The sequence below is a fragment of the Eulemur rufifrons genome, chromosome 15 (assembly GCF_041146395.1).
Source record: "Eulemur rufifrons isolate Redbay chromosome 15, OSU_ERuf_1, whole genome shotgun sequence".
Lineage (NCBI taxonomy): Eukaryota > Metazoa > Chordata > Mammalia > Primates > Lemuridae > Eulemur > Eulemur rufifrons.
This window is the reverse complement of record NC_090997.1, coordinates 2410454-2540293: the sequence shown is the minus strand read 5'-3', so window position 1 is coordinate 2540293 and position 129840 is coordinate 2410454. Positions and strand designations below refer to the sequence as shown.

The 129840-nt window shown below is 52.0% G+C and overlaps 16 protein-coding genes and 2 non-coding genes across 78 annotated transcripts; 9 read left to right on the top strand and 9 right to left on the bottom strand.

Moving 5' to 3' along the window:
- The first annotated feature begins 1143 nt into the window (after positions 1-1143).
- CLIC1 (chloride intracellular channel 1) lies at positions 1144-6401 on the top strand. The gene is made up of 6 exons (XM_069489004.1): positions 1144-1409; positions 3322-3431; positions 3630-3755; positions 3916-4022; positions 4629-4810; positions 5998-6401. The coding sequence occupies exons 1-6, from the start codon at positions 1371-1373 to the stop codon at positions 6157-6159; spliced, it is 726 nt and encodes a 241-aa protein (XP_069345105.1). The 5' UTR covers positions 1144-1370; the 3' UTR covers positions 6160-6401.
- A 101-nt stretch (positions 6402-6502) lies between these two features.
- DDAH2 (DDAH family member 2, ADMA-independent) lies at positions 6503-9970 on the top strand. 3 transcript variants are annotated; one of them, XM_069489001.1, is made up of 7 exons: positions 6503-6936; positions 7759-8123; positions 8242-8341; positions 8464-8537; positions 8687-8806; positions 9336-9485; positions 9668-9970. In XM_069489001.1, exons 2-7 carry the CDS (start codon positions 7827-7829, stop codon positions 9782-9784), a joined length of 858 nt encoding a protein of 285 aa, XP_069345102.1. In that variant the 5' UTR covers positions 6503-6936; positions 7759-7826; the 3' UTR covers positions 9785-9970. The 3 variants fall into 3 exon arrangements, with proteins under 3 accessions (XP_069345102.1, XP_069345103.1, XP_069345104.1); XM_069489002.1 differs by lacking the exon at positions 6503-6936 and adding an exon at positions 7471-7623; XM_069489003.1 differs by lacking the exons at positions 6503-6936; positions 8687-8806 and having other exon boundaries at positions 7506-8123; positions 9668-9958.
- A 2270-nt stretch (positions 9971-12240) lies between these two features.
- MPIG6B (megakaryocyte and platelet inhibitory receptor G6b) lies at positions 12241-13986 on the bottom strand. 5 transcript variants are annotated; one of them, XM_069488539.1, is made up of 6 exons: positions 13926-13986; positions 13380-13727; positions 13133-13223; positions 12675-12715; positions 12458-12537; positions 12241-12345 (listed from the first exon to the last, which is right to left on the bottom strand). In XM_069488539.1, the coding sequence occupies exons 1-6, from the start codon at positions 13984-13986 to the stop codon at positions 12241-12243; spliced, it is 726 nt and encodes a 241-aa protein (XP_069344640.1). The 5 variants fall into 5 exon arrangements, with proteins under 5 accessions (XP_069344640.1, XP_069344642.1, XP_069344643.1 ...); XM_069488540.1 differs by having other exon boundaries at positions 12272-12345; positions 12458-12556; XM_069488541.1 differs by lacking the exon at positions 13133-13223 and having other exon boundaries at positions 12458-12556.
- A 1350-nt stretch (positions 13987-15336) lies between these two features.
- LY6G6C (lymphocyte antigen 6 family member G6C) lies at positions 15337-17556 on the top strand. The gene is made up of 3 exons (XM_069489108.1): positions 15337-15388; positions 16786-16896; positions 17342-17556. The coding sequence occupies exons 1-3, from the start codon at positions 15337-15339 to the stop codon at positions 17554-17556; spliced, it is 378 nt and encodes a 125-aa protein (XP_069345209.1).
- Positions 17557-19107: 1551 nt separating this feature from the next.
- Positions 19108-20511, bottom strand: LY6G6D (lymphocyte antigen 6 family member G6D). Its single transcript, XM_069488511.1, has 3 exons — positions 20457-20511; positions 20196-20342; positions 19108-19331 (listed from the first exon to the last, which is right to left on the bottom strand). The coding sequence occupies exons 1-3, from the start codon at positions 20509-20511 to the stop codon at positions 19108-19110; spliced, it is 426 nt and encodes a 141-aa protein (XP_069344612.1).
- A 4385-nt stretch (positions 20512-24896) lies between these two features.
- Positions 24897-27561, bottom strand: LY6G6F (lymphocyte antigen 6 family member G6F). The gene is made up of 6 exons (XM_069488509.1): positions 27504-27561; positions 26682-27011; positions 26334-26597; positions 25327-25470; positions 25088-25154; positions 24897-24957 (listed from the first exon to the last, which is right to left on the bottom strand). Exons 1-6 carry the CDS (start codon positions 27559-27561, stop codon positions 24933-24935), a joined length of 888 nt encoding a protein of 295 aa, XP_069344610.1. The 3' UTR covers positions 24897-24932.
- A 2259-nt stretch (positions 27562-29820) lies between these two features.
- Positions 29821-44770, top strand: ABHD16A (abhydrolase domain containing 16A, phospholipase). Of its 2 annotated transcripts, none has more exons than XM_069487305.1 (20): positions 29821-29994; positions 31016-31072; positions 31818-31884; positions 32105-32191; positions 35605-35690; positions 37331-37404; positions 37607-37729; positions 39570-39684; positions 39780-39881; positions 40838-40901; positions 41282-41331; positions 41683-41806; positions 42647-42751; positions 42985-43048; positions 43437-43493; positions 43640-43702; positions 43846-43922; positions 44009-44107; positions 44206-44252; positions 44439-44770. In XM_069487305.1, the coding sequence occupies exons 1-20, from the start codon at positions 29863-29865 to the stop codon at positions 44520-44522; spliced, it is 1677 nt and encodes a 558-aa protein (XP_069343406.1). In that variant the 5' UTR covers positions 29821-29862; the 3' UTR covers positions 44523-44770. The 2 variants fall into 2 exon arrangements, with proteins under 2 accessions (XP_069343406.1, XP_069343407.1); XM_069487306.1 differs by lacking the exon at positions 29821-29994 and adding an exon at positions 30005-30134 and having other exon boundaries at positions 44439-44716.
- Positions 44771-49360: 4590 nt separating this feature from the next.
- Positions 49361-52670, top strand: LY6G5C (lymphocyte antigen 6 family member G5C). The gene is made up of 3 exons (XM_069488617.1): positions 49361-49481; positions 50543-50710; positions 52448-52670. The coding sequence occupies exons 1-3, from the start codon at positions 49361-49363 to the stop codon at positions 52603-52605; spliced, it is 447 nt and encodes a 148-aa protein (XP_069344718.1). The 3' UTR covers positions 52606-52670.
- Positions 52671-55275: 2605 nt separating this feature from the next.
- LY6G5B (lymphocyte antigen 6 family member G5B) lies at positions 55276-57326 on the bottom strand. Its single transcript, XM_069487317.1, has 3 exons — positions 56723-57326; positions 56458-56586; positions 55276-56169 (listed from the first exon to the last, which is right to left on the bottom strand). The coding sequence occupies exons 1-3, from the start codon at positions 56844-56846 to the stop codon at positions 55769-55771; spliced, it is 654 nt and encodes a 217-aa protein (XP_069343418.1). The 5' UTR covers positions 56847-57326; the 3' UTR covers positions 55276-55768.
- A 306-nt stretch (positions 57327-57632) lies between these two features.
- Positions 57633-61943, bottom strand: CSNK2B (casein kinase 2 beta). The gene is made up of 7 exons (XM_069487315.1): positions 61816-61943; positions 61122-61204; positions 60006-60108; positions 59314-59429; positions 58794-58869; positions 58462-58651; positions 57633-57865 (listed from the first exon to the last, which is right to left on the bottom strand). The coding sequence occupies exons 2-7, from the start codon at positions 61191-61193 to the stop codon at positions 57775-57777; spliced, it is 648 nt and encodes a 215-aa protein (XP_069343416.1). The 5' UTR covers positions 61194-61204; positions 61816-61943; the 3' UTR covers positions 57633-57774.
- A 248-nt stretch (positions 61944-62191) lies between these two features.
- GPANK1 (G-patch domain and ankyrin repeats 1) lies at positions 62192-66252 on the top strand. Of its 2 annotated transcripts, none has more exons than XM_069487773.1 (3): positions 62192-63132; positions 63849-64584; positions 65687-66252. In XM_069487773.1, the coding sequence occupies exons 2-3, from the start codon at positions 63953-63955 to the stop codon at positions 66129-66131; spliced, it is 1077 nt and encodes a 358-aa protein (XP_069343874.1). In that variant the 5' UTR covers positions 62192-63132; positions 63849-63952; the 3' UTR covers positions 66132-66252. The 2 variants fall into 2 exon arrangements, with proteins under 2 accessions (XP_069343874.1, XP_069343873.1); XM_069487772.1 differs by having other exon boundaries at positions 62192-63189.
- Positions 66253-67692: 1440 nt separating this feature from the next.
- Positions 67693-86977, top strand: BAG6 (BAG cochaperone 6). Of its 49 annotated transcripts, none has more exons than XM_069487363.1 (26): positions 67693-67757; positions 75586-75706; positions 76849-76966; positions 77083-77279; positions 77521-77574; positions 78123-78197; positions 79005-79243; positions 79758-79887; positions 80372-80569; positions 80767-81019; positions 81339-81443; positions 81554-81661; positions 81784-81896; positions 81998-82085; positions 82618-82901; positions 83611-83896; positions 84052-84221; positions 84402-84455; positions 84610-84712; positions 84796-84920; positions 85095-85241; positions 85342-85401; positions 85510-85653; positions 85735-85842; positions 86371-86517; positions 86803-86977. In XM_069487363.1, the coding sequence occupies exons 2-26, from the start codon at positions 75599-75601 to the stop codon at positions 86896-86898; spliced, it is 3510 nt and encodes a 1169-aa protein (XP_069343464.1). In that variant the 5' UTR covers positions 67693-67757; positions 75586-75598; the 3' UTR covers positions 86899-86977. The 49 variants fall into 49 exon arrangements, with proteins under 49 accessions (XP_069343464.1, XP_069343478.1, XP_069343474.1 ...); XM_069487377.1 differs by lacking the exon at positions 67693-67757 and adding an exon at positions 74703-74852 and having other exon boundaries at positions 81366-81443; positions 82001-82085; XM_069487373.1 differs by lacking the exon at positions 67693-67757 and adding an exon at positions 74703-74852 and having other exon boundaries at positions 81366-81443.
- Positions 67695-69091, top strand: C15H6orf47 (chromosome 15 C6orf47 homolog). Its single transcript, XM_069487416.1, has 2 exons — positions 67695-67757; positions 67923-69091. Exon 2 carries the CDS (start codon positions 68132-68134, stop codon positions 69011-69013), a length of 882 nt encoding a protein of 293 aa, XP_069343517.1. The 5' UTR covers positions 67695-67757; positions 67923-68131; the 3' UTR covers positions 69014-69091.
- APOM (apolipoprotein M) lies at positions 69903-74958 on the bottom strand. Of its 3 annotated transcripts, none has more exons than XM_069487417.1 (6): positions 74814-74958; positions 71597-71751; positions 70890-70963; positions 70704-70802; positions 70450-70548; positions 69903-70046 (listed from the first exon to the last, which is right to left on the bottom strand). In XM_069487417.1, the coding sequence occupies exons 1-6, from the start codon at positions 74928-74930 to the stop codon at positions 70021-70023; spliced, it is 570 nt and encodes a 189-aa protein (XP_069343518.1). In that variant the 5' UTR covers positions 74931-74958; the 3' UTR covers positions 69903-70020. The 3 variants fall into 3 exon arrangements, with proteins under 3 accessions (XP_069343518.1, XP_069343520.1, XP_069343519.1); XM_069487419.1 differs by lacking the exon at positions 74814-74958 and adding an exon at positions 74294-74337; XM_069487418.1 differs by lacking the exon at positions 74814-74958 and adding an exon at positions 72143-72344.
- On the top strand, positions 78429-78569 carry LOC138396080 (U4 spliceosomal RNA). Its single transcript, XR_011235567.1, has one exon. It is a non-coding gene; the product is annotated as a U4 spliceosomal RNA (small nuclear RNA).
- A 1533-nt stretch (positions 86978-88510) lies between the features above and the next one.
- On the bottom strand, positions 88511-104541 carry PRRC2A (proline rich coiled-coil 2A). Of its 3 annotated transcripts, none has more exons than XM_069488716.1 (31): positions 104398-104541; positions 102094-102304; positions 101089-101266; positions 100639-100738; positions 100476-100548; positions 99987-100130; positions 99690-99841; positions 99417-99496; positions 99125-99267; positions 98735-98825; positions 98406-98622; positions 97362-97833; positions 96710-96900; positions 96180-96477; positions 95575-95785; positions 93524-95395; positions 92921-93192; positions 92598-92728; positions 91893-92019; positions 91697-91782; positions 91271-91504; positions 90998-91138; positions 90806-90877; positions 90532-90702; positions 90236-90318; positions 89846-90056; positions 89662-89760; positions 89321-89533; positions 89133-89227; positions 88943-89033; positions 88511-88831 (listed from the first exon to the last, which is right to left on the bottom strand). In XM_069488716.1, the coding sequence occupies exons 2-31, from the start codon at positions 102203-102205 to the stop codon at positions 88691-88693; spliced, it is 6501 nt and encodes a 2166-aa protein (XP_069344817.1). In that variant the 5' UTR covers positions 102206-102304; positions 104398-104541; the 3' UTR covers positions 88511-88690. The 3 variants fall into 3 exon arrangements, with proteins under 3 accessions (XP_069344817.1, XP_069344816.1, XP_069344815.1); XM_069488715.1 differs by having other exon boundaries at positions 102094-102268; XM_069488714.1 differs by having other exon boundaries at positions 88544-88831; positions 90499-90702; positions 102094-102268; positions 104398-104525.
- Positions 101466-101595, bottom strand: LOC138396199 (small nucleolar RNA SNORA38). The gene has a single exon (XR_011235664.1). It is a non-coding gene; the product is annotated as a small nucleolar RNA SNORA38 (small nucleolar RNA).
- A 4503-nt stretch (positions 104542-109044) lies between the features above and the next one.
- AIF1 (allograft inflammatory factor 1) lies at positions 109045-110830 on the bottom strand. The gene is made up of 6 exons (XM_069488282.1): positions 110750-110830; positions 110540-110601; positions 110395-110461; positions 109980-110021; positions 109637-109799; positions 109045-109368 (listed from the first exon to the last, which is right to left on the bottom strand). The coding sequence occupies exons 1-6, from the start codon at positions 110775-110777 to the stop codon at positions 109284-109286; spliced, it is 447 nt and encodes a 148-aa protein (XP_069344383.1). The 5' UTR covers positions 110778-110830; the 3' UTR covers positions 109045-109283.
- Between the last annotated feature and the right edge of the window lie 19010 nt (positions 110831-129840).

Genomic DNA, 129840 nt, shown 5'->3' with positions numbered 1-129840 from the left:
CAGACAGGAGAAAACCCACAGAATAAGAAGCACAAGAGGAAACCACCAACTGCTGGTTTCCAGCAGCACATCACATCACTCCACCCCGCTCCTCCCCCAAGTCTCTCTCTTTCTTTAAGTTTCAAGCCCTGTTTTGTTTCTATGTCCTTGCACTACACATGGTTTTCTGGAATCGCAGGTCTTATTTTGGACAGAGGGTGAAAAAGAGGCAAGAGAAGACTATGTCTGTCATTTGGGAGACATATTCTGCGGCTATTTTTCAGCAGGTCATAAAGTATTTGACAGAACTTCCAAAATCAGGGTTACTGGGGAGGGAGAGAGCTACTCTTCCTCTGCCCACCCTACTTATTTTTTTATGTGTCCCCAAGGACTCCACTCAAACTATTTTGCCTGATCTTTGCTTTATCCCCATGATAGGACCAGCTACCAACCCCCTCACCCTCCCTCCAACACATACCTCAGGATCAGTGCAGCTCTATCCTAAAGCCTTGATAGCCCCACCCTCTGCCCCATCTCCAAGGCAACCTGTCTGTGAGAAGAGGGCAAGGGGCACAGAAAGAGGCCCTGATGGGGATGGGGAGGAGCAAAAGTGGAAGCACAAAGTGACCAGCTACAGGGAATGGATCTTTCCTGGCAAGGAAGCCTCAGCTTCCTGTTTCCCTAGCACAAGACCTGGTCGTCTCCCTTCCCATCCCCAGCTTTACCTATCAAAACTTCCCATCCCCAATTCCAGCATTTTACGTCCAAGTTCTCCTTCCAGACCACAGACCTAGCAACCCAGAATTTGGACTGGAGTCGAGAGGGAATGCAGAAGCATTAAACGACCACCATTTCATTCTAAGACCCCATCTCTGGATCTTCATGAGCTTGTCCAAGCTGTTAGTGTCAAGTATCTTATATGAGGGTGGAGTGGGGTTGTTCTCTGATTAATGAACCGGGGAAACTGAGGTAGAAAAGACTCTTGTTTTCAGGAGAAGTGGGAGAAACAAAGAGGTTCCAAGGACTCCCTCCCCTTAACACCCCCATCTCGGTCCTCTGGGAGACCTGAGGACTTTGCCTCCAGACCCTACATCGTCCAATCCCGCCCCCCTCCAATTCCCCTCCCCAGGTTCAGGGCGGGGCTGGTTGGTGAGTCAGCGGCTCCCTGCTCCAGCCCGCCTGGGGACAGAGCTTGAGGAGCCCGGTGTGGGTTCGCTGGGCTGGTGGGGAGGCCGTGTCTGGAGCGAGTGGGTCTGATTTGGCTTGTGTTGCACTGAAGGGACAGCCCTAGGTCTGGGGGAGAGAATTCCTGACTGTGAGACCCGCCTTCCTTGGCCCCAGCCCCTCCCAGTTCCCCCAGCGACGGCCACTTCCTGGTCCTCAACGCAACCATGGCTGAAGAACAGCCGCAGGTCGAATTGTTCGTGAAGGTAAGAACACCTTCTCTCTCCTTTGCCATCCGAATTCCTGGAAACCAGCCCCAGAATTAATTCCTCAATTCCTTCCCTCCTTGACCCCCACCCCCAATCACACGTGCAACCTTGGGGGGGGGGGCGGCGGGAAGGGAAGAAAATTAACTTGTAAGCAGGGAATGAGAGTTTTAGAATTAACCCGGAAAAGTTCATAAAATTGCAAATTTCCAGCAGCCTAAAGGAAGGGAAGGTAGAGAAAAAGAGTTTCCAGGAGTGAGACTGGGGTGGGGTGGAGGGCAAGCCGATGGAAGGACGGGGAGAGAAAGAGGCAGTGGGAGCCCAGCAGGGTTTGGGAGGGACAGAGGGAAACAGCAGTTAGGCCCTGTGGCCCTAGGAGAAGATCAGAGGATGAGGGGTGTAGTGTGTGTGTGTGTGTGTGTGTGTGTGTGGCAGGGGTGGTTTCAAGGAAGAGGGTGTGTTGAAGGAGGCTTGAGAGTGAGAGAAGTACACTGGGAAGAATCGGTGGGGTGGAAGGAAAGAGAGGGGAAAGTGGGAGTGGAGTTCGGGAAGCAGGCTGGAAAGGTGATCAGGTGATAACGCACGTCCCCGGGAAGCCAGAGAAAGGGAGGCGGCAAGGAGATGGGAGTTTAGTAGTAGCTACCACGAGGATAGATGGGAGAGAAATCAGGAGAGCTGGGTTAGGGCACTCAGGATTTGGGAGTTGTAGAAGCAGGAGAAGATTCGCCCGACTCTCTCCTCTCTGTGGGTGTGGATGAGGAGAGGTGGTCCCGTGGCATTTGGGGATCAAAACCGCAGGCAGCCGCCTTCTCTGTGTCTGCCCGGCTCTTCCCCATTCTGGCGGCCGCTGCCCTCCCCACCAATGCTGCCCTCTCTCCGGGTCTTGGGACCTCATCTCTGTGCCCCTCCCTCCCGCTTCGGTGTCCTCTCCGTCGTCGAGTCTCCCCTGTTGTACGTTCTCCCTACCCTCTGCTTTTCTGCTCCTTCTTCTCCACTTCCCCCTTTTGTGCGTCTCATCTTTGTGTGTTCCTGCGTGTCTCTCCCTCTGCTTTCTGCTCAGGTCTCAGGCAGCCATTCCCTCTTCAGGCCCAGTGCGGTCCACCTCGCTTGGGTCCGCCCCCTTAGGTGTGGTCCCACCTCACTCTCACACTCGCCTCCGGGGCTATTTTTACTCCTGGGTGAGGCTTTGCCGCAGAGAATCCAGCCCCTGTCCTGTGTGGGGAGGATTATCTGCAGTCAGAGGACTTGTGCTGGGCCACCCCAGCAGTGGGGGTGGGGGGCTAGCTGCCCAGGCCTCAGCCTCACAGGTCCCTGCCCCCATTTCCTTGCCAGGAAGGAAGCTGCTAAGGCCGGAGACAGAGAGAGATGAATCACCCTCAGCTTAGGGGGAGGTGTCCCTTGGGGAAATGAGGTCACCACTTGCTAATTAGAGGGCACACCCCTTCTGCAAGGCCCTCCACAGCTCTAGGGTGATGCTTGGGACCCCTTGACTCAACTCCCCACTCAGCTGCCAAACCCCACCTCACCTCTCCTGTCCTCAGACTCTACTCCATTTGGGAACCCAGGAGTCCAGGCCTCTAGCCTACAACTCTGGCCTCACCAAAGTCCCACATCGTTTTCTCTCTAGAGTACAGAGTTCCCCAAGATCCATTCCCTCTGCCTACCTCCCACCTGCCCTCAGTCTCTGGGAAACCAGAAGCCTGCCTTTGCAGAAAATTTTCCCGCTGATCTACCCTGGTTTGATGTAGGCCCAAGAATGGGGAAGGCAGTTCTGGGGGGAGCTTTTAGTGGAGGATGGTATATGTGTCATGACTAGGCAGAAAACTGCTGGTCTGGAGTAGCAATGTAGAGGATGGGTTGGGGATGTGTAGGGTGCACTGGGCCTAACCTTGCAGTGGGGGTTGCTTTTCAGGCTGGCAGTGATGGGGCCAAGATTGGGAACTGCCCCTTCTCCCAGAGACTGTTTATGGTGCTCTGGCTCAAAGGAGTCACCTTCAACGTCACCACCGTTGACACCAAGAGGTGGGCTCACTTCTGTTCCTCTAAACACCCCTTGCGTACACATGTGTGCATACACACACTCACCCACCCTAGTCCTTCTATCTTGAACCTTTTTCCCCCTCCACCTGGAGTCCATTTCTCTTCCCTCATCCCTTCATCCCCTGGTTCTGGTTCTTTCTGACCCCCTTTTCCTGTCCTGATGCCTGGGCCCTTCTCCAGGCGGACGGAGACAGTGCAGAAACTGTGCCCAGGAGGGCAGCTCCCATTCCTGCTGTATGGCACTGAAGTACACACAGACACCAACAAGATTGAGGAATTTCTGGAGGCAGTGCTGTGCCCTCCCAGGTATAGGGACACTCAGAAAGGGGAGGGGGGATCTGGGAGACTCTGGGAAACAGAGAGGTTGAAGAAATGGAAAACAGATGGTAATGGGGCTGGGGCAGGGGAGCTTGCTGACCCTTCTCCCAGGGAAATATCTTACCTTGTTTTTCCCACTGGCTTTCAGGTACCCCAAGTTGGCAGCTTTGAACCCTGAGTCCAACACAGCTGGACTGGACATATTTGCCAAATTTTCTGCTTACATCAAGAATTCAAACCCAGCACTCAATGATAGTGAGTCTTGGGGGTCAAAGGCCTGGGTCCTGGGAGGAAGGGAGAAGACTCGGGGGTTGAAGGCATTAGGGGCACCTGGAAGTTCAGATATCAGGGAGATGGAACACATGTTGGTAAACCTCCCCCAGCCCCTCCATTTTTGCTTTACCTCTATATTTCCCTGCGGTCTCACTGGCTGAGACTTTTAAGCCTCTCTCATTTGTCTCCTGGCCTCTTCTGCCCCGTTGGGGACATTAGTTGGCTGCTGGCCTATTTTCTGGCAGAATAGGGTTATGCTTAAAAACAATGACTAGATCCAGACCATCTGAGTACGAACCCAACTATCTGTGTGCCTTTGAGCAATCATTTAACCTCTCTGTAAATCCAATTCTGGATCTGTAAAATGAGGATAACAATGCCTGTTTCATGGGTTGATATGAGAATTAAATGGAGTTTTGTTTTTAAATGTAAAGTTTGGTTTTAAATGTAAAGAATAACACATAGAAAACTAACTACATTAGTGTTAGCTATTATTATTTTGGATTGGCCATTAGCATCCACCCCATATGATGCTTTCTGGACTGTGTCAATCTCTCGAAGATCTAACCAATTTCCTCTCTTGCACAGATCTGGAGAAGGGGCTCCTGAAAGCCCTGAAGGTTTTAGACAATTACTTGACATCCCCCCTCCCAGAAGAAGTAGACGAAACCAGTGCTGAAGATGAGGGCATCTCTCAGAGGAAGTTTTTGGATGGCAACGAGCTCACCCTGGCTGACTGCAACCTGTTGCCAAAACTCCACATAGTACAGGTGTGTGTGTGGTCATTGTGGGAGGAGAGGATGGCCACTGGGATGGCTCTTTAAGGAGCTCCCCCAAGGGCTTCCCATGATAACCACTCCAAAGGTGGCTTCTTTCTTAGGGTGATTTCCATAGATTGCTACCAATGGCAGACCCCACCCCAGCCCTTATAGTCCTTGCTGGCAAGACCACTGTTTGAGAGAATTATATACCATAATAAAAGCCATGGGTACTAACAGACTGGCTGAGAGTAACACGCCCCAGTATACTTTGAAGAATGCTCCTCCTATCTTTGTATCACTGCCAAATCCCCAGATTAGACAGAGCAGGCTTTTCCTAAAGTCAAGGTTTTAATTCTCTTTATAGCTTCAGTCTTCACTTCCTCTTGTGAAAGTGAAGTGCTAGTTCTCATGTTTTTGTCATAGCCTCAGATCTGTGATTTAGCTCGTGAACATGGGCCCAATGTCAGTGTGCCACATGACTGTGTAATCCAGCCTTCTTGTCTAGGCATTCAAGAACCTCCACCATCTGGCTTCTCTTCCTACTGATTCTTATCTCCCATGGGAATCATTTCTCTCAAGTCCTCACGGTCTTGTAACATCTTCAGCCCTCCTCTACACTTAGTGAAATCCTGGCCATTAATAACCAGCCCCCTTCCAGACCACCTCATTCCATGGACAGGCAACTGTATATACTAGGCATTGAAAGACACAAAGATGTAGGGTGATTGGTACTTGCCTCAATGAGTTGTAATCTAACTGAGAAGATAAAATGTTCACGTGAACGTTTGGTAAGGACACATGACTAAAAATCAAATGAAAAATAGAGACAAAAGTCACTGTGGAAATTCAAGAGGAGAATTTTATGGTATGTGAATTAATACCAATTTTTTAAAAAAAATCAAGAGGACAAAAGTAGCGCTGTGGAACGAGGTAGTCTGGAAGGGGGCTGGTTATTAATGCCCAGGATTTCACTAAGTGAAAAGGAGGGCTGAAGATGTTACAAGACACTGAGGATTTGAGAAAGATGATTCACGTGGGAGGTAAGAATCGCAGGCAGAGAAGCCAGATGATGGGGTTCTTGAATGCCTGGACAAGAAGGCTGGGTTTATCATGTAGGCTCTGAGAGAAGGGAAAGGCAGCATGACAGTAGCTTCCCTGGGGCTAACATGTTTGTGGCTCTCCTCTCCCCACCCCAGGTGGTGTGTAAGAAGTACCGGGGATTCACCATCCCTGAGGCTTTCCGGGGAGTGCATCGGTACTTGAGGAATGCCTATTCTCGGGAAGAATTCGCCTCCACCTGTCCAGATGATGAGGAGATCGAGCTGGCCTATGAGCAAGTGGCCAAGGCCCTCAAATAAGCCCCTCCTGGAGCTCTCTCAGCCCCCTCCGTTTTCTCCACAGAGGCTCTGGGTAGTTTCCACATTGCTACCCAATGGACACACTCCAAAATGGCCAGTGGGCAGGGAGCCCTGGAGCACTTGTGCAGGGCTGGGGAGGTGGGAGGGGATGAGGGAAAGGGATAGGGGCCTGGGTGAGATTTTTATTGTGGGGTGGGGTGGGTAGGACAACCTATTTCAGTAATAAAATACAGAATAAAAATCTAGTGTTTTTTACACAAAGAGGGCTTGAAGTGAGGGTGACACCAGATGACGAGTGGATCAGTGATCTTGAGCTCGGGGCAGAAGCCAGGAATTAAGGCGGGTATTTGTGGTGGGGCTGCGATTTTTAGTGCCGGTTCACCGTAGCGCTGTCTGGTGATCCATGTCGCATTTGCAGCCCCGCCGCCAGGGCCGGCCAGATCTGGGTGGGCCTGGGCAGCGTTCGCGGGGCGGTGCTGACTTCTGGCAAGGGGGGCACAGTCTGGGTGGAATGGGCGCGGCATAGCTGGGCGGAATGGGTGTGGCCTCCAGAAGCCCCACCCCGTCCCGCTTAGACAATGCCCCGAAGCAGCCAGAACGTCGCGCCCCCGCCCCATCGTAGTACATGAGCTCGCCTACCCGAGGACCCCCTAAAATTTGGAGCTCCCAGTTCCCGACGCTTGAAGACTGGGACTCCCTTCCCTATCAACTCTGTCCTCAGGGGGTGGGACCCCAGCCGAGATCACAGCGCGACAGGAGTCGGGGTGGCAGCTGGAGGTGAGTCTGGGGTGGGTGGGTGTCCCTTGGACTGTATGGGGGCCGGAGTTTGGGGGTGTCGGGACCATACCTGCACCGGACAGAGAGTGCGGGGAACCAGCATGTTGGCGCGGAGCTGGTGGGGTGGACTTTGGGGGAATATGGACAGGGGGACCGGGTCCCGGAGCCTGGAGTGCCCCGGAACCACGCCCACTGTTTCCCCGCCCCTTGCATTTCGTTTTAGACCTCTCCCAGTCCTCCGGGACTAAGTCTGGTTGATACTGGGTCGTGCTAGGGGCAGCGTGACGGGCCGGGGAGGAGAGAGGATGCTTAACTCCTTAGGCTCTAATTCCTCCCCCCGACCCCTCTCTCCCCGCCTCATTCGGGCATCCGGGACTTCTATCCCCCAGGCCCTGACTCTCTCCCCAGCTTTCTCTCCCTGTCCTATGGCCCTTGTGGGTCCGGGCCGGACTTAAGGTCCCTACACCAGCGAGCAGCTGAGGGTTAAGGGGGCGGGGCCTCTGCATTTTTGGGGAGTGAGCGCATCCTAGCGGTTGCCAAGAGGGGCGCTGGTCAGGGATCTCACCAAGCCCCCGAGCCCGGGCAACAGGTGTTTTGGAGATTAGGGATCCAAGCCTTGTTCCTCGGACTCTTAAAGAAGCAGACCCGCGAGGGTGCGGGGTAGAGCTAGGTCGACAGGAGAGGAAGGTCGGGAGGGGGTGGGGCGGAGTGGGAGGGGCGCCCAGAGACGGCGGGAGGAAGACCGGGGCGCTCTTAACCTCCCCGCACACCCTTCTCTGCATGTCTTTCTCTGCCTCCCCACTTTTATGTTCCTTCTCCCAGACAGGTGAAGTAAAAAGAGAGAAAACTAAGAAATCAGCGCGGCCGGAGGGGGCGTCTGTGTGGATGGGATGGGGACGCCGGGGGAGGGGCTGGGCCGCTGCTCCCATGCCCTGATCCGGGGGGTCCCAGAGAGCCTGGCGTCGGGGCAAGGTGCGGGGGCTGGCCTTCCGGCTCTGGACTTGGCCAAAGCTCAAAGAGAGCACGGGGTGCTGGGGGGTAAACTGAGGCAGCGACTGGGGCTGCAGTTGCTAGAACTGCCTCCTGAGGAGTCCCTGCCACTGGGACCACTGCTTGGTGACACGGCTGTGATCCAAGGGGACACCGCCCTAATCACGCGGCCCTGGAGCCCGGCTCGCAGACCAGAGGTGAGCGCCGAGAAAGGGTGCGGTAGGGGGAAGGGTGGGAGGAGATGATGTCTGGGGCTTTGGGGAAGAATTAGGAGTGGGAGTGTCTCAGCCCCTCGCCCTCTTCTCCTGCCCTAAGGTTGATGGAGTCCGCAAGGCCCTCCAGGACCTGGGGCTCCGAATTGTGGACATAGGAGACGAGAACGCGACGCTGGATGGCACTGACGTCCTCTTCACCGGTGAGGCTCGGGTGCCGGCACCCCTGGGTCTTGGCACAGGGAAGCAGAGTTTGGGAGACTGGGTCGTCTCCGGCCTTGTTTCCAACTCCCGCCCTCAAACCTCCGCCGCCTCCTGGACTCAGGCCGGGAGTTTTTCGTAGGCCTCTCCAAGTGGACCAATCACCGAGGAGCGGAGATCGTGGCGGACACGTTCCGGGTGAGGAGAGGGACCAGCCTTGGGAGGAAACGGGTGGGAAGGGCCTGAGAGCCCGCTGGGGAGGGAGAGGCTGAGCGCAGCCTACGTTTGAGGGTATCTATCCCCTCGCCCTTCCCTCGCCCCTGAATACCTTCCCTTGCTCTCCCAAGGACTTTGCCGTCTCTACTGTGCCAGTCTCGGGCCCCTCCCATCTACGCGGCCTCTGCGGCATGGGGGGACCCCGCACTGTTGTGGCGGGCAGCAGCGAGGCTGCCCAAAAGGCAGTCAGGGTGAGGAGGGGCGGGGCTGGGGGAGAAGGGCGGGGCCAAACGAAAGCGGGCGTGGCTCTGGCCGGGGAGGCGGGGAGCTGGGAGGCTTGGGAATTGGCCCCATCCCTGCCCTCACCAGGCTTTCCGTCTAGTAGTCAGAACACACAAGTAAATAAGAAGTTACAACAGCGGAACAGGGAGCTGGGAGACTTCAGAACAGGGGTGATTAACTTGCTCTTCCGGAGTTTCAAGAAATTCCCCAGAGGTGACATCTAAGCTGTGACTCTAAGTATGGATAGGACAGACAGGTGGGGGCTGGAGAAGGGAAGAAGAGAGTTGCAGGTGAAAAGAACTGCATGTGAGTCCAAGTTGGAAATTAGCAAAGGTAACTAAAGTGCTTAGAACAGTGTCTGACACACAGTAAGCCTGTGTGCTTGCTGTCATTATGCCACAAATGTAACTCTATCCCCAGCCCTTAGTGGTGGTAGGACAGGCAGACTCAATTGCTGAGAAACTGAGACTTGAATGCTTCCTCTTTTCTCTTCCCCAGGCAATGGCAGTGCTGACAGATCACCCATATGCCTCCCTGACCCTCCCAGATGACGCAGCTGCTGACTGTCTCTTTCTTCGTCCTGGGTTGCCTGGTGTGCCCCCTTTCCTCCTGCACCGTGGAGGTGGGGACCTGCCCAACAGCCAGGAGGTGAGGGAGGGCAGAAGTTCCACCACCAACAAAAACCAGAGAAAGGAGTTTCAGCCTTTCCTAGTGGGAGGAAGGAGGGGTCTCTTTTCTAGAAGCCTGGGTGAGGCCCATCTGGGGGGGGGGGGGCTGTCTCTGGCCTCAGCGTCTTACTCCCCTCTCCCCATTCCATGTCCTCCCTGCAGGCACTGCAGAAGCTCTCTGACGTCACCCTGGTACCTGTGTCCTGCTCAGAACTGGAGAAGGCTGGTGCCGGGCTCAGCTCCCTCTGCTTGGTGCTCAGCACACGCCCCCACGGCTGAGGGCCTGTCCTTGGGGTAGGGCAGCATAGGAAGTAGAAGAGGAAGGAGGGTTAGATAGAGGATGTTGAGTAGGCAGTAGTGGGGAGAGGACCTCAAGATGGGGGGAGGGCAGAGTGTGGGTAAAAGGTTAGGGGCCACTGGGTGAGTCTTCTCTCTCAGAACCAATAAAATGGAATTGAACTTTTAGACTGGGCTGTGGCTGGTGTCTTACTGGGGCATAGGGATGGGGCAGGGCTGAAACCCAAGGTTGGGGTCAGTTCGGGGAAGGTCTCTTTCATTCAAAAACTTCCCATTAGGCATTTACTGACTCATTGCCCAACCATGTCACAGGTGCTTGGGCACAAGGTAGAAAAAACAGAATTTCTATAGTGGCAAATGTGTCAAGGGCAGAGAAGAGAGGGTGTGGGTGGATCACTCACTGAGTTTATCTAAATCTCAGATGATTCAGAGAGTGATAGATTACCAGTCCACTCCTATTGGATAGAGAAAAAGAAATGACACTTCCAGGAACATTCATTTTCATTCACTCATTTACTGAGGCTTAGCAGTGGTATCAAAAGGGTCAGTCTCCTGATGTCGGGGCACATGAAAGTTTCTTACAAATCAAAATACAAGTTGTGATGGAACAATTCACAGGAGCCTGTTTCTATGAGGGAAAGAAGGGGGCTCCCTAGGACATCAAAGTGTATGCAGGGGTGGGAAAGGAGGGTCAGGAACAACTTCCCAGAAGAGGCTACACTTGAACTGAGTCCTGAAGATAAATAAGAATTAGCCAGGCAGGTAGTGGGGTGGAGGGAAAAGGGTAATCCAGGAAGAAGGAATTGCATTAGGCAAAGTCATATTTTGGGGCTCTAGAGAAATTCTCTAAGGCTAGCATGTCTTGTGTATGTGGAGTGACAGAAATAAGCCTGGACAGTGGACAGTACTGTGGTGCCTTGTACCCAAAGCCAAGGCCCATGGGTGCAACATTGAAGGCTAAGGAGAGAAACACTGTAGTTCTGAAATAAGAGCTGTCATGTCTACGGCCATACCACCCTGAATGCGCCTGATCTCGTCTGAAATAAAGGCTGTCAGGAGCATTAAACACTTGGAGAGGATCTCTCTGGCTTCAGGGAGGAAAGCAAAGGCTGGAGATGAGGTGGGGATATGGGGAATCTAGGAAGAAAACGAAGAGAGTACATTCAGGTGGCAGCGCTGGGCATGGAGAAGGGTGTGGATTTGTTAGTGACATTAAGATAGAAAGACTGGACTTGATGGCTCATCGTGTGGTAGTGAGGGAGGAAGGTCTGCATGACTCCCGGTTTCTGGTTTGGGCAACTGGGTTAATCAAGAGAGAATGCAGAGGAGGGTTAAGTGGGTGGCTTGGGAGATGACAATGAGTTGGGTTTGACATGCTGGGTGCAAAATGCCTGGGGCCAGCCAGGTGGAATGTCTGAGGAGCAGTTTAGAAATTCCAAATTTGAGATCTAAGCTGGAGAGAGTTCTGGGTGTCATTTTGCAGAGGTGGGTGGGGGCTAAAAACTGGCTGTAGATGAGAGCTTCTTGGAAGAGGAGGAAGGGGGAGAAAGGATGTCTGTAATCCTAGCACTCTAGGAGGCCAAGGAGGGAGGATCACTCGTGTTTGAAACCAGCTTGAGCAAAATCAAGACCCCCATCTTTACAAAAAATAGAAAAATTAGCTGGCCATGGTGGTTGTCCCAGCTACTCAGGAGGCTGAGGCAGGAGGATTGCTTGAAGTTTGAGGTTGCTGTGAGCTATGATGATGCCACTGCACTCTGGCCAGGGCAACAGAGCAAGACTGTCTCAAAAAAACAAAACAAACAACAACAACAAAAAAAAAAACAGGGTTGGGAGAAAGGGACAAACCTAGAATGGTGGGGAATACTCTGAGGATAGGGAATAAGGAAGAGGAGTCCAAAAGGAAGACACAAGCAGCAAAGAAAAACAGCTTAAAGAAGGGAGTAATCAAAGGCCAAGCCAAATGCATACTAAAAAATGTCTACTGGGTGTGGCTGTTAGGGCATCACTGGCAACCTTATGGAGACAGAGCAGATGAGCAATTTCAGCAGATGAGCAGGGGGGATAGAGTGAAGAAGAATGGGGAAGAGACACATGTATGCCCCTGGTTAAAAAAGCTTGACTGTGAAGGGAAGGGAAGAGATAGGGCAACAATCTAGGAGATACTGATGTCTTAAGATGGGGAGATAGGGCGTGATCTGGTTTAGAGAGGACACCAGTGGTGAAGCAGACATGGGAGTTATAGCAGAGATGGGAGTAAGTGACGGAGCAAGATCAGTGGCAGAGATAGCCTGGAACGCAGGTCTCCTGACTCCCAGTCTAGTGCTCATTTCTATCCCATGGGGCCTTCCTCTTCCAAGTGAGGGCCCAAGAAGGGGAGAGGGATTATGGAGAGCTGGGAGCCCCCAGCTTGGGAGGCTTGCAGTAAAGGCTTCCCTTCAAACTACAACTGCGTAGATGGTGGCGGCATCAGCAGGAACCGCTGTGGACAGCCGGCGGGGCCTTCGGAGGGCCATATAGTCCAGATCCGCGTAGAGCAGGCTCTGAGGGAGGAGGGGGAGGAAGGCAGGATGGTCTCCCAGTCTGGTTCCCTTGAAGTCCAGGCCTCTTTCTCAGGGATTCTGGCCAGCCCCCTTCCCATCCCCCAGCCCTTACCGGCTCCTGGTCCAGGTCCCCTGGAATCCTGGGCTCCTCCTCCTTTACTGGCCTCGGGGGCTCGGCTTTCACGAGTGGAGCTATGTGGGGGGGACAGAGCTGAAGGATGGAGAGAAAGTGACCAACTTGTCTGCTCCCAGAAAGGGCTCAGACTCAGGAATTGAGGGGTGGGGAATGTGCAGGTAGGAGAAGGAAAATGGGGTGGAGTTAGTCTCACCAAATCTGGGGAGCCGTCGAAGCGGGGGTGGGGGCGAGCGCCTGTAAAGGACCCATAAGAGTCTTTGAGTATTACCAATCTTGTCTCCCTGGGTCTCCTTGGCCCCAGGCCGGCCGAAGACAGCCCAACCACTTGCAAATTCAGACCCCCTTCCCCCATTCCCCCCCCCCGCACCCCCCCCCCCCCCCCCCCCCCGCCACACACACAAAATAGCTTAGGCTCTACCCCCATAAACAGTCCAGCCCACGCTCTGACCCCGGGGCACTTCTAGCTTGGCTCCTCTAGCCTGGGCCCCACTCGCCAGCCGGTGGCCTCGCTCCCTAATTCTGACCTCTCCAGGTCTTCTCCAAGCCACGCCCCGGACTCCAGATCCAGCTCTTTCGTTTGGGAAGGTTCTGGTCCTGCCTCTCGGCTTCTGGTCATGCCCCACTAAGCCAGGGCCCGCCCCTCGTACTCACCTGCGCAGCCACCAGACCGCGCCGAAAGCTCCCAGTCCCAGCAGCAGCCCGGCGCCCAGCAGCGGGATCAGGAGCTGGGGATACACGGACGCTGGGGGAACAGCGCCGCGGGGAGGGATGCTGAGGTTAGGGGTGCGACGACGGAGGCTAGCTCTCTCGCTCAGGAACTCCCAGCCAAGGTCCCTCTCCCACCTCCCGGTATGAGTGTCGGAGTTAAGTCCTGCTGTGCGCACAGGCCTCGACCTACCGGGGGTAGTCCCTGGGGCCCTGCAGTCGGCCCTGTCCCCCAGCACGTGAAGCACCGTACGGCTCTCGTCCTCGTGGCGGCCCCTGCAGAAAAAGGTGCCCGAGTCCCCCGCGCTCAAGAGCAGCTCCAGCCGCCGGATACCAGGGTCCAGGGAGCGCAGGCGGCCAGCGAAGGGCTGGAGGGGAGGCACGGTGGGGATCCCGCTCGACGAGGCCCACAGGATTGGGCGGCGTCCTTTGGACAGACCCTTGCAGGCCGGGAAGCTAGGCGCCCAGGCCCAGCGGGTGGGGTGCGAGACGCCTACGCAGGAGAGATTCACCCGGTCCCCAGGGCGGCCGTCCAGAGAAGCTAGGGGAGGCCGTGAGCGGTGGTTAGGGCAGGCCCACAGGGCAAGACAACCCCCCCCCACCTCGGTCTCCTCTTTCTCTCCTCTCCTCTGCCCTACGGGGCACCCTGGATCTTCACACACCCCCCATCTCCCTAGGTGACCCCCTTTCCATGCCTCAGTCTTTCCGTGCCCATCACACTCTCCCAGAGATCGCTTACCCCCGGGGTCCCCTTGGGCCCGCGAGAGCAGCAGAGGCAGCAGCTGCAGCAACAGGGCCATGATTGGGATGTGGATGCGGAGAGGCGCGAGTGAAGGGGCGGGGGGACGGGGACCGGAGGGAAGCTGGTGTGGGGAGATGGCGGCGCTGGGGGCTGCGATAAGAGCGGGGGCGGGGCCCCCAGCTGCCTGGATACCTTTGGGAATCCTCGCAGTCAAACTCACAGTCCTCAACAAAGTTCACTTAAAATTTGTGCTCCAACCGTTTACACAAGCACTTTTGCCTATTTAACTCCTCCAGCGTAGCAGTTGCTGGGAGCATCATGAATTTTAGAGCCCAGCTGCCTGAGTTCAAATCCTGACTTGCCATCTACTAGCTGTGCCATGTGGGCAAGTCATTTAACCTCTCTGGGCCTGTTTTCTCATCTGTAGAATGGGGATAAAAGCACCTATCTCATAGGGTACTGTGAGAACTAAATGAAGTAATACATGTAAACCACCTAGAACAATGGCTGACACATGGGAACACTATTTAAGTGCTTGCCATTATTATTTCTATTCCATTTTAGCTTCTACCTCACCTGTCCTTCCCCGCCGGGGTGCTCCGCCCAAGTCAGCAGGTTTTGAGTGGAGAGGTGCTTTGGAACAAGTACATATGCCCACACCTAGGACTCCAGCAGCCCTCACTGGACTATAGCAACCGAGGCCACACCAAGCCCAAGTGGAGCCGGGGAAAGGTCCTGAGAAGCTTGGGGTGGGGGACCTGAGACAGCCCCTCCCTAGCAGGCCCCTCCTGGATGGGCAGCCCAGCCCTGCCCCTCCCATCACAGAAGCCCTCAGTGATGTTACAAACCCTTCATTGTAAGGTGGAGCAGAGATCGGAAGACTCAGTGAAGGCTGAATTGAGATAATTCCGCCGTTTCCATCCTCAATTTTTGCTTGCATGCCCCTACCGATGCCCCCTAGGGACTCAAATTTGGCAATTCATGCTGCATCCCATTGTCCATTTCCCAGGAACCAGCAGAAGCTACTACCATGGCCATTGTAAATAACAGAAGACTTTGGTGATGCTCCTTCAGAGAACTGGGCAGTCAGAACTCTGAGCTGGCAACAGGGGGGAGCATCCTGGCCTGAAACCAAGCACCAAAATGGAGTTGGCCTCTAGTGGCACCTATGCTTCCCATCCCTCTCTCCATCCCCACTCCCCACCCAGGCCTGCTCAGCCCCTACACCCCCTGGTCTTTTCCTCTGGTCAGCTGTGTGTAAATGGGGAGGGAGGGGCTACCAGAGGCAGGGAAGGGAGGAGCCTTTGGCATTATAAATTCCAAAAAGGCCACTCAACTTCCAGAGCTGCATCTCAGAAAATCTACTCTGTCAGCAGCTGCAGCTGCTACCCTTATCAGGACCCTCATGATGAAAGGCCTTCTGCTGCTCACCCTGTCTGCTCTGCTCTGCTGGGTCTCAGGTGAGTACATGGGGGCCCCAAGGACCTGGTTCATCTGGTCAGGACCTTTACACCCTGTGCTACCCACTGCCCTGCAGTACTCATTACTAGGACCCCAAGCACCCCTAACTGGCCCAGCCCTCCTGTGCCTCCAGGACCAGGCTTCCCTAGGACAGGCTCCTTGCACCATCTCTCCAGTTCTAGGTCTCCATCCACCCTCCCTACCTCCAACAAAGACCCACTTTGCATACCTTTCTCACCTGCAGGGGCTCTGGGTCCCGTTCCCCACTCCAGGGTGCCTCCTTCTTGGAAACTCTGATATCCAGTTCCTCAGCCAGCCCCACCTCGATATGCAATCCTCCAGCATCCAGCTTACCTATCTCCTCCTCTCACTCCTCGCTCAGCAGGGCATCCTCTCAGAGACCTATATCCAGCCCCAGGTCCCCTTCGTACTCCACCCTTCCCGTCTACTCCGTCAGGGACTTAGGTGCTCCATCCCTCATCCATGGCTTCCCCCAACCATGGGTTGCATGCCTCCTGTCTTACCAGGGATGCAAGCTTTCTGGATGGTTCTAGGGACCTCTTAGAGCCTCCCCTGGAAATAGGGAGGTTTTTTTCTGAGCCTTCTATGAAGGGGATGCCAGGGCCACTCACACCCAGGGTGGATTTCACTGAGGTACACTTACCAGGCTCTTCTACTTTTGGACCGACCCCTTCTTCACCAAACCTTGCATACCCACACCTTGAATTAGCTGAAGCAGGAACTTTGGGGTGCCACCTTCTGCACCCCACCCTGTTCATTTTGGTAAGCTGCTAAGACGGAATCTGACGATCTGTCTCCCAGATATTATTCCTTTCTGCCGAAGAGCTACTGGGGTGAGAGGATTCCATTCAGGGCTGGTTCCTCTTCCCATGCTCTTGCCAGCCCTGGAGGCGGAGAGTAAATTGCTAAAGCTGGCCACAGGTGGCTTTCTTGCCAGCCTCAAGTTCCAAGGCATTTCTGACAGTGCTGTAACCCCCATGATTTTTATTTTTAATATTTCTGCCTCTTTCACATCTCTATCTTCTCCTCTGCCACCCCCATTCCTTCCCCGCGGTATCCTAACATTCCATCCATCCCCCTGCTGCGTTTTTGTCAGTAGCTCTGCCCCTCTTGACTCATCCCCAAACAGGGTGGAGTGAAGGAAAATATTTAGGGCGTGGGCCTTTCACAAAGACAACAGCTCCACCCTTACCTGCCACCGGCTTCCTGCTTTCACTGCCCCACTCACCTGCTCTGTCTCTATGGACCAAACAGCCAAACAGGTCGGAGCACCTACTTGATTGTCTCTTCTCCACCCTCCCTCCCTACCCCAGCTCAACTTGTCCCCAAGTAAGTCAGAGACCCTGTCACCTCAGCCTGACTCATGTCTCCACAGCTGACATTCGCTGTCACTCCTGCTACAAGGTCCCTGTGCTGGGCTGTGTGGACCGTCAGTCCTGCCGCCTGGAGCCAGGACACCAATGCCTGACAACACATGTATACCTCGGTAAACATCCCCTTCTTAGTGGGGAGACTCTATGGCTGGGATTGAGTCCCAGCTGGGGCTAAGACTGAGACAGAGCAGAGAATTATTGCCATGATAATATTTGGCCAAAGATGGTTTTGTACTGTGTACTACCGTATGTCTTTACATGCATTGTTTCAATTGATGCTCATGACAATCCTATGACGTGGTGCCATTATTAAGCTGGAGGAAACAGCCTCAGAAAGAGACAGTAAGAGGTGTGAGGCCTCATGACCAGCAAGTGATAGAACCAAGAGGGGGGTGGGTCAGGAGGTGCAGGAGGAAGACTAGACTGAGAAGAGATAAAGACAGGGGGGCCAGGGCAGAGTTGGGATGAAGGATGCCTGGGTGAGCATGTGGGTTGGGGAGGTAGACACAGCATGCCATGTGCCCATTGTAGCTGACCCCTGCCCATTCCTGCCCCTAGGCAAGATGTGGGTTTTTTCCAACCTGCGCTGTGGCACTCCAGAGGAGCCCTGTCAGGAGGCTTACAACCAAACCAACCGCAAGCTGGGCCTGACCTATAACACCACCTGCTGCAACAAGGACAACTGCAATAGCCCGGCCCCCCGGCCCACTCCAGCCCTGGCCCTCATCTTCCTCACCTCCTTGGCTGGCCTTGGCCTCTGGCTGCTGCACTGAGACTCACTCCATGGCTGCCCCCCGACCTGCCTTAGTTGGAGCCTCTCTCCCTGTGTCTCTGCAACCCTTGGCTTCCCAGAGTTGTCTCTCCCTCTCCCTTTTGCTCTGAAAAGACTTTCCCCAGTTCCTCCCCATTTCTTTAATTAAACAGTGCCCCAGAGTGGTCTCCCTCTCCATCCTTCCCATCCCATGCCCCCACTCTGCTTTTTCTGAGTCCCTTCCCATTTCCCTCTAGACAACTCCAGAGCCTCCATTGGTCCCTAGAAGGACGCCCCACTTTGTGTCCTACACGCTACTGTGCCCTACTTGGGGAGGGAGTGGGATCCAGGCCTGAAATAGGGCCTCTGTCCTGTCCCCAGTGAAGACTCCCAGGAAGGACCTGATAAGCTCAGTGCATAGGGCTGCTTCCCCAAACTCTGGCTCCCATATGTACCCAGTCTCTATACTCACCTCTTTCTATGTCCAGTAATAAATGTCTGTGTCTGCTAAATTGTGTATTTGTTATCAGAAGACCTAAGTGTCAGGCTGTCTCCAGGAAAAAACACTTTCAGTCCCCCCCGCCCTCACCCAAGAATCCTTCAGGGAGTTTTCTGGGAGGCTGTGCTGGAGCAAATGGAGGAACAGGTTTTTCAGGCCTCCATCCTCCTTTCCGGTGTCTGAGGGCAGCACACAGGCCTCAGTGTTTTGGAGAAACAACCCTTATCCTAAATTCAAGCCGCACCTTTGACGTACTGCCAAGAAGAAGATGCAGCCCAGCTTGAGGGTTCCCCAGAAAAGGTAGGAGAGGTACAAGGGAATGGGGCCTGAGACCTTTCCTCAGTCTCTCTCAGGTTGGAGTCAGAGGCCTCACCTGGCCTAGTTACTAAGTGGGGCGCCAAGCGACTCTGCTATCACAGTGCTTACATTTCCTTTCGCAATTCAAAATAGTCCTATTGGGCCACACGTAGTGGCTCACACCTGTTATCCCAGTGACTCAGGAAGCCGAGGTGGGAGGATCACTTGAGCCATGAGGTAGAGACCAGCTTGGGCAACAAAGTGAGACCCTGTCTTATAAAAATAAATAAATAAAAACAAAAACAAGATAGTCCTATTGGGAGGCAAGTTGCAAATGGGGAGAAGGGGAGCAAACCCTTCCAGGCTCATGGAACCCTAGTGCTCCCCACTCAGCCCACAGCCTGCTCCCCTCAGTGAACCTCATTGCTAAGGAGACTCTCTGGCTGCGTCCCAGCTGGGGCTAAGACTGAGACAGATCCCCACCAACAGGATCCAGGGGCCACTGAAGGCAGATGGGCCTTTGTCCTTTGGGATTTAGTTGGTTAAAGAGTGCACTCTTGTAACTAAGTCCACTGAGGCTTGGTAACCCCCAAACTGTGACCTGGATGCACCATATTACTCCTTCAGCCCTCCTATCAACAAAAGATAGATGGAATTTTCCAGTCAGCTCTAGAGTGGTCCATAGATTTTAATGGCTCACAGAGGAGTGTTTGTCTTTTCACCTTAGATGTTCAGATGTCCCTTGCTCCCTTGTTCCCTCCCCTACCCCTGCTCCCTCTACCCACTCCACAGTCCCAGCAAGAGCCAGGCCAGGGTGGTAGCTGCTGCAGCCAAGACGCACGCAGGGGCCACGTGGCTTGCCACGGCGCTGTTGCACAGGTCTCCGAGGCAGCAGTCCCTATGGGTTGTGTAAGTCACGTCTCCCACCGACTCTGTTTCCACTTGATTGCAATGATGGGCTGCCACGCAGGCTGGATGCTGACGAATCAAGGTCACTGAGGCTGAGAGAGAGAATGAGATTGGGGTGTTGGACTCCTGGCTTCACGACTTGCCTTTTGGGGCAGAGCAGATGTGATTTCAAGGAGCCCAAAGGGAGTCTCTGTCCCCTCAAAAAACACCTCCCTGAAACCAAGTGATCACAGTTAACACATTGACATTGTGAGCTCCTGATGTGATGCCCTGAGAAGGACACAGTCTCACTTCTGCGGTATTCTTGCCTAAAACGCATGACCTCAACCTCATCATGAGAAAATAACCAACAAATCCAAATTGAGGGGCATTCTACAAAGTAATTTATCAGGGCTCTTCAGAAGCATCAAGTTCACAAAAGACAAAGAAAAACAGAGAACCGGCACTGGTTGGAGGCAACTAAGAAGACACCAGAACTAAATGCAATGTGGGATCCTGGTTTCGGTCCCAAACCAGAAAAAGGACGTAAATGGAACAACGGGCTAACTTGAATAAAGTCTGTAGATTAGTTAGTAGTATCATATCAATGTTATTTTCTGATTTTGATAATCGTATTATGGCTCTATAAAATGTTAGCATTAGGGGAAGCTGGCTGACTATTTTTGCAACTTTTCTGTCAATCCAAACCTATTTCAAGATAAATCAGTAAAACATACACACATATATACGTCCTTCTAGCTTTCCACTTGTGAGTGAGGGGCCTGTGAGAGTCTTTCTGGAGAGTAAAAGGGGGAGGGGAAGCACAACGACTGCAGCTTCTGCCAGGAGCCAGAAGGGGGACAGACCGCTCTACCGGCATCATCTGCTCAGAACCAGACTGAGCCTGGAAGGTTCTGGAAGCCAGAAGGATTAAAGTAGGGCTGGAAGCAGGGAAGAAGGAGAAACTGAGAACTCACGATTCCCAGATAGCTTGATCTGTCCCGGGCCTGGTTGGGGTCTGCGGTCCAGGAAGCCACAGCGTTCACCCTCGCCACAGGTGGTCACGGTCTCTTTGCAGGAGCTGCTGGGGCTTCCACGGCAGTCATAGCACCGCATGCGGCTTCCTGGCAGGAGAAAAGAAGAGCTGGACCTGGGCCCTGGGGGCGGGGGTGGGAGGGAGCCGGCTGGCAGAGGGGGAGGACAGGCCTGTGTGAGAGGCTAGCTGGCCACCTCCTTACCCCAGGAAGTCCCCAGCAAGGTGCCAAGCAGGATCCCAAAAAAGTGGGGGTTCATCTTGTCTGCCTGTGTCAGTAGCCTCTCCCTCCCGCCCACCCCCCTCCAGGTGCCTCTCTGCCAACCTTATATTCCCCTTGTCATGGGCTTTATAGGGCTGTAAAAAGGGAGGAAAGAGTCTCCCCCAGCGGGCACCTGGGCCCCAGCAGGGACGGTGAGAGCCCCCCCACCGCACGCTGTCAGCATCCTCTGGAGTCCTCAGACTCCTTTATCCCCAGCAGCAGTTCTGAAACTGGCCCAAGGACCCCTGAGGGTCCCTGACACCCTTTCGGAGGGTCTTCCTTTTGCATCCGCATTCGGAGGGTCTTCCTTTTGCATCCGCATCAGCGTAAGGTTGGATTTTCTTCATAGGCTGTGCTTCAACCAAAACGACACATCCCAACAGGTGGAATGCAGAGGCAGATGTGAAAACTCACCCTCTTCCATTAGGCCTGATGTGAAATAGATTCACAAAAATGTAAAGCATTGCCACTCTTCTCACTGTGCTTTTGGGAAATAATAGTTATTTTTCACAAAACTATATATTGTTAATATGTAATAGGTTTATTATTTTATTTTTAAATGACTTAATAAATACCTATTTAAAATATCCTGGTTTAATTTCTAATATAGTAAATATTGATATAACCCACATAAAGAAAAGCTCTTTGGGGTCTTTAGCAATTTTTAAGAGTGTCAAGATATCTTGAGATCAAAGCTTTTGAAAACTGCAGCTCTCATGGCTGCCTGTGTCTCCCCCACCCACCTCCCTCCCCCCTTCCTCATCTGGTCTCACTTCTCCTGGGACACTTGGCCCCAACTTCCCAGATGTGGCCCTCCCTCTGCCCCATCTCTTCAACCCCAGTCTTCCAGACGCTACCACAGTCCCCCAGCCCCAAGTCCCATCCACACCTTCCTTCCTAGTCTTTCTGATTTCTCCCCAGTGGAAGCATACCCCCTCCAGCCCCGCCCATGATTAATTCTTTCCTGCAAGGTAGTAAAGCTGGAAGGGATAATTATGGAGTAGGAATGTTGAGGCTTGAGGGGGGATCAAAGGGATCTGAAGCTGGGTGGGGTCCGCCCTTACAGCGCTGGGCTTTGTGGGTGCATTGGTGTGTGGGTGCGTGGGTGGGGTATTGTTGATTCCACCCTCAAACAGATCCAGGCCAGGGCTGGTTAGGAGGATGACCTTGAGAGACATAAATGCACTGAGGGGGAAAGGCAGAGAAAACAAAGACAGGGAGACAAGTTGAGGAGAGAGAGCAGCTTGAGACAAGGGGAGGGAGAGGACGAGTGGGAGGGGAGGCGACAGACACAACTCAGGAGTGGGAGACAAGCGAAGTTACAGAGACAAGCACACAGAGAGCAGAGGAGACCCTCAAGGCAGGGGCAGGCTCATGTCAGGGGCAGGGAAGATGGGACAGACCCAGGGCTGGGTAGGCTGCCTGCTGCATCAGGCTGGTGAATCCAGACACGGTTCCACTTCCCAGATTCACTCCCTAGGTGTGTTTGTTTACTGGTCCCTCCCTGACTCTCCAACTCTCAGAATCTCAGGGTGCAGATCACCTTCTCCCAGACTCCTGAGCCCAGTCCAGCCACGGGCACCTCAAGCATCTTGCTCTGCATCCTGTTCCTCGGTGGGGCATTAGGTAAGGGTGGGAAGGGGAACCCTTGGGGGGCAGGGGCTTGTAGCAGAACAAGAGAGCTGGAGGGGAGAGGGGGCTGGAAGAAGCCGAGAAGAGAGCTGGGGGGCCTTCGGGAGACCAGCCACCAGGAATGGCCTCAGGCCGGCCTGATAATGTGGAAGAGAAAGTTTCCTTTCAAAGGCATTTGAGAATAACTCTCTTCCTTGCTGCATCTTTGACCTGCCTCTGTCTCCACTGTCCCTTATCTCACCTCTTGTTTCTGAGCTGGGACCCTAGGTCAGTGTCAATTCCTATTTTCTTATCTGTCTCTGGTGCCACCTACTTAACTTTCTCAGCTGCCCCCTCCACCTCCCGGTGGGTCTGGCTTTTTGTGTCACTCTTTAAGTCTGATTCTCTTGGCTTCTGTGTGTGTGTGTGTGTGTGTGTGTCTCAATCCCTACGTCTGTTTCCCCTCCTTTCTCTATTTGTCTCTTTCTACTCTGTCGGCCTTTCTGCCTTTCTCCCTCATTTCTCGGCTTCTCCCTTCCCACTCCGGGTGTCACCTTCCTCTGTGTCTCCCTCTCCTAGACCTGGGCTCTACCTCTCCCCCAAGGGTTTATGTTCCCCCCCCCCCCCCCGCCCTGATCTCTGCTGACTCGACAGGTCTCACCACCCTGTCGGCTGCCCAGGGAAGGCTGCGCTGTTACACCTGCATCTTCGCCAAATCCTGCTACCCTGTCCCCACCAAGTATCAGGACGATGAAGTCTGTGGTATCAGTATTGGCACGTCAGGTAGGACCCTAGTCCAGTGGTCTTTCTCTGGGGGGCTCCCCACCGCCATTCATCCTGCCTTTCTGGTGGCCCTCGCCCAGCATTTCTCCTTTGTCCCACAGACCAGAGTTAGGTCATCCAGCAAAAGGGCTGCCTCCCAAGGGGCAGTGCCCTCTGCTGGGCCATGCCACCTACTGGTCACGAGCCTATGTTCTGCGGCACCACTGCTGCGAGCGGGACCTGTGCAACGTGGCTGCCACACCAAGGGTCCCAGCCTCCTCCTCACCACCCTACTCCTCCTTGCGGCCAGCTTTGCCTGGAGGGGCCACCTTCTCCACTAGCCTCCCGCAGATCTGCATCCCCCAAGCTCTGGACTCCTCCACCATCACTGTGGCCCTGGAAACACCTGCACAGACACTTTTGAGACATGCTCAAGAATGTGATTTTGTATGGAAACCTCAGATCCCTGGGCCCAACATCTTTGCAGACCCCTGCCAAGACCTGAATCCTACGGGCATTCTCCAACCCCCACAGGCACCTGGCCAGAGTCCAGCCTCATAAGAACACCTATTCTGGGTCTTTTGTCTTTTCTAGACATCAGTGCTGATGGCTTCTGTGAGCCCCAGGTCCCTGGCATTTTGATGGAGCTGATTGAAGGAGCACCAGGTATGGTGAGGGGGAGGGTCTTGCTAGGAAAGATTAATTCGGTAGGGTCGGAAACTCAGGGAGGAGGACTTCGGGAACTATGAAGAGTACATTTAATAAGAGGGCCATTTGGGAGTCCGGTAATGCTGCAGTGTGTGGGGGGGGGTGTGCTCTACGAGCGAACTATAGCTGTGTGGTGGGTTGGGCTGGGGCTGGGACCTGAACCATAATGTTCTCCTCATTCTCTATCTGTGTCATTCGCATCCTCCTTCTTGCCAATGGCTTAGTTTAAGCCACTGCAGCGTGAAGGCTCTAGGTGAGATTTCCAAGAGAGCTTTTCTCCAGTGAGGTCCAAGCTTGAACAGAGACACAGAAGGGCACCTGGGGGAGCTGCTTGTGAGGGAGTGGTTATGAGCTCAGCTCATTTCTGCCTGAAACTGGGGATGGCCAAGTTGGGACACCAATGTCCTCCCCTGTGCGGCTGGCCCAGACTTGTCCACGTTCACAGGCATCCTAACATGGCCCTGGCCCAATAACATGCCCCAGGGGAGAATCCCACCTGCCAGCCTGTGTAGACACTGCCTCTGCCCAGGGAGATAGGGTGTGACTGCTGGGGTGGCAGGGAGGAGGTGCCATCCTGGTGATAAGTCCCACTGCTCCAAATGCCACAGTGGAGTGCCACAGGGAAGTGTGTGCGCCCAGGATAAGGAGGCTGCCCCGAGGTGGGAGCAGAGCACAGGCTCCCCCATCCTGACTCAGTTTCCTCCCCTTCCATCTGAGGAAGTCTGGGGGCTGATTAAAGGTGCTTGTTCCTGCTGGAATTCTCTTCTTTGTGAGGATGAGACATGGGTATCAGGGGTCTGGCTTAATTTGGAGGCGAGCTGAGTCTTCTTCCCATTCTCCGCATCCCTCAATCCTCCCACTTCGAGCTTCTGTTTTTCCCTATCTCTCTGCCCATCTCTTTCCTCTGACTCTGACTTGAGTATCTTCCCTTCTGTCTTCCTCAGTTTCTCCCATTTGTCCTTAGGTTCCCCTCTGACTGTCTCCCCACCATTGCCCAAGCCTCTAGATTCTTGTCTCCCCCCTGCCTACCCTCACCCCTCCTCACTCCCACCTGTAGACTCAGGCCCCCTTAATCCCACAGTGCTGTGTGCTCATGGCCACCCCTCTGCTGGCTACTACAAGACAGGAGACCACACCGTTTTGTAGGTGACATCACAGAATAATGCTCTTCCTTTCCTTCAGTCTCCCACCCCACCCCATACAGCCTGGGGTGGTGGCTGGACCGGGAAGTTGCACTCTCAGTGCCCCCACCCTGCCAAGGTTTTCAGGGACTCCTTCAGGTGCCAGATGGCCCGGGAGATAGCAGGTCACACTTCCCAGCAGGAGATGTCACTGAGATCACCTGGTCTTGTGGGCAGGTGGGCTGTGGGGTTTGTGAAGAAGAGAGACAGATTAAGGACACCTCTATTCCCTACCTCCTCAGGAACAGGGTCCCATCCCAACCCAATCCCAGTGTCTTCTCTCCCTTCCCAGGCCCCCTAGGTGTTCCTCACCTGAGACGGGCCAAATGGATGTTCTCATAGACCTGGATTTCAGGCTTGAACTGAGGAATCGAGGCATCTGGGGAGAAGGAGCCACATGGGATACAGAAGAGAAGTCACCAGACAGCTCAGAGCCATATTCCTCACCACCCCTCCTCTAGAGAAGACAGGGTACAGAGGCAAGATGGGAGCCCAGCTCTTTGCCTCACACCCATGTGCCCTTCTCTTCCATCTGGGAGGGAGGGCCTCACCTCGGCTGGGAGCCCCCCGGGCCCTCCGACTCCAGAGCACGATGCTGAGGGCCAGGACGGCAACCCCCTGGCCCACTGTGAGCAGCAGCAGCAGGATCCAGGGCACATCCCAGCCCGTGGAAGGGGCACAGAGGGTGGGAGAAGCTGCAGTAAGGGCGACACCAGAGGGATAGGGAGGGAGACAGTGAAAGGGCCTGTCTGTCCCCAAAGAGAGGCTTCCCCCATAGCCTGGTGGGCTCTTCCAACCGGAGACTTCATGGGCTTCCCTGCTCCCAGTATCCGCCCCCACTTTGCCCTGATCCCATGAGCCAATGTCCATAGAAATGGCAATGCCCCTGCCCACACAGGCAGCTAACTCAGAGCAGCCCACCAGCCATGGCTGCGCTTCCCTCATGCCTCACTCATTCTTCCTCTTGTTCACTCTATAAGCACGTGCCAGGCGCCACAGGAGGGGGTGAGGATGTAGATGGCAACAAGGCCCAGGCACTGTCCATTCACTGGCCTTTGCCATTGACTCCTCCCTCCTGCTTTGTAAATGGGTTATTCTATACCCAACAGCATTCTTTCTCTGTCTAATGGTATCTTTATTGCTAAACAATTATATTTGTTCACTTCCTGCCTTCACTAGCAATGGGCCGTGGTAACACGCATATATCCTTTCTTCAAAAGACAACTCCCACAGCAATAATTCTTATTTTCTTCCTCTCTGCTATGGGATATTCCACAAGAATCATAGATTAGCCTATTTCTAAACAATGGTATATTCCACAAGAATATACCTCTTGGCTACTGGTCTAGTCTACCAGAGAGCTGGCTTAGCCAACCCCCTTCTCTGTTATGAACTTGATCAATGAGAAAAAAGCCTTGTTCCTACAGGAAATGGTCTGCTCCACCAGAAGTCACCCCCCGCCTGGCCAGATCTGCTTCCTACCTCACCTGCTCTCCTAGCTAGCAGGTGAGGGATGTGCTGCAGGCAACATCCCTTCCCATCTCCTCTCTCAGTTTACCTGCCAGGCTAAAGCTGACCCCTTTGTTGTGAGGCATGAGGCAGCGGATGGTTCTTGGTCTGCGGCCCCTGGGCTCAGGAAGCCCCTCTCCAGGACACACCAAGAGCAAGGCAGCCCCATCACCCCAGAACGACTGAACACGGCCTCTCACAGGACCCCTCCCCTCCTGCCAGGTCACAGAGTCCAGGCGTCTGCTGGGGACCACAGAGCACAGGAGGACAGAGCAGGGAGATCCGTCTGCAGCCCTCGCAGATAACTGGGATCCTGTGGGAAGAGAGGGACCCCTCAGTTCTTTGCCTGGACTTTCTGGTCCCCAGTGGCTGCCCTGGTCTGCATGCCCCCACTCACCTCTGAGCACAGAGATGTCATACACCCTCCAATTCTGGTAGTTGTGGTGCTGACCCAGCACTGTGCACCAGTACCTGCCGGCATCTCCCTCCTTGGACCCCTCAAGCCACAAAGAATAGTTCCCCAGCAATTTGAGCCTGGATTCCCTTCCAGGTTTCCCAGGGTCTGAGGCTGGCCTGGCCACGTGGACTTGGGCCACCAAGGTGGTGAAGGAACCTGCTACAGGGCTGTGGAACCAAGACAGGAGTTCGTCCCCATGTAGAGTGGGTGGTGAGGGACATGGCAGCTCCATTGCTTCCCCCAAGGCCACATAGATGGCCCGGATGTTGTCTGTGAGAAGAGGGTTATGTGAGGTCAGAGACTTCTATCAGATCAATGATTCCCCACTTGACCTTCAACCTCTGGCTTACTCCCCTTCTAGCAGTAGCCTGGCTGTTGAGCATATTTCTCAAGTGACAGCTACAAAAAGAGAAGTGGAGAGAAGAGCATAAAGGGCTTTCCTCCCTTTCCCCTAGCCAGTGAGAAGATCTGAGGGCAAGAGAGAAAAGGCTGGAATAGTTGGTAAATGCCTGTATCTCTTGCTCTCATTTCTCCTTTTCTGGAAGCATTTACTCATCTGGTCTTATTTTCTAAAGGAAACTGTACATGACCTGGACCCTCATTGCCTCGGGGTCTTCCCCAGTATCCAAGGCAGGGGGAGGTCAGCTGTGGTCAATCTATCTTCTTGAATCAGATGCCTTTCCCAGGCCTCTAGGAGAAAGAACAGCAGTTCCTCCCCAACCTCGCCAATAGCTGAAGAATTCCCTACCTCTTGCTCCTTACCTACAGCAGCCTGGGGGGTTCCACATAGGAACAGCAGGAGGAGGAATAAGACTGCCATGGGGAGAGCCTGAGAAGTTCTCTTGTTCCAAGACCTGGTGTTCCCCAGGGAGGAAACAGAGCCCAGATAAAGGCACACACTCCGTGGTTTAGAGTGACATGGGCCTCTGGAGGGCATGGGACTGCTGGGGAGATAAAGCCCAGCTGCATGTCTACTGGGGGAAAAGTGACCATCACCTTTCTGTCCTGGGGGAAAAAGACCCAGTTAGGACACTCTGAAGATGACCTCCTCACTCCTCTGACTCCACGTCAGCTGACGGACTCAGATCAAAGATTTTCCATGGGCCAGGCATGGTGGCTCATGCCTGAAATCCCAGCACTCTGGGAGGCTGAGGCAGGAGGATGGCTTCAGGTCAGGAGTTTGAGACCAGCCTGAGCAAGAGCGAGACCTGTCTCTACTAAAAATAGAAAAAATTAGCCAGGCATGGTGGCACATGCCTGTAGTCCCAGCTACTGGGGAGGCTGAGGCAGGAGGATTGCTTGAGCCCAAGAGTTTGAGGTTGCTGTGAGCTAGGCATCAGCCAGGGCATTCTAGCCCTGGTTAGAAAATGAGACTCTGTCTCAAAATAAATAAATAAAAACAAATAATTAAAAAGATTTTCCATGCTTCCCCTTCTCACTACTGCACTTGACTAGTCTAAAAAAAAAAAAAAAAAAAAAGATTTTCCATGATAAAATGCCTGTGTAGAAGGGGTCTCAGCTGTCTGCCTCCTGTCAGTCTGGAAGTACATACATTCTGAGGTCTTTCAGTCCTAAGAGATGTCAGTCATGAGCAAAGAAACTGAATGTTTGTGTTGCTCTCCATGGAACTCAGTGCAAGACTGTGTATCCAGTCAGTGCTCCAAAAAAGATTTGGAATGACTTTCCTTGTGGTTGCCTGGCATACCACACATCTCTCCTGAACCCCTGATGAGTGTATTAATTTATTACTCAAGGAGAAGGAATTCACTGATTCATCCCTGTGAATGGTGGAACTATTAAGGCAAATCTTCATATAGTTTTCATGGCTTTTTTTTTATTTAAAAAAAATTTTTTTCCCCTAGACTTTAGGGGACCAAGGTTTTGTTTTTTTTTTAACCTATTTGAGGGAAAGTTCTCATGGCTTTAATGTGTTGTTTATTTATAAAATTATCTTTGAGGAAATATTCCATACATACCAAAAACTATATATGATGTACAACTCTATAATGGATAAATAAAATGTGGGAAATTCACACAATGGAACACTGGACAGCAATGAGAATGAATAAACCCAGTGATCTGCAACAAGGTTGAATCTCACAAACATAATGAGAGTAAAAGCAACCAGACATGAAGGAGATGGATTGTATGATTCTACTTCTATGAGGTACAAAAACAGATAAAACCAATGTGTGGGATGAGCAGTTAGGACACTGGTTACTCTTGGGGACGGGGTAGTGACTGGGAGGAATGCAGAGCGGATTTTCTAGATGCAGCAATGATCTCTAGATCTGGTGCTGATTACATGGGTATATTCAACTGGTGCACTTTCTAGATATGTGTTTACTCAAATAAAAAGCTATAGTTTATACGTAGGTGTAAGGTGCAAAGAAAAATAAAACAAATCTGTAATATGTATTAAGAAATAGAATATTCCCATTTTAGTCAAAGATCCTCTATGCTGTAACTATTCTGATTTTGCTCTTTCTCTTTCACTTTATCATTAAATTTTATGTGTTTTTGAATTAACACAATGGTATCATGTTGTACGTATTCTTCTGTGGTTTTTTTTTCCACTCAACATTATGGTTTTGAGATTTGTCTATGCTTAAGAGCGATAATTCATTCATTTTCTTTTTACAAATATGCCGCGTATCTTAATATGCTGAGTTTTCTTATCCATGACAATTGCGTAGCTCTGTTTACTCAAGCCTTAGTTTACGTCTTGCAATAACTTTTTCTAGCTTTTTTATAAAATCTTGCATTTCTTGTGTTAGATATAATCCGACATACCTTATCTTTTGTGTTAAGTGCTCCTAATCTTACCCCTTCTTTCCACAGTCGCTCGAGAGTCTGCCGATATTAAGGGAAGGAAAAAATGATTGAATTGATAATTTCCCTCTCTGAGTTCCAAACGCCTCCGATTAAGTTTGGACCATTGGGGTACCCGTAGGCCCGACTGCGCGAGACCCTTTGCAAGACACGCTGAAAAAGCCTTCCGACTCGCCCCGAGGCGGGGCCGGGACGTGCTGGCGTCAAGGGCACGCAGCACCTCAGAGACCGGGAGGGCGGGGCCGGCGGGGGCCCGGCTGCTGGGAGAGCAGCGGCCCGAGCCGGGGCCATGGCGAAGCTGCTGAGCTGCGTCCTAGGCCCCCGGCTCTACAAAATCTACCGGGAGAGGGACTCTGAAAGGGGCCCGTCCGGCGTCCCTGAGGCTCCAACCTCAGTCACTAGCCCCCCTTCCAGCTCCTGGGTGAGTCGAGTTTCCCCCTGATCAAGAAGATGGTACAGTCGACGGCCTTTGCTCCCCAGAAGTGCCCATTATTGGAAATGAGAGGAGCCTGGTCATCAAGGCAGTTGTCCGCAAAGTCTGCGCTCTTTGTGCTTCGTGTGGTAAAGTCACGCCTATGGACTGGCCGCCTCCTTTCTTTATCGCTGTTTGAGCACCGTTTTCTCACTCTGATTACCACTCCTTGCCATTTCCTCTCCGCATCCCCCCTACCCTGTCTGTCGTGGTTCATGCCGGTCCCAGTTGAGTCTTAAGTCCTGGAAAAGACCCTGCGCGGATTGGGGAGCTGGCAGATTTTGCCGTCAAACTCCCAATTTCTCCCTCGGTGCCTCCCTTGCTCCGTTGTTTTTTTTTTTTTTTTTTTTTTTTTTTTTTATCTTTTCTGTACCCTGGCCTTGAATTTCAGAATGACTTCTACAGATCATGTATTGGCCCTCCCCTCACCCTCTCCCCGCAAACTAGCCTGGAAACCCCAGGGTCATTGTATTCATGAAAGCTGGGGGTGGTGATAGGCTGTTCCGCTAAACATTCTTTTCCTTTTTATCGGTAGTCTCAAATTATGCTTACTGTCCCCTGCGAACTGCCCACTCCTAGCCACATTCTCTTCCTTAGTCAACCAACTACTCTTATTTCTCATGTTCTTCTTTCCCTCGTAGAATTGTCATGGTGTTTTCCTTTCTTCTCTAACCCTTTTCCCCATATGCACCCTCCCACAGTCCGTGTGAAACTGGGTTGTGGAAAAGGATCAAAAGTTGTCCAATGCTGCTTTCACTTTTGCCTTCAAATCCAGCTCCCTATGTTTGTTCTCATGGCCAGGGTGGGAAATTATGTTCAGGGTGAAGGTGAGGAAGAGGGGCTTCTGTGGGGGTTAGGGATGTCCCAAGGAGGCTGGAACCGGAGGACACACACCATAGCTTCTGAAAGGGAAGATGGGGGGGATCCTGTCACTGTGCAGGGTCCTTAATGAGGCCATCTGTTTTGGCAGGATACGTACTATCAGCCCCGTGCCCTGGAGAAACATGCCGACAGCATCCTGGCGCTGGTACGTCTACCCTGGCATCTGAGACTCACTGCACCTATTCAGACCCAGCTTCCCTCTTGAACCTACTCCTGCCTACCCTGGGAGCAGGCAGTGCCTCTGCGGGTGGGGGATGCTCTGGGCTCTGCAGCAGTGCTCTCCGACACATACACACACACAGACATGCTCTCAAGCGTGCATACTTGGCACTCCCCTTTGCTATGTGGCACTTTCTCTGTGGTAGCCTGAGCCATGACAAAAACATGTTTACTCTTGGGACCATCTGCAGGTGCTAAGTCCTACAGTCCCCAGTGACCTATCCTCCCTGGCAACTAACCTCTTTGGCTGCAGAGACAGCTGTTCTCTCTGGCAGGGTTCCTATGGTGACGTTTGCGCATCTCTTGGGGACCAGGCCAGAGGCTGTCTGAGCAGGGCCGATTGAAAAGGCTTGATTGACTTGAGTAGACAGAGAGAAATGACTGGCCTTAAAATGTGATAGATAGATTTACGTCTGGAAATGGTTAGAGGAAGAAAATAGAACCTGTACCTAGTTTTCCCAGCCTCTGTTACACTCTCACACAGTATTTTTCAACAAATATTGAGTACCTACTGTGTGCATGATGTCCTGCACAGAATAGATACTCAGTATGATATCCCTCAGGTTATCCACCTTGCTCAGAGCCGAGGCCCGGAGATGGCAGAGCAGTGTGCATGCACGTGTGCATGTATGTGTGTGTATTGATTGGCTGTCCCCGTCTCTCTGCTGCAGGCTTCGGTCTTCTGGTCCATCTCTTATTACTCCTCTCCCTTCGCCTTCTTCTACTTGTACAGGAAAGGTCAGTGTGGTTTCAAAGGTGGCGGGGCAGGAAATGGGCAGGTTGTTGGCAGATAAGCCAGCTCCCTAAAGAGGAAAGGGGACCTGTGAGGATGGCTTGGCCGCCCTCTTCCATCAGGCATCTTATTCCTCTTAGGGTGTGGGGTGGAGGTCTGGGCTGAACTGGCAAGAGCCATGGGGCACCGTGGAGAACATCTCACGTCGTCCCTTTCTCCTCCCAGGTTACCTGAGTTTGTCCAAAGTGGTGCCGTTTTCTCACTATGCTGGGACATTGCTGCTTCTACTGGCAGGCGTGGCCTGCCTCCGAGGTAGGTGGAAAGGCATGATCTTTTCCTTAAAAGGCCTGGATTATAAATATGAAAAAATAATAGAAATATGAACAATAGAAAAAATAATAATATAATATGAATAAAAATATGAATAATAGAAAACATGAAAAATAATAGAAAAGTTTACTATTATCTAGAAAAGATGTATATAAGTTGTAACAATTCCACATATATATATATATATATATATATATATAAGATATAGGCCGGGCGCGGTGGCTCACGCCTGTAATCCTAGCACTCTGGGAGGCCGAGGTGGGCGGATCGTTTGAGCTCAGGAGTTCGAGACAAGCCTGAGCAAGAGCGAGACCCCATCTCTACTAAAAATAGAAAGAAATTATATGGACAGCTAAAAATATATATAGAAAAAATTAGCCGGGCATGGTGGCACATGCCTGTAGTCCCAGCTACTCGAGAGGCTGAGACAGGAGGATCCCTTGAGCTCAGGAGTTTGAGGTTGCTGTGAGCGAGGCTGACGCCACGGCACTCACTCTAGCCTGGGCAACAGAGTGAGACTCTGGCTCAAAAAAAAAAAAGAGATATATATACACACAAACACAAGAGAAAAATTCTTGTGCATATATAAACAATGTATATGTACAAGAATACAGCATACAATACTGTAATAATCCTAAACTGGAAACAAATCCGATGGCCATCAATTATAGGATGGATAAATATGTTATGTGTTGTCCAACAGAACACTGTACAGCAATGCAAATGAACAAATTATAATTACACTCACCGATGTAGCTGAATCTCACAAACATAGTGTTAAATGGAAGAAGTTGACCACAAGATGATTTCTGCAGTTTGTTTCACTTACATAAAGTTTAAAAGGGATGTATATGTATGAGGTAAATACTAAAAAAACAGAGGCATGGTTATCTTAAAAGTCAGAGAGCGATTACCTGGGGTGGGGCAGTATGGCACGGGGAGACTCCTGGTGGGAAGTGGCTTTGTTCTCTTTCTTGACCTGGGTGATAGTCACATAAATGTTTGCTTTGTATTTTGTAAACTGAATGTATGTTTTATATACATATATCTCACAATTTGAAAAAATAGAGGGAAAATGAATCCTTGACCCGTGGTGGGGGCATATGATGACAACCAAGTGAGGGGGTGCTTAGAGAAGGGCATGAGGGAGTTGGGGCTGGATGGGGCTGGTTGGCTACAGCTGGGCCCAGTTGGGGGGAGGACCTCCTGTTGGGGGTGCTCTGCCCCTGTTCTGCGCGGGGCTGGCTCCATCCTCAGAGAGGCCTTCCCTGACCACCTGTCCAGAAGCAGGTCCCACTACTCGGTTTTGTCTTAATTTTTTATTTTTAATTTAGAAAGAAATATATAAAAGAGAACACAATATCAAAAGGAACTAAAATGCTTATGTTTTATGATATTTGCTTCCAATATTTCTTTGTCAATAAAATACTAAAGCATTACAGATAGAGTCTGAGTTCCGATTAGAATCCTCCCAGTCCCATCTTCCTCTTTCCCCAGAAGTAACTATAGTCATCTGGTGTTTTTTTTTTTTTTTTCTGGTCCACATTTTTTTTTTTTTTTTGTTGAGACAGAGTCTCACTTTGTTGCCCAGGCTAGAGTGAGTGCCGTGGCGTCAGCTTAGCTCACAGCAACCTCAGACTCCTCGGCTTAAGCGATCCTACTGCCTCAGCCTCCCGAGTAGCTGGGACTACAGGCATGCGCCACTATGCCCGGCTAATTTTTTCTATATAGATTTTTAGTTGTCCATATAATGTCTTTCCATTTTTAGTAGAGACGGGGTCTCGCTCAGGCTGGTCTCGAACTCCTGACCTTGAGCAATCCACCCGCCTCGGCCTCCCAGAGTGCTAGGATTACAGGCGTGAGCCACCGCGCCCGGCCATTGGTCCACATTTTTAGACTTTTATGAAATATATATCTCATTTCACGAAATCTAAGCTGCCATCAATTATAAAATGCAGGCTATTTTCAGAGTTTTCAAGTGTTTAAAAAATATGCATCTTAGAATCTGCAGAATATAGTAAGTATCTATAAATAATATGTAGTGTTATTTTGTACCTTTTGCATTTTTGGCATAAATGGCATTGCTGCCTACAAATCATTCCACTGCTTGCTTCATTCATTATCATATCATTTTGGAGGACTGCCCTTGAGACATAGAGTTCTAGTTCATTCTGGTTTTATTTTCTTTGTAGCACTTATCCCTCTCTGAAATTTTCTTGTTTACTTGTTTATTGTCTTTTCCCAGCCCCACCTCACCCCCAGCCAGAATGCCAACTCTCTGAGGGTCAGAGCTGTGTGTCTCATTTCCTGCTGGGTCTCCTGTGTGTAGGATGGTGCCTGGCACATGAGACCTGCCAGGTTAATGGGGGGAGAAGTGGGAGAGCAGATGCAGTCACTGAGGGGGCAAGTGAAGTGAGAAAGGAGTCATCTTTGAGAACTGCTTCTGTTTGAAAGAGGCCAGGAGAAAGGAGGCAGGAGAGGAGCAGTTGAGGAGTTGAAAGGAGGCAGGGATGGGTCCAGGAAGAGGTGGAAGAAGTCGTTTTGGGCGGGAAGAGTGGAGCAGTTGAAGAGAATGAGGACAGAGGCAGGGTAGTTGGATTCAGTGAGGGGGTAATTATGGGCAAGAGCAAGAGGCCGGGCATGATAGCTGACGCCTGTAATCCTAGCGCTCTGGGAGGCCGAGGTGGGAGGATTGCTCGAGGTCAGGAGTTCGAGACCAGCCTGAGCAAGAGCGAGACTCCATCTCTACTAAAAATAGAAAGAAATCAGCTGAACAACTAAAAATATATAGAAAAAATTAGCCGGGCATGGTGGCCCATGCCTGTAGTCCTAGCTACTAGGAAGGCTGAGACAGGAGGATCGCTTGAGCCCAGGAGTTTGAGGTTGCTGTGAGCCAAGCTGGATACCATGGCACTCTATCTAGCCCGGGCAAGAGTGAGACTCTGTCTCAAAATAAAAAGAAAAAGACCAAGAGACTGTGAAGCCAGATGGCAAGGACTGGGGGACAGGGAATAGACAGAAGAGAGATAGAAAGCAAGCCTTGGAAAAGAGTAGCGGTGACAAGTAGTTAAATCCAGTGTTCACAAGGGGGAACAGTAAGGTTGTGCAATAATGTTTGAAGACTGAGGAATGAACATTCTGGAAAATGGAAGATTTGATGGTCTATAAAGAAACAAACTGAAGAAGCTAGGGCAGGGAATCCTGTGACCAGTTGCTGGATGTGGATGAAGGGGGTTGGCTCAGCTCTATTTCCCCACATCTTATGCCCTTGGTTCCTTTTTTTCTCACTGCTCCTTCCAGGGCCTTTTCCTAACCCATCTCCAGTTCTTTTCCTAAAACCTAGACATCCTGCTTCCCAGTTTTCCTAACGCTGTTTCCTGTCCTCCCTCTACCAGGCATCGGCCGCTGGACCAACCCCCAGTACCGACAGTTTATCACAATCTTGGAAGCGACACATCGGAACCAGTCTTCAGAAAACAAGGTGAGAGGTTCTAGGAAAGGTGCCAGACAGGGGCCCACTAGCAGCTTCCTCAGCCCCGGAGCACCAGGCTCTGGCTCTGCCTGGAGCAGGAGGTGTGTTTTGCCACCCACCACACTGGTGTTTGCTTGCACTTTGCTGTATCCCCTTCCCCTCCATAAGTGAACTGTCCATCTAAGACATTTTTCCTCCCTGCCACTTCAAATGGAATATTCTCCTAGAATAATCGTCCCTCCCACCCTCCACCTGTAAGTATTGGCTAAATTTAGAAACATTCCACAGTGTTTCTCTATCACAGCAGCTCAGCTCTGTAAATGTTTGTTTATTTTTGTTGTGTGTGTTGAACACCATGCTAGGTTTGTTTGGGGATGAGACAAGGTGGACAGGTATGTCCACTCCTGCGCCTGGGAGCCCAGCGTGGCGCCAGGAGGAAGAAAAGCCGGGGCTCAGTGTCCTGGGAGTTGTGCCAGGCCAGTTGGTGCTGGAGTATGATTATCTTTGAGGAGGGGCTCTTGGTGCCCCATAAAGCTCTTTACTATTATGAGGGGGTTTCTGGGATCAAACAGCTGTGACCACCATCATCGCATTACTGGTTACTCCACACCACCATTTATGGAGCTGTGTGATGATGCTCTACACCACGCCGCTGTCTGAGGCATTTTGCATCCGTCCTTTCTAATCCTCACAACAGCCGCGTGTGGTGGCATTATTACCCTCTGTACATCTGAGGAAACAGAGGCAAAAAGAGGTTAAGTGACCCATGCTGAGTCACAGAGCAAGGAAGTGGCTGAGTCTGGATTTGAGTGCAGGTCTGAGCAAAGCCTGCCTGAAATGTGCTTTTTTTCATTTTGTTCTATTTTGTCATTTACCTTTTTGTATAATTTTTCTATTGCTCTCTTAGTCAAGTTATTTTTGAAATGTCAAAAAATTTCTGTAACAGAATATAAAAAACAACTCTCAAAATAGAGTGCTGGGAGTTCTGAGGTTAGGAGAAGGAATACAGCCAAGTATGCAGACACAGCTCCCACTGCCCTCAAAAAGCATGTGGACTGACTCGGCGGGTATCCGGAGGCACAGATGGTCTGGAAGGCAGCTGGCCCATGGCTGCAGGAGTTCACGGAAGGGAGGTGGTTGTGAGGACGGAACAGTCAGAGTTTCAACCAAGAGGTGGCCCCAGGTGCAAAGGAGCCCACTTGGACGTGACTTCCCTCCTCTCTCCCACTCAACCTTGGGACCAGCAGTGTGATCTGCTGGGGGATTTCTGAGCCTCTAAGACAGCCCCATGTAAAGAATCCAGGTGGGAAAGAGAGCAAGACCAGCCCCATCCCCTCATGCAGGAACACCAGCACCTCTGCCCCTCCTGGGGGTGAGTCAGTCTTAGGTTTTTGGAAGAGCAGAGTGTTGGGTTCCTAGCTTGGAAGAGGGCAGGCAGGCCCTGATTGATGGGCACTCTGTCTTGCCCAACTTCCTGGTCATGTTAGAGCTTTCCCACCTGAGATCCGGGAGCGTGTTGACTTCCGCTTAGTCTCCCCGTGATGCGTGGGGCCAGGTCCCTAGATGAGGGTGCTGAGGGTTGGTGTGCCTCCCCTCAGTTCTCAATTCTCTTTTGCCTCCCCTCCGCTTTCGCTCCCTGCCCACCTCAGAGGCAGCTCTCCAACTACAACTTTGACTTCAGGAGCTGGCCAGTCGACTTCCACTGGGAGGAGCCCAGCAGCCGGTGAGGCCCGAGTTCTTTTGCTCTATCTGGTCCCCTGGAACCGTCTTGGGTAATCCCTGCCCTGCCCGCCTGCCTACATCCCTTCTCAGGTCCCAGCCTTCTAGCGCCATTTCCTCGTTCCTAGGCCCCCACTGTTCTCTGGACCTCAGATGTCCAGCTCGCTGCTCCTGACTCCTTCCGCCCGTGTCTTTCCCTTCCTCAGGAAGGAATCCCGAGGGGGCCCTTCCCACCGGGGCGTGGCCCTGCTTCGCCCAGAGCCCCTGCACCGGGGGACAGCAGACACCCTCCTCAACCGGGTTAAGAAGCTGCCTTGTCAGATCACCAGGTGGGAAGTGGCAGGGAGGAGAGGCCAGCTGGGAGGGAGGGGACATGGGCTGAGGGCTCGGGGATGGGGCCCTCCATTGTAAAATGACTGTCGGTTAGCGGGGCTAATGCTGCATGCTTTGTGTAAGTCACTTGTGGCAAAATAGTTTTTATTCATATTTATGTGTGAAGAAAAGAGGTGCAGAGAGGTCCAGAGTCTCACAGGTAGTAAATGAAGAACTGGGAGATGAACACAGGTCTGCCTGACACAAAAGCTCCTTCAGTGAGGCTGAGAGGGAGCCGTGGGGTTGGAGGTGGGGAGGAAACACAGACCTGTAGCTGGAGCAGGCTCCAGTGGCCGCTGTGGACCCATCCTGGCCCTCTGCTGCCTGGTTATTCCTCCTTGGCCCCTCTGTGCCTCAGTTCTGCTGAGGAGATTAAATGGGGTCATGCTCTGAAGGGCTCCCTTCCTTGCCTGGGTGCCTGAGAGCACATGGGAAAGCCCAAATAAAGCTCAGTCGTGGGCACTGCTGAAGTCAGAAGTAATGACGGTAACCATTTATATCTTACAATGGAGCAGACACTGGGAATTTTCTATTTCTGGGAATAAGGAGGCAGGTTCTAGAATACCAAGGAAGGGGGTGGACTTAGTGGTTGGTTATTGACGGTGGTTTGTCGGGGGGCAAGCCACATCTGAGGTTTTGGAGGGGATGCTGCATGGGGTTGTACAGTGCTGTTCCGGGGGAAAAAAATCCCACTTCAGGATTAACTGGAAGTGGTTACTTGTCTTTTAGGAACAGCACCTACCATACCTTACCCATTTAGATTAGAACATTTGTTCAGTAAATATTTTTTTAGATTCATTTTTTGTTTGTATAAATACATGGGGTACATGTGAGATTTTGTTACATGCACGTAATGTATAGTGATTAAGTCAAGATATTTAGGGCAAATAAATATTTATTAAGTCCCTCCTCTGCGCCATGGTCTGGGAATGTACTGTGTGGTGGGCATTGGACATATCACAGTGAACAAAACAGCCAAGTCCCTGCCCCAGTGGAGTTTGTGGTGTTTGATGTCTTTCAAACTACAGATCTTGACCCCTTAGTGAACCTTGAAATCACCTTAGTAAATTACAACCTTTTTTTTTTTTTTTGAGCCAGATTCTCATTCTGTTGCCCGGGCTAGAGTGCCATAGCGTCAGCCTATCTCACAGCAACCTCAGACTCCTGGGCTCAAGCAATCCTCCTGTCTCAGCCTCCCAAGTAGCTGGGACTACAGGCATGTGCCACCATGCCGGCTAATTTTTTCTATGTATTTTTAGTTGTCCAGCTGATTTCTTTCTATTTTTAGTAGAGACGGGGTCTTGCTCTTGCTCAGGCTGGTCTTGAACTCCTGACCTCGAGCAGTCCTCCCACCTTGGCCTCCCAGAGTGCTAGGGTTACAAGCGTGAGCCACCACGCCCAGCCTACAACCATCATGTTTTTAAAGTATTATTTATTTGGGGACTTTTAAAACATTGTATTTATATATTAACAGAATCGTATTTGGTAATAACTTTGCTTTTAGTTATTTATATGTAGAAAGTATTATAAAACTCTCAGAATTTATACATATGTATATGTATGTGTTGGGCTACAATATCAAATATTTATCTTACAAAGTTTACAGTAACAAAAAGTTTGAAAAATACTAACCTGGTACATATATTATTTAATTAAGTCCTGAAAGAGGAAAGTGAAGCTGAGACAGTCAAAGGCAAAGCAGGTCCCAGAGTCTGTGAGTGCCAGGACTGGGGCCATCCTGAGCACAGTCCCCGGGCCCCACTGGGGTTAGGGTTTGTTAACCTATGTTCCCCACAGCTACCTGGTGGCGCACACCCTGGGGCGCCGGATGCTGTATCCGGGCTCTGTGTACCTGCTCCAGAAGGCCCTCATGCCTGTACTGCTGCAGGGCCAGGCCCGGTTGGTGGAAGAGGTGAGGCTCCCCTGCCCCGCCTGCCAGCCCTTCTCCCTGCTGGGGATATGGCCTCCCGCCCCTCCCAACCTGGCCATTGCATCTCTTCCACTCAGTGTAACGGGCGCCGGGCAAAGCTGCTGGCCTGTGATGGCAACGAGATTGACACCATGTTTGTGGACCGGCGAGGGACAGCTGAGACCCAGGGACAGAAGTTGGTGAGACGGGGCTGGGAGCCTAAAAGTGGATTGTGGGGAAGGCAGTAGAGGTTCTGGAACCCCAGTCTTATAGCATCTTCCCTACGGAACCACAAATGGGGATAAGCCCGTCTCCCAGCTCCACCCTCAAGACCTCTTGATGTAGAAAACAACCCTTGCAGTAGGGAAATAGATGAAGAAATAGGAATTGACATTCAAGGACCAAAACAATAATCACAATAGTCACCACTTAGATGGCACTTACCACATGCAAGGCATATATTTAATCCTCACAACAGTCCTGAGAAATAGGTACTATTTAATTAGCCCGTTTCACAGGTGATGAAACTGAGGCACAGAAAAGCTACCACGGTAAGTGGTAGAGCCAGGCAGCCTGGTTCCAAAATCTCCTACCTCCATGCAGCAGCCCTGGAAAGAGCACTAAGCCAGGAGTCTAGGCAGCTGGGTTCTAGTCCTAGCTCTGCCCATCTGCTGTGAGTGTTCATGCAAGTTCCACCATCTGGGGCTGCCACGTGGGGCACCCTGGAATTAGAGCTCATGTGACCATGAGACGGTCCCAGGGAGGGAGAGGGAAGCAGTCAGCACACCGCACCACAGAAACAGTCACAGAAAAACAGACCGAAAACCTATAAAGGGAAAAAATATCCATAGTCCCATTACTGAGAGATGCCCACCTGGTGGCCTTCCAAGGAGAGGTGGACACTGGGCTGGTGGTTGAGCAATTCAGCCTGAGTCATCCTCGTCGGAGGGCCCAGTTTGCTGAGCATTTGTAGCCACTTTGCTTCTCATCTTACGCACCATGTGGATTGCGAGGGTTCCATTCCCCTTGGAGAGAACAGCAACCTGCCTTTTCCTCTTGCCTGCGAAGCTCTCCACAGGTTGTCCTCCCTGCCCAGAGAGGGCGTTCAGTCCCAACTTGGCTCCCTCCCAGCCCTTCCTTCCTGCCTCCTTCCTAGGTGATCTGCTGCGAGGGGAATGCAGGGTTCTATGAGGTGGGCTGCGTCTCCACACCCCTGGAAGGTAGGGCCCAGCCCTCCTATCTCCGCCCCTTGGGACAGAATGTCCCCACCTCCCACGCTGCTCTGACCTCCCCCAGCCTCCACTTTCCCTGGGTGAGGTTTGAGTCTCTCACCTTTGGGAAAGGTCCACTCCCCCTTTGCCTTGATAACCTTACATCCCTCCCCCTGCCATGCCCCTGACGGTATCAGGTAGGCTCTCCCCCTCCACACACACGCCCCCCACATAGCCGCATGGCTCTCTCTTCTGACACCTTTGGTGTCATCTCCCTACTCTGGGAAGGCTTGGAGTTACTTGCCTCTGAGGTGGGGTGCGGGGGGCTTCGGCTGTTCCTTCCCCAGGGCTGGAGAGAGGTCTCAGTCCCTCCTCCCCCTGTATTACAGCTGGGTATTCAGTCCTGGGCTGGAATCATCCAGGCTTTGCTGGAAGCACGGTGAGACTCTCAGGAATCCCCTCCTTTTCCTGAATTATTCCTGTCTCCCTCTGGTCAGCCACTAGAGGGATGAAGGGGGATGTACATTTCTGTGGGAACCTCCGACCTGTGGCCTGGGCTCTGGGGGCTGGGGTGCCACCCCCCCCTTATAGTGGGGTTGGTGGGAGGGGAGGAGGTGGATCTCATTGTAAACATCTGTCTGCAGGAGACAACAGCCCCCTCCACCACCCTTCTACACCATCTCTGTCTGTTGCATGTGTCTGCAGGAAGGGTCCCCTGGGAGGGCGCAGGTGGCAGGCGAGCCAGGCTTTTGGTGCTGACCCACTCCTGCCTTTGCCCTTTGTCCTGCAGGGGGTGCCGTTCCCGCAGAATGAGGCCAATGCTATGGATGTGGTGGTCCAGTTTGCCATCCACCGTCTGGGCTTCCAGCCCCAGGACATCGTCATCTACGCCTGGTCCATCGGTGGCTTCACTGGTACTAGCCTCCCTCCCACCCCCCACTGTAGACACATTCATGTCCGTGACCCAAAGGTGGGGAAATGCGCTGGTGGCCCCAGAGTGGGGCAGAGGCTTAAGAAGAGGGAGGAAGTAGAATCTTTGAGTAGGCCTGGAAGAAGGTACCCTATTTGTATACTCCTCACCTCTCCTTCTACCCTGGGCCCCATCATTAAAATGAACAGTAGACCCCGGTCCTGCTGTGGGGAGATCAGGGAAAGTGAATGTCTCCTGCCTGTTGTCTTCAGTGCGCTTTAGTGTTCTCGCTCCAACCTCTCCAGATAGGGCCTTGGCCAAGTGACATGGGGGTTAAGGAGACACCAGGGGATAACATAGTAGAGGGATTGCTTGAGGCGAAGAGTAGTTTGAGATCAGCCTGGGCAACATAGTGAGTCCCCATCTCAAAAAAAACCCCATAGTTGCCCAGGCACGGTGGCTCACGCTTGTAATCCTAGCACTCCGAGACAGGAAGATTGCTTGAGCTCAGGAGTTCAAGACCAGCCTGAGCAAGAGCGAGACACCATCTCTACAAAAAATAGAAAAAGTGGCCGGGCGCATGCCTGTAGTCCCAGGTATTCAGGAGGCTGAGGCAGGATCATCCCTTGAGCCCAGGAGTTTGAAGTTGCAGTGAGCTATGATGACACCACTGCACTCTAGCCTGGGCAACAGAGCGAGACCCTGTCTCGAGGAAATAAAACAAAAAAACCCATTGTAGGTGGATAGGTTTACCTGTAGGGTCAGTGGGATGAGGGGAGGAGTGGTGGGGAGGAGGGGAGGAGCCCCTCGTAGCCCTCATCCTTCTTCCCTGTCCTGGTACCAGCCACATGGGCAGCCATGTCCTACCCAGATGTTAGTGCTGTGATCCTGGATGCCTCCTTCGATGACCTGGTTCCCCTGGCCTTGAAGGTCATGCCGGACAGCTGGAGTAAGTGCAGCTGCCACACTTCCTCTTCGAGGGAAGGGCTGGGTTGGAACTGGGAGTGTTCTGACTGGAGGTGGTTCCCTTTTGCATGGGTGGGAATAGGTCACCCCGTTGTTGAGAAGCAGGAGAACTCCTTTGTGTGGGGGCCTCTGTTTTCTCTCCCTGTGAACAGTGGGGACCTTTATGTTGGGCAAAGGCTTTGTGTCTGCTGTCCGTTCACCTTTATCCCACTCTAGGGGGCCTGGTGACCAGGACTGTAAGGCAGCATCTCAATCTAAACAACGCGGAGCAGCTGTGCAGGTGGGGGCAGCCGGGGTCTGGCATCTCCTACCCACCCTCCAGCTCTGCTGGGTGTTCATACGCTGAAATTAGTACTACGGTGCAGGTTGGGATATGGCCACTGTGCCCCATTCGCCAAGAGACCCTGCCACTACCCACCTGGTCTAAGCCTTCCCAGGTTCCCTAAGACTCTGGACCTCCTTATGATCTGGCAACTGAAGGGTTAATGCCTAGTGCAGCAGGGGTCTCCCAGCAGAGTCAGACTTTGAGCAATGCCCATTCTTAAATATTCTGATTCTTACCCCAGGTGAAGGGCTAGCCAGTGCAGGATGGCGGGGGGGCGGGGGGGGGGGCCAGTTGTCACCCGTCTCCCTCTGAGCTCTCCCTCTCACTGCTCTGTCCTCTGAAGGTACCAGGGCCCTGTGCTGCTGATCCGGAGAACCAAGGATGAGATCATCACCACCACGTGAGTGCCTGGGAGCCTCTGCCCTTCCCACATCCCAGAGGTGGCTAGGAACTTGCCCCTCCACCTCCGCCCACCAGGAACCCAGTATCCACACCCTTCCCAGCCTCCAGCCTCACCCCCCCAGGGTACATTCTTCTCACCCTCAGGGTTCCTGAGGACGTCATGTCCAACCGAGGCAATGACCTTCTGCTGAAGCTCCTGCAGCATCGGTGAGAGCCAGGGCGTGTGTGCTGGGGGGCACAGGTACACACATAGGTACTGATGCCAGCACGAGGAAGGAGGGAGGAAAGTTCAGGGATGAGGAGTGAAGAGAATTCAGTCCTGACCTTCTGTCCTGGCACTCCCTCTGTAGGTACCCCCGCGTGATGGCCGAGGAGGGTCTCCGGGTGGTGAGGCAGTGGTTGGAGGCCTCTTCACAGCTGGAGGAAGGTGAGAGGGAGGGGATCTGGTGAGGCTTTTGGGTGGGGCCTGGCAAGCCCAGGTGCTGACAGGCCCTGCTCTCTCTGCCTGACCAGCCTCAGTTTACAGCCAATGGGAGGTGGATGAGGACTGGTGTCTGTCCGTCCTCCGCTCCTACCAGGCGGAACGCGGGCCTGACTTCCCCTGGAGTGTGGGTAAGGAGGTCCTGGGACAGGAGAGGGAACGGGAGGAGCCCGGGAAGGGGATCAAAACCCAGATGCACGGCCTGTATTTGAGCACCTCCTTTCGGCAGGGGAGGACATCAGTACAGATGGACGGCGGCAGCTGGCTTTGTTTTTGGTGAGCTAAGGAGTGGGAAGCATGGAAGGGTGTCTGAATGGCCAGGGCTCACTAGGGGGTTTGGGGACATTGGAAGTGGCAGCTTTTGTAAAGTGAGTGGTGGGTTCCAAGGGGGATGGGGAGGGTGTCTAGAGGCTGCTGCTCCCTACAATGCCCTGCACCTACCTGTCCTGCCCCTTTCCTCAGGCTCGGAAGCATCTGCACAACTTTGAGGCCACACACTGCACCCCACTTCCTGCCCAGAACTTCCAGATGCCATGGCACCTCTAGGGACCATACTGGGACTCATTCTGGAAGAATGGGATGAGAGGAGACATAACCCTGTTATTTGTGATTCTCTGTGTTCATGTTGCTGTTTATAGTTTGTGGAAAGTGGGGGACCCATGCCCCTTCTCACCACTTCCTCTTGCACGTTCCCCTCTTCCATGTGGCAGTACTTACCCTTCCCCGACACATACCCTACATTAAATGAATGGATTATTCCTAATAATTAATAAAAAGATATTTTTTCTACTATCTGGCTATTTGTGTGACTTCCTAAGTGTCCAGGGAGCCAGCGGCTGGTAGTGGGGAGAGCAGAGGCCCCAGAGGGCTGGACTTCGGGAAACCCCAACTCCAGACAGCCAGTTTAACCCTTCCTATCTCTGTCCCCACCAGGTCTTCAGCCCCCAACCTGAACTGTCCCCATGCAGTGGGTCCCCAACCCTCAACGCTTCCGTGGCGTACCTAGTAGCATCATCATCGCTGCTGTGCAGCCTCCCCAGCCCTCCTTGCTCAGTCCTTCCTGCATACAACTGCCTCGAAGCCATGCTCGCCCTCTCTTGAGATTTGTCGTTTACAAAGTACTTTCAGTATCTGATTTCCAGGTCTAACCTGCATGGTGTCACTGTCAGCACCCCCAGTTTCCTTTGCTCAGTTCCTGTTCCCATGGGGAGTGAGCAATGGCCTGCTCCCCATGTCCCATGCAGCAAACCCTGCACACCCTCCTCACCATGCCATCAAGTCTCTCAGCCTTTTTGTAATTCAGCAAACGCAGGGCCTGCCAGGGACTAAGGGCCCGGAGCCAAGGACTCATGTCCTCCCAGAGCCATACACTGCCTTTTGGACAGCTCTGTTAGAAGAAAATGCTTAGGTTGAACCTGAGAAAATTGGTTCCCCATAACCTGGACCTTATACAACAGAACGAGTCCCCCTTCTTCCCATCAGTGTGTTGCCTGGCCACCTTCTTCCTTTGGAAACTTCTCTTTTCCAGATGAAAGGCCCCAGTTTACCACCCTGGGCCCATTGTTTTAAACAAGATACTTAACTTGGTTGACAGTGTTCTGATGTCCTAGGTACAGTCTCTGGCTAATTTCTATGCTTCCTCCAACCTCAGGGACAGAGGCTGTGTCTGGCCCCATCAGCTCCTTAAGGGAAGCCATACTGAGGCACCCCTGGAAGGGGAGATCTGAGACTTATCAGCTGATGTGATGTCTGACATTTGGGGTTAGAAGAGGGGAGGTGACCACAGCTCCAGAATGCTCCACATTTAGCCAACAGCAGGTGGAGAGCTGATATCAGTGTCTCTCTCCTCTGTCTCATTCCAGGGGCCAAACAGGGTGGGAAGTGTGGGACCTGAAGCTCTGGGGACCACCCATGTGGTTCTGAACCTCAACCTCCCAGATCCAACAGGACAGTTAATCCCCTGGAAACCAAGTTTTTGTTCAAGTAAAGGAACTTCCTTAAATGCAAATACGGGGCACCCAGTGCCACCTCTTACGCCCTGGAGACAAAGGACTCCATTTTCCTGCATGTACGGTAGAGACCAGTAGATGCCATGAGGGGCCCTTGAATACCTGAAGTGGATGGGGAGAGGGAGGTTCAAAATGTGAGGTCTGGACCACCCCACCCAGGGGCCTCAGCCTACTTCAGATCAGGCCACACCTGATAAGGCTCAGAGCAGCTGTTTGTTTTCAGAACTAACCCCACCCTGGGGTGGGACCACTCCTCACCCTATATATGAATAGCAAAGTTCCAGCAGCCCCAGGGCATGACTAGCTGAGATGCAGACCCCACAGCTGCTGGGGCTCTGGACCTTGCTATACTGGGCACCTCGTGAGGCCTGAATGCCCAGGCACCTGGAGGAGCTGGGCAAACTGGGAGAGAAGATGGAGGCTGGGAGAAAGGGAAGTTAGACCCTGGCTGGGAAACCTGGGAAGAAGAGGTGGTCCCAGGCTGGCCCAGGCCTTATCCTACCCTACCTCATTGACCCAGGCTCCGCCCTGCACTGCTCCCAGGGTGAGTTGCTCCACTAGGCTCTGGGCTGCTTGTTTGGGTTGAGGGTTTGCTGCACGCCCCTGGGAGGGGCATGTGTTCTCCCGCACAGCTGTCACAAGTGGGAGCGCGCACCGAAGCGTGGGGCAGCGGAGCGTGGAGGGCCCAGGAGGGTGGAGGACCCAGGCGTCAGGGATAGCCAGATCCCCCACCCACCCATCCAATCAACAAGCCACCCCGGCTCCCTCACGAACCTAATTGAATATAAGGTTAACCTAAGTGAATATAAGTCATTCACTTATATTCAGGTAAAGACCCCCCGCATAAGGGCCAGGCGAGGTGGCTCACGCCTGTAATCCTAGCACTCTGAGAGCCTCAGGCGGGCGGATCGTTTGAGCTCAGGAGTTCGAGACCAGCCTGAGCAAGAGCGAGACCCCCATCTCTACTAAAAATAGAAAGAAATGATCTGGACAGCTAAAATTATATATATAGAAAAAACTTAGCCGGGCATGGTGGCACATGCCCCTAATCCCAGCTACTCGGGAGGCTGAGGCAGGAGGATCGCTTGAGCCTAGGAGTTTGAGGTTGCTGTGAGCTAGGCTGATGCCACAGCACTCTAGCCCGGGCAACAGAGTGAGACTGTTTTAAAAAAAAAAAAAAAAAAAAAAGACCCTCATCTGGTTCCTCTCCAGTCTCTGGCGGCTGCCCCCGCAGAACTTGGCCCTCGTCCAGCCATCATCTGTAGGCCGCCCCTCATCTGCCTCCACTAACTCGGTGTTTGGTCTCAGGCCCCACCTCCTTTGTTTCGTCACTCGGGGGCTTACCCCCAGGTAGCCATTGCCCCGAGGGAGGGGCCCTCAGCAGAGATACCGCCATCCGCTGCCGTCACCATGGCGACTGTTGCAACGCCCCGCCTCTTCACCCGAGGAAAGCCACCGCTGAACCCGTCACCATGGAAACGAACTCTTTGGCGCCTTCGCGCGCACTGGCCTCGCCCTGCTGTGTGGACAGGGGCGGAGCGAAACGAAGTAAGGGCGGGATTAATGACTTTGAGACCACGCCCCCTCCCAAGAAGGCCCCACCCCGTGCGTAGTACTGCCCCTGTCTTCCTTCCTGGCTGCTCTTCGGCGGGGCGGGGCGGGGCGGGGCGGGGGAAGGGGCTCCCGGGCTTCTCAGGGTGACCCGCTCCGGGAGCTCCTTCTCGCCTAGCCCCAGCCCCCGGCCTTTCAGTTGCGGTTACATCCGAGCGAGGGGTTCAGAGGACGCTGTAAGGTCCCCTCCGCTTTTCCTTTGCCCTCTATCGCTGTGCAGTCACTCATTCAGCAGACATTTATGCAGGTGCCAGGCGCTCCTCCCCAGGTCTCCGTTACTCTGGCTTTTCTCTAATACAATTTTAAAGTTTCATTCATTTCTCAGGCTCTTGGGGGGCGCACTATGGCGTGCGTTTTCTTCTCCTGTTTCTTCCTTCCCGATGTCTTCCTTGGCGGGCCTCTCCCGTCCGTTTCTCCTCGTCTTCCCACTCCTCCAACTACCCAAGACCCGATGATTCTTGGACAGTTTGGGCGGTAGCAGGGAGCCCGACTTCAGGGCCGCGCCCCGAACCTCCAGACGGGAAATTAGAACAGGTGGTGTCGTTCCTGGACGCCGAGGACCTTCCATCGCCCAACGACCCTAAAAGTAAAAACTCTGAGTCTCTGGGATTCTGCCACTGACCTGGCGAGGTGGGGACGGAGCAGGCGAGGCGGGGAAGCCCAGCGGGTCCCCAGCGCGGGGACCGGGCGCCTGTGGCCCAGGGCTCCGAATCCGCTGGGAGCGATGGCGGCACTACAGCGCCACCTGCCGGGTGTCCGCCGGGGCCCGACGCTGAGGTCCGTAGTGCGGATCGCGCTTCCCAGGTTTCCTGCGGAGACCAGCGGAGCGAGGCGGGGGCCGCCCCCGCGTCCTCCCGGAGCTCTGAGGAGCAGTCAGGCGCGGAGAGCGAACGCGCAGCGCCAGGTCCCGTGGGCGCCGGAGGTCAGACCACTGGCTCGCAGCTGGGCGTAGGCGGGGCAAGAGAAAAGGGGATGGGGTGGAGGAAGGCGCTGGGTTCCGGAACCCCAACGGGCACCCGCTGAGTACGGGTAGGTGGGATTCAGGTGTCCTCGCTTTTGGATGTCTGACAGCACCACCTCTTTCCCATCTTGGAAAATGGTCCCACTAATCATGCTTTTGTGCAAGCCTGACCCCTTCCCTCACTCTGCGTTCAGCTAACACCAAACGTGTCTAGTCTTTCTTCTAATGTATGTCAGACCGTCGCCAGGCCGCAGAGTCCTCGCCTCTCTTCTGCTAGGTCAGGCCGCCATCTTGTGACCGGACTCAGGAACAGCTTCCTATTTCCCGGCCTCCACTCCTAACCCTTTTATTCTCCAGCGTACAGCACGGTAATCTTTTACAAACAGAAATCTGATCATGTTATTCCTGTGCTGAGATCCCTTTGGCCAGTGGTTTCCACCGTCCGGGTGCTCCTGCCAGTTTGCCCTCCCCCCGGTCATTGCTTGTTGACTTGCCTCCCCCACTAGACTGTATGTACCCTGTGCGGGGACTGTGTGCACTGTTGTATTCCCAACACCTGATGCAGGGACTGAATAAACGTCTGTCGAATGACCATGAAAGAAATTTCCCCCTCGTTCTCCTTTGCTGGTCCTCTGCCCCCAAGCCAGGATGTTATCCCCCAGAGTGGTTGTGGGTGAGGACACTCTGTCCCTCTGGCTGCTCTGGCACTGATTTTCACCCTGTACTGGTGTTGCCTCTCCCCTTCCTCTTGGCTAACCTCTCTTCCACCAATATAAGCCCAAACTAGAGGCCAGTGGGCAGTCATGTGTTTCATGGCAGGCCCTGCAGGGAGCTGGAGTCTGGAGCCCCTGGGCCCCCGCAGAACCCTCCAAGGCCTGTACGTGGTCCTCCTAATAGTGCTGGTCATGATGAGCTTGGTGTTTGGTAAGTGGCTCCAAGGGGTCAGAAGGGTCTCCTGGCCTGCTGGATGGAGAAACCCACAGACACCAAGCGTTTGGGTACATCTTCCCAAGATGCTCAGGTAAACCCAGGCAGGAGGAAAGATGGGATGGGTAGGTTTAGTGGGAAAATGTCTGGGGACTGCTAATGGACTGATGTTCACCCTGAGGGAGATTTCTAGCGACCACCCCAGGTCTATCTCACTCCACAGCAGTGACCTGAATGGAGATACTGAAGGGATCTTCTCCAAATCTGAGGGCAACAGCATAGGGAGGGTTGGGGAGCATGCTAGATGACAGAACCAGAACCCATAGGGTGGAACAAGACTGAATCCAGCTGGTATCCTCCTCACTTGGCTGCAAAGCACCATCTACAGAGAAACAGGACTCACAGTGTTGAGAATTTGCCTCTGCCTCACACCAAGTGCTCTGCTGGGTCTGGGGGTTCATTAATATGTGGTCTGGGCCTAGGGCCAGAGGAAGAGGGAGATGTATAAGCATGCAGTTGGGGAGGGAAGAGGAGAATGGGGGCTTTGGTGGACAAAGTTTAATGAGTCTGTCCAGCATAGGATCACCAAAATCAAAGAATGCAGCCCCTGGCTGCGTGAAGTCTCCTGTCTACACGAAGCAGAGACCCTTTCTGTCCTGTGATGCACTCTTTTTACTTTTGAATATTATAGATTAAGAAAAGCATGTTCAAAAGAGAGTCCAGGAGGGTGCGGGATTGCCCTAACAGGGCTGCCCAGGGCTGGAATGGGCTGCCTCAGCCTAAGCTTTGAAGTTAGAGGCTTGCAGAGTGCTGGGCAGATGTTAGCCCCTCAAATACTTGTTGAATGAATGAATGAGTGAATTAATTAACGAGTTCCTCATCTCTGGTGATATAAGAGCAGAGAAGGGAGATTTTAATGAGGACCAAACTTCTGATGACCTGGCTTTGAAGAATTGGTGACTTCATGGTTTTCTGAGTTGGGGAGGTGGGGAGGGAACAGCGGCGCTGACCAGCCTGGAATCAGGTGGGGGTGGGGTCAGTGCTTCTCTGTATTCTAGGTAAGCTTGTTCCTGTCAATCAGGAGCCCCCTCAACCACATCAGTTCCCCAAATACCTGCGCTGCTATCGATGCCTCTTGGAGACCGAGGAGTTGGGGTGCCTCCTGGGGTCTGACATCTGCCTCACCCCGGCTGGCAGCAGCTGCATCACGCTCCACATAAAAAACAGTAAGCGGCCTTCTCCCGCCACGCACCCACCCTCTCCCGAACTGCACCTCTCCCAGCCTCCTAAGCTGCACCCCAAGTCTTGTTCCCACAACCCTCAGACACTATCCCATCCTTGTCTCTCTTTCCTTTCCTTCAGAGCCTGTCTCCACCTTTACCCCCTTCCCTCCTCAGCTCGTCGCTGACTGGCTTCCACCCTCTCACAGTGAGGCGACGCTTGACCTCTGCAGACACCTGGCCTGTCCTCAAGCTGCCCGCGCCCCCATCTGTCAGTGCAGTTCCTGCCGGTGTCGCTGTCCTGCATCTTCCGCTGCGTCTTCAGTCTCCTTCGCTGAGTCTTGCTTTATTCTCCCTGATGCTTGGCGGCTCACGGTAACCAAGGTTTTGTCCTGAGCCGTCTTCCTACATCACACACTCTCCCCCGAGGATTTTTATCTGCTTCCCTGGCTTCCACCAGCAGCCACATACTGCTTCCTCCTGAATCTGAATGTTGCACCAACCACTCTCCTCATGTCCAATCATCCACTGGACATCTCTGTCTCATTTTCAACTTGCCAAAAATTGACTTCATTTCCTCCTTCCTCATACCTGCTCTTCCACCTGATCGCCTGCGTGTTTAAAGTTCACGAAAACATAACACAATACATGCCAGGCATTGTTCTAAACATTTGCAATCCTCTGAGGCAAGCATTATTATTACCTTCATTTGGCAGATGAGGAAACAGGTGCAGAAAGGTCTTGCCCGAGTTTCACAGAAGCGGAGCTAGACTTGGTGGTGGCTCCAGAGATGGTGCTCTCAAAAACTAGTGCATGAAGCTGCCTTCATTCAGATCCTTTCATTAGACTTTTAAAATAGCTGATGGTTTGAATTTCAAAGTATATAATACAAGGTATCAAAGCAAAGTCTCCCTTCCCCTCCTGCCACAATTCACCTGGCTGCCGTGCGCATATAACCAACCACTTTTTACTTTTTGGGCTATACTTCCTGCGATCATTTTTGCGCACTCCACCGTACGCAAGTATACTGTTTACTCTTTTCTCACCTCTTCCCCACCGCCAAACAGCAGACCACTGTGAGCACTGTTCTGCTTGCTTTTGAAACTTAGCAGTTAGGGGAACTAATGTTTCCATGTCAGTTTGTAAGGAGCTTCCTTGTCCTGTTGACCTGCTGCACGGTGCTCCATGGCAAGGGCATGTCAGAGCTGACTTCATCCCACCATTACTGGGCATTTAAGTTACTTCTAATTTTTTATTCTCTCAAGCAGGGCAGCCGTGAACATCCCTCTACATAACTTATTGGGACATGGGCACAAAGATTTTTTTCCTCCTCTAATATATATAATAGCAGCAGATATATTATTCTTTTACTTTTGGTCTAGAAAATAAATGACAAACATCTCCTTTTTGCAATCCAACCTTCAAAATATTTCCTCAATTTTTTCTTGCACGGTTCCACATGCTGGTTCTCCCCACTTGGCTTTGTAAGTCCTAACTCCCCCTCCAACCATGGACATTTCAAATGGTTCTGTCCCTGCTGCCTTCCCCTTGGAACTTCTGCGGAGTTCCATGGCCAGTAACTCACCGGGCACTCCACTCCCCATCCTTGCCCAATTCTAGGAATCTTTTCTTTTTCTTTTTCTTTTTATTGGTCCAGGGCAGGCTGCGGGGAGTGAGGGGAGGAGAGGGTTTGGGGCTCTGCCCTGGGACCTCCATGTCACCGGTGCTTGTGGTTCCCCCCAGGCAGCGGTTCTGATGTCATGGTGAGCGACTGCCGCAGCAAGGAGCAGATGAGTGATTGTTCATACACCCGCACGTCCCCAGTGTTTGGCTTCTGGATATTCTCTCAATGCTGCTTTCTGGATTTCTGCAATGACCCTCAAAACAGAGCACTCTTATAGTCCTTAGAACAACTGCGGAGACCTTGGGGTAAAATTCCACGTTTCTGGCATTCTCCTGACTTCTACCTGGGCTCCGCCAGGACAACTTCCAGTCCCTCATACCAGCCCCCTCTGCCTCCCTCGTCACTGGACCCGAGTCTTACCTCTCTTCCTCTTGGTTGACACCCTTCAACACCCCAATTCCCAGTCTGTCTCCCTTTGCCCCAACCCAGGCTCCCTCTTTTGCCCCAAGTCCCCAGGTATTCCTTCAAAATAAACTGGTGTGCATACTGGTTTGTCTCTCTCTTCTGGTGGAGGTGGAGGCTGAGGGAGGTGGGCCTGACTGCCCCATCGTGGGGGCAGGTAAGGGCTCCCAGCTCTGCTGAGCTCTGCTTCTGCCCGGCCTTGGCATTTGACTCAGCTCTAGGCACAAAAAGGTGAAGAGGAAGTGGAAACCCTGCAGTGGTGAAGGCCAGGTTAGTGGGCATCCTTGGAAGTGCTGTGGGACCAGAGCTGCGCGGGGCCTGGAGGGAGGTCCAGAGGGCTGTGTTGGCGGGAGGGGGCTGCGGAAGGATCAAGCCCAGGGAGGAAGGGGTGGGCAAGAGGCCACTCTGGAGGAGACGTTAGACCTGGTGGAGCCCTTGTCTCTGATTCCCGGGCTCACCTTCCCTCTTCAAGCACCTTGGCAAGTCACTCCTCAATTTCAAGCCAGGTTCCTCAGCCTCTGAGCCTGTCTTTCGGTTTGACCTGCTAGACCTGTATAACCTTGGGCGTTCCTCTGTCTTGCTCATCAGAGGTCATGGGGAAAGGTGGACCTAGCAAAGTGAGGGGGAACATTTGTAACTCTTTAAACCTCCAACTACCTCATGACCTAAAAATTAACGTTGGTTTGGTGTCTTCTGTCAGAATACGGGCCACAGAGATGTTATATTATGCGTGCAAAACGTTGTGTAGGTAGGGGTATATGTTGCGTAATGCCATTTCCATCCAGCACACAGACAAACTCACCTGAGCTGCCCCAAGTCAGGACAGTGGCTACCCCTGAGAGTTGAGAGGAGTGCCTGGGAAGGGGCAAGAAGGCAGCTTTGGGTGCTGATAACGCAGGTGTGTAGTTTACAAAAGTCCATCTCATGATATGTGCAAGTTCCTGAATGTTTTGCCAAAAAGGTTTGAAAATAGCCTGGCTGGGTGCAGCAGCACGCATCTGTACTCCCAGACACTTAGGAGACTGAGGCTGGAGGACTGCTTGAGGCTGGGAGTTCAAGGCCAGTCAGGACAACACAACTAGACCCTGTCTCTAAAAATAAAGAGGACAAAAAATTGTGTGCATTTGACTCTAAGAAACATGTATTTTTTAAGGGGTGGGGAGGAAGGCTGTAACTTCACCTGTGTATACACATTGACATGTGTTTTCTATGAGGTGCTACCCCTACTTGACAGGTGGCTAAAGTGAGGCTGAGACTGACTTACCCAAGTGGCAAAGGAGCTGGGATTGCCCCCCACCCCTCACGCCCAGCCATAAAGCTCTTCTGCTTTCCAGAAAAAGGTTTCTAACCCCAGCAACAGGCTGCAAGACTCGGAAGGGCAGACACCTGGCTGCACTCATCCAGGAGTCCTGGCGCTCAGCACTGGGCCTGGCTGAGTATGTGTCTAGTGTTTATTGAATATATAGGAAAGGATGAGTTGTATCCAGCACTGCTACACAATTGCAATTTTTCAAAAGTAAAATAGTAAAAATGAAAATCCAAATATTGCAGCCCCAGCTGGGCCCTCTTGCTCCTCAACCTGGACCCCCACGGGGGGAGGGGGGAGTCCTGGGTGCCAGGGTCCTTGAGAACTAGGGACCAGCAGGAGACCAGGTCCCTCAGTACCAGGTGACTTTGGGATGCAGGTCTTGGCTCCTGGGTCTTTCTGGTTTAAAGTTTTCTCTTTTCTCTTAGGTGAAAAAACTTGGCATCAGCAGGGTTTAACTTTCTAGGTTTTGTACCGTGTGTTTATGGTTGGGAGGAGTCACAGTCCTCATGCTTTGATGTCTAGGTCAGCAGAGGGTGGGGAAGGATGTGGGCCCTTTGGAGCAGGCGCTCAGGAAGGCACAAGGCCAAATGGAGTGGGCAAGGCTCTGCAATCCTGTTTGAATCCCACACCCAATCAACTCTCTAACCTGTTTATACCTGTCCACATCTGGGCCTGACCCCATAAACAATGTGACACAGATTTAGCCCAGTCCCAGTTTATTGTGGAGGAAAACGGGGGATGTGGGGCAGAGCAGGACAGACTCCCCTCTCCTCTCACCAGACCCCTATGGAGGTGGGTGTCAGGACACAGTGAGGTGAAATGGGGCTGAGGAGGCCAGAGACTGTAATAAGAGAGGACACAAGGCAGGAGACCAGGCCAGGGGAGGGGATGGTGGAGACAGTCAGGCAGGGACACCAGGCTGCCAACTCAGGAAATATACACAGAAGTCTACCCCTCATCCTTCTTGCTGCAAGTTCAGTCTGGTACCAGATCTTTTTTTTTTTTTTTTTTTGAGACAGTCTTGCTTTGTTCCCGGGCTAGAGTGAGTGCCATGGTGTCAGCCTAGCTCACAGCAACTCCTGGGCTTAAGCGATCCTACCGCCTCAGCCTCCCGAGTAGCTGGGACTACAGGCATGCACCACCATGCCCGGCTAATTTTTTCTATATATATTTTAGTTGGCCAGATAATTTCTTTCTATTTTTAGTAGAGACGGGGTCTCGCTCTTGCTCAGGCTGGTCTCGAACTCCTGACCTTGAGCGATCCACCCGCCTCGGCCTCCCAGAGTGCTAGGATTACAGGCGTGAGCCACCGCGCCCGGCCTGGTACCAGATCTTAAGAGGTAGATCTTAACAGAAGTGGCAGGTGACCAGATTGAGAGGGGATGATGAACACTCAGATAATGGGAAAGAGATGAGGAAATCACTGTGCCTTTCCCAGGTCAGCCTGGGCAGAATCCACACTTGAGACTCTTTTCTAGGAGGAGGAACAGCACCAGGGTTCAGGGGAGGGAGTTAAACCAAAGCCATATAGATGCTGGAGCACAAAGGAGGGAGGCCTAAGCAATCACAGGGACCAAAGAATGTGGGTGTTCTCAGAGAGGGCAGTGCAGGATGCTGGGATGTTAGGGAGGGATGCTAGAACGGGGTGCAATCTGGGAAGAGTAAGGCGTCAGAGTCCAGCCTGGGGAAGAACCAAAAGTCCCGAACTGTTGAGGAACAAGTACATGTGGCGCAGGGCAGCAATGGACAAGCCCAGGTTCAGGGGTAGGGTGGCCAGGGGGTCCAGGGCTTCAGGCTCCTTCCCAGCATGGAAGCTGGGGAGGGGCAGTGAGAGGTTGAGGGCCTGGTAGAACCACTGGATCTGGGAGTCAGACAGAGGCGAGGTCAGGGACTTGTCAGAGGGCCCAGGCAGGAAGCTCTGGAGCTGGGGGCTGGACCAGGAGTTGCAGTAATCGTACTGGCAGCACTGGGCCTGATACCAGTACTCTGAGAAGTAGGTGTTACGTTTCTCTTGGCAGCGGTAGGAATTGTGCTGTCCACAGCCGCGGACATTGAAGCGAACCTTGATATCTGAAGGAGAGGGGACAGGTAATAACCCTGCTAATGGCCTCCCGCGGTCCCCAAACATGGCACGCCTGCCACTGACTCTCCTCATCCCTTACCCAGACCTGGTTTCTACCCCAGACTCCTTCAGAAGAGGCTAGAAAAATTAGCTCAGCTGGTTCCCCAGAACCCCAACCCCTCCCTCCAAGATCCTTCTCTCTTCTTGTACGGCAGGCCCCGAGGAGCCCTCATCTGTGAAAGGAGATCACGCCATAGGCTGCCCCACCAGCAGGCCCTCCCTGGGACTTTACTCACCATAATAGATGGAGATCACCATGCACGGGGAGGAGCTGCCGACGGTGCACTTCTCCGAGCCCGAAATGCATCCTACAGAAGGGTCTTCTAAGAGGCAGAAGTGGCAGGTCCGGATGTCAGGAGCAGGAGCTGGGGAGGCAAAGGAATGGGAGCACTGGCCCACTCCTAAATCCCAAGCCCCGTAGGAACCCCCGAAGGCCTAGGTCCACCCCCTCCCTGGACTCAGACACCCCTTCCACCCTGCCCCTGGGCCCCACTTACTTACCCTTTCCCACCGTGAAGCCCACCATGACCAGCACACCTATAAGCACACGGGCTTCTGTGATGGAATTCCGGGGAGGAGAGCAGTTCCTGGGGGATGCCCTGAAACCCCGCGTTCCCATGACCATGATCCTTAATCCGAGCTCCAGGGTGGTTTCGACAGGCAGCCTGAGCAGGAGCTGCTGTGAGTGCAGAGCTATATTCCTGCCTGGGGCAGGAAGTTATTACCTTGGCAGGAGGGACGGCGTGTCCTCACCCACAAGGTCTGGTTCCTGAGTGTGGGTGCCATGGCCCAGACAGGGGTAACACCAGGGCACCACCTGGGTTTTACCCCGTTGTCTACCTTTGTCCTGCATGCCCCTTGACGACCTATTTCCTCTCCTCGAGTCCATAGATTAGTGTCTATCTCTGCCACCATCTGTTGTCCTCTCCCTGCAATAGGACCAGTCCCCATTGTGCTGGGATAAGCTCAGGGAACCAAATGTCCACATCCTTCTGCGGGGAGCTCAGCAGGGGGCACACAGACACCACTGGGCCTGTGTCCCTCTCTCCACCCCTTACAGTTGTTTACTTTAGGACTATTTTCCCTTTAAAACCAAAACTGGAAGATAGCGTTGCTAATGAAGACCCTTAAAATATTAATATAAACAGACAGTCGTAGGTACTTACAGAGAACAATTATTTAGTCTGTGAATCCTGATTTTTCTCTTTTCCTTCTGACCTTGCACTTCCCCACACCCAGTCGTAGGAATTCTGCCTGCTTTATACTAAAAACATCACCCAAATCCACCAGACACAAATCCATCCTGTTTTTCAACGTGGGGAGGGAGGGTGGGCCGAGCCATGAGGGCCCTTGGGGTCCAGCACACCACCACCTTCCCTTCCCCAACCACAAGCAGCCGCAGACTAGCTCACAGCCTTTTCTTCCACTTTATTTCATATTCCCACCAAAAACAGGACTCCTTTAATTTAAACTAAAAACGATAGAGGGTTCCTGAAAGGGTGGCAGCAAAGGAAACAAGGTGTCAAAGACTGAGGGACAGGTAGAGTGGGCAATCAGCGAATCGTCTTGACCGGGCTCTTGAAGTTGCTGGCGGCTTGGAGCTGCAGCTGGTAGGCCATTGGATGGATCTTGAAACCGTAGAGCCTGGGCAGGGACGGCGGTCGGAGAGGCAGCAGTGTCAGTCCCACCCAGGCCCTGCCAGTGGCCTGCATTCCCACCATCCCACCCAGCTCCTCCATGGCCTGCTCAGAGCTTAAGGGCAGTGGTTTCCAACCTATTCGCTCAGGAATATTTGGAAACTTATCTTAAACATCCATTAAAACCCAAATACTGGATACCAGGAGATATGCACCAGTATCTGTTTCAATATAAAACCGAACCTTTCTACCCCACACCAGGGTAAAAACGATGCTCTGGGGAGATGAACGAGGCCTAACCTGTGGCTCTGAGGATCCCAGGATGGTTGACAATAAGAACTATTACTTAAATGGTGCTTCAAGCACCATACAGTCTAAAGAACCCACACATCTAAAGACGCTTTGTCAGGCGAGTATTGTCATCATCCTTATTTTATGAGAAAACTGAAGCACAAATAACTTTCCCACAGTCACTCAGAAGGAAGACGCCCTAGCTTTGAGAAAAGCAGGCCTTAAGAAAGGGCCACGTTCTGTCCTCCCTTCTCTCTGGGGGACCTTGGGCCTTTCCTTTGACCCTTAATTAACTCCGTCCCTGCTCCCCACCTGGGCACAAACTGGTTGGCGGGTCGCTTGGGTCGGTACTCGGGATGCACCATGAAGAGCATGTGAGGGAAACCAGTGCCGAAGTAGGCGCCATCCGTGTGATGGTGCCTCGATGACTTGGGTGTGTACACATCCATGCACTTGGGGCAGTAGAGCTTCACCATGGCCTCGCCAGGGATGTCCGAAAGGCCTGGGAGACAGCCAGACTCAGCAGGCAGGCACCCCTCAACCCCGCCCAACCCCCCCAGGACTCAGGCGCCAACTTGCTGAGCCCCACCTACTTTCCAGAAGACCGCCACACAGTGCCGTCCTCTCCCTTCCTCAACACTCACCGATCGGAAGCATTGGCTGGTTCTCACAGTACACACGCGGACAGTAGCCAAAGTCTCCCTGCTGGTACTTTTCCAGCTGAGGTGAATAAAAAGGAAGCAGTTGGCAGGTAGGTGTGAAGAGAAAAGACAACTCCCTCCTCAGCCCAACCCATGTCACTCTGTACCCTACTTTTGTCACCTCTGTCCAGAGGCCCCTTCTTTGGCCCAAATGGACCCTCAGACTCCTCTGCTGCCTTTCCTCCAGTTAGGCGGGCTACAGACCGTTGGAGCCATTCACTATTTGTTCCTCGAAGAAGAGGCAGTCTGTAACAACTCCCTGTCCAGGGTCACATCTCCCTCCCTGAAAACACCCCCTTCAGGATGACCCCCAATCGGGATTCAATTCCCAGGCCCAGGGTCTGGGGTTCCTCCCCTCTTCTCAGCTAGACTCCTTGACGGCGTTGAAACGTGACTTCTTGCTGCAGGAGTCTCTGTTTCCCTCACTGCCGTCAGGAGACGAGTGAGAGCACAGAAGCCTCACCATCTGGGCGATGCCACGGTTGGTGAGGATGTAGCGGGCGTGGATCAATCCATAAAGCATCTCAGCTGCCTGCTCAATCAGGTCACTCTGGTTGGGGTTGTCTTCAAGCTCTTCATCTGAAACACGGCCCAGCCAAATGCAACCACTTATTTTTCAGCTTTCCTATGTGCCCTGCCCACCCCTGGGGGCTGCAGCTACTATTTGCTCAGCACCCATCTTTGAGCCTCACCCCATCTACCATCTGGGCACGTGACCCAGAAACCTGGGCCTCTGACCCTTCCATCAGCCCAAGGCAGCTCTGCCTTTTCTCGACCCCTCTTCAGCCTCTGCTCTCTTCTCTCCCTCCCAACACGTAAATGCAAGGATCTCAATGCAGAAGGTAGAGCTCTAGACTGCAAGGTGCAAGGCAGGAGAAAGAGACAGTAAACGAGACCCAAGAGGAAACTGGCATTGTGGAACACAGCTGAATTACAGATTCAGAAAGTGTGGAACAAGTGACATAAGTCACAAAACTAGACAAGAGCCAGGTGGGGGATCAAAAGAAACCATGGGATTTTGGGTTAAGGTAGTCACAGAAGCAAAGGAAACTTAAAAATTCAAGAATCAAGTGAATAGCAGTTTGAAGAGGGGGGAAAAAAAGTGTGCACACACACACACACACACACACGGCCCCAGCCCTCAGCATGTCTCACCAGGCTCCAGGTCCAAGATCATGTCTAGAGCTTGTCGATAGTGAGGCACCTGCTCATTGAGTCCAGTGAGATTAAATTTGTCCTGAATGTAGTCTTCATCCACCTGTCAGGACATGGAAGTCAAGAGGGAACCCAAATCGAAACCCCCAGCTTTGAACATGGGCAAGATGCTCTAACTGAAGCCTTGTCCTCAACACAACTGTATCCATTTCCCTGGTTTCCCACTCCCAACTCAGCAGGAGTACTTTAGTCTCTCTCCTCGGTTCACCTATACTCCCTCCATAAGAGCTTTGGCTTTTCTACAGATAAGCAGATACAGCAATCTTCTTCTTGAGAGAAATACTCTTTCCAAGATCCCTGTTCCTACTCCTGCCCTCCATCTCTAGGAACCAGTTTTGTCCTCTCCGTAGGGACAGCTGGCTCTCTGTGGAAGGTAGAAGCTCAACAGCTTGGTTGCTAAAGGCAGTTGGAATCCCTCACATTAACACACAGCTTTGGCCGGGCGCAGTGGCTCACGCCTGTAATCCTAGCACTCTGGGAGGCCGAGGCAGGAGGATGGCTTAGAGGTCAGGAGTTTGAGACCAGCCTGAGCAAGAACTAGACCCCATCTCTACTGAAAATAGAAAAATTAGCCAGGCATGGTGGTACACACCTGTAGTCCCAGCTACTCGGGAGGCTAAGGCAGGAGGATCACTTGAGCTTAGGAGTTGGAGATTGCTGTGAGCTAGGGCACTCTACCCTGGGCAACAGAGCGAGGCTGTGTCTCAAAAACAAACAAAAGCACAGCTTTGCACATAACAAAACATCTTAACATGTGGTATGTCAATTCTCCTAACAGACACCTGAGATAGGTACCAGTGCCACTCCAGTAATAAAAAGAAGACACAAATTGACTAGTCCAGTGTTATATTGCTAGAGGGTGGGAGGGTTGGGATTTGAGCCCTGGTTTTGCTGTTTCATCACAGGTTAGTGGGGGGTTATTGAGGGAACCCTTCCTTTACAGGAAGGAGTTTCCATGTAGCATGTAAGACAAATGTGTAGAGGATGAATACGGAAGAGAACATCTGGCCAGAGAATAGGTGGAGCTAGCAAGTAGGGAGTTTGAAGAGAACTCACTTCACAGAAGAATTCATTGCCACGGAGCCCACAGAACCAGGAAATCCAGGACACCTCCTCTGAGCTGCTCATCTTCACGTCAGCTGGGAAAAAAAGAGTGTAAGTGAAGCCCAAGCACTCCCTCCCTGCCTCTGATATCCTCCCTCCTCCCACACTGCCCTCCAACCATGGAAGAATTTGGGGCCACCCTTTCTTAAAGGATCCCAGGCTCTAAAGCACCCCTCTTCAGCTCCTCTTATTTACACCTCAGCCCCTTTTCTCTGAAGTTAGAAATTCTTCGGGGGTCTCACCACTTGTGCCAGGCCCAAGTCCCAACCCTGCCATCTGCAGTCCTGCCCACATCCCTGGCGCTTCTGAAGGCCAGGCCCCTCTCCCCTGTGTCAACTCCGGCAGGGTCCTCGGCTCAGGCTCCCTGCAACTGCAGGCTCTGCATGTCCCCGGAACCTTTCCCAAGGGTTTCGAAGTTTACCATTCCCAAGCAAGAGCTGGGCCCCTCCTTTTCTCACGACCTGGGGGTAGCCGTCAGGTACCTTTCACAGGAGTCTCCACATCCCGCCTCAACCCATCAGGCCACCCCTCCCTCTCCGATGCCCGACCAGGTCTCTTCCTTCCCCGCCCCCACATCAAAGCGCGAAGACCCCATGTGCCGCGCCCAGCGACAAGGGACTCGGCGCGGCGACGACCTCAGACTCACCGGCTGGACGGGGACCGGGACTGGGGTGGGGGAGGGGAGTTGCTACTTCAAGGAACAGCTGCGACCGCTAGAGTTCAGGCCGCGGACCCGACAGCGGCAGGCGAAGTGGGGTGGGGGTAGTGGAAATTGGAGAGGGCGGGGAAGGGCGCAACACGCAAGCGCCAAGGGTCGGGCGCCGCGGTGAACGCTGGGATGTGGGGTCCCCGGTAGGGAGAGAAACTGGTGAAACGACGGAAAAGCGAACTACGAATCCCAGGATGGCCCGCGCATGACCCTGGTGCCGCGAGGCCTCGGAGGACGGCGCCTGGGACGGGGCGCAACGAGGCCCCACCGGAAGCGGAAGCCAAGTTTAGCGCTCGGGGACGGGGAGCTTGGGAAAGATAGTAGAGTGCTCACTGGACCAAGGGGCCGTGAGGGGGCGGGGAAAGGAGCGCTCCGGGACGGATGTCTCCCTGCAGCTTCCCTCACGCCGTTCCCATCTGGTCCTGGCGCAGCGCTGCTGCCCAGGGTCTAACCCCATCCCCGGCCAGTCCACTGGGTCCTTATCGTCTGTCGAGCCCCTGGTCCGACTCAGGCCCGCCACCGGAGACCACGACGTAGCCCATGTTTCACCCCGGCCCCAGCCCGGGCCTCCTTAGGCGGGAGGTGCGGCTGGGCTCCGTGCTGAGACCTGGACTGGATGTGCTGGGCTGAGCTTAAGCGGTGTGAAAATCGGAACGGCCCAATGCGCTAACCTGAGGTGGCGCCAGCCATTCTGCTGCTCGTCCCCTTGCACTTCTCCATTTCCTTTTAGGCTCTAAGTGTAACCTTCGAACCGTGGTCAGGGTAACGGTGAGGGGTAGCGTGACGTTATTTCACTTAACAGCTTCTCGGCATTCCACAGGTTTCCTTCCGCCTCCTCAGGGCCTTTCTTAACCCAGAGAGTGGTTTCCCAGCTCCAGAAAATGAGTTTGGAGCGGGGGCCACGTTGAGGAAGGCGAAGGGCATTGTGGGGGCGTTATGTAAAAGTAGGATCCCAACTGACAGACCCTTCCTGGTGCTCGCGCTGCCTGGGCACGCGGTGCTTCCGCCTATGCTATAGGAAAGGTTCCAGGGCGGGAAACTGAACTCGGCGCCGTGCGCGCGCCTGCGCGCTCAAGTAATGTGGGTGGTGAGTTTTTTTTTTTGTTGTTGTTGTTGCCACGCATGCGTCTTCCTGCCGTCAAGCTGTTTCAGTGTGTCAACTGTCTTGATTGGAATAGCGTCATTTTACCGTGCGGAAGCTACAAAGTAACGCAAACGGAAGCCTGTCTCCGAAATCTTCCGGAGAAGTGTCACGTCTGTTTTTGTTTAGGAAGAGGAAACCCCGAAATGGGATCGAGGAAGATTTAAAAGGTCAGGCTGATTTTTCTTTCTTTCTTCTTTTTCTTTTTTTTGAGACGGAGTCTCACTCTCTTGCCCGGGCTAGAGTGAGTGCCGTGGCGTCAGCCTAGCTCACAGCAACCTCCAACTCCTGGGCTCAAGCGATCCTCCTGCCTCAGCCTCCCAAGTAGCTGGGACTACAGGCATGCACCACCATGCCCGGCTAATTTTTCTATATATATTTTTAGCTGTCCAGCTAATTTCTTTCTATTTTTAGTAGAGACGGGGTCTCGCTCTTGCTCAGGCTGGTCTCGAACTCCTGAGCTCAAACGATCCGCCCGCCTCGGCCTGCCAGAGTGCTAGGATTACAGGCGTGAGCCACTGCGCCCGGCCCAGGCTCATTTTTCTTAATTGTATGTCTTAGGGGGTGGGAAAGTGGTTTCAGAGAGAGGCTGGTATTATTTATTGTTGGTGGGGTTTGGGGTGGGGGCGGAACGCGGGACCTCTGAACAACTGTCTCATGGAGTTTTCTTTAATAACTTTTATTAGGGGGCAGGGGCGGTTACTGTAGGGTTCTGTGTTTTTACACATGACCTCTGGCCCTTGCGCTGTGCAGCGTCCTAGGTGGTGGGGTCACTTTGGGGGCGAGAGGGTGTTTTTGACTCTCAGACTACTTTTCCTCATCCCAACAGGTTCTTAGAGGCGGCTTTGGTCACTGCAAGGGTCAAGAGGGGCTTGGCTTGCTTGTCTCATCCTCCTCTTGCCTAGTCTCCTTTTCTCAGTTCTCCCAAAAGCCATGTCCAGACCCTCCCTCATCAGCTTCACCCCAGCCACCGACCCTAGTGACCTCTGGAAGGATGGGCAACAGCAGCCACAGCCTGAGGAGCCAGAGCCCACCCTGGATGGAGCTGCAGCCCGAGCTTTCTATGAGGCCCTGATTGGGGATGAGACCAGTGCCCCTGAGCCCCGGAGATCTCAGCCTGCACCTGAACCTGCCAGGGAAAGAAAGAGGAAGAAAAGAAGAATGATGAGGGAGGCTACAGCAGAAACAGTGGCAGCAGGAACATCAAGACGACATGGACACAGAAGATCCCTTGAGGCCGAGGATAGGATGACCCAGTGCATACTGAGGGCAGCCCAGGAGGGGGACCTGGCAGAACTTCGAAGACTGTTGGAGCCCCATGAGGCAGGGGGAGCTGGGGGGAATATCAACGCTCGGGATGCCTTCTGGTGGACCCCCCTGATGTGTGCTGCCCGAGCAGGCCAGGGAGCAGCTGTGAGCTATCTTCTGGGCCGTGGGGCTGCCTGGGTAGGGGTCTGTGAGCTTGGTGGCAGGGATGCTGCTCAGCTGGCTGAAGAAGCTGGCTTCCCCGAGGTGGCCCAAATGGTCAGGGAAAGCCATGGAGAGACAAGGAGCCCAGAGAACCGGTGAGGAGAAACCTTAGCTCATACCCATCTTTCAATATAGTCTGCCCTTCCTAGCCACTCCATGCCAGAGGTCCCAGAACAGAGCTGAAGGGTTCTCTCTTCATCCTCCAGTGTGGGCTGATAAGGTAGTATAGTTGAGTGGTTATGAACGTGAGCTCCTTGGGTTTAAATCCTGATTGTATTTGGGCAAAAATTTGTCTACGTGTCACAGTTTCCTCATCTTAGAAATGAGGGTAATAGGCCGGGCGTTGTGGCTCACGCCTGTAACCCTAACACTTTGGGAGGCCGAGGCTAGAGGATCACTTGAGCCCAGGAGTTTGAGGTTGCTGTGAGCTAGGCTAACACCACGGCACTCTACTCAGGGCAACAGAGTGAGACTCTGTCTCAAAATAAATAAATAAAAAATAAAAAGGAACGGTAATAACAACTTTTTCATAGGGCTGTTTTTAGGATTCATTAGGTTAGTGTATATAAAATGCTAGAACAGTGCTTACCATATAGTATGCACTATAAATGTTAGCTATAGTCATTATTATTACTTTTTTTTTTTTTTTTTTTTTTGAGACAGAGTCTCGCTTTGTTGCCCGGGCTAGAGTGAGTGCCGTGGCGTCAGCCTAGCTCATAGCAACCTCAAACTCCTGGGCTTAAGCGATCCTACTGCCTCAGCCTCCCGAGTAGCTGGGACTACAGGCATGCGCCACCATGCCCGGCTAATTTTTTTTGTATATATATATTTCAGTTGTCCATATAATTTCTTTCTATTTTTAGTAGAGACGAGGTCTCACTCTTGCTCAGGCTGGTCTCGAACTCCTGACCTCGAGCGATCCACCCGCCTCGGCCTCCCAGAGTGCTAGGATTACAGGCGTGAGCCACCGCGCCCGGCCTATTATTACTTTTATTCCTCCTCTGCCAGAGAGCTTGTGAAGCCTGGTTACCATCTCTTCTCTCAACTATTCCCCTCACTGTTAAGTGGGGAGGGGCAGTTTGTTCCTTAGCAGAAAAGCTAGAAGGCTCCTGTCCTACCCTGCCAGCACCCTCTGAGGCCTTAACTCTTCCCCTTTCCCTTCCCCTGCCCTTAACCCTTTTTCTTCTTTCTCTGCAGGTCTCCGTCTCCTTCCCCCCAGTACTGTGAGACCTGTGACACCCACTTTCAAGATTCCAACCACCGCACATCCACTGCTCACCTGTTGTCATTGTCTAAGGGTCCCTGGCTCTCCCACCTTCCCCTTGGGGTGCCCACCTCCAGCCCAGGCTTTAAGCTGCTGCTGAAGGGAGGCTGGGAGCCAGGAATGGGGCTAGGACCCCGGGGCGAGGGCCGTGCCAACCCCATCCCCACTGTCCTCAAGAGGGACCAAGAAGGATTAGGCTACAGATCAGCACCCCAGCCCCGAGTCACACACTTCCCAGCTTGGGATACCCGGGCTGTGGCTGGGAGAGAGAGAGCCCCTCGGGTGGCAACACTGAGCCGGAGGGAAGAGAGACAGCGAGAGGAGAAGGACAGGGCCTGGGAGCGGGATCTGAGGACTTACATGAACCTTGAGTTCTGAGCGTGGTGAAATCTGATGACCCTGGTTTGCTGCTGAAGTCTGAACTTGGGTCTCTGACTCCTACCTCCTGGGATCTGCCCAAGTGCAGACCCTCATGTTTTGGTCAGTAGGCTCTGTTTTTGGGAGAGGGCGGAGAGTTGAAAAATAAATCACCCTTCTCTCTCTCTTGTGGTTTATTCACTTTTCTGGAAGCTGTTTTGAAGAAACCAAACATAAGTCTGGGTGCCACATGCAGGTACCACCTGAGCCAGAAGAGGCAGCCTTTCCAGGTGGCATGATAGGGTCTCCTCCCTGCCAGTCTGGGTTCACTTTCAGGTCCCACCCCCTGCTGGGAGTGCCCCGCTTGTTCTTTCAACCCTCCCCCGCCCCCACACACACAACCAGGAATTGCCCAGCTCCATGGGAGTCTCACCTCCCCCAGGAAGAGTCCCCTCACCACTCCAGCAATTCAGTCACTGATTTCACAAATGTTAGTTTATATACTACGTGCTAGGAATACCAATAAAAGACATTCCCAACCCTCAGGGAGCTCACAGCTGGAGAGGGACACAGCTTTGTGATCAAATGTGAGAGGAAGTCAGGGAAGGCCCTCAGGGATGGTAAGAGTGGGTAGGGTCTTGCTGAAGGAAGTCAGTGTGGTAGGAGGGCCTGAGATTATCCAGCCTATAGGCTGTTAGTTGAGCCGGGACCAGAACTCTGGCCTCCCAAATCTAAACTTTAAGTCGAGGTTCATTTCGCCTATTTGTCTATGCTTTTCTTTCCCACGCTTCCCCACCCCCAACTCTGGTGCTAAGCACATGGAGAGCTCACTGTGGTGAAATCCAGTAAGTAAAGTCCGCAGGGAAGGGCTGCTCTAGTCGCAATACTCCCCTCATCATTTTCCTTTTCTGGAAAAGCCTTTCATGAAATCACGGGTGCAAGATGGAATGATGACGGATGTGGAGAAGAATCCAAGGGTCAGGGGCTGTGGAGGGTGGGCGAGTTTAGGGGGTCTCTGGGGGGCGAAAATGCGGAGCTGGGCTTGTGTTCAGGTCCTGGCCATTGCTGAGCTAGGCTGGGCGGCCCGCGGTGCGGCGCGCGCTGACAGCGCGGGAGAACGGGGGCGGTCGATCCGCAGGGTCCGCCCAGCGAGCTGCGGCTCCGCCCCCGCCGGTCCGTCCCGTCCCGGTGCAGCTGCTTCCGGGCCCCGCGGCTCCAGGTGGCTCCGCGAGGCCGCGGCCCCACCGCTGGGCCCGGGAAGGGTCCCCGCGCACAGCGCCTGGACGCGTGGGTCCCCTGGTAGGCCTGCGCTTTGCCTCGGGATTGGGCTTTCCGAGGACATCTCAGTTCTGACCTTGCGGAGGCCGCACTCTATGCTGCGTGCTCTTGGGCTGGTCAGGCCACTTTGTAGGAATCATAGCTCCCTAAATCAAGAGACGAACGCTGCTGGCTGGAATTTGCTGGACACCTCCATACCACCTCCCAACAAAGAGAATTCCTATTTCTTGAACTCCCTTAGGGCAGCTGTTTAAGACTCCCCATATCCAGGAGCACCCAAGACCCGGGGCCACCTTCCTGCCTTCCTTCTTGGATGGAGCGCCACCTCTCCAGTTTCTGGGGCATCTGGCATCTCGAGGTGTGGCCTTGGTGAGTGAAACGTGGGGTGTTGCCTGCTGGGAAGGAAATCCGAAACAGAGGACCCTGGGAGGGGGAGACCCAGGCCTTGTCAGATCTGAGACTCTTGGAATGTTGTGTGTGTGGTGGGGGGAATGGTGACTGAATTTGGGTGTGCCTCCTTTCTTTATCCCCAAGCTGAAAAGCAAACAAGCCACTTGCCACACTGGAGACTGCATAGCCATTTAGGGAAGCGAGGAGCCGCTTCTGAATTCAGAATAGGACGGCATCACCAAGCAGATACCTATTCTGAGCTGGAAAAGACTCTGGCTTCTGAGGAGACCCTGAGAGTTTAAGCAGTGCTGGGAAGCAGCCCCAGTATTTGGGGGCTCATTAACACCCCAGCCATGTTCCTGCGACAGCTTGGTGGCTGGCTACCTCGCCCCTGGGGCCGCCGGAAACCAATGAGGCCTGACCCGCCTGCCCCAGAACTCAGACCGGTGGACAGCTCCCCTGAGAATTCAGGGAGTGACTGGGATAGTGCCCCAGAAACCATGGGAGATGTGAGGCCTCCCAAGACTAAGGACTCAGGCGTACTGAGGAGCTCTGGGGCTGCTTCAGAACCACACAGGGAGCCCCAAGTTGAGCAACTGGGGAGCAAAAGAATGGATTCCCTCAAGTGGGACAAGGCTGTCTCTAGCACTGAAGAGTCTGGGAGACTGGAGGCCGGAGGAGCCATTCCCAAACCCGGATGGGATGATGTGGATTCAGGTGGCACCAGGAGACCTGGGGTGTCCCCTGGCGGGGGACTGAGTGCCCCTGAGCCTGAAGTCCCAGTGGAGAAACCTGGCCGGCGTCAGAAGCTGCTGGGCTGGCTGCGGGGGGAACCAGGGGCTCCTCCACGGTACTTGGGGGGCCCAGAGGAGTGTCTGCAGATCTCCACCAACCTGACCCTGCATCTGCTGGAGCTGCTGGCCTCAGCCCTACTGGCGCTGTGCTCACGGCCGCTGTGGGCAGCCTTGGATGCACTGGGCCTGCGCGGACCGCTGGGCCTCTGGCTGCACGGGCTTCTGTCCTTTCTGGCTGCCCTACATGGGCTCCATGCTGTGCTGAGCCTGCTTACTGCCCACCCCCTGCACTTTGCCTGCCTCTTTGGCCTCCTACAGGCCCTGGTGCTGGCTGTCAGCCTCCGGGAGCCCAGTGGGGATGAGGAGGCCACTGACTGGGAGAATGAGGGGTTGGAAAGGGAGCGTGAGGAGCAGAGGAGAGACCCAGGAAAGGGGCTGTGACCGTGGGGTGGGGTGGGGTGGGGGCAAAGGGTGAAGACAGCGTGGCCTTTAGGGGCAGAGTGTGGGGTATGACCCAGATTGTAAGCATAGGGACCTCAGGGATGGGGAAGAAACCCCAGAATATGAGGGCACAGGGCCTCCCTTTATATACAGGAGAACAGAGCTATTCTGGATGTCTGTGTTTATGGACATCCTTGGGGCATCGCCCTTGGATTCACCAGCTGTTATTACTTTTTGCTTTTACATTTCTCCCACCTCAAGTTGTTTTTTTTCCACCTCTACTTTTTAAAAGCCAAAAACAGTAACACCAACAACAAAATAGTGTGGTGGTAGAGAATAAAGACCAAAAGGTCCTCTCTAACTTTCAAAACTCCCTAGGGGTGGAGGAGACCAGAGGCAGATAGACAGACTTCTGTGGTAAGAGGGTGGTTGGCAGACCTGACCCAAGGGATCCCTTGGATCTTGGGACCTGAGCCATCTAGGGAAGAGTGGGGCCGCTAGGCAAGTGGATTAGCAGGTCTGGATGGGGGCCCACAGGTGACAAGGAGCCTGCAGGGAGTATGTGGTGCTCATGGGAGCCAGAGGGGGTGGGGATGGTGCAGGCAGCACTGGCAGGAGGGCCAGCTCAGAAGGGTTGGCAGCTCAGACAGGCAGTATGGGGGAAGCACTGGCGCCTATAGTCCCCACTTGGGGGCTAGGGGTTTGCTCACTCAGCAATAAATAACTGTGTCACACCAAATCCTAAATATATCATTATAAAGTGAGAGTGACTGCCACTCAGTGTCCTTCCTGACGCCATCCAGCTGGGGATTTAGGTGGTAGAGGGTACAAGTGGATCTTGAAATGGAGGGAATGGGATTGATGTCTGGAGACAAACTCCAGAATGAGATGAGGATTGAAAAATCATCTTTATTATTCTTGAAGGGGAGTCAGGAGTCTCCAGCTTCTCCTCCCCCCAACAATTCAGCTCCCACCGTACCATCTGGGGACGTAGATGAAGTTACAGATCAGTTATTGGACAGCTCACAGGCCTCTGTGATGGGAGGAGGGAGAAAAGAAGAGGACAGAAAGGAAGTCCAGGGAGAGAAACAAGGTTGGTGGTAATGGGGTGGGGGAGAATGAGTTCCTTCATTCCCCTGTGTCAAAGGAGTGTCTGAGGCCTTTCCCCCTCCATGTCTGTCCCTCTGCCCTGTTTATCCACTGTAAACTCAGAAACCTCTTTTGAGTAACCCAGAGCCCATCCTGGCTCCCTAAGGTGACATCACAGCTCTTAGCCACATCCCTCTAGTGTCATCACAGCCTGTGACACATAGCCACTCTGGTGATGTCAGCCTTTGGCCATGCCCTCTAGTGACATCACATGAGCCTCTTTCATCCAACACCCCCAGAAGGCTTGGTGAGTCCTAGTCCTTTCCTATGAGATTTTAACCCCTCACCTTGATTCCTGGGAGTCAGTAGGAAGGCTTTGGAGTCTAAGCAGGAAGTCAGGGACTGGAATTCCTCCACACACTTCTCCGGAGGGTGTGGTGAGCGATCTGGAAGGGCAGCATGGGGCCAGGCCAGTCAAAGCCCCTGGTGAGGAGCTCATGGAAGTACCTACCCCTTCCTGGGATGTCATAGGGCCCAGAGTGAGGAGCTCCCCTGCCCCCTCGTTTCCCTCCAACCCTTCCTGCCTCACATCCTCACTCACTGTAGAGGAGAAAGCGCTGGTAACCCTGGCCCATCTCTTTCAGCATGATTCCACCGGGGCATGAGCTGGCGTAGAGCTCAGTCTTCATGTCCGGGCGGCCTGTCAGGGCAGGTGTGGGGAAGTGTGAGGACAGATATGCAACAAGCTCAGGGGACTTAGGGAGGGTGAGGGCTGGGGAGAACCAACCTTCAGTTCTGAGATTTGTGCTTCCTTCGGTCAGGTGGTAGATCCATTTCCGGGGCACACAGTGCCCATTTTTCCTACAGAGGTGGTGGTGGCAAGGAGGAAAGACTGAGTGTCACACCAACCACACTGTACCACCCTCTATTTATTCCACATCATTCCTTATTTTTTTTTTTAGAGACAGAGTCTTGCTCTGTTAACCGGGCTAGAGTGCCATGGCATCAGCCTAGCTCACAGCAACCTCAAATTCCAGGGCTCAAGCGATCCTCCTGCCTCAGCCTCCCGAGTAGCTGGGACTACAGGCATGTGCCACCATGCCCGGCTAATTTTTTCTATATATATTTTTAGTTGTTCAGATAATTTCTTTCTATTTTTAGTAGAGACGGGGGTCTCGCTCTCGCTCAGGCTGGTCTCGAACTCCTGAGCTTGAGTGATCCTCCCGCCTCGGCCTCCCAGAGTGCTAGGACTACAGGTGTGAGCCACCTCGTCTGGCCCACATTATTCCTTCTTGAAGCCCAGCTCCCTTGGGTTTCAAGCTACCTAAGGACAGTTAGACCCAACTCTCTCCAGAGGGCAATTAGTAGACCAATTGAATTCAGTGGGCCAAGAACAGTGGACATGCTAGCTGAGAGCCCAGCTCTTGGTGGGTGAGTGCTCACACTTTGGACAGAGACTGCACCTACTGGTGCTTCTGCCTCCTCGCCACTCACATGCGGATGGTAGCACGAAGCTGGAGCTGCATCGGGGCAGAGCCAGCAGCCATGTTGAAGACAATGTTGTCCACAGGGTCAAAAGTCGCCAACTCCTCCTTGGTGGGAGCTGCCCCTGCGATAAAGTACCACTGGCCCAGGTGGGGCTCTGGGAACTGGAGAGACAATGAGGGGAGCAAAAGAGGGTGGGTCTCACAACAGGATCCATCCAACCTCTTCATCAGTCAGGACAGCAAGACTTAAGAGCACGGGTTTTGGCTACCTTCTTCTTTCCAACTGGGGGTTGGATCCATGACAAGGAGTCATGAAATGACTTTTCCTCTTTGCCCCTCTCCAATCAACCTGGGTAACCACCCCATCCCCTAATTCTGCCATGTTTCCACATTGATGGCCACTGTACTAATACTTTTCTTCTTGCTTTCATCATCACAACACTCACACCCTCTCCCTCGCTTCCTTTTCCACCACAGCTTTTGGTCATCCTAGGCCACCCACCCAAATCCCTCAGAGCCTCCTCCATAGGCTTCCCCCATTCTCAGTCCATACCTCCTTCCCATCCACTCCTAGAGTTGTCAGTTGGATGTGCTCAGGGCACTGGTAGACGGAATTAAGGAGAATACCATAGAGGTAGAGGAGAGCTGCCCAAATTCGGTCGAACATCTTCAGGCAGGAAGGAGCTGGTGCTCTATGTGGGGTGACTGGTGCCTAAACTGCTATCTCCCCTACCAGCTGTTCAGTCCACTCTGCTTCCAGCTCCCTTGCCTCGACCCTTGACCCTTTCACCTGCTAATGAATAACTTCAACCTTGTTTTCCGACCCAAACCTGGATTACTTAGTGTTTGGGATTTCCTCCCCCTCTTCTGGATGCAACCACTCCACAGTATACCCACCCTGGCATGTTCAGGGTCCCTCAGCAGTTACTAGGAGAGCTGAGCCCTCCAGGTAGAAGCCTGTGGTCTTTCAACCCATATCTGAGCTGGATATGTGCTGTGCTGTGCAGCATTGAAGAGAAGTAGCATGATTAGGTCTTTCATTCATTCACTTAGCAAACTGTTTTGAGTATCAGATGTTTGTCAGGAACTGGCTAATCCCCGGGGACATAAAAAATGCGTAAGACACAGCCTCTGGCCTTGAAGAAGTCAGTATAGGGAAAACTAGCTGGGTGAACAAATCATTGAAATACAGCCTGATAAGCAAGCCTTTGGAGCAGGTCTGATCCATGTGCTGAAGCATGATGGATTGCTTTCTGAAGTTTATGTTAAAATCGGGAAAGTAGTACATACACACAAAGTTCACTGACATAAGTGAGTTCATCCACTCAACATTTATTACTACAAGAGGCTACATAATCTAGTGGCTAGAAAGGATAGACCTTGGTGTCAGGCAGAGTGAGTCCAACCCCTACTACTTATTACACTTGGGAGAACTTTATTAATGTTCTTTCATCTGTAAAATGGGTAAATCATCAATCTCATAAGATTAAATAAGATAATGCACATAAAGTCCTTAGCAAAAACTGCACATGGTAAGTCCAAAGTAAATATTTGCTATAATTAATGTTTGCCAAGCACTAATTAGTTTCTGGTGAGTGAAAGTTGTCAGATTATAAGTGGTAAGAATTGTGGAGGCAGTCATCTGATAGTGCTAAGTGGCCTGAGCAGTTAATGTAGTGAAAGGTGGGGCTTCCTTGATAGATTATTTATAATCCATGGACTGCTACACACACAAAAAATCTGTCCTGGCCGGGCATGGTGGCTCACGCCTGTAATTCTAGCACTGTGGGAGGCCGAGGCGGGAGGATCACTCGAGGTCAGGAGTTTGAGACCAGCCTGAGCAAGAGCGAGACCCCCATCTCTACTAAAAATATAAAGAAATTATCTGGCCAACTAAAAAAAAAAATATATATATATATATATATATATAAAATCTGTCCTGAGGGGTGATGCTTGTAATTTAGCTAAAAAAGCAAAACAAAATTTGGATGATGGGTATGTGAGAGTTCATTATACTACTCTAGTTTGGTGTAATGTTTGAAAGTTTTTATAACAAAAAACTAAAATACAACAATTTATTGGGGGCAGTAAAATAGAAATGCTCGATCCAAAGTCTAGTAGGCCTAGATTTGTCAGTTCTGCCACTTTCGTTCATCTAAGTGTATTCATCTGTAAAATGAATGTTAATACCTATCTCAGATGTTGCTAGGCTTTTTAAAATAAGACAATACATAAAACCCTTAGTATATTGGCTGGCACAAACTAAGAGCTCACTAAACAACTGCTTATTAGAACTCTTAACCGAAACAGTACCGGGATCTGGTATAAACTATGAGTCTCAGAAAGGCTAGGCACTCTGGCAGCGATGCGTCTTTCCAGCGGAGTCGCAGCGTAGCGGGGTCGAGACCCTTGACCAAGGGCATTGGGCCGAGGGGAGGAGAGGGGTTTGGGGGAAGAAGGGGGGGGCAGTTGGGAAAGGGCAGAAAAGCGCTAATTCCCCCACCCCTGGCCTGCGGAAGCACCTTGGCCAGCCCTTTAATTCCCTAGGGTCAGGGTCTTGTCTTTCGTTCCGCTGGGACTCCCATTTTCTCCCAAGTCCCAAACTGGAAGGCGCCCCTTTTCTTGACGAAAGTCCTGAAAAGCAGTGGCATGCACATGCACCGCCAGTGACAAACATGACGCCCACAGTCTGCAAGACGCCCACCTGGCAGAAGCCGGGTTTGGCGCAACCACGCGACAAGAATCAAAACAGCTCCCGGGCCGCCCCCAACCGCCTATGGAAAGGCTGACTTCCGGATGCGCTGAGGGAAGGGCGCAGCGAGGGCGACCGTGAAAGACAGAGTTTTAGGTGGCTAGGACAGTGCCGCCTGAAATTCTCGGCCTGCCAAAACTTTAACACAGATTAACGAGGCATAATGCCAAGTCCCCAAACTTCAAAGTTCATACAAGCGTCTATAGTCTTTTTCGAGGTAGTCATAGAGTTTCACCCAGTAATTTTTTTTCAGGCATTTATAGCGGCCGCCTCAACCTTCCACCGCTCAAGCGCGCGCACAAAAGTGAACACCGCCAGAGCGGGTGGGGCGTGCTTAAGTGTGCACGCATGCGTAGTGCGACGCACGCAGCCGCAGTACGGTCCCCCAGGCGACGGCGGCAGCGGCTCCTCGGGGTGCTCGGCTGCCTCCCATCTAGGCCGGCCCCGGCCCGTCTCGCCCCCAGGAACTCACTGTTTGGGGCTGCGGATTTTCTCGTCGTGCCCCACAAACGTAAAGCTTGGGGACCTGGGGGGGCCGGAAGTACCGCCTCGAGATCCCCAGTACTATCGGGGAAACGGAAGTGGCCATCTGTGGCAGGTTGGGGGAGACCGGAAGTGACGGTACCGTGGGGAAGTCGGGGGCGGAGCCGCGGAGGAGTGGTGGTGGTGGTGTGTGTGTGTTTGTGTGTGTGCGCTTGTGTGTTGGTCGCGCCGCTTTACTGGAACACCGTAGGAAGGCGGAAGAGGGGGGCAGTCAGCTAGCCGGTCGGGCTCCCCCCCCCCGTGAGTGTTTGTCGTCTTGGGTTTGTAGTGATTTAGGCGGGTTTGATGGGCGTGGCGCGCGTGCGCGAAACCACACTTTCTATAGTCTGGCGCTACCCCAGCTCTCGTGTTGTCCCAGTATTTGCCGACCTCGGCCCCTGTCCTATCGTGACCAGTGATGACACTGGTCTCGTGCTTCCGTCCTTGCTTCCTAACCCAACTGGCCCTGCCTTATTGTGATTGGCGTCGTGGAGCCCCTCCCACCTCCCGTCCTCCAGCTCCCTATGCCGTCGATCCTGCCCTTTGTGTTTCTCTCCCTGTGCCCCGGAATCAGAAGGGGGATGGGGGCGGGTGTGAGTGTGTGTGCCCGTGCGGGAGAAACTTTTTAGGTATGGGGGCGGGGATTCATGCCAGGGAGTCTTCCGGGTATACAAAATCAGCTCTAGGCGACAGCGAGCCTCCCTGCCTTCGTTCTTCCTTAGAGAGCTGTCGGCCATGGAGCCCAATGATAGTACCAGTATCGCTGTGGAGGAGCCTGATAGCCTGGAGGTGCTGGTGAAGACTCTGGACTCTCAAACTCGGACCTTTATTGTGGGGGCTCAGGTGAGACGCCAATACTTCTGGAAGACACCTCTTGTAGGCCCCTTAGCCTGAGGGATGAGCCTGATTTTCTGGTCCTCAAGTTTTCTTTTCACTGATCCCTTTGTTCATATTCTAGAAAGACCATTTTCTGATGTTTTTTGTTGAATGAGAGGGTATGGTTTCTGTTGAGTGAGGCTGATTCTGTTCTGCCTTCCTTCACCTTGATAGACCTCAACGTCCAGAGAAATAGAGAGGAAGGAGGAATCTGTGTCATCATCATGGGTGGACCCCAGCCCAAAGGGACAGACATAGCTCCTGCCTTTGAGAAGGGAAATGACAAAGGGACTTCAAAAAAGTGTGCCTTATAAATAGAAATTGGTCAGGTCTATACTGTGTTTTTGAAATCAGAATCCATAATGCAGATAGAGCCCTAATAGACTGTTGAGTGGAATTACTAATATCTATGGCATAGTTTGAATTTCTGGAACTTAATGCCTTGATTACAGCTATGTCTTTACTCCTGTTTTACTTCGAGACAAAATTGTATGTGGATTGGTCTATGGTTTTCTGAAACATAATATTACATGTATTTAAGAAAGTTAAATAGGCTTTTGTGATTAGATGTATATAAACATTCTGGTATTTCCCAAAAGTCAATTGTCCAGTTAGGAAAAATGTTTTTCTTTTTTGCTATTTTCTTACCACCTTCTTGGTTAGTCTTCCTTCCTTCCTTTTAACCTGATTCCCTACCCCATCATCTTTGCCGTTGTTTTTATCTTGGCGATTACAGGGTTGTCTGTGATAAGTAAACTCCTAGTATCATTTTGTGTTTAAGAAGAGGTCACTGGTATCTCTAGACACATATTTCCTTGAGAGCCAGGAAGAGAAGGAGAAAAGGGACTGTCCAGTTGGCTTTTTTGTTTTTTTGTCCATGTTATTTTTTCTGGATCTGTTAACCTGTTGTTTGTTAAGTGTGTTGTCTGTATTTTGACAGGTGTTGTCCCAGTTTAGGGGTTTGCACAGTAACTGTCTCACAGTCAAGACAAATAGGTAGTGATTCTATGATGGTTTTTACCCCTCATGTCCACAAGTCAGTTGTCCCTCTTCTATTTTTTCTTTTTCTTCATTCTCTGATTGTTACGTACATGTTTTCCTCCTTGCAGATGAATGTAAAAGAGTTTAAGGAGCACATTGCTGCCTCTGTCAGTATCCCATCTGAGAAACAGCGGCTCATCTACCAGGGCCGAGTTCTGCAAGATGATAAGAAGCTCCAGGAATACAGTAAGGGGTTTGGGGAGGCAGTCCAGAGGTTGAGGCTGCTGTCCAGAGGGATGAGCTGAGGCCATGGGTTTACCTGATTATACAATGTTTTGGTGTGTGTCTTATTTTTCCTGCAGATGTTGGGGGAAAGGTTATCCACCTGGTGGAACGGGCTCCTCCTCAAACTCAGCTCCCTTCTGGGGCATCTTCTGGGACAGGGTCTGCCTCAGCCACCCATGGTGGGGGACCCTCACCTGGTTCTCGGGGGCCTGGGGCCTCTGTTCATGACCGGAATGCCAACAGCTATGTCATGGTTGGAACCTTCAATCTTCCTGTAAGCTTATGTTCCACAGGGGAGAGTTTTTTGGGGCAAGGATAGCTTTGGTTGTGGTAGCAGCAGGGAGTTCATAAGATAGGTGTCTTAGTCTTTAGATTGGGTTTGGAAGGCCCTGTGGTCTGATATTGGCCTCAGTCTTTGAGGAGAAAAGGGGATGGGACTCCAGAGAATGAATTGAAAGTGTGGAGGCCTTAGTGTTTGGCTTCTCCCAGAGCAACTTCCCTTACCCTTTCCCCAGAGTGACGGCTCTGCTGTGGATGTTCACATCAACATGGAACAGGCCCCGATTCAGGTATTGAGGGGCCTGGGAGGGTCAGGGAAGGGGATCTGGGAGAAGGAGGCTGTGAGGTGGGGGTGGACCTGGTTTAGTAGGTGGTTGAGCTCATGGATTCATCTCAAACCTGCCTTGAAAAGGAGGCTGAGGTGGGAGGATTGCTTGAGCCCAGGAGTTTGAGACCAGCCTGGGCAACACAGCGAGACCCTATCTTTAAAAAAATGAAAAAAAAAAAAAATAGCTTGGTGTGGTGGTGCACGCTTGTAGTCCCAGCTCCTAGGGAGGCTAAGGTGGGAGGATTGCTTAGCCCAGGAGTTTGAGACCAGCCTGGGCAACATAGTGAGACCCTGTCTTTAAAACAATGAAAAAAAGTTAGCTGGGTGTGGTGGTACATGCCGGTAATCCCAACTCCTTGGGAGGCTGAGGTGGGAGGAGGATTGCTTGAGCCCAGGAGTTTGAGGTTACAGTGAGCCATGATTGTGCCACTACACTCCAACCTGGGTGACAGAATGAGACCCCATCTCTTAAAAAAAAAATCTGCTCTGATCATCCCTCTCTTATTGTAGAGTGAGCCCCGGGTACGGCTGGTGATGGCTCAGCACATGATCAGAGATATACAGACCTTACTATCCCGGATGGAGGTATGTGGGCAAGGCTGGCTTGGGTCTCTTCCCACCCTTCCTCCACCTTTTCTGTCAGCTGGGGGTGGGGGCATGACTGGCCACATCCGCAAAATTCAGCCTTCCTAATCTGGTCTCTTCTGTGCAATATGCATTCTCTTGGGTAGAAAAAGTATCTCTGTGGGGCTATCTTGTTCCTGCTAATCCTCTTGGTGCCTGGTATCTGGGAAGTTTGCGTCAAACTTGTCAGATAGCTTTGCCCAGTGGCAGTATTGTAGCCAATGAGGTTTATCTGAGGTGCGATTATTGCTAATTGAAAACTTTTCCCAATACCCTGCCATGACGACTTGAAATATAGTCGGCATTGGCAATTTTTGACAGTCTCTACAGAGACTGAATTAAAAAAAAAAAAAAAAAGAAGAAGAAAGAAAAAAACTTGTCATGTACCTCTCATAGCATCTCTTTTCAATTAAAGATGGATTCTACACTTTTTAATTTAATTATCGTGCTCTGTGTTGGCATGTCCTAATTTCATTAATTGTGGTTGCAGCTGCAGCCTGGGACCTTTTGCTCTCCTCTCGTGTAGGTTAGGAAACCACAATTCCTGCCCTTTGTTAGTAGTTTATTTACAGATATTGCAGACGTCTGTTGTTCATCTCATTTGTGCTAGTCTGATGCTAGTTGCTAGAAAGTCAAAGATACGGATGCAGAGCTCTGCTTTCAGGGAGCTTAGTTACAGCACCTTCTCCACTCAGTCTCCTTTGACTGGGTGATCCTCTGCAGCAGTCTCATCCTGCCTTTGGTGTCCTGACTCTTCCCCACCTTCAGTGTCGAGGGGGTCCCCAAGTGCAGCACAGTCAGCAAGCCCCACAGATGCCGACTGCGGCCCCGGAGCCAGTAGCCTTGAGCTCTCAAACATCAGAACCAGTCGAAAGTGAAGTGCCTCTGCGGGAGCCCATGGAGGCAGAAGAAGTGGAAGAGCGTGCCCCAGCGCAGAGCCCGGAGCTCACCCCTTCTGGCCCAGCCCCAGCAGGCCCAGCACCTGCCTCAGAGACAAATGCACCCAAGTGAGAGGTGGAGGGAACCTTTTTTGGTGGCGGTTGAGGGATTCTGAGTGACATATGAGGATCAGGAAGGGAATGGTGGGAGGGGAAGGATTGCTAGGAGGTCTTACTCTTAGGGTAAGCGTTGAGGGGCAAGGAGGGGCTCATGGTGCAGGTAAATGAGGTCAGGCAGCTGAGCAGAAGCACGGCTTTTTCTGGGGCCAGGAAATCCGAACGGTGCCTCCTGAGCCTGTTGAAAATTCTCTCCCCTGGGTTCACGTAAGCCCCATCTCTTTTTTAGAGTTAGTTTCTCACCATTATAGGTACAGGATTGCACTGGGGTGGGTGGGAGCAGTTCATTTGCTTCTCCCCTCTTCTCATGGATGGGAGTAAAGAACAGAAGCTCTACTAGTCTGGGACGGGATTGAGCCAAGGCTCTGGGAGGCCAGGGAGGGACTGGGCAGATGTGGTCCCTACTGACTGCAAGGTTGGGAATCTGAGGAGAGCCGTGGCTTACGGTCCCTTGGGTTGTCCACAGCCATCCTTCCCCTGCGGAGTACGTCGAGGTGCTCCAAGAGCTGCAGCGGCTGGAGAGCCGTCTCCAGCCCTTCCTGCAGCGCTACTATGAGGTTCTGGGCGCTGCTGCCACCACGGACTACAACAACAATGTGAGCTCTTTGATGGCCCTGCTCCTCTCCTCAACCCCAGTACTCCCCAAACAGAACAGCCTGAAATACAGATAGCCCCTCCCCTCCTCCAAAAACATTGCAACAAAATGATTTCCCTCTAGACGTGTAAGTGATCTTTTCTTCCCTTACAGGGAAAGTGATAAGTTTTGCCATAACCACTGTCCTTGCACCCCTGTTCCCCTGAGTGAGTTATTTAGGAAGTTTATGAAGTGTGGGAGATTAGTAGATGACAGTTTATTGATTTGTTAAAATAAAACATAATAATGTTTTTATAGGAAGTTCTTATGTGTATGAAATAGAATTTATTTGCAAAGATTTGGTCTATGCAGAAGCTTCCAAGGATATAGCATAACTGAAGGTTTAGAGGACATTGCATTCTCAGAATGCATTATTGCTTTTGTTAGCGAGATGGGCTCCAGCTTAATATTTTCTGCCTTTCTGTTTTGGCGGGGGCGGGGCACAGCATGAGGGCCGGGAGGAGGATCAGCGGCTGATCAACTTGGTGGGGGAGAGCCTGCGGCTGCTGGGCAACACCTTTGTGGCATTGTCTGACCTGCGCTGCAACCTGGCCTGTGCGCCCCCACGACACCTGCATGTGGTCCGGCCCATGTCTCACTACACCACCCCCATGGTGCTCCAGCAGGCAGCCATTCCCATCCAGGTGGGTCAGAGGGGGCCTGGCTTGAGGGGGAATGGAGGGGTGTTGGTGGCATGACCCAGGGTAGCTAGAAAGGAGGCTGGAAAGACTTTGGGAGCACATGGTAATGAAGAATGGAGAATTTAGAGGTGTATTGTGGGGTGCTCTGGGTTAGGCTCTTGTGTTTTTCTCACTTCTGCCTGCCCATCTGTCTTTTCCAGATCAATGTGGGGACCACTGTGACTATGACAGGGAATGGGACTCGGCCCCCGCCGACTCCCAATGCGGAGGCACCTCCCCCTGGTCCTGGGCAGGCCTCGTCCCTGGCTCCATCTTCTACCACTGTCGAGTCCTCAAATGAGGGGGCTCCCCCGCCAGGGCCAGCTCCCCCACCAGCCACCAGCCACCCAAGGGTCATCCGGATTTCCCACCAGAGTGTGGAACCTGTGGTCATGATGCACATGAACATTCAAGGTGAGTTAGGATCCGCTGTGGCAGTGAAGAACAACATGACCAGGGAGGCTGGTGCTGAGGTGTGAGGGGAAAGGGTGGGGAAGGAAGAGGCCGCGCTCGCAGTGATAGCGGAGGGACCGGAGCAGGAGCTTTATTTTGCACGTGTGGGGAGGGGCAGGAGGGAACTGCTTTGTCCTTGGAGATCTGTTCGCGTGGTGAAGGGAGCATTTCCTCCCTGTCTAGGTGGAGGGAAAGGCAGGCTTTCTGGTTGGGGGATTAGGGCCTGAAGGACGGCTGATCTCAGGAGGATACAGTTAGGCCTTGGCCCTGCCTGTCTCAGGGCCACTCTCTCTGTCTCCCTGCCCAGATTCTGGCACACAGCCCGGTGGTGTTCCGAGTGCTCCCACTGGCCCCCTAGGACCCCCTGGTCATGGCCAGACCCTGGGTAAGAGTGAGGGCATCAGAGCAGGCTGAGCTCTGGGTAGAGAAGGGGAAGGGCCAAGTGGGTGGGTTGAAGGGGTCCAGGTTCAAGGTTACATCAGACCCGCCCCCCAGGCTCCACCCTCATCCAGCTGCCCTCCCTGCCCCCTGAGTTCATGCACGCCGTCGCCCACCAGATCACTCATCAGGCCATGGTGGCAGCTGTTGCCTCCGCGGCCGCAGGTAACAACCTGGAAGGGGAGGCCTGGGAGGTGGGACGTAGTCCATGGTGGTGGGTGTCGTCGGCTGGCAGGCAGGGGCCCATCCCTCAGCCCTCTTCGCTCTCTCTCCTTTGTTACCCACAGGACAGCAAGTGCCAGGCTTCCCGACAGCTCCAACCCGAGTGGTGATTGCCCGGCCCACCCCTCCACAGGCTCGGCCTTCCCATCCAGGGGGCCCTCCCGTCTCTGGGGCTCTGGTGAGCAAGGATTGGGAAGTTCCGGGGGGAAAGAGTCTGGGGAGAGAATCCTGTGATGGTGCATGGGGAGGGCAGAACTGAAATCCTCCTCTCCTCTCCAGCAGGGCGCCGGGCTGGGCACCAATGCCTCATTGGCCCAGATGGTGAGCGGCCTTGTGGGGCAGCTCCTTATGCAGCCTGTCCTTGTGGGTGAGTTTGCTTTCTTTCCCACCTCAAACTTTAAAGTCTGACACTCTCTCCTAGTTTGCTCACTGGCACTTACTAGTGCTTTCCATATTTTCCTGGTTCTTGCTTTTCTGCCAGAAAGACCAGAACAGGGCTTCTGTAATGTCTTTTTTTTTTTTTCTTGAGACAGAGTCTCACTCTGGTGCCCGGGCTAGAGTGCCGTGGCGTCAGCCTAGCTCACAGCAACCTCAAACTCCTGGGCTCAAGCGATCCTCCTGCCTCAGCCTCCCAAGTAGCTGGGACTACAGGCATGCGCCACCATGCCCGGCTAATTTTTTCTATATATTTTTAGATGTCCAGCTAATTTTTTTCTATTTTTTTTAGTAGAGATGGGTTCTCACTGTTGCTCAGGCTGGTCTCGAACTCCTGAGCTCAGACGATCCTTCCGCCTCGGCCTCCCAGTGTGCTAGGATCACAGGCGTGAGCCACCATGCCCGGCCTATAATGTCTTTTATTTGTCTTCAGATTTCAGTTTTCTTCTTTTGGTTACTTACAGCGCAGGGGACCCCAGGAATGGCTCCACCTCCAGCCCCTGCCACTGCTTCAGCCAGTGCTGGCACCACCAACACAGCTACCACAGCTGGCCCTGCCCCAGGGGGGCCTGCCCAGCCTCCACCCCCTCAACCTTCCACAGCTGATCTTCAGTTCTCTCAGCTCCTGGGGAACCTGCTGGGGCCTGCAGGGCCGGGGACTGGAGGGCCTGGCGTGGCTTCTCCCACCATCACTGTGGCGATGCCTGGTGTCCCTGCCTTTCTCCAGGGCATGACTGACTTCTTGCAGGTTTGTGGCTGGCTTGCCCTTAACCTGTCCTTTCCTGCTGCCCAGCCCAAACTTCTGAGTCCCTCAGCTGCGTAATCCCCACGTGACTGGGGCCCATTTTCCTTTAGGATGTGCTTCCTCTTGTGGATTAGGTGGCTCTAAATCCCAGATGGCTTGACCCATTCTTCCCCTCTTGTTTTGAAGAGCAAGTTCAGCACATTCAAACATTGTTTTTGGCCAGAGCCCAACAGAAGTAGGACGGCGTATCTGCTGTCAGACCCCATGTGGACTATTCTCCTCTCTTTGCTAGCATGGAGACTCAGTGGTTGACTCATGGAGGGGGTGAGCTGGGTGGTGGCACTGGTGCGTTGTTGCCATTCTGTAGGCACTTGGGTAGAGCGTTTAGTGACATGTCAGGGGAAGAGACCCTGGGAATTCGTTGACTCCGAATCCCCCGTTTTGGAGATGAGGAAAACAAAGCTTAGGGAAAAGCACAGTAATTGTGTCATTGCTTTCTGACCTAACCCATTCAGAGGGAGAGAGGTAGGTGGGTAGGTCGGCCTGACTCTACCATTAACATTTAGCTGTGAGTATTCTGCTTTGAGGAGTCAAGACCAGAATATAACTCTCCATCTTACTAGACCCCTGTTTTTTGTGTCTGCTTGATGCCATTTATGTCCTTGTCCCTGTTCTCACCTAACCTGTTCTTTATTCCTTCTCTGTTCGCCAGGCAACACAGACAGCCCCTCCACCCCCTCCTCCCCCTCCACCCCCACCCCCGGAGCAGCAGACCATGCCCCCTCCAGGGTCACCTTCCAGTGGTGCAGGGAGTCCTGGAGGCCTAGGTCTCGAGAGCCTGCCACCGGAGTTTTATACCTCAGTGGTGCAGGGTGTGCTGAGCTCCCTGCTGGGGTCCCTGGGGGCTCGGGCTGGCAGCAGTGAAAGTATCGCTGCCTTCATACAGCGCCTCAGTGGATCCAGCAACATCTTTGAGCCTGGAGCTGATGGGGCTCTCGGTGAGCAAAGGGGGGGTGCCGTGGCCTGGTCCAGGAAGGGGCAGCCAGGGGAAGGTAGTTGGCCTTTGTCTGCAGTGTTGCCAAGGTGGGATGAGGTTGGCTGGGTGTGCAGGCCAGGTGGTAAAGGCCATTGCTGACTTCTGCCCCATCCCCAGGATTCTTTGGGGCCCTGCTCTCTCTTCTGTGCCAGAACTTCTCCATGGTGGATGTAGTGATGCTTCTCCATGGGCATTTCCAGCCTCTGCAGCGGCTCCAGCCCCAGCTACGATCCTTCTTCCACCAGCACTACCTGGGTGGTCAGGAGCCCACACCCGGTAACATCCGGGTAAATGAAGGCCGGGGGCCCCAGAGTGCTCCTTTGCACGTTCAGTTCCTTATTCTTGATTCTGCTTACCTGTTAGCTAAAGCTCTGACTGCCCTGCACAAGCCCTGTGCTTGTGGCGGGGCGGGGGGAAGTCTTTTGAAGACTAAGGCTTGGAACTAAACCTGTTGTGTTCTCCCATAGATGGCAACCCACACACTGATCACTGGTCTAGAAGAGTATGTGCGCGAGAGTTTTGTGAGTAACCCTTCTCTATTTCCCTTCTCTCCTGGGTCTGGTCAAGGCAGCTGATGTTCCCTACTGTTTCCTCCTCCTCCTCCTCCTCCTCCTCCTGCACTCCCAGTCGCTCAAGGTTCCTGATTTTGGAATCTTAGTGTGTCTTGTCTCTCAGTCTTTGGTGCAGGTTCAGCCAGGTGTGGACATCATCCGGACAAACCTGGAATTTCTCCAAGAGCAATTTAATAGCATCGCCGCTCATGTGTTGCACTGCACAGGTCAGGGACTGGCTGGGACAGGGTGAGTGGGGCCTGTTGGATATGCAGGGCTCCAGCATTTCCTCCTTGTGTCTTGCCCACAGACAGTGGATTTGGGGCCCGGTTGCTGGAGTTGTGTAACCAGGGACTGTTTGAATGTCTGGCCCTGAACCTGCACTGCTTGGGGGGACAGCAAATGGAGCTTGCTGCTGTCATCAATGGCCGGATTGTAAGCGCTGCCCAGCCCCAGGTCCCTAGCCTTTGTTTCCTGAGTTTTCCATTCTCTTCAGTGTTCTGCAGTTTTCTTTTTTTTTTCTCTAAACTGCTATCCTGTATCCTGGATCTGATATATTTCAAAAGCTGGTTGAGCGTTTTGTGTTCCGTATCTGCTTCCGCCCCTCAGCGCCGTATGTCCCGTGGGGTGAACCCCTCCTTGGTGAGCTGGCTGACCACCATGATGGGACTGAGGCTTCAGGTGGTACTGGAGCACATGCCGGTAGGCCCGGATGCCATCCTCAGATACGTTCGCAGGGTTGGTGATCCCCCCCAGGTAAGAGGCCTGTCAGGCTACGGGGTCAGGGGACTTGAGGGAACTGGGGAGATCCAGGAGGGCCTTTTGTGGTGTTCTCCTTCTCTGTCCAATTTCATAGCCACTTCCTGAGGAACCAATGGAAGTTCAGGGAGCAGAAAGAACTTCCCCTGAGCCTCAGGTACCAGGGAGAGGTTGAGGGGCCAGATAACACGGAGTGGAGGGCTGGTGGAGAAAGGCTGGAGGCTGAGAATTCTGAAGCCTGCATCTTCCTACCATCCGACTGCAGCGGGAGAACGCTTCCCCAGCCCCTGGAACAACAGCAGAAGAGGCCATGTCCCGAGGTCCGCCTCCTGCTCCTGAGGGAGGCTCCCGAGATGAACAGGATGGAGCTTCATCTGAGACAGAACCTTGGGCAGCTGCAGTCCCCCCAGTAAGTGTCAGGAGGCGATTTAGTGCGTTAAGGCAGCTGAAAGTTGTGGGAATTAGTACCTTCTAATCTTTTCCTCCCCAGGAATGGGTCCCTATTATCCAGCAGGACATTCAGAGCCAGCGGAAGGTGAAACCGCAGCCCCCCTTGAGCGATGCCTACCTCAGTGGTATGCCTGCCAAGAGACGCAAGGTTGGTTTGCCTCTTCCCTGAGGCTCTCTCCCTACCCCAGCTCCCCTGCCGTGCTCATAATCAAATCATTCAGAGCTGGAGGGAGCTCTTCCTAGTTCAGTCCCCTCATTTAATGAGGGAACTTCTCTGGGATTCAGACTTGCTCATGGCTGTTGCATAACCACACAGCTTCACCGTAGTCTGCTAGGAGTCCCGTCCTAGGCCCTCAGCTGCGTGATCTCCACGTGACTAGGGCCCATTTTCCTTTAGGGTGTGCTTCCTCTTGTGGATTAGGTGGCTCTGAATCCCAGATGGCTTGACCCATTCTTCCCCTCTTGTTTTGAAGAGCAAGTTCAGCACATTCAAACATTGTTTTTGGCCAGAGCCCAACAGAAGTAGGACGGCGTATCTGCTGTCAGACCCTATGTGGACTATTCCCCCCTCTTTGCTAGCATGGAGACTCAGTGGTTGACTCTTGGAGAGGGTGAGCTGGGTGGTGGCACTGGATCTGACGTTGATCCTCTTTTCCCTCCCCATTCTGTCCATCAGACGATGCAGGGTGAGGGCCCCCAGCTGCTCCTCTCGGAGGCCGTGAGCCGGGCAGCTAAGGCAGCCGGAGCTCGGCCCCTGACAAGCCCGGAGAGCCTGAGCCGGGACCTGGAGGCACCAGAGGTTCAGGAGAGCTACAGGCAGCAGGTGCCTCCACCTTGAAGCAGAATAGGGATGGTCTAGTGGGAGGGCTCGGGCAGGGTCCCTCTTGCCTGGATCCCTTCAGAGCTGAACTGGTTAGCTTCGGGCTACCACCTGATGTTCTTAAAGTATCTTTCCCTGGTGGCGTCTGGGAAGGCTCATCAGTACTACACTGGGCTTTTGACATTGTGTCACGGGGGAAGTGTTAGCTCCTGAGGGATGGCCTTGGGTGCTCACCGGGCTCATAGGTTTGGCCAGTGCTCCTCCAACCTGCTTGTTCTCTCTGTCTAGCTCCGGTCTGATATACAAAAACGACTGCAGGAAGACCCCAACTACAGCCCCCAGCGCTTCCCTAATGCCCACCGGGCCTTTGCTGATGATCCCTAGCTCTTTGCTGTAACAGGGGACCATTTCCCCCTCCTCTTCCTTCACAGTATTTAAGAAATAAAAGTCGGATTTTTCTGGCTGTTTTGTCTTGAAATTGCCATAATTAAGTAGTCTTGAGGTAATCTTGTGTGAATTTGTTTTTAACATTAATACTGTTTGATCACTTGAAGCCAGGAGTTCAAGACCAGCCTGGGCAACATAGTTAGACCCCATCTCTTAAAAAAAAAAAACATACACACAACCAGGTGTAGTGGCACACACCTGTAGTCCCAGCTACTTGGGAGGCTGAGGCGGGAGGATTGCTCAAGCCCAGGAGTTTGAGGCTGCAGTGAGCTATGATTGCACCACTGCACTCCAGCTTGGGTGACAGCAGGAAGACCCTGTCCCTAAAAAAGTAATAAATTAATGATAAAAATGCTTGTTAGGAGTGTAAGACAGCCTTGTGAGCAATGTTATACTACCATGTTCTGTTCATGGAACACACCAAAATGTGCAAGCCTATTTTGACAGTTGCATTTTTTAGCAAAAGCATTTTATATGCAATAAGACTTGTATTTCAAGATGGAAGAAATGTATTTTAGGTGTACACTAGGGTAGAGCTCTCGAACTAGCAAAAAAAAATTGCAGCTGCAGACCCAGCATGCAGTTACCATATGAAATCCCACCGAGTTTTATAATGCTGGAACTTGGTCTATCCAGTTCAAAGAGCTCACTTTTTTTGTCTCTCTATATTGCCCAGGCTGGTCTGGAATCCCTGGCCTCAAGTGATCCTGCCTCTGCCTTCCGAAGTGCTTGGACCACAGGCTTTGGCTACTGTACCTGGACAGAGCAGTGTTAATGTGCTCAGATGTTGAGGTCATGAAAGCCATAAAGCTGCAGTCCCCAACCCCCTGGCCCAGGCCCAGTACCGGGTCTGTGGCCTATTAGGAAAGCAGGGCCATGCGTCACCACCTGAGTTCTGCCCACCCCCACCACCTCCTGTGGAAAAATTATCTTGTATGAAACTGGCCCCTGGTGCCAAAAGTTGGGGACTGCTGCTATAAAGGGAACAAAGTCCCATGGCTGCAAATTCTTTGCTGTTCCCTTTGACAGGCAGTTGATGTGCATTCCCCTTTCGGCTATTTGAGGTGCCAGACCAGTAGAAAGTGACAAAACATTCTATGGCCAGGTCATTAAGCTCTGGAGCTTTCACCTTGACCTCTTGGAACACTTGGTTCAGGGTCATTTAACAGGTATGATGACTTAACACCCTGCGGGAGAGCCCAGGTTAGTTAAGACAATGACAATCCAATAGAGTTCCAGGTGTCCCACAAAGGCTCCAGATGTGTGAAGGAAGCCATGTGGGGACCAGCCCAGGTGCTGGCTGCAGACTGGTAACCAACTGGCTCACGAAGCAGTTTACTCAGCTAAGCCCGGTCCAAATTCCCAACCCACAAAAATTTTAAAATCCGTAAAATGGTCGTGGCTATGTTCTGAGGCAGTCTGTTGTAACAGATCACTGGAATTAAGTAACAGACAGTTCCCCGACTGAAACTACTCCACAGATCCCTTAGCACCAGGCTATAAAACAATGCAACCAACCAACCCATCCCCCCAAATGATTTTGGAAAAATTTTTAAATCCTTTTATTACTCTTTTTTAACAAACGGCCCCAGGGATAGGGGACCAGGGGAAGGGGGAGGAGGGGAAGTGAGGCCCCAGCCCCACAACCCCTCCCCACCTACCCCTTTCCCCCTTATATATTTATAATCTATATACAAGCCCCGGGGGATAGGGGGCCAGGGGAACTCCCTCAGCGGGGTGGGGGCAACCCAGGCTCCCTGTCCCCTGGGGACCCAGGCTCCTCTGCCCGTCGGGAAGGCCCTTCTCGAGAAGGTGGCCCTGTCCGCTCCCAAGGCTTCGGCATCCAGCGCAGGGCATCTGGTTGGGAGGCCTAGGGGACAGGCACGTGTGAAAGAGTAAGTCATAGTGGGAGGTCAGGGACAGGAACTCAGGTGGCAACTCTTGAATTTAGACTTGGGGGCCACCAAGTTTTCTCCTTCACCTGCTGGTAAAGGTCGATGCGCTGGGTGCGGAAGACTCTGCTGTAAGTGGAAGGTGGGGCCTTGAGGCGGGAATTGAAGCCAGAGAAGGACCTAAGAGAAAAAGTGTTTAAGACAAGCCTAGGACCCACCCCCTGGTTCCAAAGCCAGCCAGCCCTTTGGGGAGTAGTCTGCATCCCCACTCCCCGTTACCTTCCAGTTGGGGGAGTACGTGATGACCCATGTCCCCCAAGGTTGCTGCTCAGTTTTCGATAATCCTGGAACGGCTTTAGTTCCACTGGGTGCAACTGAAGGAAAAAGATGCCATGAGCCTCCTGTCTGGAGACGCGGCCTCCCTATGCCTAACTCCAGCTCCCCGGCCCTCAGCTGCTGCACCTTACCTCTGCTCGCCCCAAGCTAGCGGGGAAGGGCCTGGCAGGTGAAGGCAGCACCCGAGTAGCAGGAGCAGGTGGGGGCCGCACAGCTAGGCTGGGGGGCTGCAGAGCAGGGCCCACGGGTAACAGAGAAAGGGGGGGTGGGGCAGGAGGCGGTGCTGGCTGCAGGGAGCCAAAGTTCACCACCGGCAGCTGTGAGTCTACCATGGGTAGAAGCATCTGTAACAAGAAATTTGGGTATGAATGTTGTGAGCAGGGAGGAATGTCAGAAAACCAGGAAAAATCAAAACAAAAGCCAGAGATTGGACAAAGAAATAATGAAAGGGAAGTGGGAAGATAGAGGGTACCTGTTGGGCAGGGGCCCCTGAAGGGAGAAAGCCGCTTTGGCCACCAGGCTGCAGAGGAGTAGAATAAAAATCCGAAGGGGATGGCAGATCCTGGCGTACCTGTTGGAAATGGGGAAGAAGTATGTCAACTCCCTGCTTTCTCTGCACCCTAACTCCCAAGCCCTAATGCCTGTCCATCTCTTACCTGAAGCAAAGGTGGGTCAGGCAAAGGACTGGGGCAGAAAGCTGGAGAGTAGAGGAAGGAAGGTGGAGGGTAAAGAACTCCTCCGGCCGGTAACTTCCCCAGCTCTGTTGCTTGCAGTGCAGAGAAATCCAGAAACTGGCCCTTGAAGGCTACCCCCGAGAGCAGTGCCGAGGGAGGGGCTGGGCCTGGGGGAAGGTATAGGGGCTGTGATCTGGAAAGAAATCAGGGAGGGGGAGAAGAGGCATTAGGAAGCCAGAGCCATTTACTCCTTTAGTCTGAGCAACGCCGTAGTTCACTAGTCTTTGGTACCCTAGAACTGTGTCTTCTCCTTCCTTTGCCCTGAAATGTTATCTCCATCTTCTTCTAAGGTCCACAGGAATCTAGTCTTACCTGTAAGGGTGCAGTGAGGGTGTTCCAGGACGGAAGCCGCCACTGTTTGGATGTAACTGAGAATCCACGGCTCCTCCAGAGACCTGCAGAAGAGCAGGGTTGAAATAGCTCTAGTTTCTCAGCTCGAGAAAAGATCCTCATCCCACCCACAACAGTAAAAATAAGGTGGAAAATGTAATGACAATAAAAGAAATGGTGTTCTACAACTATACAACTTAGGCTTGATTATAAGACATAGCAGGCAAAAAAGAACGCTTACTTACCGAAGGGGTCATGCGATGGGAAGCAGGGCCCACCTGAGAACTGGGAGGCCCAGGGCTGCCATAGAAGACTTCAGGGTACAGGCGCTGGCCTGAGGAGGAGCTGGGCTCCGGGCCACAGTGCCCAGCACCCAGGTTCTTGGACTGCGACTCAGCCGAGGCTGAAGCACTGGGGAGCAGCTCCCAGTCTCGGGATATAGGAATGGCCTGGGAAGGAGAGGCCAATGTCTGACATCCTTGGTGCCCAAGTCACTCCCAGCAGTCTTCTTCAGAAGTCTCAGGCCTTTCCACCAAACTTACTCCCACTTACCTCTGTGACTGATGCCGTCAGCTCTTGCTCTGCTTTTAAACTGTCTCCTACCACTAGGCGTAAGTCTGAATCCTGTGATCACAAGGCAGAGGAGATTGTCCCAGAATTTAGACATAGGTCCTCTGTGTCTCACCTCTGGCCCTTCCCTTCTCTCCACCCGACCCAGGATGCCCAGATGGAGCCCACACAGACCTTGTCACTAGTGCCAAACTGGACCAAGGGGCCAGGTCGATGGGATGGCCGGAGGGGGCCAGGCTCTGGGCCTCGGTCTGTACGCTGTGATCGTTCTGTGCCAATGGGGCCAGGGGGCAGAGGCTGCTCCCGGGGCAGCTCCTGGGTTGGTGGAGGGAAAGCGAAGCCCAAATCAAGGGATCCCCAGAAATCACAGGTGGGGGTGTCTAGACAAAGGCAGGGCCAAAATCAGACTTCTGGATACATTCTTCTAATCCTTTCTTGATTTTTTACCTTTCTGTCCCCATTGTGGGGGGCAGGTGGCCGTCTCCTAGGAGGTTCAGAGGGTTCAGAGCCAGGTGGACCCTCACAAGGAACAGCATTCATGGGTGAGGGGCCTCCAGGCCGCTTGGGGGGTCCCTCTGCTGTCCCCTTGAGTCCTCCATCAGGGGAACTTCGCTGGCTGCAGGGACCTGATGACACCTGAGAATCCCCACTCAGGTCCACCCCACTGTCAGACTGACTCATCTGAGAGGAGTGGAGAAGGAGCTAGTTAAGTCAGGGTCGAAAGCATCCCAACACCTGACTCGTGCACACAAATAGAAAAACTGCAGAAAGGAGACAACCGAGTGGGAGAACAGCCCGACTCGAACCCAGCAGAGGGGGAAGTATGGCCAATGCTCAAAAATTCCCAGCTCAGACACTCCCTCCCATCCTCACCTCTGTGCCAGCCACATCCTCAAAAGGACTCAGGGGCTCCATCCAGGGCTCCATGGAGCGGGGCCGGTAACTCTTCTGGCTAGCGGCTGGGGAAGGGCGCACCGACCAGGAAGAGAAATTGAGAGGAGGATAGTTCTGAAGCCCATCTCACTCCAGCCCTCCACCACACCCTTTCCTTTCACTCAGCTTTACTCACCATGTAACCGATTCCAGATGTGAGGGGTCAGGGCCTCTGTTCCTGCATCTCTGGATTCTCCCTGAGGGCCTGGGCCCTCGGGCTTAGAGCCCAAGAATCCCGCACTATGCGAAGGTGGCAAAGACTCCTAAAGACGAATGAGGTGGAGACTGAGAAACGTAGGAAGCTGGGAAAGAGGGCGGTGTGGGGGTGACAACGGAGACATACCAGAGACAAGTGTGATAGTGAGAATTTGGGATAAAAACTCAATGATAGGCCGGGCGCGGTGGCTCACGCCTGTAATCCTAGCACTCTGGGAGGCCGAGGTGGGCGGATCGTTTGAGCTCAGGAGTTCGAGACCAGCCTGAGCAAGAGCGAGACCCCACCTCTACTAAAAATAGAAAGAAATTATATGGACAGCTAAAAATATATATAGAAAAAATTAGCCGGGCATGGTGGCGCATGCCTGTAGTCCCAGCTACTCGGGAGGCTGAGACAGGAGGATCGCTTGAGCTCAGGAGTTTGAGGTTGCTGTGAGCTAGGCTGACGCCACGGCACTCACTCTAGCCTGGGCAACAGGGTGAGACTCTGTCTCAAAAAAAAAAAAAAAAAAAAAAAAAAAAAAAAAAAACTCAATGATAGAAACGGGAAAGAGAATGGAGAAAACAAAACCAAGAACTTTCAGGACCAAGAGCGCAGTGAAGCAATCTCAAACCCCGTCCTCACCTCCTGCAGCAGCTCTGGCTTTCTAGAAGGCCGCTCCCGACGTTTGGGGGGGAAGGGATTAACCCCGGCAGGATCCTGGGGACTCCCGCCCACCCCTCTCACCGTTGGCCCCGGCTCCTCAAAGTTGGGGTCTGGGGAAAAGAGAAGAACCATCAGCACCTGCCCTGCCGTATCACTGACCCTGGCTTTTCCTCCCTACTCTGCCTCGGGACCCTTCCACCCCTGCTGCCTACAGACCCAGCAGCAGCCCCCAGGCCAGACTCTGCCCCCATCACCCGACCCTCTCCAGGAACGGAGACCCACCCATAACCACCGCAGCTTACCAGAACTGAGGCCTCCGCTGCTGGTCCTCTGGGGCTCGTTACGGGTCGGGGGCCTAGGGGCAGGGCCCTGAGGGGCTTGGGGAGGCCCAGGCTTGTGCCTTGGGTGTCCCCCTGGTGCAGTTACACTTCCTTGGCGGCTACTAAGCTGGGCCAGAGCTTGTTGGATGCCAGCAGGGTTGCTGTGGATAACTCGGTCCAGGCGGAAGACAGCGGAGCTGCTGGGGGGCGGGGGAGGAAGGGGGAGCCCCGGGGCCCGCTCCTCTGGAGGCCGGCTGAAGAAAACGGAACAAGTCAAGTATCTGCTTTCCAACTGCTCCCCCTTACAGGCTATCCTCTCCCCTACTCAGGTGTTTCTGGGCCCTTCTAAATTTCCAACGCATAGGTCTGTAGAGTGGAAAGCAAATAAGGAACACACGCATGCGTGCTTCTGACTCTATCGCCCTGTCGACTGCTCTCCAGCTGCCTTACCTACACGTGGAAATCCTAGTGCCCTTCTAAGTCTACGTCCCCTCAGGTCACAACTCCACAGCACCCAAACTCACCTTTCCCCTCCCCCAGTTTTTAAACCTTAGGCATGAGCTTCAATAGCCTGTCCCTACCCACCTTCGGTTCTTGGGTGAGGGCCAGCTCCTCTTGTCCCCTCGTCCTGGCCCGGTCCTTCCCCCAGATCCCCCGCTGCCACCTCCACTGCTGCCACCACCACTGCCAGCCTTGCCCCCTGGGCCTGGGCGCCGGTTCTGCCGTTCCATGCCTGGCCGCTGACTTGAGAAGCTCCGCTTACTCAAATCCTTGGCTCTCTGGCTCAGATCTCCACGGGACATGGTTGAAATGCCTGGTCCAGGGCCACCTCCACTGCCCCCAGGAGTTCCGACAGCTTTGGGGGTCAGTAACGCTGGTGGGGGAGCCTCTTTGTCCCCCCGGCGCTCACTGGCAAAGTCGCTACTCTCTGACGCAGTCTCCCATTCCTCATTGGCTTGGTCTGAGTTCTGGTTTGACAGATCAGGAGACTTGGCAGCTGCCTGTCGAGGTGGCGGGGGCACTGTGACTGCTGCGAGGGCCTCCTCGGGGCCAGGAGTGGAGGCTGGAAGGGCTAGGGAGGAAGGCTTGCCCTCGGCCCCTCTGGCTGCATTCTCGCGCTCCTGTTTCAGCCTCCGGAAGCGAGGCGGTTTGTCCTGCTGTTGAGCCCTCCCGTGCCGTCTCCTTCGGGGTCGTTCCCCGTCTTCCCCGACCATGCCCACAGTGCTACCTCCACCGCTGCCCCCCCGGGCCATTGGGGACAGAGGCCCTGGGATCAACTTCTCTTTCAAAGGCTCCTTACTTTGTGGCAAAGGGCCTGTGGGAGGTTTTTTGGGAGCCAGAGACTTGGTCGGAGGGCTCCAGCCTGGGCAAACCGGAGGGGGCCGCCCTCCCCCTCGGCCCCGGCGCGAGGGCACCCCTCTGGGTGTGAAGACTCGCCCGCCCCGGGCAGTAGAGAATCGGGCAGGGGCTGGTGAGGGTGGGGCTCCTGGTGGTAAGGGAGCAAGAGGGACCTGAGTGAGTACTCCCTCTTTGGGTGGGGGAGCCTCCTTGTCTGAGGGGGCCAGGTCACTCTCGTGGGTCTCACTGCCTGTTTCTGAGCCGCGCTGCCGGCGCCGCTTGGGGATTTCTTCATACTCTGAACCCTCGCTTCGGGTCTCGCTGGCAGTGCGGCCACGGGGAGCAGGAGGGTGGTTTGGTACCCCTGCCCCACCTCCACGCCCATCATCTCCTCGGAACTCTCGGTAATTGCGGAACTCTCGGCTTCGGGCTCCCCGCCCCCGTCCTCCATAGGTCCCCCGAAAACCCCGCCCTCTGGCAAAATACTCGCCTCGGCCCCGACCCCGGCAGGAGGCAGGACCCATTCGTTCATAGGAATAGTCTCTCCGAAGCCTTGGAGCAGGGGAAAGATTCCCACTGGGGGGGGTCTCCTTGGGGCCCCCTAGCTTCCCCTTGGGTGTCTTTAGAGGGTCTGGCTTTGGGACCTTGGGGGTTTCATCCGCCTGTTCGAGAGGCTTGGGAGGCAGCTCTTCAACTTTTGCAGGTGGCGGGGGTTTCTTTATAGGCCCAGCCCGGCGGGGAGGGGCGCCTGGCTCCTCTGGAGGGATTCCCCGACGACTGCTGCCTGGGCGAGGGCCCCAGCGGGTCTCTGTGCGACTCTCTCTGCGCGGTGGTGGGGGGCCTTGGCCCCCGCTTCCAACTCCACGGGCCGGCTTCCGGCCTGCTTCTGGCCCTGTCAACTGTGCAGTCTCCTCCTTGGGGGGCTCCTTCTTGGGTGGTGGAGCTTGTATCTTGGCTGCCTCATCACTGCCGGGGGGCCAGGGGAGTGGACGGGGCCCTGGGGGAGCTGGCTCCTCCAGAGGGAAGCGAGAGATTGACGGCCCTGGGGCTCCATTCTCAGGAAAGCCTGGGTAACTGGCCAGATACGGAGGCGGGGGAGGTACTGGAGGAGTCTCACTCCTGAAGAAAGAAAAGAAAAGTATCTCAGGACGCGGAATACCAGAACTAGGGGAGAAAAGAACTTAATATTATGATCTTTCCTGTTCATCACTATCGTCTTACCACAGATCCTAAGTGCTTTTCTCTCAGGCCCAGATCCTTTCACTAGAACTCACCCATTTCTCACGACCAAGACTCACCTCATCCCCTTGTCGTCCTCATCCGCAGCCTGACGCAGTGGTGAAGTAAGTGGCCGGGGGTCGGTGGGTGTGGTGGTGAAGACATCTCCTACCCAGGCCAACTTTGGATCTACCGGTGGGGTGCCCCGTTCCCGTAAGAGTGGGGGTGCGTGACGGTCAAATGGCTCTGAGCTTGAGCCCCCACTGTCTGAGCGCTCTCGGGGAACTAGGCCTGAACAAATAAACGAACAAGGAAAACAAACCTTTTCACGTCACAGGACCGCCAGCCCAAAAAGCAGCTCCCCAGCCTAGTCCTCCCTGTCTAGTCAGCTCTTCCATCTTTTGTCCCCAGGAGGTCTGGGCCTTGCCCACTCTTGTGAAACAGGGTTATCCACTCAGCTTCCCTACGAAAGGATCAACCCACCCCAAATAAACCCTGGCCAATCCAAGCCCCTTGCTTATGTCTTCCCCAAGCCCATTCTCACAACAGAGCTAACTGGGCAGTGCCAAGCACATGCCCTCCCCTCTTTATTGGTAAAACCTGTCACACCAGGGTCACAGTAACACCCTGATAGCCAACAACTCCCAGGACTAAAGGGCTCCCCACCTCTCCCACGGCCCCCTACCAGAGGGATGCACTCCAGGAGGGTAGAAGTCCAGAGGGGGCCGGCCCTGGAGGAGCCGGGGGTCCACATAAGGAGGAATCATCATCCAACGGGGATCAAAGTTCATTGGGGGCATGGGCGGCGGCCGGCCCAGAGCACCCGGGTACAGGGCCTTGGGTGGGGGTGGAGGAGCCTGTGGAGCTGGCACAGCCCCCAGGGTCACAGACTGTGGTGGTGACGGGGGCACTGCGGCAGGAGGGGCAGAGCCCTGTTGATGCTGCTGCCATTGCTGCTGCTGTTGCTGTTTCAGGAGCTGCTCCTAGGGAAGAAGGAAAGAGGATGAGACAGGCATCAAAGCACACAAAGGAAATCAGCAAAGAAAAACCACTAATGCAGAAATGTGACAAGAACCCAGACTCCATGGAAAATGGGGTGACATAATGGAGACAAAACTGGACAAAGAGGCAAAGGGATCCAGAAAACAACTTATAGATGGGATAAATTTTGAAGCCAGGAAGAGAAGCAGCCCTTAGAGGGGAACTCGATTTCACCTGCTGCTGCCGCTGGAAACGAGGAGGCAACGACTTCTGATATTTGGGGTAGCCCAAGCCCTGGCTAGGGGGCTGTCGGGTGGGACCAACCCCATCACCCTTGGATTCCACCTTTGGGGCTGGGGGTGTGGTAGGAGGAGGAACCTCTTCTGGTGGTTCAGGACCCTCTTTTGAGGGCAGTTGTGGTCCCACTGCATTGAAGAAAAGAACAATCACAGTGACCTAGACCATCAACAGACATTCCACGAACATCCCAGGAATGAATATCAGCCCTCACATCTCCCTGAGATATCCTATTCAACACCTGTTCTATTAAAGCCCTTCTGGTTTAAAACCCATAAAAACACTTTAAGGCCTCTCAAGAGCCTACAGTGGAGGCATTAACCTACGAAATCACCAAAATAACACTTTTTTCAGTCTTGGCCTGCAGAAAATGGTTTTAGATCACAACTTACGCAGAAATTCAGATAATAAAACCTTCTCTCTTTCAGATAACCTCACAAATGATGGGACTCTCTTCCCCTACCACCATGGACAGTCCAATAAACCGAAACAGCTGCCTTCTGCTTCATTTACTCCCATCCTTACAACCCTGCACCTCCAAGCCAAGCAGAGAGCTGACACCTGGTAGTACCTATCCCCATCTCCATACCTGGGCTGGCTTCGAAGCTGCCACTGCTGGTGCTACTGGTACTGCCACCACCACTCACCAGAGTGGGAGCTGGAGCCACACCTGGAGCGGGGGTGGACTGGGCAGGAGGGGCCTGTGCTGGCTCTTCAGGTTCTTTCTCTGGTGCTGGGGCTGGTGCCGGTGATGGAGCTGGAGGTGCGGGGAGTTCTTTGGGGACTGCAGGTGGTGGAGCTGGGGCAGGAGGGGCAGGAGGGGCAGGAGGCTCTGCTTTGAGCCGCTTGTCAGGTGCCCCAAACTTTTCATCCAGCCGCTTAAGCTTCTCAGCACAGGCTGCCCGGCGCTCTTCCTGCATGCGCCGCTCTTCTTCCTCTCGCCGTCTCCGGGCACGCTCCACCGCCAGGGAGATTTCAGATGAAGATTGTTTTCGCCGCTGCCGCCAGGCCTCGTCCTCATCTTCAGGTGCTGGGGGCTTGCAGGGAGGGCCCCCACGATCCTGTCAACGGGCACACCCAGCAGGGCCAGGGATGTCAGTCGTTATGCTTTCTACCATCTCTTTTACAGACCAATCAACTGTCTAGCTGTAGCATGCAAGGACCAGGCCCTGGGGGATGATGGCCTCTCTGGGTGGTGATAAACTCATCACCCTGGTCTTTTTTTCTTTTTTGAGACAAGGTCTCACTATGTTTTCTGGTCTAGAACTTCTGGGCTCAAGTGACCCTCCCACTTCAGCTTCCCAAGTAGCTGGAACTACAGATGTGCACTAACACCCGCCCACCCCCGACCCCCGAGTCTTTTCTCTGTTCCCTCTCTCTGTCAGAGATCCCAACAGCCAGGCCCCTCCCTGTTCTTCCTCACTAGCATCCCAATTCCTCTCACTTCTTACGCGGACTCCCCTAAGACCAACCATGTTTTCAAGCTTTCCAGAGCTGTTCTGCAGCCCTGCACCTTTCACGGAGCCCCTTTTCAGCCCTCCCTCCAGCTTGCTCTACTGAGGCTGCTTCAACTACCCAGCTGACACTCATCTCCCACAACTGACCCTCTCAATCCCTCACTGTAGACACTCACTGGGTAGTCCCCAGGGGGGCCCCAGTTCCCGGCAGGGCCCCGGTGAGGTGGGGGTGGGGGAGGCTTTGGGGCAGGAGGCCCCGGCTCTGTCTCTGGAGGCCTCGAGGTGTCTGTCCAGGCCGTCTTGGGAGGGGGCAGTTCGCTGCCAGGGGAGCTGCCCTTTCTGCCGTCTGCTTCAGGGGGCCGCTCCTCACCAGCAGCTGATTGGGAATCCTTCCTGGGAGCAGATCAACAGCGGAATTAAAATCAGCTGCAATCCAGCTCCTCAAAGAGTATATTATTGTGAGAAAAACCAAGTCCCCTTCTCTGCCCTGGTGGCCCTAACTTACTGGCCCTCAGCTCCCTCCTCATCAGAGTCTCGCCCGTCTTCCTCATCGCTGAACTTGAGCTTTTCAGTATAGTCGACCTCTTCATGAGCCCCTGCAGGGAAAAATGAATAGGAGTAACCCAAGCACTCTGCTCTCCAAACTCAGATTTCTTTCCGGGACACAGGAAGTGATCTGGAACTACATGGTGGGATGTACTACCAATCCCAACCCCCTCCCTCTGAAGTCAAGACCCACCAGTTATGAGTCTTGCCATTCTCACTTCTCTCAGTCCTGTGCCAGGACTTGCTTTCCCTCCATGTATCTCCCCTACCCTTCCATGTCTGCTTTTCTTCCACATGACCCCCATTTTTCATCAGATTTTGCCTTTTCAGACCCTTAGTATCCACTTACCAGCCCAACCATCATCATTCTCCTGGTCCAACTGATCAAACTCTTTGAGATTATCCTCTTTAAGAATAGAAGGCCGACCCACAGGCTCTACAAGGCGCATTGGTGGCCCTGAGCCACGGGGCCCTGCCACACGAGGGAAACGGCTGTGTATGGAAAAGAAAATAAGAGAGAAAATAAAAGATGGCATATTGTACAACCACATACAAGATTGAGCCTCCTGGCTAGAAAACCATCTCCTTTCCCAATAGGCTTTCCCTACCCCCAACCATAAACCCAGACCTGGATTGCTCACCTGGGCCCATCAGGAGTGGGGTATCGGTAAGGCCCCTGGGGTCCATAGGGCGGAGGGAACGGGAGATATGGGGGATACATCTGCAAAAGGGCCCAACAGTAGCTGCTCAGCGGGACAGTCAAATAGCCTGCCAGCTCCTTCAACTATCCTCCTCCCCCTCCCTCTGTCTCACAGGCCCCTAGCTTTCTGGCTGTCCCCTCCAAAGACTAAGTCCTGATTCCTAATTCTCCAGCTTCCAGCAAAATCACTCCAAACTAAAATATCCAAACTCACGAAGGGCGGCATCATTCCGCGGTAGGGAGGGAACTGGGGTGGGCCTGAAGGCTGCAGCCCGCCCCGGGGATCATGACCATGATGAAGTTTGGAGTCCAGGCCCTCCAGTTCATCAGGGCCACGCCCACCTCCGTCCCTCCAAGTTGTAGAATCTGTATTTTGGAAAAGACAGAGAAAGATATCAGTGACTCAGGGGCAAGTGAACATAGCTGAAATCGATGGGGAGGAAGGTGAATAAGATAGTGCTTAGCTGTGAGCTGGAAGAGGTAATGTCCTGGCCAAAAGGCAGCTACTCACTCTGGGGGCGGAGGCTTGGTCCGGGCCCAGACGACTGTTCGGCAGACTCCCTTTCCTTGGCAGCCTTGTCCTGGTCGCCAGCCGCCTGCAGGGTCGGAAATTCCTCTCGAGAGAATCGCGACAGTAGGCTTGATGCCCTTCCACCTGTTGGGGTGGGGTGCAGAACAGGAGACATGCACATTTACCCAGGACACACTGTGAAAGTGGAAGGCTCTGACAGATATCAAATCGTTGGGTTCCTGACTTCAAAGTTACCTCCTATGGAGGTAACACGCGCTCATTCCTCAGGAAGCAAGGTCAGTTCTGGGGCCTCTCTACTCCCTCACATGAGATTGAGATTTAAACTTGCTCATGTGCTCCGTAAAACTGAGTATTAGTAGACCAAGATGTAGCCAAAGTGGACGATGGGACACTTTGCTGAAGGTACAGTACAGGGCTCCTGCCTCTCACAGTGCCCAAACACAGCGCCCTAAGCAGCCCTGCACTCACCATCTCCATGTGCTCCATGGGTGATGCTGGCTTGTGCCCAGGACTTTACCCCGCTTGGAACTGAAGGAGTGTTCTGTAGAAGCAGAAAGATGATAAATGGTGACGGGTATGGGACAGCTATGAGCAATTTCCCCCCCCCCCACCCCTCCAGTTCTCCAGGTACCTCGGGGGCTGCTGGGGGTCGTTTCGGCTGGTTGGAGGCAGGCGTCTGTGAAGCCGGCAGTGGCTGCGATTCCGGCAGCTGAGCGGTTGAGGCATCGGAACTGAGGGGATGGCAGAATGGGAAGGTTACCCAAGCCCGAGATGCCTTCCTCACTTCTCCAGCTGGTGGAGAGCTGGGACTGAAATCAGGCCCATTGCTATCATTTATAAATATCAGGATAAAATATTTTAATTTTGTCATCCAGCATAGGCTGTTTCCTGATGCTTTCTCTCCATCTGACAGAAAGCTAAAGGTACTGTTCCTTAGTTATTGAACAGGAAATCTGGAATAGATAGGAAAGGTACCTCCCTCTGTCTGTCTCTTATGTGGTTGGGCTAGACCAAGCCCTTTCTCCCCTGAACTTCAAAGTTAAAACACTCATCACTCTAGGCCCCCCAAGCCTCTGCCTACCTCTTGGGGTCGGACTGCTCCTGTTTGCTTGCCCATCCTGTTCCGTCTTTCGGCACTAATGAGACATTGGGGTCATTGCCTTTGTTCTCGGCTTTCAGGCTTGGAAGGTTGGCTGGGGGTGGCATACGCCGGGCAATGGCAACTTTCCCAAGACTCTGCAGGCCATGGCGAGGGGCAACTGGAAAAGAGGTGAAGACAGAGTCAAAAATGCCTCACATAGGAGAATCTGACAGCCTCCCACCCTAGGCCCCATTTATACATCCTCAATGTTTTACTACCTATTTTCTCCAAACTTCTTAGAAGCCATCCCTTTCCCTGCCTTTTATAATCTCTGAAATCCCTATCAGGAAGGCTGAGATGTATTACATCCAAGGCTGCCATGTGGGATGGTTGATCTTGAGCCTGCGGGGAGCAAGCTGGCCCAGACTTCTCCAAGTCCACGTTTCTTTGCCTCCAACTCTTACGTGTCCAAAGATGAGGAACCATAGACACGCCTTTGTAGGAGGGCAATTGGTGTTCACCTACTCCCTAAGGGACCCAAGGTAAAGTTGGGAAGTCTCCAGTGTACCTTTGGTCTTTTTTTTTTTTTCCCCCTCTTCCAGGAGACCAGGTCCCACTCTGTCACCCACCCAGACTGGAGTACAGTGGCATCACTGTAGCTCACTGCAACCTCAAACTCAAGCGATCCTCCTGCCTCAGTCTCCTAAGTGGCTGGGACTACAGGTGTGTGACATCATGCCTGGCTAGTTTTTTCTTATTTATTATTTTTTTTAAGAGACAGGGTCTCACTATGTTGCCCAGGCTGGTCTCAAACTCCTGGCTTCAGGCGACCCTCCCACCTTAGCCTCTTGAGTTGCTGGGATTACAGGCTTCAGCCACCACACTCGGCTCTCCTCTGGTCTTTTATGTCTCTACTACAGCCACTTCCCTTCAAAGAGCTCTAAAACATATACCCCATTCATGCCTAGCTTCCAACCATTAGAAGCATTTTTGCAGGACCCTCACCAGCGGGTTTCTGGATCTCTAAGGACTTGCCCTTATACGTATCAAACAGGTTGAGCGAGGAATACTTCTTTCCATCCTTTCCCTTGGCAGTCGGCCCCGAGCGATCGGACATTGCGCTGGAAGCTCATTGAGTATGTTGGGTCCTGCAGGCACCTCCCCCAAAACGTGCCAGAGCCTGTGGACCAGACAGCAAGTATCTCAGTCTCTGCCCCTTTTACAGACTATAACAGAAGCCTGAAGTTTCCTTTCATTCTCATTAGGGACTCGGATTATATGGCCCTCTGTCTCTGTCTCTTATGTGGTTGGGCTAGACCAAGCCCAATTCTCCCCCAAAGTTCAAAGTTAGAACACTCATCACTCTAGGCCCCCCAAGCCTCTTGGGGTCAGACTGCTCCTGTTTGCTTGCCCATCCTGTTCCGTCTTTCGGCACTAGTGAGACATTGGGGTCACTGCCTTTGTTTTCCACTTTCAGGCTTGGAAGGTCAGCTGGGGGTGGCATACGCCGGGCAATGGCAACTTTCCCAAGACTCAGCAGGCCATGGCCTATGTAAAACTTCCTAGTCTCTTTAAGCAACCACAATCTACTCAGCTCCCATGTAGCCCAAATGCACGTTCCCTCATTTCCTCCAGACACCTCTGCCTAGGAAATCCAAATAAAAATCCACTATCATCCTAGTATAAATACTCTGTCCTTTGTGCCATTTTACCAAGGGTAGCAGCCTCTTCATTATCCCCACAATAATCTCCTCTCCACCAAAATCATTTCAGAGACTTAAAATGGGGCAAGCAAGTCCAGGACTCAGAAGAAAACATAAAAAGGCATACAACTCCATCGTGCAAGGGACAGAGCTTTAGATTCCCCACTTATTGGACACCAGCCCCCTCATCATGCCCCGAGGCCCTGCACCCCAGGTTCCATTCCCAGCAGCCTCAAGTCCCATCTGGCAAGGTTTGCAGGAAGGTATGCTGGGAGTTTAAGGATTTTATGAGCTTGCTCAGCCAGACTGGGGCCTGGTGCCAGACAAATCCTCATGGAACAACTGGGACTCTACATACGCCCAGACTATACAACCAAGTATTTGGAATACTCCATCTTTTCCTAAACTTGCTCCCATCTTGGCTCCTGGAAAAAATCGCCTCCAGATGAAATACTGGTGGGCTCTTGTTTACCACATGTACAACTGAGGAAAACAAAGCATTATAGAACCACTTGTATATAGAGAACCCTGTAACCATGAGCCAGACACCAGAGGGCCAAGGCCAGAGCCAACTTCATTTTCCTACCCTATGAGAAAATGTCCACCAGCAGTCATTTCTTTCCCTAATAGCCCCCTGCTCCCCAAGCAGGCCACGCAATCTAACAGTTCATTCTAGAGTGACCAGGTACTTGTCTATGGATGGGAATAGCATAAAGAGATGAGAAATGGTGGGAAGAAAGCAGGGAAATCCAGACAGGCCCAGGATGAAAGCCAAATTGGGGACAGAGAACTTTATGACAGGATAGAGATGAGGGGATGGGGGTAGTTCTGTAGGTGCTCAAGGAGACCAATCTGTGAAAATAAATATATGAAAGTGTATAGAAGATTCATGGAGTGAACAGACTAAAACTAATAAAAGAGAATACGAAAGCAGGTGGGAAATACATGAAAGCAGGAATGGCAAAGAAGGATGTGGAGCAGAAGTAGTATCAAAAGACCCAAAAAGAAAAACGGGTTTGGGGGAGAAAGGAGGGAACAAGGAATAGGAAAAATGAAAAAGCAGAAGGGGGGAGACTGAGGAATCCAGAAAGCAAAGATGCTAGATGAAAGCAGGGTTTCAGAGTGGGAGTGACTCGACGCGAAAAGGGGCGTCAAGAAGGGAAGACTATAGCGCTGGGTGACGGGAGGGGGTCCAATATGGAGGAAAAGAGACCTTCCAGGAGAACCATCGGGCGCGGCCCACCCCACGGCGGCGGCGGCGGGGGAGGGGGCCGACAGATGGGGGCGAGCAGCCAGGAGTACAGCGGAGGGTGGGAAGTTACAGGCCCAGGAGCAGGGGTCGTCCCATGGAGCCAGGACGGTGGGTGGGTTAGGGCAGGCGGTGGACTCAGAGAGGGGGTGGAGATGCGGGTGCCCGGGCAGAGGTACCGGAGGGGGAGGGGCAGGCAGGCCCGGCGGCAGGAGGACAAAATGGCGGCGGCTAATGGCAGCTTCTCCTCCCCCCCTGCCCGCCGCCACGGCCGCCGCCGCCGCCGCCGCCGCCACCGCCACCGCCACCACTCCCGCGCCGGAAAAGGGCGTCAGCGCTCGGCTCACCCACACTCACCTGGCCGGGTGCGCGGGGGTCCGGGACTGGGGCTTGGGTGCTCCCCGGGGCGGGATGGCGGTGGGGCGGGGGCGGATGGCGGCGGATGGCGCCGGGTTCGGCTCCTCCCGTCTCCCTCGCTCACTCCGCGGCTGGGCTCCGACTAACGGCCCATCCGGGCAACCGCCGCCCCCGGGAGTGCCCCCCCACCTCCCGCCTCCCTCCGCGGCTAGACACGCCCCTTTATTTGCATAATGGGCGGGGCACCTTCTACCCGACTCCTCTTTACTTCGAGCTGTCCTTATTTAAAAAAAAAAAAAAAAAAAAAAAAAAAACGCAGGGGTTGTGGAGCTTGCGGAGGTTATTTGCATAAAGAGGAGGGACTTACGGGCGCTAGAACGCCGGTTGGCTGAGGAGGCAGGCTCCCAGCGTCGGCCGTTGAGACGTGTGGAGGGGGCGGGAATGCGGCGCCGGTCGGCTGGGCGGTTGGGGCGCAGAATTTACACGAGATGGTGGGAGAAAGAGGCGGAGCGTGCGTCGTGCGTTCGTGGAAAGATCGGAGCGAGGGGACGTAGGGACGCTGAAAGTGGAAGGAAACGATGCAAGGCCCGTGCACCTTCCGCGGAGGAGACGCAGAAAGAGGACCGCCACTGGGCTAGCGGGATTAGCGGCCAGAGGGCGGGGCTTACTAGACCGGCCGAGAGTCCCAGCTCACGCGTTCTTTCGCGAGAAAGGGAAGCGCCAGAAGGGCGGGGCTTTCCATTTATTAAAGCACGTCATGCAAATGAGGTGGAGAGAGAGACCAATCCAAGGGTCCGGGAAAGCGGATCGTCCGCACGGTGCAGCGTAAGCGTTCTGCTAGTTCTATTTATTTGCATAGTGCATGCAAATCATTTGAACAAAGATAGGCTAGGAATGACCTATTTATCAAAATATGGACAACCAATGACTAAGATGGACATTTAATTTTATAACCTATAATTTTCATGCATAGATTTTTATATTTGATATTATTGGCAATTTGTATTTTCTTAACAATGGGTTTTATTTTACAAAATTTCAATAGTATTACCCCACTGTAGAACCCTCTGTTCTCGTCCGACTTATTGCCCATTCAACGAATCATTCAACAACTATGCTTTTGAAGGTGCAGGAAATATGCATAGAATATTATAGAAGTAGAGGAATAAAATCTGACAATGCCTGGGGAGGTTTAGAAATGCTTCCAGAAAAATTCTTAATAAGAGTTTTGAGGAACTAGTTAGAACTTATCCAAGTTTGAGGAGAGGGTCCACATCGCAGGCACTGTGAACAGGTAAGTGGAGGCATGGGTTTGGGGAGCTGCGCCTAGACTGATGTGGCTGAATAAAGGGACTGCCTGTTCATTATGGAAAATGCAGGCAGAATAGTTAGCAGAAATCAGATAAGAATTTTAGCCTGAAGCTCACCAATATTTAACATGACTGCAGTTTCAAACTTTCTTTTTTCTTTTTCGAGATAGGGTCTCATTCTGTTGCCCAGGCTGGAGTGCAGTGGTGTGATCATAGCTCACTGCTGCCTCAGCCTCCCCAGTTGCTAGGACTATAGGTTCATGCCACCACACCCAGCTAATTTTTTTATTTTTTTGTAGCATCGGGGTCTTGCTATGTTGCCCAGGCTGGTCTCAAACTCTTGGCCTCAAGTGATCCTCCTTCTTTGGCCTGCCAAGTGCTGGGATTACAGTCATCAACCACTGTGCCCAGCCAGTTTTCAAACTTTCCAATGGTTCTCTTGTCCCCTCTTCTTGGCCAGCTACCACATATACCATTTTGGTTTTGCAGTAAAATTTCTTGAAAGAATTTTGCTGCAATTTTTTTTTCATACTCATCGTCTCTAGTTTCTCTCCTTTCAGTCTCTGTTAAACCCACTCCAGTGAAGCCGTCACCCCTACCCTCTACCAAAACTGGGTTTTTCAAGGACATCCAGATTCCTGGTTTAAAATAGCATTTATGCACTGATGATTCTCAAAAGTATATCTTCATCACGGACCTCTCTCCCAAACTCCAGACTTGTATACACAACAATATATTTGACATTCCTCTTGGGTATCAAATAGATCATTTCAAATTCAGTATGTCCAAAACTGAACATTTGATATCTAGGACCTCAAGACCTGCTCTATCCACAGCCTTCACCATTTCAGCTCATGGCAATTTTTAAAAACCCAGTTAAGCCAAAAATCTTGGAATCCTCATGGATTCCTTTCTTTATCTCACTCCCCACTTTCTATCAGACAGGAAATTCTATGTTGAGAAAATATCCAGGATCCAACCTGTTCACCTGCACTGCTTCCACCTTAATCTGAGCCACCCTCATCTCTCACCTGGGTTACAGCAACAACCTCCTAATTGGTCTCCCTGAGTCTACCCCTGCTCCTAAAGTCTATTCTCTATACGTCAGCCAGAATGGGCCTTTGCTCAAAGAAGGCCTCCTGCTCAAAGTCCTACAGTAGCTCCCTGTTACTCTCAGAATAGAAGCCAGAGTCCTTACAGTGGCCTGTAAGACCCTAGATGACCTGGCCCCCTATTATGTCTCTGATTTTACTGCTCTCCCTACTTGCTACCAGGCCTCGGGGCTTTTCCCTCTGTCCGCCTGGCTCTCTCCTTTCTCTCTTGACGTTTTTTGCTCAATGTTAATCACCTCTTCAGTGAGGCCTATCCATTCAAAATTTTAATCTTCCCTGTGCCCATTCACCCACATCCTGGTACCCCGATAACCCTTTAACCTGTTCTACCTCTTTTTGTTTTTCTTTTTTTTTTATACACTACTTGTCATCTTCTAATAGATCATGTGAGTTTTAAATTATGTTTATTGTTTATTGTCAGTCCTCTTCTCCTACCAGTTCCCAAAATACATAGAATGAAAATTTCCCAAAGGCGGGGATCTTTGTTTTGTGCACTTACATCCCAAGCATCTAGAATAGGAAGTGGCAGATAGTTGATGCCCAATAAATGATTTTTTAAATCTTGTTTGTCAAAGTGTATGTGTGTGTATATATATATAATATATATATATAGAAAGATGTACATTTGGATGAATTTTCACAAACTGAGCAGAACATGTAAACAAAAACAGAAACTTAACTACCACCCCAGAAGCTGCACTAGGGCCTCTTCTGTTCACTGCCCACCCCCAAGGCTAACTAATATCCTGACTTCTATTAATAGCAACATCGGTGAGTTTTACCTATTCTTGTACTTTATACAAACAGAATTGTATAGTAAGGGTTCTTTTGTGTCTGTCCTCTTCTGCCCAACATCGTTTTTTTGAGACAGGGTCTCACTGTGTTACCTGGGTTGGTCTCAAACTCTTGAGCTCCAGCAATCCTCCCACCCCAGCCTCCCCAATGGCTGGGACCACAGATGCACACTACTGCGCCTGGCTTGCCCAACATTATATCAGTGGGGTTCACGTATGTTGTTGTGTGCAGTTGTAGTTTGTTAATTCTCCCAATTTATTTATCCTGAGTGAATGAATGATTTAAGCCCCAGATTCTTTCTGTCTTTCTTAGTGTCACCAGGGTTGTTGCAAGAACTAAATGAATTAATACATGGAAAACATTTTTCATTATTTTTTTTAAGGCTAGTCAAAAGAAGCAGTGGGAGAGGAGAAGGAGCCAAGAAATCCATACCTGATTGTGATCAATTAGTTGTAAACAACACTGCACTTGGACCAGCCTGGAAAGCATTGAGAATGGTATTTGGTACATAGTAGGTGCTCAGTAAAGGCCAGCTACTAATTTCATTATATTTAGATATTCAGTTTATTCAATGTTTGTATTTATTATGATCTTTTCTTCATCTGAAGTCCTATACAGTTACTGTAGGTCTACAGGAATCAGCAAGTAGGATGCCTCCCTGGCTTTACCATTGAAAAGGGCCACCATGGGACGCCCCAGTGGCTAGGTCTGTCCTTATTACGTGAAACAAGCTGGGCTAATCAGATTCTTTCTTTCCAGGGAGTCAGGAAATCTGAAACAGTGGCCAGAGATGGGTTTGCTAGAGTTGACTCATCTGGACCCCTTGGGGGAGGAAAGGTCTGGCTTCATCAGAAGCCCTGGGGCTCTTAGGCTCCTGCCTTCCCTGGGGTTGCCCAGTCATCCCTTTCTGTCATTCAGAGATCCTGTGTCCCCATTATCTGCACACAGTAGCCTCTCAGTACAACTTGCTTTTCCCTTCATTAGGTAGACTGTTTCGGTAGCTTGTCCCCAAAAGGACTGCAATGACATATTTAACTCTTAAAATTATCAGGCCTTAGAGTATTGTGAATCCTTTATTTCATTCAGTAACACCAGTTCTTTCATTCATCCATCCGTTCATTCAAGTTTTAAACATTATTGAGGGCTTGTGATGGGTAGGCATGAGAGCGTAAGGTCATTTTATCCCCATTTTCAGCTAAAAGCCTCAGAGAGGCTGAGTAATTTGTCAAGGTTACAAAACTTGTGGTGGTGGAGAATGTTAGTTCACGGTATTCTTCATTCTTCACGAAAGCTACCATGGGCCTGGATAATATTCTTTTTGTCTGTACATGTCTTTTTGTCCTGCCTTAATTCCTTGAGGTCAAGGCTGTTTTCTACAGCTGGAGTCTCTCTGGGCGCACAAAGACATCTGCTATCGTAGATGCACTACAGAATTATTGATGGGTGGTTCACATGGGCAAACCCTTGCTGGCATTCCCTCAAAGAAATTTCTGTCCTTCCCAAACTCAGGTGAAAAAATCCCCCAAATAAAAACCAAGCTGATTTGATCTGACAGGGGAGGATAATTTATTTAATTTGGTTTGACTCTGGCTCACAATTTTGTCTTCTTTTTCCATGTCCCAGTCATTAGAAGCCACTTCAATCCCACCACACCCCCTTTCCCCTCAAATCAGGGCAACTCAGAGATAGCTTTCTTGGCTGGGGGACCAATGGGCTTTTCCTGTTCTCTTGCTTTCTTCTCATACATCAGGATCCTGGTTGAGACAGGAAGAGACACAGGGATCAGGGAACACTCCTCCCAAGGGAATAAATCCTAGGCTGAGGGTGGGAAGAGAAGAGGGCAGGGGTGGAAGTGTGGGAGCTGTGGGGACCAGGGGAAGGGGATGGGGATGGGGATGGGACCTTGGAAGGGTCTCTCTTAGGATGGATGCTGAGGAATGTGTAGAAAAGTTGAGCCTGGGGGGAGGGGTGGGCGGAGGAGAAAACGGGTCAGTATACAGGAGGTTGGAACTGGGCCCTCACATTTTTAGGATGGCGGATCTCTTGCCCAACATCATCCTGAGAAAGTCAGGGTAGCTGAACGTCTCCCCAGAGCCACCCGACACCTCTCCAATTAGTTTCTTGAGCTCTAGGTGAGTCTTGGGAACCCCAAGTTTCTCCAGCATTCGCTTCAGAGACATGATATCTGGAGGCAGGATGGGGGTGGAGAAGAGGAGGAATCCCTCTCTCTCCTCCCACCTCCACATTCCCATTCCCGTTCCTCCTTCTCTGGTAGGTGGGCCCTCCCAGACCGTGGGGATGGAGCACTGGGAGAAACTCCAGTCTACCTAGGCCTGCCCACTCCCCCAAATCACCCTTTTCTCACCGATATCTCCATTTCCATTCAGATCAAACTCCATGTATTTCTCTGGGTGAGGGGAGAGAGCAGGGAGGGTTAAGTGCTGGTTGGAAAGTCTCTGGCAGGGGTTGAGGAGGGGTTGCTGAGCTAGGGCTGGGGGGAGGGGAGGAGGAGGTGTGGGGGGAGGGGAGGAGGGGAGGAGTAGGTGGAGGAAGCAGGGTGGGGGAGTTGAGGGGCCCTGTTAGGGTATAAGAAACTAGAGGGGGTGCTGAGAGGGGCAGGCCAGGGAATGACACCACAACATTAGGGGTGGCAATAAAGGCAGGCTCCCCTCTTCCTACCAGGAAAGTAAATTTTGTGTCCCTGCTGTCTCTGCCCAGTTCTTGTGGAAATCTTACCCCCTACCCCAATCCCCTCTCCACCCCTACAGGTGTCCCCTCACTTTTGAAGGCTTCCAGTTTGGAGGGCAGATCCTCATCACTGCTATATTTGGGATCCTCCAGGAATTGCTGTTGGGGGATAGTAAGAGCCAGGGTAGGCCCTCCCTGCCCAGATGCCACCCCCAGGCTCTGCCCCCTTCCTTTTACCTTGTTGATCTCATCCAGTCTCTCTTCCTGCTGGGCCTTCAGCAGTCCGAAAGCTTTTCCTCCTGTGGGGGCACAAAGCTTCATCAATCCTCACTCCTCCCTTCCTCTCCTCGCCCCATGCCAGCCCAGGGACATCGGGAGTCTGCACTGAGGCCAGGTCCGCCCCTCCTTGCTCGCTTTTCCTGCTCCTGCCTCTTCCACCCTCCCTACCCTGCAAATCTCTGGCCGTGCTGCTCATAGCTCAGCAGATGCTGGTGGAGGTGGGAGACAGACCAAGCTGGCTCGGGCTGTTGCGGCACTAGCACTCTCCTCTCCCAAACTTCCCCTTTCCCCTCGTTCCCTCCTCCTCTACCTCCCAGGCCTCACTTCCCCATCGGCTTCTGCTGACACTAGCACCCCAAGAAGAAGGGGGAGCTGGGTATAAAATGGAGATGAGAAAATAACATTCTCCCAATTCCTCTTAAATGAGAGTCCAGTGTGTACATGAAATAATACTTTGCTAAGCCACTGGAGGTGTAGGGGAAGATGCCCTGAGACCCCAGGGACATTTATTCTCAGAAACAAAGGGTCTTTGAACAGAAATCTTTCTGAGCACCTACTAGGCTTTCCACCCTAACACCAAGGTTCAGGGAACTATAAGACCTTGCATTTTGTCAGGTTTCCTGAGTCTGGGCTGGCGGGTGTGGATAGGGAGCCCAGGAAGGGCTGACTGAATCTTTGAACACTGTGGATGGGAGAAGAATCAAGTCTGCTGGCAGCTCCCAGAAGTGGTGCCCAGAAGATGGGCACAGGGCCTGGAAAGGGAGAGAAACTTCACTCCCAGCCCAGCAGCTCCAGGGAGACCCTTAGAAATACGGAATCCTCTAACAGAAGACTCTCATCTTACCTCCTTTGAAATCTTCAGTGAAATCTATGGAGATCAGGAATTAGAGAATTTCTGTTTGTTTGTTTTGAGACAGGGTCTTGCTCTGTTGCCCGGGCCAGAGTGCCGTGGTGTCATGATAGCTCACTACATCCTCCAACTCCTGCGCTCAAGTGATCCTCCTGCCTCAGCCTCCAGAGTACCTGGGAGCCACAGGCTCGAGCCTCCATGTCCGACTAAGTTTTTCTATTTTTCTTGTAGACAGGGTCTCGCTCTTACTCAGGCTGGTCTCCAACTCCTGGCCTCAAGCGATCCTCCTGTCTTGGCCTCCCAGAGTGCTAGGATTATAGGAACGAGCCACCTCTCTGCCTGGCAGGAATTAGAGAATTTAAGTAGATTCTTTGGAGGAACTGAAAGTGGTACTGAAATAGACATTTGTGGACACAAGAGCCAAGGAGTGAGGCCGACATCAGCTTTGCGTGCTGCCATGCATTCATGGACGTACGCGTGTTCGTGTGGTGTGAGGGCTAGTGACTGTTTCGCAGAGTGGGTGATGGCCTCTGACACATGCCCTCCCCAAGCATGTCATTTTTCCCTCAGCCACGGCTGGCTAGTCACTTCCCACGGAGATGAGAAGAGTACATCCCCCTCACTGAGACCCTTGTCCAAACTCCCTGCCCAGGGCTCCATCCGCCCTGCCCCAGCACTAATGAAGACACCTCTCCGTCTCTCCTCCCCACAACCTATTTCCTCTTGTGCAGCTGGGAGTTCTCACTTCTCACTGCCCTCTCCCTGACCTGGGCAGGTGGCGGAGATGCTGGAGTGGACTCTGACTTCTTGACTTCCCTTTATTGCAGCCGTCCTGTCCCCCTGCAGAGAGAGCTCAGTGCCTGCTGGGGAGATTCATTTCTTTATTCGTACATTCATTCACAAGTGTTTGCTGAATGCTTACTGTATGCCAGGCATGCTTCTAGGCCCAGAGAACCCAACAAATGAAAACGCTTGTTCTCATGGTCAGTCTAATTGGGGAAGGCAGGCAGTACAAATAAATAAGTATGTTAAAGGTGATAGGTGCCTGTGGAGGAAACCAAAGTGGGGAAGAAGGATCGAGTGCTGCCAGTGGACTGCAGTGTTAAATAGGGTGGTCAGGCAAGGCGTCTCCGAGAAAGTGGTATTTGAGCAAAGATTCCAAGGAGGCGGGGGAACAAGCCATGTGAATATATGGGTAAAACGGAAAACCAATTCTGGCTCCTGAAGTGGGGTAGGTATCGCTATGGCTGTTCCTGTTGAATCCAGAACTGTAGGCCAGACGTGGGACTGGAGGACAAGCAAGAGATGCTGACCGGGTCCAGCGATCCGGAGGAGCAGGACGAGGAAGAGGGAGAGTAGGAATCGGTGGATCCCCAGCAGCAGTGATGCAGCCATGCACGCTGCTGGAGAAAGGAGTACAGCCCGGGAGCAGCCGGAGCTCTGTGGGGCCCTTTGAGTTCTTGCACAGGGGACCACTGCATGGGCCACAGACTCATTAACAGCTTGAAATCAATGTACAGACTCATTCACCCCAGCTTCCATCACCTGGGTATCAGGATATTTCCTTGTGGTTTCAAACATGCCACTTGTTTCTAATCCGTGTAACTATGAGTTCATGTGAACCTCATGGATTCTGGCGTGGGCAAGTAGCTTCTGTAATTAGCAGTGATTCCATCTTAATAAAATCCTGTGATCTGCAAAAAGGAAAAATACACTGTTTTTCTTTACACTCACAACATTTATATATACACAATAGAATATTATTCAGCCATCAAAAAGAAGGAAATCATGTCTTTTGCAGCAATATGGATGGAACTGAAGGCCATTGTCATACGTGAAACAACTCAGACACAGAAAGAGAAACACCGCGTGCTCTCACTTGTAAGTGGGAGCTCAATACTGTGCACCCACCGAAACGGAATGTGGGACTGTGGACACTGGAGACGCAAGGGATGGCGGAGTGGGAGCGGGCGGATGGTGGGAGGGTGCTTGGTGGGTACAATGTGCTTTGCTCCAATGATGGATGCACTGAAGGTCATGACTTCACCACAATGCAACATATCAATGTAACAAAATTGCATTTGTACCCTATAATGTATACAACTAAGAAAATACAAATAAAAACCAAAATAAATTTAGAAATTAAAAAAAAGCAATAACACTTCACTTCTCACACCAAATGTGTGTGGGCTTCTCCCATACCAACCAATTTTCCAATTCTTGGTGGATACCAATTTGACTAAATTCTGACGCTGTCTACCCAGAGTTATTGTCTAATCCCACAAGTTAAAGGTCTCAGTCCCACAAGATTACAAGATTGCCCCTACAGCTTTTTTTTTTTTTTTTTTTTTTAGAGACAGGGTCTCCCTCTGTCACCCAGGCTTGAATGCAGTGGTGCGATCATAGCTCACTGCAGCCTCGAACTCCTAGCCACCATGCCTTGCCTGTCCCCACTTCAGATGTCAATCACAAACAAGTTCAAGCCTCCAGGACAGACCAGCTAGCTATAAATCAGGGGTTCCTATGACTCCCTACTTTGGTTCAATAATTTGCTAGTACCTTTCCGATAGTCCCTGGAAAACATTTTTTTTTTTTTGCTAGAATGGTGTGTAGAATGGTGTGCAGAACTTAGGGAAATATGTAACGTTTACTAGGTTATTATAAAGCACACATCTCAGGAACAGATGGAAGAGTTGCACAGGGCAAGGTACTGGGGGTGTGTGTGGGGGGGGCTTTCACACCCTCTCTGGGCAGGGCACCCTCCCGACACCTCCATGCATTCACCAACCTGGTGGCTCTCCAAACCCCATCCTCTTGGGATTTTTAGGGAGGCTTCATTATACAGGCATATTGATTAAATCACTAACCATTGCTTAAAAGTCAGGGGGTGGAGCTGAAAGTTCCAACCCTGTAATCACACAGTTGGTTCCCCTGGCATCAGCCCCTCTCCTTAGGGGCTTTCTGAAAGTCACCTTATTAACATAAACTCAGGTGTAGTTGAAAGGGGCTTATTATGAATAACAAAAGAAACTCTTTTCACCTTTGTCACTTAGGAAATTATGAGGGGTTTAAGAGCTCTGGCCTGGAGCCTGGCTAGAGACCAAAATACATATTTCTTTCTTTCTTTTCTTTTCTTTTTTTTTTTTTTTTTTTTGAGACAGGGTCTCTCTCTGTTGCCCAGGCTAGAGTGCTGTGGCGTCATCATAGCTCGCTGCAACCTCCAACTCCTGGGCTCAGACAAGCTGCCTGCCTCAGCCTTGGCGGTAGCTGGGACTGCAGGTGTGCACCACAACACCCAGCTAATTTTTCTATCTTGTAGAGATGGGGGTCTCACTATGTCACCCAGGTTGGTCTTGAACTCCTGGTCTCAAGTGATCCTCCTGCTTTGGCCTCCCAAAGTGCTGGGATTACAGGCGTGAACCACCATGCCCAGTCAACAGAAATGTATGTTTCTTATTATCACAGTATCACAACAGGAGAAGAGTATTCCAGGCAGAGGGAGCAGTCAGTACCAAGGTGCTCAGGTGAGAACCGTGGGGAGACCGGAGTGCTCATGGGGCAGCAGGGAGGCCTGTGCAGCTGGAGCCAGGGGAGGGTGAGGTCAGCTCGGGCAGGGCCTTGCAGGTCCTTGCAAAGACGCTGGCTTTTACTCTGAGGGAGGCTGCCTCCCAGATTGGTCTTTGCAAGGATGACTTGGCAGACTGGCAGGTGGGATAGTGCTTAGATGCTCAGAAAAACTTCCTGGGATAGAGAAAGGGACAGCCACTCTGCCTGCGGGTCAGAAGTGAAGACTAAAGAGCCCACAGAACAAGCAGGTGGAGGAGGACTCTCAGGGCCTAAACACAGATGTGGAGAAAGCCTGTGAAGAACAGACTTGCAAGAAGACGTTTGGGCTTAGAAAGCAACGCCCCAAAGACTGGTGCTTTGAAATGCTAAGAGGCCTTAGAAGCTGCCTCAGAATCAAGGCCCCTCTAACCTTGTTCCTCTTCCAAGCACAAGGAGGGACTCTTTCTGGAATTTCCTTATCTGACTAAGAAAGCTTCTTTCCTAAAGAAACACAATTGTCTTCAGACCCCCTCCCTAGGGAACTCATCAAGTAACCGGGAAAGATCAACTGCCAGAGAGGAGAAAGCTCAGGGAGTGATCACCATGCGGGGATAGACTTCACCCAGACTTCTGAGGGCCGCTCTGCTCCGGGAGATTACCTGAGGAACTTTCTTTGTCCGCATAACAGGATGACCTGCGTTCCTGTCCAGCTCCACCTCTCACACCTCAGTGATGTCTGTCTCCCGCCTCCCACGTCCATTCATTCTCCTTAATGATTTACTGTCCCTGTAAAGAAACGCCTACATTCCCTATCTTCCCCTTCCCTGATGAAAAAGGATATATAAACTGGGGGTAATCACTCTTTGATTGTCACCGTGTGCATGTTAATAAATTTGTATGCCTTTTCTCCTAGTAATCTTTCTTTTGTCAGCTGATTTTCACAAACCCTCAGAGGGTGAAGGGAAAGTTTTCCCTTTGCCCCTAGAAAGACACCTTCACCCAAACTTGGGGGCCCAGCTCCCTCAACTCCAGAGAGGGCCAGCTCCCAGGGGTTAAGGCTGGAGGGGTGGTGGGGCCTCTGGGCAGACAGCTGCAAGGCCAGGGGCCCACTGAGAACTTGGAAACCAGGCAAATAGTTAGGCTGCGAGGTGTAGATCTGAGCAGACATGCAGAACTTTTTAACCAGTGGTTCTCAAAAAGTGGTCCTTCCACCAGCCTCACATGGAAACGTGTTAGAAATGCATGTTTTGGGCCCCAGACCAGACCTGCTGAATCAGAAATTCTAGGAGTGGGGCCAAGAAAAGCTTTTTAACAAGTGCCTCAGTTGCTTCTAATACACATTCAAGTTTGAGAGCCACGGCCCTGAAGAAATAGAATAGCTCCCAAGCTTGCAAGGCTTATCTTGCCCTGGCCAAAGGTATTAACATAGCTTAAGAATGGGTCAGTGGGCTGTGGAGCTGAGAGAAGGAGTGAGTCACCCAGGCCAAGGTTCTTAGTGTCCAGCCAAGCAGCCAGGGAGAAAACCCTGAGCTGGCTCAATAAATGGACCTACCAGAACCCCTGAGATTAGAGCCCCTTATGGAACAACTGGCACCTGTGGCTAAGGGTCCTTGTTATGACTCCGTGCTGTCCAGGGGAATTGCTGATTAGAGTTGGGCCCCACAGAATGTGCCTCTGGGAAGAGAGTGCACTGGCCAGAAAGCTGGAGTGATTGTGCGTGTGCACGTGTGCGTGCCCTGGGCGTCTTCTCTTTGCACCTCTGCTTTCCCTGTCCCACTCTGCTCTTTGCTCCGGGAGGCCAGCCTGTGCAGACTGTGTCAAAGGGTGCATCTGGCTTCCAGCTGATTTTATTTTATTATTTATGTATTTTTCCTTTTTCTCACTTTAAATCAAAAGCTAACCAGCTGATTTTAGCTGCTGGAGAGGCAGGCCTGGCAGGGACAGCAGGAGGGAGGACACTGAGGTGGTGCCCTTCCCACCAGGTCACCCCAGGTTAGCCGAAACCTCCACCTGAGGGCAACACTCCTCTCTGGGACTATCTTCTCCCGGGCTTCCGTAGCCCAGGAGATAGATTGCAGGTTATCTGTGGACTTAGCTGGGGGAAAATGTGCGTCCTTTTTTCACGTCCAGTGTCACCGGTGTTGCCTTGACCACTTCACAGTCTAAAGTTTTCATTTAAGCCAAGCAACAACATCCTTTGTACTGATATGTCTTTATTTCTGAAAACTGAACTTCAACTTGCCTGTATTTTAACTGTGTTGTCTCTTATTTAATATGGTAATAAAGAAGTACATGATTGATTCTATTGAAAGTTTTTATTAATATTTTGGTAACTGGAATTCAATACAATGGGTTTATTTTATTATATTTTGTTTTTATTTTATGCTTTCCTAGAATGCCAGAGGGATCCGTGGCACAAAATAAGTAAGAGCCCTGCTGCAGCCTCTCTCTCTGCATCCCTTTGGGCTTGGGTGTGACAATATGTTAATGTCCCCTGCAGCTCCCGTTTGCCCTACCCATACCTTTGTCAATAACCTGCTCTCCTCAAATCCTCCGAACTTGTGGGTGTTGTTTCCTTCAGGCCTGACGGACACAGCGTGCGTTCCCGTGCCTGCGTGTGTGTGTGTGTGTGTGTGTGTGTGTGTGTGTGTGGAATGTGGGGCGGGGGCGCTGGCAGGAAGCGATCTCTGTGGCGCTATTGCTCATTACAGATGAACAAAAGGACATCCTGGTGTATGCACTGGAGTCTGAAGCTTGGTTAACGAGAGGCTGTCCCTGAGGTGAGAAAACACGTCAGGGTTCTGAGCCCGCAAGGTGCAGCCTGTACTAGGATGGCCAGCTCACCAAGGTTGCTGTTGTCAGAAGACTTTTCAATTTTTTTTTTATTTTTTTGAGACAGTCTTGCTCTGTCACCTAGGCTAGAGTGCTGTGGCGTCAGCCTAGCTCACAGCAACTTCAGACTCCTGGGCTCAGGTGATCCTCCTGCCTCAGCCTCCCGAGCAGCTGGGACTATGGGCATGTGCCACCATGCCCGGCTAATTTTTTTTTTTCCTATTTTTAGTAGAGATGGGGTCTCTCTCTTGCTCGGGCTGGTTTCAAACTCATGACCTCGAGCAATCCTCCCGCCTCAGCCTCCCAGAGTGCTAGGATTACAGGCGTGAGCCACCGCGCCCGGCCACAAGCCTTTTCTGAAAAGTCTCCCTGTGGGGCTTTGAGAGGAATGTGACCGCGGCTTATTTTGACATCTCCCCTCTTGCCTCCTGGAAAGCATATAAAGAGAATGGCGACACACACTGCATTTTCAGTAAAGCTACGAGGCACAGAAAACCTACAAACTCCAAATTATGTGTATGTGTGACCAAATTCCACGCTGAGCAGACATCCTCAGCAGTGGCTGGGGAAGGGCCGGGAAGGAGCGAGTGCCCAGGTGACTGGCGCACCCATGGAAGACATCCCTCCCGGGGAGGAGAGGCCCACGCGCTGACGCAGGCTGACTGGACAGAGGCAAGTGCTGCCGGGAAAGCTGGAGAGAAAATGTTTTATAAAGTGCCCCGAGGGACCCCGAGGTGGTAGATCTCAGAAAGCGCCAGCAAAATTCTCCTTCCTGGGAGAATGCACGCATCCTCACTTGGGTGACAGCAGCTGTGGGGCCTCCTGTGAACAGACTCTGCTAAGGCTGGTGGCAGAGGCTTTCTTAACTTGGAGAAGTTCTCAGAGGCAGAAGAGGTAGTGGCTACACAGAGGTATCGAATTTTAAGGAAATATCCCATTGTTATAGCAAAAGAGGAGCAGCCCTTGAACTTGTAAGCCTGGAAAGCTATCCCGGGCCCTCTCCCCACTCTTCCACAAAGTCCTGCTACTAATAGTTCAGAAAAATCTAGCTCGTTTAAATGTGAGCAACAAAAAAAAAATGACCAATGCTGCACAGTTAAGTATGAGAAAAAAAGCTCAAAGAGAGCAGCGCAATTTACCGACAGATGATGACAGGCCAGAAATAGACGACAAAACTTAGGGCTTCAGCAACGGAAGAAGGCCACACACCAGAAGCACAAGTGGTCGGAGGAGAGAACGCAGTAACAAGAGAGTCTGGGTGGGAACTGGAGGAAAGATGTAACAGGAAAATACCAAGCCGTTCCAAAAATGAATACGAAATTTCATGGGAGAAGAGAGATAGATGATGTATATTCCTAATTTTAAAAATCACAAATGACAGTTATGACATGTTTTCACTACTTTAAAAATCTGAATGGTTGTTTATCATGAACAGCATTTGTGAAATGCTTTCAGCGTATTGACTGAGATGGTCACATGGATTTCTCTCCTTCGTTTCTTAGTGCCGGCTTTTGTACCAGGGCTAAGGCTACAGTAATCTCAGGAAATAAGTTGAGAAACTTTTCCTGTTTTCTGATCTCCCGAATAATTTTTATGTGACTGAAACTACCTCTGTTTTGAAGGTTTCTTAACTATCTGGATCTGGTGACTTTTTGGTGGTTAAAATTTTAACAACTCACTCATTTTCTTTAATTATTACAGGTTTTTCAGGCTTTTAATTTTTTCTTGAGTCAGTGTTGGTCACACATTATTCTAGAAAATAATTCATCTTAGCCAGGTGCAGTGGCACACACCTGTAGTCCCAGCAACTCGGGAGGCTGAGGTGGGAGGATCACCTGAGAATAGAAGTTTGAGCCCAGCCTAGGCAACATAGAGACAGACACCTTGTCTCTAAAAAAGAAAAAAATTATTCATCTTATCAAACTTTGTAATCTAAATATGTACTGTATCTGAGATTATATTTCCTCTAAATTATTTATTTTGTATGTGTGCCTTTTCTCTCCTTTTTCTGCTTAATCTATTTAGTCAGAAGTTTATTAATATCAGTAGTCTCTGTAAATATATATTTCTTTTCTGCTCTATTGTTTCTTTGTTTTCTATTTCATTAATTTCTGAAATTATATTTATTATATTCTTCCCTAATTTAGGGGGATACTCTTTTTCTAATTCCTTTTTTTTTTGAGACAGAGTCTCGCTCTGTTGCCCGGGCTAGAGTGCTGTGGTGTCAGCCTCGCTCATAGCAACCTCAAACTCCTGGGCTCAAGCAATCCTACTGCCTCAACCTCCCAAGTAGCTGGGACTACAGGCATGTGCCACATGCCCAGCTAATTTTTTGTATATATTTTAGTTGTTTGGCTAATTTCTTTCTATTTTTAGTAGAGATGGGGGTCTCGCTCTTGCTCAGGCTGGTCTCGAACTCCTGAGCTCAAGAGATCCTCCTGCCTCGACCTCCCAGAGTGCTAGGATTACAGGCGTGAGCCACCTCGCTGGCCCATTCTTTTTTTTTTTTTTTGACACTGAGTCTCTGCGGGGTGCGGTGGCTCATGCCTATAATCCTAGCACTCTGGGAGGCCGAGGCAGGAGGATCTCTTGAGCTCAGGAGTTCGAGACCAGCCTGAGCAAGAGTGAGAGTGAGACCACATCTCTACCAAAAAGAAAGGAAAAAAAAAAAAAAAAAAAACAAAACCCAGCCAGGCGTGGTGGCGCGTGCCTGTAGTCCCAGTTACTCAGGAGTCTGAGGCAGGAGGATCGCTTGAGCCCAGGAGTTGGAGGTCGCAGTGAGCTCCGGATGACACCACTGCACTCTACCCAGGGTGACAGAGGACTGTGTCTCAACAAAAACAAACAAGGCACCTGAGCACCCCTCCTCACAACCCCTCACCCCTTCTTACTGGAAAAAAAAAAAGAGAGACAGTATCTCTCTGTTGCCCTGGCTAGAGTGTAGTGGCATCATCATAGCTCAGTGCGGCCTCCCACTCCTCGGTTCAAGTGATCCTTCTGTCCTGCCTCAGCCTCCCAAGTAGTTGGGACTACAGGCAGGTGCCACAACACCCGGCTAATTCTTCTATTTTTAGTAGAGATGGGTCCTGCTCTTGCTTAGGCTGGTCTCGAATTTCTGAGCTCAAACAATCCTGCAGCCTTGGCCTCCCAGAGTGCTAGGATTATAGGCGTGAGCCACTGAGGCCCACCTCTTTTTCTAATTTTTTAAGATTTCTGTTCAACTCATTTATTTGTTATTTATTTATTTATTTATTTATTTTAGAGACAGAGTATTGCTCTGTCACCCGGGCTGGAATGCAGTGGCAAAATCATAGCTCACTGCAACCCTGAATTCCTGGGCTCAAGCGATCCTCCTATCTCAGCCTCCCCAGTAGCTGGAACTACAGGTATGTACCACTACGCCTGGCTAATTTTTCATTTTGTTTTATTTTTTGTAGAGACGGAGGGTCTCAAACTCCTGGTCTCAAGTAATACTTCCTCCTTAGCCTCCTAGAATGCTGGGTTACAGGCTTGAGCCGTCAGCCCTGGCCAAACTCATTGATTTTTTTTTTTTTTTTTTTTTTGAGACAGAGTCTCACTCTGTTGCCTGGGCTGGAGTGCCGTGGCCTCAGCCTAACTCACAGCAACCTCACACTCCTGGGCTCAAACAATCCTCCTGCGTCAGCCTCCTGAGTGGCTGGGACTACAGGCATGTGCCACCATGCCTGGCTAATTTTTCTCTATATATTTTTAGCTGTCCATATAATATCTTTCTATTTTTAGTAGAGATGGGGTCTTGCTCTTGCTAGGCTGGTCTTGAACTCCTGAGCTCAAACATCTGCCCGCCTCGGCCTCCCAGAGTGCTAGGATTACAGGAGTGAGCCACCACGCCCGGGCCTGATTTTTAAACTTTCCTAGTATGCACATTTTTTTCTTCTGTGAATTGTTCTAGCTACATCTGATGTTTTTTTTAATTTTAATTTGATTTTTTTCACCTTACAGCATTGTCCAACATCTCACAGTTTTGAAAGGCACAATTTTCATTGCCAGTTAAAAATATTTTAAATTTCATTATAATATTTTCTTTTGGCATTTGACTTATTTATAGGTAGGTTTTTAAATTTTCAAAATACATTAGAAACATGTTTTTAAATTTTCCTAACATACAATATTCTCTGTTATTGGTCTTAAATTGTCATGGGCTGGACATGGTGGCTCACACCTATAATCCCAGCATTTTAGCAGGCCAAGGCAGGAGAATTGCTTGAGACCAGGAATTCGAGATCAGCCTGGGCAACATAGCAAGAACCCATCTTGACAAAAAAATAAAAAATAAAAAATTATCACGGCGTGGTTGCGTGCGCCTATAGTCTCAGGTACTCGGGAGGCTAAGGCAGGAGGATCACTTGGGCCTGGGAGTTTGAGGTTACAAACTCAGTGAACTATTATATGATCACACCACTGCATTCCAGCCTGGGCAACAGAGACCCTGTCTCAAAACAAACAAAAAAAGAAAAGAAAAGAAATTCTTAGGGATTTTGGTCAGCAATTGTATTCTGTATAATTTTGATTCATTTCTCTAAATGTCTATGTGCAACTGAAAGGAATGTCATTTTCTAATTTTTCTCATGCTAAGATTTTATATATTTCCGTTAGACCAAGCTTAATTGTTTTCACTCTTCTATGTCTTTAATAATTTTTTGCCTCCTTGATATATCGGTTTCTGAGAGATGTAAGTCTTCTTCTAATATTGTAGATTAATTTTTTTAAAAAAAGCATCCGTGTACAGCAAGTCCAAGGGCTAGCGGGAGTGGCGCCAGCCAGCCTGGCAGAGTGGAGGAAGGCCTCTCTGTGGCAGGGTAATTGGCCCCAGAGGCAAGAGATGATGAGCACATCACCAGCCTTTCTTCATCCTCACACCTGAGAGAAACGAGGGAGGAAGAGGAGCCATGGGGTGGTGGGGGGATGAGGCATATGGAGGGGGAGGGATGGGAAGAGAAAATGTGGAGAAAGATGGGGAGGCAGAAAGCGATGTGGAGAGAGACAGAAAGACGGGGAGACAGGATGTTTGCCCATGGAAGGTGCTCACTAAGTATCTGTTGAACAGATGAATAAGCAGGAGTGTGTGTGAGAGAGAGAGGCACAGAGAGATGTGGGACGTAGGTGGAGATGTGGGGAGGAAACAGATAGTATGAATAAAGATGGCGAGACAGAGTTGTGGACAGAGGTGTGGGAGATACAAGAAATAAGGAGAGCAAGGAGGGAGAGATTGAGAGAAATGAAGGGCCGGGTGGCTCAACGCCTGTAAACCTAGCACTCTGGGAGGCCAACACGGGAGAATTGCTTGAGCTCAGGAGTTCAAGACCAGCCTGAGCAAGAGCAAGAGTGAGACCTCGTCTCTACTAAAAATAGAAAAATTAGCCGGGCGCGGTGGCATGCACCTGTAGTCCCAGCTACTCGGGAGGCTGAGGCAGGAGGATCGCAGACAGAGCGAGACTCTCTCTCCAGGAACTGAATAGGTGAATCAGCAAGGGTGGGGTGAAATGGATTTTCAGCAGAAACAACACTATCCATAAGAGAAGCAATTAGACTAGCTTCCTCTTGTGATGAGGAGGGCCTTAACTAGCAGTGGGAATGAAGAGGTGGGGAAAGACACCCGTGGTATTTCAGAGGCAGGATGCAGAGATTGTTTAGAAACAGCAATTGAGGGAGAAGGCAGAGTAGGAAGAATCCCACATTTTTGCTTTAAGTGATTGGATGCATTGTGTTGTCATTCACTGGGACAGGGACTGTAGGAAAGTGACCTGGTTTGGGCAAACACTGATGATTTTGATCTCAAATTCCTGGACTCAAGCAGTCCTCTCGCCTTAGCCTCCACAGTGCTAGGATTACAGGAGCCCAGCTGATACTGATGATTTTGAAATGCCTGTGGAATATTCAGTGGGAGACCTCTAGGGGGAGTTGGATATTCTTAAACCTGGACTCAGAACTCAAGAAAAAGTCCTGAGGTAAAGGTATAGATTGGGGACTCGACAGAGAATTAAGCAGTAGTGACGACTGTGACTATGACAGGACTGTCTGGGTAAGCCGTGGCAGATGCTCAAAAGTTGTTGAATGAAAGCTAGAAGTTGGCAACGGTGCACGCCTATGATCCCAGCTAAATTTGGGAGTCTAAGGGGTAGGATTGCTTGAGCCCAGAAGTTCAAGGCCAGTCTGGGCAACATAGTAAGACTGCATTTCAAAAATTATTAATAATAACTTTAAAAATGTATTTTTAAAAAAGTGGGAGAGGCTGGGTGCAGTGGCTCACACCTGTAATCCTAGCACTTTGGGAGGCTGAGGAAGGAGGATCACTTGAGCCCAGGAGTTTAAGGTTGCAGTGAGCTACGATGACGCTATCGCACTCCAGCCTGGGTGACAGAGAGAGACCCTGTGTTAAAAAAAAAAAAAAAGTGGAAGAAACATCCCAAAAGTCTTCCAACAGGAGAATGATGTGAAAGCACCTGTTTCGGGTACGGAAGTTGGGCGGGGGGTGGGGAGGGCTTCAGGGCTGATGGCTATGTCCCTGTGAAAGAGGAAGTGGGATTCCAAAGTGGAAAGGCTTCCATGGTGACGGGATCCAAAGCGTAGGTCATGGAGAGTCAAGGTGACGGTTGGAGTGGATAAGGTGAAGCAACTGTGAAGTCACACACTTAGGGTATTGAGAAAGCATTTGGGAGACAGATACAAGAATGTTCATAGCAGATTGATTCGTAATAACAGAAACTAGAAACAACCAAATTGTACAGCATCAGGTGAATGAATCAACAAGCTGTGCGGCATCGTATAAAGATTGCTACTCAGAGATAAAAAGGAACAAACTATTGATATATGCGACAGCGTGGGTTAACCTCACAGACATTGAGCAGAATGAAAGAAGTCAGATGCAACGGTGTGTGCTATAGGACTCCACTGATATGAAGTTCAAGAACAGATTAACCTATGGGAGTATAAATCAATGTTTGCATCTGGGGGGGAGAGGGATTTACCAAAAAGGGGTACGGGGTAATTTTCTGGGATGGTGGGAATTATCTACATCTCAATTGCAGTGTGGTTACCTGGGTGCACATATTGGCATCAAACTGTACACTCAAGATCTGTGCATTTTACTGTGTAAAATTGTATCTCAAAGTTTAAAAATGTCATTTATGTGGACATGAAGCCCACCAGGAAGACGGCAGAGGTTGAAATAGAGAGGAGGCTGTAGAGTCAGGGGTGGGCTCTTGATGAATATGGGAGGCTGGACAATGACAGCAAGAAGGAAAGACGGAGGAAGGTCATGGCGTCGGATGCTGTGAACCTCAGAGGACAAGCTGCTGTCAGAGGCTGAAGGTATCATAACCTGGGAGACACTCACTATTTAAAAATACTGATGAGGACTTGGCCAGAGAAGTCACCCACATGTCACCCCTGGCGACACCTGGAGGAGGAGCCCCCGGGGAGGCGGGGTCACCTGTGCTGGGATTGCTGCCCCTTCTGTGTTTTCACCCCTTTTCCTGCTCTGAGCTCTTACTGGCCTCAACTACCCTCCAGCGAGCCCACAGCTGTCTGTCGGGCCAGGGTGCATCCACTTGTGAAGCTTTCCATTTGTCGTCTTCCTCCTGAGTGCCTGGGAAGAGTTTCTTTGGCAAAGTCCCATCCTGGTGCCCATCGAGCTGATTAGCGTAGCAGTTCCCATCTTGCAGATTAACATTCCGTAGAGGGTTTCAGAGTTATTGAAAGGGGTCCTTGAACCCACACACATACCAGAATTTACTCTAGATGGACTATAAAAAAAATCCTTGGACTGTCTTTGGAATCCAAAACATTGTTAGTGATGCAAATGGTTTAGAAGTCTCAGGTAGAGAAAAGAGGTGGGGAGAGAAGGAAGCCCTTGAATTCAGGCAGAGCAATGACACTGTCACCCTAGCCCAGGACCGGGGAGGAGCTGGAGAAGAACTGCACGTGGAGCACCTAGGACGGTGGGGTCTGGAAGTTTACGGTGGTACTCCCACTTTACAGATGTGTAGGTGGTGGAACCAGGACTCCACCTTAGGCTGATTTGTCTTCTAAGCCACACTGTCCTGAGACAGGGAGTACTATCATGTGATTGAATGTGCACTGTGAGATTGAAAGTATAGAGTTTTATCCTCAAGCCAGTTGTCCCTTCCATGTCCCCACTGGTGGTGACCTCACCTCCCTCCCCAAACCATGGGCTTCTCGTAGTTGAAGTAGCAGAGACAGTTTTCCCCACATTGACTCTCTGGGGTGGGATGTGGTGTTGCTAGGAGGAGACAAAGTAAGAGACAGGGCAGAAACTGGAATTAAGGCCCGGGTGAGAAAAGTCACCATTGGTACCTCAGGCCCCCATGCTCTGTGACCACCAGGGGGCAGCCCTCACCTCGCCATGGCGCTGCGGTCCCACGCCCTCCAGTTAAATGGCCCTGCACTGCTGGAGAATGGCTGAGTCGGTCCTTCCCAGACTGTGTGGCATGTGTGGTTGTCCAGGTGGCTTAAATAATTTGTTCACGATTATGTAACTAGTTTGGGGGGGAGCTGGCATTTGAACTCAGCCTGAATCCACACCAGCATTCTTAACCGTGAGATTATGGCTTCTCCAAAGGAAAGCTCCGAATTGCTGCAGTGATGGGTGGGAACTGGACAATCTGCAAAGCATTGTGAAACAGAGCTAGAAACACAGACACAGAGGAAAAAATATGAATATGAAAAACATGAAATGAGCCAGAGATGGAGTGGGGAGGGGCCGGGCCGTGTTTCACCTGGCATATTACACAGAACCGTTCCGTGTGCTGTGTTATCTCCCGGAGCTGTGTGAGAGCCAGAGTGATGGGCACGCTCTCGTACCAGTGCTTGTATAGCACACCTCGTTTCACGGTGCTCCACAGATACTGCGCTTTTTACAAATTGAAGGTTGGTGGCAACCCTGTGTCAAGCAAGTCTATTGGCGCCATTTTCCCAGCAGCACGTGCTCACTTCGTGTCTCTGTGTCACGTTTTGGTAATTCTCACAATATTTCAAATTTTTAATTATTATTTCAGCTGTTATGATAATCTGTGATCAATGATCTTTGAGGTTCCTATTGTGATTGTTTTGGGGCACCCTGAACCAGCCCGCATTAGATAGCGAATTTAGTTGATAAATGCTGTGAGTGTTCTGACTGCTCCATCCACCAACCGTTCCTCTGTCTCTGTCCTTCTACCTAGGCCTCCCTATTCCCTGAGACACAATATTAAAATCGGGCCAATTAATAACCCTGCAATGACCTCTGAGTGTTCAAGAGAAAGGAAGTGTTGTATGTCTCTCACTTTAAATCAAAACCTAGAAATAGGCCGGGCGCCGTGGCTCACACCTGTAATCCCTGCACTTTGGAAGGCTGAGGTGGGAGGATCGCTTGAGGCCAGGAGCTTGAGACCAGTGTGCAGTGGCTATTCACAGGATTGATCATAGTGTACTGCAGCCTTGAACTCTTGGCTTCAAGCCATCCTCCCACCTCAGCCTCCAGAGTAGCTGGGACTACAGGCACACACCACTGCACCCAGCATGAATTATGCTAAATTTACTCTGCCTCTGCTCTATAAATGGAACAACAAAGCCTGGATGACAGCACATCTGTTTACAGCATGGCTTACTGAATATTTCAAGCCCACTGTTGAGGCCCACTGCTCAGAAAAGATTCCTTTCAAATTGCTGCTGCTCATTGACAATCACCTGGTCACCCAAGAGCTCTGATGGAGGTGTACGAGGAGATGAATGTTGTTTTCATGCCTGTTGACACAACATCCATTCTGTAGCCCATGGATCAAGGAGTAATTTTGACTTTCAAGTCTTATTGTTTAAGAAAGACATTTTGTAAGGCTATAGCTGCCATAGCTAGTGATCGCTCTGATGGGTCTGGGGAAAATAAAGTGAAAATCTTCTGGAAAGGATTCACCATTCCAGATGCCACTAAGAACACCCGTGATTCATGGAAGGAGGCCAAAATATCAACATTAACAGGAGTTTTGGAAGAAGTTGATTCTAATTCTCATGGATGACTTTGAGGGTCTTCAGTAGAGGAAGTAACTACAGAAATAGCAGGGGAATGCGAATTAAAAGTGGAGCCTGGGCCGGGCGCGGTGGCTCACGCCTGTAATCCTAGCACTCTGGGAGGCCGAGGCGGGTGGATCGCTCGAGGTCAGGAGTTCAAGACCAGCCTGAGCAAGAGCAAGACCTCGTCTCTACTAAAAATAGAAAGAAATTATCTGGCAAACTAAAATATATATAGAAAAAATTAGCCAGGCATGGGAGCACATGCCTGTAGTCCCAGCTCCTCGGGGGGCTGAGACAGTAGGATCGCTTAAGCCCAGGAGTTTGAGGTTGCTGTGAGCTAGGCTGAAGCCACGGCACTCACTCTAGCGCGGGCAACAGAGCGAGGCTCTGTCTCAAAAAAAAAAAAAAAAAAAAAAAAGTGGAGCCTGAAGATGTGACTCAATTGCTGCAATCTCATGATAAAACTTGAACAGATGACAAGTGGCTCCTTCTGGATGAGCAAAGAAAGTGGTTTCTTCTTTTTTTTGTCTTTGAGGCAAAGTCTTGCTCTGTCGCCTGGGCTAGAGTGCAGTGCATCAAACAGCATCACAGCTACGGAGAAATCTTTTGCGAAAGGAAGAGTCAATCGATGTGGCAAACTTCGTTGTTGTTTTATTTTAAGAAATTGCCACTCGGTGTGGTGGCATGTCTATAATCTCAGCCACTCTGGAGGCTGAGGTGGGAGGATCACTTGAGTCCAAGAGTTTGAGACCAGCCTGGGCAACATAGCAAGATGCTGTCTCAAAAAAAAAAAAAAAAAAAAAAAGAAAGAAAAGAAAAGAAAAGAGGCCGGGCGCGGTGGCTCACGCCTGTAATCCTAGCACTCTGGGAGGCCGAGGCGAGTGGATTGCTCAAGGTCAGGAGTTCGAGACCAGCCTGAGCGAGACCCCGTCTCTACTAAAAATAGAAAGACATTATATGGACAACTAAAAATCTATATAGAAAAAATTAGCCGGGCATAGTGGCGCATGCCTGTAGTCCCAGCTACTCGGGAGGCTGAGGCAGTAGGATCGCTTAAGCCGAGGAGTCTGAGGTTGCTGTGAGCTAAGCTGACGCCACGGCACTCACTCTAGCCTGGGCAACAAAGTGAGACTGTGTCTCAACAAAAAAAAAAAAAAGAAAAAAAAAAAAAAAAAGAAAAGAAAAGAAATTGCCACGGCCACCCCAACCTTCAGCGACCGCCACCCCATCAGTCAGCGGCCATCAACATCAAGGCAAGACCCTCCACCAGCAAAAAAATTAGGACTCATGAAGACTCAGATGATCCTTAGCATTGTTTAGCAATAAAATATTTTAAAATTAAGGTATGTACACTTTTTAGACATAAGGCTATTGCACAATTAATAGACTACAGTATAGTGAAACATAACTTTTTTGTTTTTGAAACAGGGTCTCAGTCTGTTGCCAGGGCTACAGTGCAGTGGCATCATCATAGCTCATTGCAACCTCAAACTCCTGGGCTTCAGCGATCCTCCTGCCCTAGCCTCCTGATAGCTGAAATTATAGGTGCATGCCACCACACCTGGATAATTTTCCTATTTTTTATAGAGACAGGGTCTTGCTCTTGCTCAGGCTGGTCTTAAATTCCTGACCTCAAGTGATCCTCCTGCCTGGGCCTCCCAAAGTGCTAGAATTAAAACATAACTTTTATATGCACTAGGAAACCAAAAATATCTGTGACTCACTTTATCGTGATATTCACTTTATTGCAGCGGTCTGGAACTGAACACAAAATATCTCTGTATACCTTGGAGTTATGTATAATGCATTTTGTGTCTTTCATTTGTTTGTGTAAAAACACATGCTCTGTAGATTCTCAATAAATGTGAGTTAAATGGTGAATAAAATATAAATGAGTGGATTTCCAATGGGTGATAAGTCCCTGTGGAAGGCACTAGATAAAGCTGACCTCTGCTAGGGTGTATTCCTTTAATGGAAATCTGAA

Bases quoted from the DNA above. Each gene is read 5' to 3' on its own strand.
- CLIC1 (XM_069489004.1), top strand. From the start codon at position 1,371: ATGGCTGAAGAACAGCCGCAGGTCGAATTGTTCGTGAAG. The intron at 1,410-3,321 runs GTAAGAACACCT...GTTGCTTTTCAG, and splicing joins AGGTCGAATTGTTCGTGAAG to GCTGGCAGTGATGGGGCCAA. The intron at 3,756-3,915 runs GTATAGGGACAC...ACTGGCTTTCAG, and splicing joins GCAGTGCTGTGCCCTCCCAG to GTACCCCAAGTTGGCAGCTT.
- DDAH2 (XM_069489001.1), top strand. From the start codon at position 7,827: ATGGGGACGCCGGGGGAGGGGCTGGGCCGCTGCTCCCATGCCCTGATC. The intron at 8,342-8,463 runs GTGAGGCTCGGG...TCCTGGACTCAG, and splicing joins CACTGACGTCCTCTTCACCG to GCCGGGAGTTTTTCGTAGGC. The intron at 8,807-9,335 runs GTGAGGAGGGGC...TCTCTTCCCCAG, and splicing joins CTGCCCAAAAGGCAGTCAGG to GCAATGGCAGTGCTGACAGA.
- MPIG6B (XM_069488539.1), bottom strand. From the start codon at position 13,986: ATGGCCCTGTTGCTGCAGCTGCTGCCTCTGCTGCTCTCGCGGGCCCAA. The intron at 13,728-13,925 runs GTAAGCGATCTC...GGCCTCCCCTAG, and splicing joins GGCCCAAGGGGACCCCGGGG to CTTCTCTGGACGGCCGCCCT. The intron at 12,538-12,674 runs GTGAGACTAACT...CCCCCCACATAG, and splicing joins TCGACGGCTCCCCAGATTTG to CTCCACTCGTGAAAGCCGAG.
- LY6G6C (XM_069489108.1), top strand. From the start codon at position 15,337: ATGAAAGGCCTTCTGCTGCTCACCCTGTCTGCTCTGCTCTGCTGGGTC. The intron at 15,389-16,785 runs GTGAGTACATGG...ATGTCTCCACAG, and splicing joins TCTGCTCTGCTGGGTCTCAG to CTGACATTCGCTGTCACTCC. The intron at 16,897-17,341 runs GTAAACATCCCC...TCCTGCCCCTAG, and splicing joins GACAACACATGTATACCTCG to GCAAGATGTGGGTTTTTTCC.
- LY6G6D (XM_069488511.1), bottom strand. From the start codon at position 20,511: ATGAACCCCCACTTTTTTGGGATCCTGCTTGGCACCTTGCTGGGGACT. The intron at 20,343-20,456 runs GTAAGGAGGTGG...TTCTCCTGCCAG, and splicing joins CTTGCTGGGGACTTCCTGGG to GAAGCCGCATGCGGTGCTAT. The intron at 19,332-20,195 runs GTGAGTTCTCAG...TCTCTCTCTCAG, and splicing joins GATCAAGCTATCTGGGAATC to CCTCAGTGACCTTGATTCGT.
- LY6G6F (XM_069488509.1), bottom strand. From the start codon at position 27,561: ATGGCAGTCTTATTCCTCCTCCTGCTGTTCCTATGTGGAACCCCCCAG. The intron at 27,012-27,503 runs GTAAGGAGCAAG...CTCTTCTCACAG, and splicing joins AACCCCCCAGGCTGCTGTAG to ACAACATCCGGGCCATCTAT. The intron at 25,471-26,333 runs GTAAACTGAGAG...CCCTTACTGCAG, and splicing joins GGTCAGCTTTAGCCTGGCAG to CTTCTCCCACCCTCTGTGCC.
- ABHD16A (XM_069487305.1), top strand. From the start codon at position 29,863: ATGGCGAAGCTGCTGAGCTGCGTCCTAGGCCCCCGGCTCTACAAAATC. The intron at 41,807-42,646 runs GTACTAGCCTCC...TCCTGGTACCAG, and splicing joins GTCCATCGGTGGCTTCACTG to CCACATGGGCAGCCATGTCC. The intron at 44,108-44,205 runs GTAAGGAGGTCC...TCCTTTCGGCAG, and splicing joins TGACTTCCCCTGGAGTGTGG to GGGAGGACATCAGTACAGAT.
- LY6G5C (XM_069488617.1), top strand. From the start codon at position 49,361: ATGTGTTTCATGGCAGGCCCTGCAGGGAGCTGGAGTCTGGAGCCCCTG. The intron at 49,482-50,542 runs GTAAGTGGCTCC...TCTGTATTCTAG, and splicing joins CATGATGAGCTTGGTGTTTG to GTAAGCTTGTTCCTGTCAAT. The intron at 50,711-52,447 runs GTAAGCGGCCTT...GGTTCCCCCCAG, and splicing joins CACGCTCCACATAAAAAACA to GCAGCGGTTCTGATGTCATG.
- LY6G5B (XM_069487317.1), bottom strand. From the start codon at position 56,846: ATGGTCATGGGAACGCGGGGTTTCAGGGCATCCCCCAGGAACTGCTCT. The intron at 56,587-56,722 runs GTAAGTAAGTGG...TTGCCTCCCCAG, and splicing joins GGGCTTCACGGTGGGAAAGG to CTCCTGCTCCTGACATCCGG. The intron at 56,170-56,457 runs GTGAGTAAAGTC...CCTCTCCTTCAG, and splicing joins GGTGATCTCCATCTATTATG to ATATCAAGGTTCGCTTCAAT.
- CSNK2B (XM_069487315.1), bottom strand. From the start codon at position 61,193: ATGAGCAGCTCAGAGGAGGTGTCCTGGATTTCCTGGTTCTGTGGGCTC. The intron at 59,430-60,005 runs GTGAGACATGCT...GCCGTGTTTCAG, and splicing joins GATCTTGGACCTGGAGCCTG to ATGAAGAGCTTGAAGACAAC. The intron at 58,652-58,793 runs GTGAGTGTTGAG...GCTGTCTCCCAG, and splicing joins CCAGCCAATGCTTCCGATCG to GCCTTTCGGACATCCCTGGC.
- GPANK1 (XM_069487773.1), top strand. From the start codon at position 63,953: ATGTCCAGACCCTCCCTCATCAGCTTCACCCCAGCCACCGACCCTAGT. The intron at 64,585-65,686 runs GTGAGGAGAAAC...CTTTCTCTGCAG, and splicing joins ACAAGGAGCCCAGAGAACCG to GTCTCCGTCTCCTTCCCCCC.
- C15H6orf47 (XM_069487416.1), top strand. From the start codon at position 68,132: ATGTTCCTGCGACAGCTTGGTGGCTGGCTACCTCGCCCCTGGGGCCGC.
- APOM (XM_069487417.1), bottom strand. From the start codon at position 74,930: ATGGCCACTTCCGTTTCCCCGATAGTACTGGGGATCTCGAGGCGGTAC. The intron at 70,549-70,703 runs GTGAGTGAGGAT...CTGCCCTTCCAG, and splicing joins CCAGCGCTTTCTCCTCTACA to ATCGCTCACCACACCCTCCG. The intron at 70,047-70,449 runs GTGAGGGGTTAA...CTCCCATCACAG, and splicing joins ACTGACTCCCAGGAATCAAG to AGGCCTGTGAGCTGTCCAAT.
- BAG6 (XM_069487388.1), top strand. From the start codon at position 75,282: ATGACACTGGTCTCGTGCTTCCGTCCTTGCTTCCTAACCCAACTGGCC. The intron at 75,707-76,848 runs GTGAGACGCCAA...TCCTCCTTGCAG, and splicing joins CCTTTATTGTGGGGGCTCAG to ATGAATGTAAAAGAGTTTAA. The intron at 83,897-84,051 runs GTGAGCAAAGGG...CCCCATCCCCAG, and splicing joins TGGAGCTGATGGGGCTCTCG to GATTCTTTGGGGCCCTGCTC.
- PRRC2A (XM_069488714.1), bottom strand. From the start codon at position 102,205: ATGTCCGATCGCTCGGGGCCGACTGCCAAGGGAAAGGATGGAAAGAAG. The intron at 99,842-99,986 runs GTGAGTAGCTGC...TCCAAAATACAG, and splicing joins ACCAAGCCTCCGCCCCCAGA to ATTCTACAACTTGGAGGGAC. The intron at 96,901-97,361 runs GTATGGAGATGG...TCTTCAATGCAG, and splicing joins CAGCTTCGAAGCCAGCCCAG to TGGGACCACAACTGCCCTCA.
- AIF1 (XM_069488282.1), bottom strand. From the start codon at position 110,777: ATGAGCAGCACGGCCAGAGATTTGCAGG. The intron at 110,022-110,394 runs GTGAGGGGACAC...CCCCTCACCCAG, and splicing joins CAAACTGGAAGCCTTCAAAA to AGAAATACATGGAGTTTGAT. The intron at 109,369-109,636 runs GTGAGGGCCCAG...TGTCTCAACCAG, and splicing joins AGATCCGCCATCCTAAAAAT to GATCCTGATGTATGAGAAGA.